Here is a 121,896-nt window from a genome sequence, read left to right on the forward strand (position 1 = left end):
TTTCAAAATCCAAGGGGGATAAAGAAGGGAGGGTAACGCACCCCCCTTGATTTCTCCTCCAATTGATGCCACTGGCTCTCACTATGCTATCTTTGTTGTGTTGCGAGAGCAACGCTTTGGTTTTGTCCCGTATTTTTTTGTTTTTGTTTTTTTCCTATGCCGCCGATCTCAGCTTATTCCCGGAAACTGGTAAGGTTCTAACCTGTGCGGTTTTTACGGAAAGTGTGGACCTTAGGCCGGACTGATGAATATGACATTACATTTCGGGAAGCTCCGCAGAACTCTTGCCTGGGGCCAAAAAGGATGGTTTTTGCTTGTCCACGAGCCAGAGCCTATGGTGTGCGAAGTGAAGTGGAGTTATATAGCCTATGTCAGAGAGGAGTGTCTGAAGTTGTGCACCCAGCTTTCGTTTCATCAAACCATGTTTCCGCTTTCGAGTGGAAAGCTCCGTTCTAGCAGGCAAGTAGGCAGGCACCACTTTCAAATTGAAGATGAACTAAAATCTATAAATGTTAAATATATGCGGCAGTTACCCGGCCCCACAGCCAATATATCTTCTTTGAGTGATAAATAGAAAAATTTACAGAAGCAAAAATGTGGCATTTTCCCACGGTCTGAAAGTGCTGCCATCTATTGTTTCTACCCATTTCTGTTCGTGAATTCGGCTGAGTTTATCATTCGGTTTTTCGGACTTGGGATTGCGGTAGAGAAATGGCATCAGATGTGCCTAATAAAATGTAAAAGTTCTCTCATTGCTAAAGAAATTGGAGCTTATCCTTTGCTCCATTATAAGTGGTGACGTTAAAAAGTTGGCCTACGGCAAAAAAAAATCAACTTTTGAACTAAGACAGATATAATTTTTTTTCGACGGCAATCGATAGCTCTTCATGAGCTATCGATATCAAAGTATATGATATCATGAGCTATATCAAAGTATATGACATCCATTTTTTGGTACAAAATCTCCTTCATGAGGTATACCAGTTTGAAAATTTCAAGGGGTTGACAACTTCAGTAGTAAGGTATACACTGAAACGAAATCTAGACTGATACAAATTGTGAGACATATAGAGAACTTGTAGGCAACAGTCGGCTGTTAGGTAACAATCACCTTCGGCAATGAAGGGTTAACAACTTTCGCTAATTGGTGTGTCTATTATTTGTTTCCAGTGTATTTGATGGTAGAACCAATTTGGTTCCTGTGGTAAGACATGTAGGGGACTTGTAAGTAATAATCTGCTGTTAGGCTACAGTCAGCTTCAGCTATAAGGGGTTTGCAACTATGCTAGTTTGTGTACCCATTTATTTGTTTCCGGTGAACTTGGTGCCTATCACGGGAGAGGGACTTATAAGTAATATTCGTTTCATTTTTGGGCGAGAAACGGCTGTTAGCTCATAATCATCTTCGGCAATGAAGGGTTTGCCACTTTTTCTAGTTCGTGTAACTATTATTTGTTTCCGGTGTATTTGATGGTTAAACCAATTTGGTTCCAGTGGTAAGACATGCAGGGGACTTGTAAGTTATAATTGGCTGTTGGGCTACAATCACCTTCAGCGATGGGGGGCTTGCAACTTTCGCTAGTTGGTGTACCCATTTATTTGTTTCTGGTGAACTTGATGTCTATCATGGGAGAGGGACTTGTAAGTAAGAATCTGTTCACTTTGGGCTAGAAATCTGTGCAAATTGGTGCACATTGTATTTTATATCTTTAAATCTGACAGAATTAAGTGTTTACGCAACGGGTACAAACGGTAACGTAAAACAATGAGGTAGTTTCGTAATAATTAATAGAATGTCATCTATAGTATTTTGATCCTAGAAAATTACGGATAGCTTTATAATACCAACTAGATTATATAAGATGTTGTTCCGAGTTTTCATCCGTCGCGATGTCTACGATTGAAAAGGATAAAGTTGAACTGGCTGCAAAGTCAATTTAGTCCCTTCTTTCGATACTTTTGTATTGTTGTTTTTTCAGCGCTGAGGAATAGCCTTTAATCATGTGATTACTGATCGATAGCGAAGAAACAAAACCAAAGTGTTGCTGTCGCAACACTTTAGTCGGCGAAGCCGGACAAAGGTTGCCGCAACACTTCACGTTGCCCGGGCAACGTAGGTCTAGTTAACTTTGCATTAATATGCTTAAAGTGGTTTCGATAAGATTGGCGGAAGCTGGAAGGGATTTGGCTTACGACATTGTGCAAGAAAGTTTCACTTATTTAGTATATTTTTATGGCACTTGGTATTAACCAAGTGACATATAGCGATCGCAAATTCTATCTGTACGTCTATCGGTTTGTCGGTCTGTCGGTCCTGGTTTTGCTACTTTAGGCACTTTGAGGTAAGCTAGGACGATGAAATTTGGCAAGCGTATCAGGGCCCGGACCAGATTAAATTAGAAATAGTCGTTTTCCCGATTTGACCATCTGGGGGGGAGTGGGAGGGGGTTTATTTTGGAAAAAATAGAAAAAATGAATTATTTTTAACTTAGGACTGGGTGATGGGATCTTAATGAAACTTCATGTTTGGAATGATATCGTATCTCAGAGCTCTTACTTTAGATTCCGACCAGATCTGATACCCTTAGGGGAGTTGGAGGGGAAACCTAAACTCTTGGGAAACGCTTAGAGTGGAGGGATCAGGATGAAACTTCATGGGCAAAATTAGCAGAAGTCCTAGATACTTGATTGGTATAACTGGAACCAATCTGATCTGTTTGGGGGGTTGGAGGGGGGGTTAATTCTGAAAAATAGAAAAAATGAGGTATTTTTAACTTACGAAGGAGTGATCGGATCTTCATGAAATTTAAATTTTGGAAGGATATCGTATCTCAGAGCTCTTATTTTAAATCCTGACCAGACCCGGTGACATTGGGGGGAGTTGGGGAGGGGGGGACCTAGAATCTTGGAAAACGCTTAGAGTGGAGGGATCGGGATGAAACTTGGTGGGGAAAATAAGCACAAGTCCTAGATATGTGATTGACATAACCAGAAGGGATTCGCTCTCTTTGGGGGAGTTGGGGGGGGGCCTGGGGTCATTCGGAAAAAATAGAAAAAATGAGGTATTTTTAACTTACGAAGGAGTGATCATATCTTAATGAAATTTTATATTTAAAAGGACCTCGGACCTTGATACGTGATTGATATAATTGGAATGGATCCGATCTATTGGAGGGGGGGAGGGATTAATTCTGTAAAATTAGAAAAAATGCCGTATTTTTAACTTACGAAGGAGTGATCGGATCTTCATGAAACATCATATTTAGAAGGACCTTGTAACTTAGATCTCTTATTTTAAATCTCAACTGGATCCAGCGTCATTGGAGGGGCAGTTGGGGGGGCAGCGGAAATCATGAAAAAATACTTAAAGCGGAGTGATCAGGATGAAAATGGATGGGAAGAATAAAAACAAGTCTAAGATACGTGACTGACATAACCGGACCAGATTCGCTCTCTTTGGTGGAGTTGGGGGGTTGGGGGTAATTCGGAAAAATGAGGTATTTGTAGCTAACGAACGGGTGACCAGATCTTAATGAAATTTGATATTTAGAAGGATCTTGTGCTTTAAATCTATTATTTTAAATTCTGACCAGATCCTGTGACATTGGGGGGGAGTTGAAGGGGGAAACCGGAATTCTTAGAAAACGTGAAAATTGGGGTATTTTTATCTTAAGAATAGGTGATCGGATATTAATGAAACTTGATATATAGAAGGATCTTATGTCTCAGATGCTCCATTTTTGACTCCAATAGGATCTAGGGACATAGGGGGTTGGAGGAGGAAACAGAAGTCTTGGAAAACGCTTATAGTGGAGAGATCGGGATGAAACTTGATGGGAAGAATAAGCACAAATTCTAGATACGTTATTGACATAATTGGAACGGATCCGTTCTCTTTGGAGGAGCTGAGGGGATGTGTGTGTTAATTTGGAAGAATTAGAAAAATTGAGGTATTTTTAACTTAAGAACGGGTGACCGGATCTTAATGAAATGTGATATTTAGAAGGAATTGATGTCTCAGAGCTCTTATTTTAAATCCCTACCAGGTCTATTCACATTGGGGGGGGGGGGGGGTTGGTAGGGGAAATCGGAAATCTTGGAAAACTCTTAGAGTTGAGGAATCGGGATGAAGCTTGGTGGATAGAATAAGCAAATGTAGTAGATACGTGATTGCCGTAACCGTACTGGATTCGCTCTCTTTGGGGGAGTTGGGGGAGGGGATCAGTGCTTTGGCGAGTTTGGTGCTTCTGGACGTGTTAAGACGATGAAAATTGGTAGGAGTGTCAGGGAGCGTCATAAATTGACTTGATGAATTGGTTTTCCCAGATTCGACCATCTGGGAGGCTAAAGGGAGAGGAAAAATTAGAAAAAACGAGGTATTTATAGCTTACGAGTGGGCGATCAGATCTTAATCAATTTTGATATTTAGAAGGACATCTTGACACAGAGCTCTTATTTTAAATCCCGACCGGCATTAAGCCTCTGATTTTCCTTTTAAATCAATCTATTGGTTCTTAGAATTTTTTTAGAGCTCATACCATATGAGCTCTTGGCTCTTAGCTCTTCTTGCCTCGTCACAAGTGCCATATGAGCTCTTAGCTCTTGTTTATTTTGGTAATGAAGTGAATATGAATTAATTTATTTATAAATGCAAGAATAAAAACCTAATACAAATAGAATGCGAGAAACCTAATACAAATAGAATACAAAACCTAATACAAAAATAGAATACAATAAAGATACAAACCTAATACAAAAATACAAAGCGTACTTGGATAAGAATTGTTTCCAGAGAGAATCAAATCTGATTTTTGGAGGCAGCGTCGAATCTGGGGAAAAGGTAGATGCACCGGGTTTGAACCCAACGTCCCCTTCCCAAAAAATGAAAAACAATTTCTCGATCTATCCAAAACTGACTAAATGCATAAAAATAAATATTTGATATGTTTTGTAAATTTTCTTTTTCTTTTATAACGTCCCACTCCAGAACAAAATCGATACGTCCTTTTTGTGATGTACCAGAATTTTCAGGAGAATCCTCGGTAATTTTTTTTTTGGAAAACTTGAGGTTTTAGTCATTACCGCAAAAGTTCTGGGACAGTTAAAGAACAGCTGCTGGCAATCATTATCGGAACTATTGAAGCACAAGAGACTGTCTTGTACCGTGCACTCAGCCATCAATCCTTGACCAATACCCTCCCTACGGCTTGCGTCCCAGCACTGGGACTTTTATGCCAGAGCTAAATTTAAGGGGTCATTAATCTACCTGCGGCTGAGTCCTTACTTTTGCTCAACGTAAGGAGGTGGTGAGGATGCCTTAATCCTTACTTTTGGTTTTTAGAGGAATTAAATGGTCTGATAAAGGGATTTATCCGGTTTGGAATAGAAGGGAGGAATGGGCAAAAATAATATTAAGTGTTTGAAGTTTTGTTGGGATTAAAAAAGTTGGATAATTTTGTGGGTGTAGATATGATACATAGGGACCATTTTTGATAATCTATTTGTAGTTTAATTGAAGGGCAGGGACGGATCTAGAGCAAAATCTTGAGGGAGGCCCAATGTAGCAAAGGTGCCAATAATTGACCAAATTGACAAATTTATTCTAAAAAAAGAGTGAAAAAAGGCTAAAAAAAACAGGAAAAGAGGGTACCTTAAAAATCTTGAGGGGTGGGATCCTAGATCTGCCAGTGTTTAAGGGTGTAATTTATTTATTTATTTGTATCGTACTATTTTCTTGCAGAAACCATGGCCCATTGAGGATTTTAGTGTTAATAAATGTCCTATTATATCATATAATATAATATTTTAAATGTGATCCTTTCGATAAAAGTAAAGTTGTTTGCACTCATTAAAATTAGGTGCTGATTTTGCTCATCGATATCACTCTGTACAGTTATTTGTTTTTACTTGATTTAGTTCTCAACACACACACTTAAAACATTTTTTCCTTTGGCTTAAAATTCGTCACCCACGTTTTTGATAATCTGTAGTAGCTATTCAATATGACAAATACACTAATTGTATTCAATATGAATACACTAATTTTCACCAAAAATTGGGAACAACTCTTTTTTCACTTCTTTAGATCCCGCCTCAGGCAAAGACTACGCAAGGACCTTGTCCACGATTGGCTGAATTAGAAAATATGCTCAAAAGCTCAGAAAAGAGAAAGTCAAAGAAAGTAGCCAAAATCAAACCCTTAGTTTCTTGCAAAAATAGTTAGTGAAAAGTCGCAGAATGTTAGGATGAACCGGTCTGACTAAGCAACCTCAAAATGGACAAGATCGTATTTCTATTCTTTGTGGTGTTAGATATTACAAGTAAGTTTGGCCGCCTATTGAACTTGAGGAATTATCTTCATGTGGGGTTGTATTTTCAAGAAAACTAATGGACTTTTTTGCTTCTTATCTTCTTTTCAGCTGTCAATTCACCAGACCCTAGCAGTCTAGGCCACTAGCCAAAAGCAGCACCCCATCAGCAACCTACACTCACTTGCTAGATCTACACGGGTGACAGTTTGGGTGTGAATCTAGGGGGCAGATGCCCCTAGATTTTGAAATATACTTTTTTGTGTTTGCATAGAAAAATTTTAAAAAAATACACCCCCACATTTATATTTTGATAAACAATTTTTTTGCTGTATCCTCCATAAAAGTAGTTTGAAAAAAAATCCTTGCCCCTCCACTCTATATTACCATGAATAGGCACCTCTGCAGGTTTGACTAATTACTGATGTACTACGAATATTGTTCTGGCAGCTTTCTGCTGGTAAGGTAGAAAGCTATTAACAAAAAGAGAAACGGCTTCATCTTTCAGTTTGCGTAAATTGCAAAGGATATCAGTATAGGATCATTATCTTAAAATTTAGCCATGGGACCCGACTACACCCAACATTAGCCTCAAGGGAGAAAGTTAAAATAAGTGAAAGAGATATATCTGCAGACAGAACCTTGAGAATCCCTAATCTTGTAACAGGACATATAAGACATATACACAGATATAGAATTAGAAGGATTTGAATTGGAAAAGATAGAATTTAACTTTTATAATTATGTTATTTATTTTAGAAGGAAAAGTTAAATATCTATAAATAATAAATTCTGGGATTATTACCAATTTCTGGTTCAGGTTTTAGCTTAAAGTTAAATTTCAGATTTATGAAGGAATGACAAGCAAGATTTCAAATGGGGCAGACTAACATGCTCCTTCTCGTATTAAACTAATAATGTTAATGCTAATGAATCGGGATTTAACCCTTTAACTAGTATTTAAAATTGTAAATATTAAATAATTGACAGGAATACATGAGACTTGTATTCTAACGCGTGAAAAGTATTAGTAAAACAAAACCCATAAAACACTATTAAGCCCGAACCGCACTTGATGTTTTTTCCGAACATTTCTCTTTTACTGAGCGTTTTTTTAGCGGTGTATAAGATAGTATTGCAATTTATACATAGGGTGGTAAAAACAAACAAAAAAAAAGCTCCGTCAAACAAACACCGTCGGCAGTGATGCTGCTGTCCTTTAGCTCTACAGTAAACGGACAGCACAATAAATGTTGCTTTAATTTAAAGCCTTCGCTGAGATGGTGGCCCATTGACCTAAATACATGCTTTCACAATTGGCGTTTTTTGCCGCTGATGATTGCTGATGAGAGAGTGTATTTGCAGAGTATATCATAAATAAAAAAAAAGACACGGCATTATTATCCTATCATTATTATCCTCCACATATCTCTGATCGACTAAGGTTCTGTCTGTAGAAATTTTACAGCCCGATGTGCAAGCACTACAGTAGCAACGACAAAAAATACGCTCTCTAAAAAAGGAACACTCAGTAAGAAACGCCAAATCTGTTACGGGGTTTATTTTAAGGATTGAAATGTTTCCTGTATTTATTTAAGTGAGTTTATTAACGAATAAATAAAAAAACAAGTTTTTTTTTTAACTGAAAGTAAGGAGCGACATTAAAACTTAAAACGAACAGAAATTACTCTGTGTATGAAAGGGGCTGTTCCTCCCTCACCACCCCGCTCTTTACGCTAAAGTTTTACTCTTTCTCTCAATTCTACTTTATTAAACAGTAAATAACTTTAGTGTAAAGAGCGGGACGTTGAGAGAGGAACAGCCCCTTTCATACACAGAATAATTTCTGTTCGTTTTAATTTTAATGTCGCTCCTTACTTTCAGTTAAAAAAACTTGTTTTTTTTATTTAATTTCTGAACGTTTTTGAATTAATGCATGTTTTTATTTTGGCTCTCCGCAAATGAATAATTAAAACGAAATTTGCGTATTAATTTTTTTTGCTAAATGGTTTTCTCTTAGTTTTAATCAGACGACTTTGAGAAAAATGGTGGGAGAGGAGGCCTAGTTGCCCACTAATTTTTTGGTTACTTAAAAACTAGAATTTTTAATTTTTAACGAACGTTCTTATTAGTAAAACATATGCATAACTTACACATTAACTTACATAACAAACTTCTATATTCGTAAATTTTTATTATGTATACCAGGGGCTGGCACGTACGCGGGGGGGGGCCTTCGGCCCCCCCCGAAATTTTGTGAAATGTTTAATTTCCCCGTGGTTTCTTGGGATTTCTGGCAAAAGTAGGACATTTAGTAAGAATCTAAATACATGTGTGAAGCGTTTTTTGGGGATTTTACAGCATGCAAATATCCGGTCAATTCACTGCCCAATTATTAACCCATTTTCTGTCTAACTTTTTACCCTATTTGAAGTAATTAGCAATTGTGCTGTTATTTTTTTTGTAAAGAGAGTTTGCTTTCCACAGCAAAATAGAATTATCCTTGATATTAGGGTGTTTATCCCCCTTTTTTAGGATAAAGTACAACTTTTAATGGATCAATTTTGGAAACTCTCATTTCTAATTAAATTCAACGTTTTTGCAATGGAAGAACTAACCCCCACAGCACCCATATTGCACCGTTAACCCTAAAATTTCCCTTTCAGTGGGATATAATAGATTAATCACTGGTTCTAAATCGCTATGAACATATCCCGAGCCTAAAACGTACTTTTGAGGCTTCAGTCTTCTTCCCCCCATCCGCTACAATGCTAGAGATAAAAGTTTATCTGTATTTTCCGATATACTTGCTTTTTGCATTACTAAATAAAAAAAGTGCTACTTTATATCTGCTGTTTCGAAGGGTTTGGACCCCCGAAAAAAATTCCTGCGTACGTGTCTGATGAGGCGGTTTGTCCCCTCGTTAATACCTTACTCTTTACACTAAAGCTTTAATTTTGCCCCAATTCTTTGAGATTGACCCCTGAATCGCAAAGGCTGTAGAATAAATAGTTGAAATTACTAAAAATATTTTAGCGTAAAGAGCGAGCTATTTAGGAAGAGATGGACCCCCCATATGCGTAATAATCTCTGTTCGTCTTAAGTTTTAATGCTGGTCCTTACTTTCAGTTGAAAAAACTTCTTCATATTTATTTTTTCATTGTTTTTAAAAAATAATGCTAGAAAATCCTGCGCCCCCTTCATATAATTTCTCTTCTCCCATGAAAAATTCCTCCAAGGGAAGATCCTCCCATGTAGACCCTTCCCCTCAACCCCCCAGCCAAAAATCATCCTGAAAAGGTCTGTACACTTCCAAATAATCATTACTGTATGTAAACGCTGTTCAAAGTTTGTAACTTGCAGTCCCTCTCCTGGGGACTGTGGGGGAGTAATTTAGCCCTAAAGACATAGTTATTACGTTTTTGGACTATTCTGAACAAAATGGCTATCTCAAAATTTTGATCCGTTGACTTTGGAAAAAAATGAGCGTGGGAGGGGGCCTAGGTGCCCTCCAATTTTTTGGTCACTTAAAAAGGGCACTAGAACTTTTAAATTGGGTTAGAATGAGTCCTCTCGTGACATTCTAGGACAACTTGGTCAATAAGATCACCCCTGGGGAAAAAACAAACAAACAAATAAACAAACAAATAGACACGCACCCGTGATCGGTCTTCTGGCAAAAAATACTAAGTTCCACATTTTTGTAGATAAGAGCTTGAAACTTCTACGGTAGGGTTCTCTAATACGCTGAATGCGACGGTGTCATTTTCGTTAAGATCGTATGACTTTTAGGGGCTGTTTCCCCCAAGGAAATTTTTCAAAACAAGGAATATTTTCTTAGACTCGTAACTTTTGATGAGTAATACTAAATTTGATGAAACTTATATATTTAAAATTAGCATAAAAATTCGATTCTTTTGATATATCTGTTGATATCAAAATTCCGTTTTTTTAGAGTTTTGTTTACTGTTGAGCCGGGTCGCTCCTTACAACAGTTCGTTACCACGAACTATTTGATTCCTACGACTCTCTCCACTGGAATTTGGTTTATATCTCAAGTTCTAGTCTAGCTGTGATGTTTTAAAAGCAATAAGGTTTTTGTTTTTTAATATATAAATTTATTTTACCTTTCTCGGTAAAACTGAGAAAATTCTTGGTGATAATTTTATTACAGATAAAAATATTACCTCTTCTTTTCTCTCTCTCTCTCTCTTTCTCCTTTCTTTTCTCGCTCACTCGCCCTTTTAAGCTTGAATACAATTTTCGGTTGGTGACAAAAATATATTCATAGGAGTATTAGAAAGAATTGTCTCGATTTGAAAACTAAACTCTATATTTACTACCAACCTCTCAATACTTCGCACTGAGTCAACTCAGGCAAGGGAGCTCAAAGTTTAAATTAAGATATATATATATACAGCAGCAACACATTTTGCTTGGTTGGCTATCATCCAACATGCACATATTCTACACATGCGCTAAAATTGCATAGTAACAAGCCTACAAATCCAAGTTTTGAAATGCTTAAAATATTTTAGAAGCATTTAGATGAGAAATCATATTTGACTTGATAAAGAGCGGAAATGAAATTTTACGAGAAAAAACGAAGCAACAGCCGTTATTGGATAAATACTGGATGAGTTTTAGTAATTCACCAGGCTGTCAGCTATAATAGATAAATCTTCCCTTCTGCTCTTCTAATTAGCTTTTATTTTTTAGGATTAAGTTCAGTTCCCTAACCAAAAAAGTATAAGTTGACTATTTACCGAATTTCATTTTCCCTTTCAGCAATGTTGGCAGAACATACTTAGAAATTAAACTTTTATGCCAGTCACGTAGCAAATATCCTGGTACATCTAACACCTGCTGCCAGAGTTTCAAAGAATTTGAATTGCTAATGACCTAGGATATCTCCCATGAAAAAAAGCTTATTGAAAAACGTAAGGTTTACTAAAAATAAAAATAAAAGGGGGACAGTTCCGACTCTCAACCGAGGCTACGTTGAGGAATTCTTTGTTAGAAAGCTAATTAAGCTTGTATGCTATTTTGTTGCGCAAAGAGAAGCGAAAAGTACTTTTGAAAAAAATATGTATTAAAATCTCAGTTATTAGACGGCTTACGGTATGGGTAAAGTCTCTATAATACATTTAAACGTCGTCTAAATAATAATTGCTTCACTTTTTAAGGTAATTCAATAGCTTAATTTTCCGCAAAGTAAAATTTACACGCAAAATTCATGAGAAAATGAGTCTTGAAATGATAATGCCTGAGCTCTAATATAAAGTGAAAAAGCAAACGGTTTTTTTTTTTAAATAAATGTGAAGAATTAAAGGAAGGTTTTTCTATTGTTTGTTCAGAAAATAAGCAAAAACAAGCTTTTTCAACTAACAATAAGAAGTATATTAAAACTTGAAACGAACAGGAATTATTCCTTATCTGATGGGTGTTGACATAAGAGCGTTATCTTTTGATATTTTGATTTTGAGCTAGATTTTAATTTTCAGGGAAGATATCTGATTTGCCGTAGTCTTGAGCCTTATAGTTTTAATTTCTAGATGTAGGCTAAATAGACTTAAGGCTGCAAGTTTTGAGCCGTAGAACATAAAGAAAAAGCAAGAAAACACAATTGTTGGCATTATTGGGCCTTTTTTAATGGAACCGCAGCATCCAAAAAATGTTGGGTGAACTATTTTTAATTTTTATTCCTTGCAATTTCAATTGAGGGTTCAAGTGCAACCTATACGAGTCCTTATTTTTGGTAATGAACTATCACTTGTATCCATCTTTTCGGCAGTTTTAATTCGTTATTGTTTTGTTGATCGCGAGTGTTGCTATGTTTGACATTTTTTTGAGGATATTGTGATTACTAACCGAAAGCGCGTAAACTGTTTGTCTGCATCACCTACCGTTTTTAAAATACCTGACTAGGATGTTTTATCCAACCTAATCCAACGAAAGGGTATTAACAAATACGTTTTTGTCGATACATTGAAAACTGATAAAGCAAAACAGGTTTGTAATGTGCATGTAAAACTGCATTAGAAAAAGTAAACATCAATCTGATGCTTAAAAAGTAGTAGGCTACTTTTAAGCCAGATATACTTTAAAATTGCATTCAGTCATAACTGGCCCTCCTACCCAGTTTGACATTTATACCAGTTACGAGTGTGTTACTTTTTAATATTTTCCTTTCAGTGCAAGGATTTTTGATGTACCCAGACTCGAAGTTTTCATTTGCTTTAAATAAAACAATTTAAGCTTTATTTGTTCCCATTAATTCCCAATTTTCGCATTCTTTTGTGAGGAGAAAAAGCCGCGTGCTTCAATTTAGAAGAGCAAACTCGTTTGGTCTCGATTAAATTGTTTATTGTTAGCATTCAAGGGGAAATCCTTGTTCAATAAACTCTATCCCAATTTTAGAGATTAAATTCAAAACAAGGTTTTGTTATATAGAATAAAAGAACGAGGGCCCTGATTTTGTGACTGTCAAGGGTGTTTTCGATGATTGTGATGCAAGGGGGGAGTTAGACCAGCAGCCCTTGTGAATTCACGTGCTTGCGTTGAGATAATGTGAGTGTTAAATAAAAATCCGCCAGTTTTCTATTAAAAAGCAAATTTGTATAATTAAAAAAATTGAATAGTCCTTTGAGAACATTTCCTTGGTTTCAACATTCATGGAAACACAAATTCAGAGGTTTCTATTGATATTTATAATAATGATGGTTTAAAAAAAATTGTCAATGAAGCGTGTTTGATTTTTGTTTATTATTATGATTTTTTTTTAATTGGTCGTAATTTAATTTTTCGAGTAGTACTCTTTTCAAATGTAAAGTTGACAATCTCGTGGTCTTGGATTATCACAGAAGGCTTATTGAAAAAGAAATCTAAATTCCAGATGCCACTTCTAAGTAAATAAAATACCACTCCATACCTAATTGCCGATTTCAGACATTGCCCTCCAACGAACAATAACTTTAAGCCAGATGGGGAGAAAATATAATCGACCTTATGTTTTTATGTGGCCAATAGACTTAGAATTATCGAAAGGCTATTTAAATAGGCTGGTTATGCTCACGGGTGTTTGGCAGGCCAAGATTTACGAATAGGCCCACTAGACCCAGGCGTAATGGTGCACAGTGCCAGGGACGAAATTTATTATTCCTGAGCAATTTTTTTTAACGAAACTAAACTGATGTGATTTATCTTCAAAATTCCAGGTGCACTCCACCGCCGTACAAATCACGATTCAGAAATCACGAAGCATACTAATGAGCTATTTAATTTTTTCTTCCCGGTGATCTTAAGCCTATGACTGTAGATGAATGCTTATAATTGGAATCCTTCCTAATACCTCCACCGATTTAATAGCTCCAATTTACAGATTTCTGATTCTCAAATTATTATCATAGGCGATATTATTTTGCGGTAAAATAAAAATTGTCATCATAAAGATTATCTCCTTAAGAAAAATTGATCTCCCCTCCTATGGTATGAATACAGAGCGGCAATAACACTTGGGCCTAGAAGCGTCAAAGCTATAGATCGGGTCCTGGGTTTTGGAATGATATTTCTTAAGTATATAGTCTATGAAGTCCACGAAAATGAACTGCTAGTGTAGACGGATCATTAAATTTTATATCATAAATATCATATGATATTAAATATCATAAAATTTTATGAGGGATATGGAAATCATTTTGTCATAGACTCTAGGATCTCAGATATCTGAATCTGATACAGCTATATGTTGGCTAAATATTCATTTTCCTAAATCAAGATTAAATTGCACCTCTTTTTGCTGGTGCATTTCCCCTTAAAAATTATACCGCTTTTTCTTATGCTATTTGATTTTAACAAGTAAATTTATTTTAAATGAATATTACATATTTGGATTCAGCAAAAGCAGAAGAATCTTTTGATATATAAATTGTTTTCAGGTTTTCATATTTAAGGCTTTTGGTCCAGATCGTCCATTATCATAATCGGTTTGCTTCTTCGTAGGTCTACTAATTGCCATTAAGATACTGACGTAAATATGTGGAGGTGTTGTATGTGGGAAGATACCAAAGGATTGAGCTGAAATAGTGTTGGTCAAAATAGTCTTAAGAAAAAATTGTAGATTTTTCGAGGATAATTCAAGATCAAAATGACATTTCGAAGGTCTATACCTTCGGAATGGGGCTTATAAAAAATCTAAGCATTGCTTTTAAGGAATCAAATAATGCATGTAAATAAAATTGTCTGTTTAGAATCGTCAGAGAATTCTGTAATTTTAGAGTCTAAATTTGCCTACATAGGTGTAAAATATCTATTCATTTTTTCTTTTACTGAATGCCCATTAACATGAACACAACGATCATTTTATTATTGTCCTAATTTTGAATATATAAGAATAGTAGGAATTCCTTTGATTTTCCGGTTCACCGAGCTATCTTTTCATCAATTTTAAGCATTAGTTAGGAGGTTCTCATGTTTCATTCCTTTTCATAAGAAATTCTAGAATCAATGCTCTCAAAAGAAGGTGAAAAATTACATCTGGGTGATCTAAGGAACCAGGAATACCAACCAAGCAGATCAATTGGGGCTTGCTATGTATTAGATTGACTAAGCTTCAAAAGAACTCTATCATACAAGATCAAACCATATACAGTTGAAAAACTAAGCAATATAGATGGTGTTAATCAAAAGGCAGTATCTGCTGAATTAAAAGTTTACCGGAGGAAGTAAAAGAGATAAAAGGGCCCCCTCAGCTAAAACGCTATATCTGGCAGAAGTTAAAACATTCTTTTAATAACTATAAAGCAATTTTATCTGTAAACCCTGTCGTGTCATACTGGGTAAGAAATTAGATAAAATCAGCTTAGAAAAAATTCATATAATTTCTACTTCTGAATATTCTGGCTAGAATTGTTTACCATTAAAGGCAGTGTAATCCGAGAGAACGCAATTATTCAGGGATAGAAATTAGAATGACTCAAGTCACTTATCTCGCCTAAGTATTACTAAATAAATCTAGTACTCGTGACACTCGCTTTTTAATTGACTGACTCAACATAAAATGACAATAATGAAGTTATCAGTCATGATCAAACAGATAATTCAAATCACAATAGTAAAACAAAAAAGAGTAACAAGTAAAAAAGTAAAACAAATGAGTAGAAAATGCCAGTGGATGGTCCAAAAGGATTCATATAATACTTAAATTATATATAAGTGATATGATATCATAACTGAATGATATATAATAATGTTATACACTTAAAGGATATATAAATACTTAAAAGTTTTATGCTCGATGTTTTTGCGAAGAGCAAGTAGACACCGTTTTCTATTATAATAGTTTTATGATATGATTTAACTACAGTTATTCTAACCTGGAAGCTTTTATTAGCTAAAAACTTTTGAAAGCTTTTTATTTTTTTTAGTCTTATAAAAAGTCTTTTCAGAGGATTTTCGCATCATTTTTGCAAAGGAATCTAGGAAATGCTGCATCATAAGCTGCTATTTTAATCAATACATTGCATAATGTGTAGACGGGGCTGTCAGTATTCCAACGAGCCCTTATTCAGTTGCTTATAGCGAATCTTTGCCTTGATATAAGTGATTTTTCCAGTTTTGACATGTTTGATTAAAATACTAAAATATCTTGAAGTATGTGATAAGCAGAAGTGTAATTTGTATGTATGAGTGTAAAAACGGTCAAAACCCGTTTGCTTTATGTCAAAGCTATTTTCGTTATTTATTAGAGAAAAATAAATCGGCAATTCGAATGCCGCTTTCATTTCAAAGGTTTGAGTAAGTATGGTATCTATAGCATAAAAAGGAAAAAAGTTTCATATCTTAGCTGTAATTTCTAGATACTCGATCCGTCCTGATCCTTTATTTCCTTTGTAATAGACACCTTTTTATAAAGTTTATATTATGTTATGATTTTTAAGCATGATTCAGCCAAGGTAATTCCAGCTTTACTTCTTTGATTATTATCTGGATAAAATTCTATCCAAAAGGTCTAAAACACCTTTTTTGTAAAAAAATCTAGACAATCCTACATCGTAGACTTTCTATTTTATCAATACATTACACTGGCCTGTAATAAACTTCTGCTATGATAGGCCCCCTCCCACGCTAATTATTTTCCCAAAGTCACTGGATCAAAATTCTGAGATAGCCATTTTATTCAGCGTAGTCAAAAAACCTTATAACTATGTCTGTTGGGACGACTGACTCCCCCACAGTCCCCGTGGGAGGGGCTACAAGTTACAAACTTTGACCAGTGCTTACATATAGTAATGGTTATTTGGAAGTGTACAGATGTTTTCAGGGGGACTTTTTGGATGGGGGAAGGGATTGAGAAGATGGGGATATGTTGGGGGAACTTTCCTTGGAGGAATTTATCATGGAGGAAGAAAATTTCCATGAAGGGAGCGCAGGATTTTCTAGTTTATTTAAAAAAAATGAAAAAATAAATATGAAAAAGTTTTTCAACTAAAAGTAAGGGGCAGCATTAAAAATTAAAACGAATAAAAATTATTACGTATATGATGGGCCCACCTCCTCCTAATATCCCGCTCTTTACGCTAAAGTATTTTTAGTAATTTCAACTATTTATTCTACGGCTTTTGTGATTCAGGGGTCAATCTTAAGAAATTGGGACAAAATTTAAGCTTTAGCGTAAAGAGCGAGGTACTGACGAGGGGGTAAACCCCCTCATATACCTAATAAAAACATGAGAATACAGAAGTTCGTTACGTAAGCTAATTTTTAAGTTACGTATATCTTTTACTAATAAATACATTCGTTAAAAATTAAAAGTTCTAGTTGCCTTTGTAAGTAACCAAAAAATCGGAGGGCAACTAGGCCTCCTCTCCCACTCCTTTTTTCTCAAAATCATTCGATCAAAACTGTGAGAAAGCCATTTAGCCAAAAATATAAATATAAAAATTTCGTTTCAATTATTCATCCGCGGAGAGCCAAAATCAAAACATGCATTGATTCAAAAACGTTCAGAAATTAAGTAATAAAAAAAACAAGTTTTTTTAACGGAAAGTAAGGAGCGACATTAAAACTTAAAACGAACAGAAATTACTTCGTATATGAAAGGGCCTGCTTCCTCATCAACGCCCCGCTCTTTACGCTAAAGTTTTTTACTGTTTTAAAAAATAGAGTTAAGAGAAAGAGTCAAACTTTAGCGTAAAGAGCGGAGCTGTGATGAGGAAGCAGCCCCTTTCATATACGAAGTGATTTCTGTTCGTTTTAAGTTTTAATGTCGCTCCTTACTTCCGTTAAAAAAACTTGCTTTTTTATTATTTATCACAAATAAGATTAGTCAGGTTCGGGAGCTATCTAAATCTAATTTTGATTGGTTTGGTTTTTTTTTTAGAGACTAGTCTTTGTCTACAGAAAATTTATAGGCCAATATTTATAGCCTACCTCTAACTGAAAAATTGCCACTCAAATTTGATTTGGGCTGAGTTCTTGCAGAATCTCCTAAATAAACAGCTCAAAAGCAATAAATGAAAGTAAACAAAAGATTTAATTGAATAAGGGTAAGGAAATTTTTTTTTCACAAAAAAGTTGATGTTATAGCTTCTTTGTTTTGGCTTATGACCAAACAATTATGTATTCAAATAAGACTGTCTGATGAACTTATATGTGCTGTTAATATTGGCACGACAAACTTTTATTAGGTATATGTGGACTTCGGCTGAGTTTTTTCTATTTAATTTGTCAAAAAATTACCTTATGCCCAACTTGTCAAGCTTTTCCTAAGTTCACGTTAACGACTTCGAGCATTTGATTTATTTATAATCAAATATGCAATTTGCTAATAAAAATCAAAGCTTCTATAGGCTTACTATTATTTAAGATATGGATTCTCTCTTTTGAAACAGTTGTTGCCGGGAGCTCGTTTTATACCACCTTCCCAACAACCACCTAAGAAGCTTTTTGATCTAATCTCCGGTTTCCCGGTAATTGGGTGTTAGAAAAGAGTCACTAGTGCTAGAAGATTTAATGAAGGGTTGCTTAGAAGTCGGCCTCATTGTCCGAAATCTGAAATAGGATGCTTTCATTTTGGTGTCACCGTACCAAGTAACGACTATGCTAACTGCGAAAGAAATGTGAGAACGATTAGGTGATCACTGTTCCAATGGATGCATGATAACCGTGGTCTTTTTTTTCAAATTCATGCTTCGGTTCAATTATAGTAGGTGCGTATTCCGCTTCAGTGAAACTTCAAAAGTGGTGCATATGTGATTAGGAAAAAGATTCCTGCTTGGGCTTAAAATGGATAAAAAGGGATATTTAGATGAACACCCTTAATTGGGGAATTTTTAATGTGTCGTAAGTAAAGCTGCGCCAATGGAAGTGACAATAAGGATAAGCCTGTTCTAGACGTTATACAAATTTTGAACATCCGGAAATAAAAAAACAAACAAACAACAAAACAAAAGAGATGCTTCTGTAGTACTAAAGTTCAAGACACCATTTTGTAGAAAAAATTGATCAAATTATTTTTTCCAAAAAAAAAAAAAAAAAAAAATAGCAATATTTAGCCTAAACGAGAAGACATAAATAAATCAATCCCATAACAAACAGAAAATATAAATAAATTATTAAGACAATCTTAGGGACAGCAGATATCTCAATGATTTAATATATATAAAGCTTAAAATCTTCTTAAATCAAAATGAATAATCAAAACACTTTAAACAAATGGAAATCAACACAAGTAACACAAGGGCTGTTGCCCCTAAAAGTTTTTAAAAGACTCATTTCGATATGTCGCAGTGGGGGAAGAAAAATCTGTTGAAGACTAATTGGTCGTTAGTAATACAGCAATACTGCGTTCACTATGACTTAGGCTGACAATTCAAGATTTCTTTTTTTTTCTTTTTTTTAAGATAAACACTATTTCATGATTTGTATCCTTAGAAAGATACAAATTAGAGACGGGCTGGGAGGTCATATTGTCCCCACCGGCTCAGCACAAAATTAGACATTATATGAATTATCAAAAATCTGCTCCTACTCGTCCCCCCTTAAAAACTTCTGGATGTTTTTTCGATTGGAATAGTAACCTTTTTTCTTACATGCTCTAACAGGTTTCCCCTTTCTTTGCTTCATAAACAAAAAGTTACTGTTATGATGCCTAAGGTGGTGTTCTTTTTAAGGCCAATTAGCGTTAAGACAGAACAGTTTCCTATTTTCAAGAATGAGGTGTAGTCAATTATAAAGCAGTTCTCTTTAGTAAGGAATAAATATGATGCCCTCAAAGCAATGTGGAAAATAGGAAATTCAAAGGCTCGCATCATATTCTGTTGCATTGTTGAAAAATACGTTAAAAAATAATGATTAAAGGAGAAAACTTAAGTCTTATTTAAAATTAGACTTTGACTCACATTTTTGAAAAGGACTATGTGTTTTCTGTAATGTCACTGTTTTTTGGCCATATTTATAAATCCTCCTCTCCAGAGCACGGAGCGTCCCAAAATTCCCTATATTTGAGTTTAATCGATATAAATTGCCTGGTTTCTGACGCAAACAGTTCTCCTTCTTTACCTGAAATTTTACGATCCGCAGAAAGTACTGTTATATTATTAATAATTCAAAGCAACGTCAAGATATCCAAAATAAATGTATGCATTAAGATAAATTATAAATTCAAAAGACTATAATATGAACTTTAAGAAGAAACATTTTTTGAACATCCATTAAAACTGATCTATTTTCCCCCTTCGCAAAAGATAAAATTTCGTTTTCTTCTGTGTGAGTTTTCATTAATTTTGTTTCACAAAAGTCATTCTATCATTTGAATCATTGGTCTTCGAAATACTTGCAATTGCCTTGTGACAGTTAGGCTATATTTAGTGATATTTAATCGTTTATTCTTTGTCTTCTTGAAGCAAAGATTTCGGCCTACTTTCAAATAATGAAAGGCATATTGGTCCTATACGAAGCATCCGTTGTAAAACGGATTATCACCGGAAATCACCAGAAACCAGAAAATCACCATAACTATGAGTGACTTGGTGACAGTTTCTGAGTCTAAAACCTTCCGAAGTTGTATCTTTGGCGTATTTAAAAAAAAGGAAAAAATAATCCCTACAAGGAAAAATTCCCTATCCTCTCTTTTGCACAAGTCAACTTTTGAAGCATCTTTTCAAAACCATAAATTAGCCTTGAAATATTCAAATTGGCATGAGAGAAGCTGCAGTATATTAGTCAGTAGTCTTAACATTTTTTGTTTTATGCAAAAATCTGTAATTGATGCAATGCCAGTCTCATGGATCTGATGTTTTAGTCCTCTTTACTGAAATTTTGATGATTTAATGACCTTTCGAAATAAAAATAGTGCTATAACCTTTTTAAGACAAAAATACCCTTCTCTTAAAATCAGAAGACCCCCTACCCTCATGTAGTATACTGACCACATCTCTGGTAGCAGTTGAAACTGATTGCACTAAGGCTTTGGCTTTGCTTGGCATACAAGATTGTTTACTTCGTCTATTCCTCCTTCATTAACTAAAATTTACATCAATTGCTGAAGATAGACTTACTTTTGCTGATAAGTTCTGATTTGCTCTTTTGATAAATCGGTGCTTATGCCTAACATTGTAATAAAATAAAATGAATTTCAACTAAACGTAAGGAACAACACTAAATTCCAAAACGAACAGAAAACTCTATTGCATATGAGGGGAGGCCATCCTCTCCTTGATCCCTCGCTAGTTACGTTAAAGTATTATAGTGCTTTAAAAAAGATTCGTATTCCAAATAAATGGCCTTTGTGTTTCAAGCGTCATTTTTAAAGAGCTGGGACAAAAAGTCAAATTTCAACGTAAAGAGCGAGGAATTGAGGAGGGGACAGTCCCTCTTTTAATTTTGTTCCTTTCTTTCAGTTGAAAGAAAAATTGTTTTTTTTTGTCTGATTTCTGATGTTTTTTCAAGTCTTGATGAAAATTCAGCCTCCGTAGGAAATTCCCCCACCCCTCCAAAAATTTCCTTTCCCAAAAATTTTTTTACCAGGAACAAATTTAGTGTTTAGGTCTTGTTACAACATTTGTTAGTTAAATCTTACGTGTTTCACGAACAGTTTTTGATAGACTTTGTCCACAGTTTCGGATAGGTGTCTACTTTTAACAGATTTAAAGCTTTTTATGGGTGAAATTTCGCAGAAGTCTCACGTCGTTCTGATATTGTTTATTGCAGGTACAACAAAGCCATTGGAGCCAGAATTTGAAGGGCCAATAGAAAATGTAACTGTTCCATTAGGAAGAGATGTGAAGCTCCCTTGTAGGGTGAAACACTTGGGATCCCATAAGGTAAGTTATTTATACCTTGCCTGAGAAGATGAGATATAATTCAGCGTATAGTTGAGCTTTTCAGCGTCCAATTAAAATCAACGATTAGTCTTGAATCTAATCTTAATGTAATGGGTAGACCGCTGACGCGTATCTGGCAGTGATTCTGTATTGCTTTGAAATGTGGTTATAGGGAAAAAGTGGTTCGATCTCACTTTCTAGGGCTGCAATGAAAGAATGCCTTGGTAATATTTTACAGATGAAGGATGATAAATTGTCCAAAATCGTGGTTTTCGGTCATCCACACTGGGCCCAAAAAAGAAGTCACTCACGACTCACGACCAGAATCGGACTATCTAGTCGTGAGTGATCTAATCACTCCCGACTAGAATCGGAGGGGGGAGTTATAAAGGATTCAAAGAGAATTGTAAAATCACGGAATTGAGTAAAGAGTTTAGTTTCAAACATATTGGCTTGAAGGAGGTGTTATTTAGCTATGAAGGCCACGAAAATGGCTCGTCGCGGTATCGCTGATGCACTTTCAGGAAAGATCTTTTGTTGCAATTATACAAAAAGCTCCTTCTACCAATCTATAATCTTGTGGAATAGCTTCCAGGAATTTTAATCTAAAACAGTTCGACTCGTTAAATTTCAAAATTCCTAAAGGTTATGGGCCTAAGACACTATTCCTTAAACTATGTTTAACTGCTATGTGCAGTTTGCGTAATAGTTGAAATCATGATTTTACATGTAAAAATGGAAGAGGGGAACTTCAACCATGAGCATTGCCTTGAATTTATGTTAAGACGACTAGAGGAGGCATAGGGAAGGGGAGGCAAGACTGCAAGGCAGTTCAACAAAGAAACAACGAAACATACGGAAATCAATGTTAACGTATCACATTTAGTTATCAAAAAGCTGGTTCGAACCTTGATCAACTGATAAAACATGGTCATTTTTAACTCGGCAACAACTACATATGTGTATTACTTTTCATGGATTTTGTTAAAAACTAGAGAAAAGATAACTCAAAAAGATCAAACATGCAGAGCATTGTACGGGACATGAAGAAGAAAAAACAAGGAGATGGTCACCAAGTTTTGATGATCCATGAATCTTGTGAAAGAAGGTAAATAAAACAAATTCCTTTCCTAGTTCTGTTGCACAATAAATTTTTTGTATAGCCATTCAAAGTACACATTTTCTTAGGACAGTTCAATTAATTCAGGCATAGTATAGGGAATAAAAAGATTTCCAGGGTGACGGGAGGTCCCAAGAGACATTTTGATCCTGACCTGAATATTAACAGATACTGCAATGGCTTGAAACCAATATGATTGCTTGTAAGAAAACTCGTTGAATACAATCTTCCCAGAACTCATATTGATGAGCCGAATTTCAATCCTTCACATTAAGTTAATTGTTTAGGTAGTTCTTGATTGTAAATTGACATTGAAGGGAGAAAATAGTAATTTTTCAGATGATTTTACATCGAAAATCAAAAAATATCATATCGTAAGAAATTACTGAATATCACAAAAGTGTCTAATATCATAATTTAATAGCTGTATTTTTCATATAACCTAGTAGTAGTATTGCAAGCTGACAAAACTCCTGTTCTTTATTTGTTTTTGTTTTCATTTCTTAGTAATTGTTCAGCTGAAAAATTTTTAAAGGTGAAATGGGAGCTGTAGTGCTATGATCTTTCTTGCGAATCTGTATTGTATTGTATCGGATTAATGACGCTTCTTGACTACTAAGGTCCCTGCGTCGGCCCTGCAGTGCATTCCTACAGCATGATTCGATCTCTGGGTCCCGTATAAAGGTCAAAAGGTCAAACCTCGTCTAAGGTCAAACCCACTGCGCCACCACCAATCTGATTAATTGGATCAAAGAACATTTGAAATCTGGAGTCTTCGATCTTTTCATTTTTTAAGACAAAAAAGGAGTTAGAATCCCAAATTTAAAGGTTTGTTACATGTTCCATAAAATCTTACACTCGCAGTAAGAGCTGGCATTTTATCTTATCCGAGGATTTTTGTGCCCTTATTAAGTTTAGAATAATTTTTACAATCATAGAATAATAAAAAATATTGTCTTCAAATTTAGATCCAGCAATTAGCAGGATACTTATTATTCGTTCCTTTTTCTAATTTTTAATATATCGTTTCGTGAGTTTGAATATAGAATCTTTCTCCCTTTCTCAATATTTATTTGAAAATAACTCTTTTTTACTCATCTAAAGATGAAAGATGCTCATATAGATGAATAAATGAATTATAAAACAAGCAAAAATTAAAATGTAAAATCAAGTAAAAGTTAGATTGGACATAAACCACTACAGACTGGAGAGAGCTCATACACCCCTCCTGTAAAGATTCCAAAAGTTATTGCCTTAAATGGATTATATTGAAAACTCTATGCATTTAGAACAGTGTTTCTTAATTTGTCAAAACATCAACGAAAAAAAAAAAAAACCATAATAATCGAGATGACTGGAAAGACCTACTGAAAATAAACCGAATTTCTTGAATACTACGCCATTAATTCCTGGAATATTCTGAAATACAAAATTCAAGATTTCATTCAACAGTATTTTTTGCTTTCAGTGTTTTAATTATTAAAAAATCTTCGCCGTTCCTGAGATATTACGATACACCATTTCAACCACCTTGATGAACATATCGTGTTCTAATTTGGCTCCTTATCTCCCTCAATATTTCCTCAAAGTCTTAACTTAAAGCATAGAGCAATTCTTGAGACAGTGTAGATACACCCTATCGACAACCTGAATGCCCACGGTGTCTTTTGATTTAGTTCGAAAACACCCCTGCATTTCCTGACAGTTTGAACTTCATACCTTTAGCCAGTTGTTAAGATCTCGAAGGTTATGCCTTTTTGACAAACTTTTATGCATATAGTATGTTCTGATTTATTTCATCATCCCTTGTACAATCACTGAAAGTTTCAACTCACTACTCTTAGCTGCTCCTGCAAAATTGTAAGTACACTCTTCTGACAATCTGGATGCATAAATGGTCTTTTGATCTAGTCCTATACACTCTTAACATTCCCTGGAACTTTCAACTTAAAATCCCTAGCCGTTCCTCATATATTGCACATATACCCTATTGACAAACTGGATGTAGATAGTATTATTTTGTTTAGTTCAACATCTCCCTCGTCATTCTCTGAGAAATTAAACTTAGCAAGCTTAGTCGTTCCTTAGATATTACACTAGCCCCCCGTCAATTTTGAAACATAGGTTTGAACAATTTTCAATTGATATTATTTACAGCCTTTACCCTAGGGTCTTAGGGGGCCAGGTTCCTCCCTTAAGTATATTTACTGAGCTTTTGAGTACTTTCAACAAAATGGCTATCTTGATATTTATATTGGATGTCTTTAGAGGCTACAGGGGGGGATAATTAACATAAAAGTAGAATGGAGGGGGCTGGTTGTTCTCTAATCACTTTCGAATAAAACATCTATATTTTGTCTTCCTTATATTCATTTCTTTGTTTTTGCTCACTTTCAAATCTTAAATATAGCACTAGTGTCAATTTCCAACTGAATGACCCCCCTACAATTTTTTCGTGACATTATCTTATGTAAGAAGCTGTTTTATAAAAACAAACAAACAAATAAACAAATCATTGAAGGTTTATGGATCTGTGTTATAGGCATTACTTGAGCATTATCCTCAGCTAATTTAAAATAAACTTTTGAAAGGGACTTTTCAAGAGACGCGAAGAAATAAAGTCATATAATAATAAAAACCTAAGCGAACAGAAACTGTTGTCGGTGAATAAATAACACCCAAAGTAAACAGAAAGCAAATAAAAAGCCAAATCAGGCTTAAGGTAAAAGCTGTTGCTGAAGATGATTAAACGATCTAGAACCAACAGAAATTAAAATGAATGGTTCAGCAAACCTGAAACGAACAGAAATTACAAAAAATAAGAGTTTCGTCACCGTCCAAATAATTTTCTAAGGACCAAATTTAGATTTTTGTTCTTTTCAGGTTTTATTTATTCACTTAGAGCATTTTTTTCAGTTTTAAGCTTGAATTATTATATGACGTCATATCTGCTCGTCTTGGATTTTACTTCGGCTTTCTACTTTTCTTTTGAACACCTGTTCGTTGTATCGACATAATTTTATTGCTGGTGAAATACAAGGGGAGTCTATAAAAGATTTTTACTGTTTTTCTGTTTGAACTTTGAAATATTGGATTGCAATGAATATTTTGTATTATTTGAATATTTGGTGCAATGAATATTTTGTATTATTTGAATATTTGGTCTAATTTTTGGATCACTAGCAGTTTTTGCGATAAACTTTTAATGATAGACTTGCACAAGATTTTTAATGAGTCCCAACGCCTATGCTGTTGACAACTTATAGTATGATTAAATAAAAAAAAACAAGTTTTTTTTAACTGAAAGTAAGGAGCGACATTATAACTTAAAACGAACAGAAATTACTCCATGTATGAAATGGGCTGTTCCCTCCTCAACGCCCCGCTCTTTACGCTGAAGTTTGACTCTTTCTCTCAATTCTACTTTATAAAACAGTAAATAATTTTAGCGTAAAGAGCAGGGTACTGAGGAGGGAACAGCCCCTTTCATACACGGAGTAATTCCTGTTTGTTCTAACTTTTAATGTCACTCCTTACTTTCAGTTAAAAAAAACTTTTTTTAAGTTTAATTTCTGAACGTTTTTGAATTAATGCACGTTTGATTTTGGCTCTCCGCAAATGAATAATTAAAACAAAATTTGCGTACTAATTTTTTTTGCTAAATGGCTTTCTATTAGTTTTGATCAGACGATTTTGAGAAAAAGGGTGGGGGAGAAGGCCTAGTTGCCCTCCAATTCTTCGGTTTCTTAAAAAGGCAACTAGAATTCTTAATTTTTAACGAACCTTTTTATTAGTAAAAAAATATGTAACTTACAAATTAAATTACTTAACGAACTTCTATACTCGTATATTTTTATTATGTATATGAGGGGGTTTGCCCCCTCGTAAATACCTCGCTCTTAACACTAAAGCTTTAATTTTGTCCCAAATCCTTAAGAATGACCCCTGAATCACACTGGCTGTAAAATAAATAGTTGAAATTACTAAAAATACTTTAGCGTAAAGAGCAAGGTATTTAGAAGGAGATGAACCCCTCATATGCGTAATAATATCTGTTCGTTTTAAGTTTTAATGCTGGTTCTTACTTTCAGTTGAAAAAACTTCTTCATTATTTATTATTTAAGAATTAACGACGCTTCTTGACTAATAAGGTCCCTGCGTCGGCCCTGCAGTGCATTCCTGCAGCGTGATTCGATCTCTGGGTCCCGTATTACCAAACTAAGGTCAAATCCACTACGCCACCACAGGACAAAAGCTTTTTCATGTTTATTTATTCATTATTTTTTTTAAAAATAATGCTAGAAAATCCTGCGCGCCCTTCATGGAATTTCTCTTCTACCATGACAAATTCCAATGGTGCCTATGATTTCTGAGAGAGAGAGAGCAATTTCTCGAAAATATAATTCTATGACAAAAATATAACAGTTCAGAATAGGGATGAAACCTTTTAATTGATAGTGAAACAAATATAAATTTTTTTAACTGGATATTTGGAACACATATATGTGTTCGAAATATCCAGTTAATTTGTTTTATATTTGTTTCACTGTCAATTAAAAGGTTTCACTCCTATTTTGAACTGTTATATTTTCGTCATGGAAAGGCAGTGTGGTCCTTGAAGTTATCTAATTCTATGACTTTTAGTCTCAACAAACTCTTAAAAAATTAAGTCAATTTTTGAGTCTGATCTTGTTATTTATGGTACATGGACATATTTGGACATATCCTTTCGTCAAAATCAAAAAGGTGGTGAGGTTTATATTATGACAGGGTTCACACACAAACATCTCTACAGCAATCACAGCTACCTTGTTTATTGCATAACAAATTCAAAATGAAATCAAAGCATTGAGAATAGTTTAGACAATAGCTTAAATTATCATGCTATAGATTGTTATAATTGCCAGTAGTTTAGTAATATGTATCAAGTTCGTTTATTAAAAAGAGTCCTGTTTTGCTGTTAAAGATCCTAATCAGGTCTGGAGCGGTAGCTATCAACCTAGTAAGAGACGATCATGACCCATAGAAAAAAAACACAATAGCCCCTAACTCCAAAAATTAGCGTCAGACTGATACACAAAGTACACTATTAAAACTTCCTTATCCAAAACCTCTATAGAGGAAACTTACAGTCTAGTGGCTTGGACAACAAAGAGAATCCATTGGCTTGAAAAACAAGAAAACTCGTTGAAACCAAGATATTCTGCATCGAAGGTATCTTTTTTCCATTTTTTTTTCTCCGTCACTAGCGGAACACTGGAATATAGAACTATTTCATGGATCATTTCAAAGGAAATTGGTGTATCAAGAAACCCCTTCCAATTAACAAATAATTTTAAAGTTTAATAATTTTCTTTTAAAAACTGAATTTTCTGCGATTGCTGCAATCTAGGAAAAGACGAACACGCCCAATAATAACTAAGCAAAATAGCCCAAAACCCCGAAAATTTATGTTAGATCAAAACACAATTATAGCAACAGGACAATTATAGTTTTTCACCTTGAACAACAAAGTCAAATACCACTGTTTGGCATTTATAGCAATGATGTGTCTCATTTTTTTCTTTTTTTTGTCCTGATCAGAGATTTTTGATGGCCAAATTTAAAGGAAATTGCTACATCTAATCACTTTTGGAAGCGGAAGACAATTTTATTTGGCAAAATAAATACTTTTTTCACGAAAAACTAAAGTTCATACACAAGATCGCGGTAACAGTGAGAGTTGTAACCTAGTAAAATACAAATGTGGCCAATTCTTGTTTTTAATTACTATTGAAAAAATGTGAGAGATGTTTAATGGCTCACTTAAAAGGTAATTACTATATTTAGTGCCTTCTATAATCAACAAAAATGATTTTTTCTTATATTTTTATACATACATGATGATGCGACAAACACTTATCTTTTGACGTGATCTCTTGTTGTCATGGATACGAAAGATTATGACAAAGTTTTTTTTTTATTAACATCTAAATGACAAAACTACATATACAACACTAATCCACGTTCATGGTGATAAGTTTGCAAATAATATTATAAATGAATTAAAGAATCTAAAACAGAATGCTGAAATCCCCCAACATTTATATAATAACCTTTTCCTCCGTGGCAGCTTTTGTACAATGTTTTAAGGTTTGCCAAAATTACACAAGCAAGGCTTTCCTTTAAGGCCTTTCTTAGCTTTTACGAAAGCCCCCGCTTACAATATTGGGAAATGGCTATGTACAGTCTTCAAACCTTTTTTTTATTCTCAAAAATCATACATAAATAATTCGGTTGATTTAGTCGACAAACTCATTACGTAAATATATCAGAAAGCATAATAATAAATAGTTTTGTCATTGTTTCTATGTATAAAAACATTGATGTGACAGTATCTGAGTGATTATTAAAAAATAAAATAGAAGAAAATTATCATTTAATTGAGGTTTCAACGACAGGAATATATTACGAGGTTTTAATGACCTTGGTTAAACTCTGTAATAAGCATTCTATATTTTTTCGGTTCTGTAATATTTTTATTCGCAGATAAAGGGCCTGCAGATGGGAGCACCCCTCTCCGGGTTGCTGGCGAATAATTATGTGGAACACCTTGAAAATTGGGCGTCAAATTAATATTTCTTGAGACACATCTATTCGGGACGATCCATGAATAACGTAATATTACTTTTGACTTTTGGGGAAAATGAACTTAGAGGTTTTTAAGATCGCTTTAATGGAAATGATAGATTATCTTAGAAATTGAAACCCCAAATAAAACACCATTTATAGATGTGTTAATTATTCCTAGCATTGATAAACTCGATCTCACTATTTACAGAAAATCAACACAAAATAATAGTTATCTTCATTTCAAATCGAATTACCACCCCCCCAAGCAAAAAGTGACTTCGTAACCTCTCTCGTCTGTCGAGCCCTAAACATTTGCTCTTACTCCCACATCTCAACCGAACTAAACCTTATCAGGACACACTTTTTAGAAACGTGTATCCCATTTTACTTATTAATAATACAACTAGGCGTAGACTGGAAAAACAATCCTGTAAAATCAATGGTTTTTTACCATGTGAGAATCCTGTTAAGCCCTCAAAAATAATCTACCTCACATACATCCCAAAAATCGCTACGAAGTTTGCAAACAAAATATTTTGTATGTAGTATTTGCTAATAATTTCAAAGTAATGAATTTCCAAAACTCTTGTAAATATAGAACCCCAGTTACTCCCTAAAGAGTGATTTGAGTACCACGTGACTGTGGCAAATACTATGTAAGTAGAACCCGTCAGAATTTCGAGCAACGCCTACAATAGCATAAATATGACGTCACCAAAAGCTTCAAAATCTAATTCTGCTAATGCTTCTTTTGATTATGCTTTAAGCAGCCATGCTTTTGATAACCCCAGCCACAAAACATTGTTTGAAGCATCCGCCTTTATTACCAATTAAATAAAAAAACCAAGTTTTTTGAAATGAAAGTAAGGAGCGACATTAAAACTTAAAACGAACAGAAATTACTCCGTATATGAAAGGGGCTTTTCCTCCTCGACACCCCGCTCTTTACGCTAAAGTTTTTTATTGTTTTAAAAAGTAGAGTTGCGAGAAAGAATCAAACTTTAGCGCAAGGAGCGGGGTGTCGAGGAGGAAAAGCCCCTTTCATACACGGAGTAATTTCTGTTCGTTTTAAGTTTTAATGTCGCTCCTTACTTTCATTTCAAAAAACTTGGTTTTTTAACTAACTTAAACTCGCATACGAACCCCTCGTATGCGTAATAATCTGTTCATTTTAAGTTTTAATGCTTCTCCTCACTTTCAATTGAAAAAACTTTTGCACGTTTATATTTTCATTGTTTTTTTTTTTTTAATAGTAATGCTAGAAAATCCTGTGCCCTTTTCATTGTATTTCTCTTCCCCAATGAAATATTCCTCCAAGGAAAGATCCTCCCATATAGCCCTCTCCCCTGAACCCCACATTCAAACCAAAAAAATCCCCCTGATAACGTCGGTACACTTCCCAGTAACCATTACTGTATGTACACATTGGTCAAAGTTTGTAACTTGCAGCCCCTCCCCCAGGGACTGTGGGGGGTAAGTCATCCCAAAAGACATAGTTATTATGGTTTTCGACTATGTGGAACAAAATGGCTATCTCAAAATTTTGATCCGTTGACTTTGGGAAAAAATAAGCGTGGGAGGGGGCCTAGGTGCCCTCCAATTTTTTGGTCACTTAAAAAGGGCACAAGAACTTTTCATTTCCGTTAGAATGAGCCCTCTTGCAACACTCTAGGACCACTTGGTGGATACGATGACCCCTGGAAGAAAAAAAAAACAAACAAAAAAACAAATAACACGCACCTGTGATTTGTCTTCTGGCAAAAAATACGAAATTCCACATTTTTGTAGATTAGACCTTGAAATTTTTTCTATAGGGTTCTCTGATACGATGAATGCGATGGTCTGATTTTCGTTAAGATCATATGACTTTTAGGGGGTTTTACCCCCTATTTTCCACAATAAGGCAAATTTTCTCAGGCTCGTAACTTTTGATGACAAAGACTAAATTTGATGAAACTTATATATTTAAAATCAGCATAAAAATCCGATTCTTTTGATATGTCTTTTAGCATCGAAATTCCGTTTTTTAGAGTTTCGTTTACTATTGAGGCGGGTCGCTCCTTACTACAGTTCGTTACCACGAACTGTTTGATTACAAAGCCATGAAGCAATTTGTTCGAAAAGCAATTGAAATCAGACTTGAGATAAATAATAACATTTCGTTAAATAAGGATTTAGGAAAATACTCACTAAATGCTCAATAAAACCTCATTAAAAATTAATTTCACAAAATATATTAAAAAAAACAGTAGACACTAACACAGAACCAGTTACAAAAAGAACTTCGAGGTTAGCAGCCAAAAATTCCAGATTAGTAGTGAAAGCGTGTTTTTAATTCTTTTTCTTTCATTTCAATGAATTGCCTTGTATCACCTAACATTATTTATCAGTCCTGGCTGAACTTGGCAGAAGGGAGGATGCTGGGACTGTCTGAAACAGTATTTCATTTTAGTTACGATGGTTTTATGTTATTCTTAGTCTGTTTTCTTTTTTATATTTATGTTTTGCTGAGGACGACCCTTCGACAACGGATCAGAATATGAAATCAAATATAGAGTTTCACTGTCTTGCAAAAATAAATCTCCATTGTTCTTCTAGATTTTGATGTTTTCACGGTGGGGTAGTAAGATAAACCGAAATGATCACCGAATTGACCTTAGTACTGAACTCTCAGTAAAAGTCTGTACTAAATTCTGTGCATTGGTGGATACATAGCGTGGGTTAGGGTTTACGGTCTCTCCTGGCTTTCATACATTTTTCTAGGCTTTTGATTGAGTTTATTCAAATCTGCTGCTGGCCAAAGGAGTAAAGACTCTCCTTTGATTGGATGCAGTCTGATTACGTGCAGTTTTCGCGTACTTAAATATGAATCTGTATAAAAAAAATACCATCGAAAGTTCAGTGCACTACTCTGTCCAAAAAAGAAGAAAAAAACTCTAGCCAGATCCCGTCCAACAACATCTTCTCACAGTTTCTACGAAATTTTCAAACAATCTCAACCCAATTTTCCGTCTCAGACATGCTGTCACTGGACTTGTATTTTTACTTTTATTTCGTTTTCTTATGGATGTTTTTGTGAAAATTAGTAGGAGTATTCATTGCTTGGTAAGTATAAAGTTAAAAATTAGAATACCAACTTCATTTCAAAAAAAAATAATGTCATTTTTTTTCCAGGTTGCTTGGATATTTTTGGAAAGTTCGGCTATTTTAACTGTTCAAACTCACGTAATAACAAGAAATCCTAGAATAAGTGCTACGCACGAGGAGCATAAAACCTGGAATTTGCATATTTCTAACATACAGGAAAACGATACCGGTAGATACAGTTGCCAAATCAACACTCCAATAGTCAAAACACAAGTAGGATACCTTAAGGTAGTTGGTGAGTAGTAGATAACATCTTTTTGTGCATAAAATGATGGTAAAACACGCAAGACGGGTAAAAAGGGCTTTTATTTCACCAACCCCTCACAGGTGCCTATGAAAGACAAAAATATTCCAGCAATATGACTCAATTTATTGTGAAAAAAGAAAATCGTTTTTTTTTCTTTTCATTTGTGTAAAAAGAATAATTAATGTTTGAGGAAAGAATCAAATTCAATGTAAGCATACTTTCAATCACACTGAACATTCCTGAAAGTGAACTCGTAATTATTCAATCGCTAATAAGGCATACAATTTTGTTGATCGTCAGAAAAATTCAAGTGGGTTTCTAATACCACGAGATACCCTTGTAACGAATAAAAGACTACAACACTATATACAATTTGTCTTGATTAAATTTTAGTGTGCGGGTGCCCGAAGGGCACCCGCATAGGTCGCAAAAATACAGAAAAATTACTGCCTGAGCTTGGCAACCCCATAAAAAGGACAGGATTGCACTGCTTATCTAGCTTTTATCTTCGGATTATAAGAACCTTTTTTTTTTAACTTCACACATCGTCCCATTTATTAGAAAAAGAATGTTATTGTCAAATAAGAGTCGAACAACTATAAGCATTGGACGACATAACTGAATATGATAACTCATAGAAAGAAGACAAAAATACAATTACTCGAACGTCGTGTATCGTGCAATATTGCAAATCATTTAAAAAATGTAAATTGGGTTTTAGTAATATGAGCAACAACTTAAAAAAAACCTGTCTCTTTTTAACAAATCTTGAATTATGTCTTTAGAAGTTTTTGCCTTCAACCTGCTTATCGTTTTCGTTAGTTCTCTCTCTCTCTCTCTCTCACCCACTTTCTCTCTTTGCTGTTTTAGATTTGCTACAACTAGTATCTACTCTGATTCTTGAGAATATTCCGACAAACAATGGCAAACACCATGTTGTGAACAGTTCCTCTCACTTCTCATTCACTAAGCCTTGGTGCAAGAGCTCTACGATCTATAAACGGGGACAGTTAACGGATATATCAAGAGTAATTTATGCTGGGAAGCAACACGGCCAGAGCACAAATCGAAATAATAGTGATGCTGGATATTAGTCTTTCTGTGAAGTTGTAATCACATTGGGAACTTCCTGTGTTTTGTCACTGGAAGTAACACGTGATTTACTTGACAACAGAGGTTGGATATTTTGAATGCGCGTTGAAATGGTATTGAAGTGGCATAAATCATGTAAAATAAAATTTAATATTAATGCGTCGAAATTTCAATAGTAGCCATCGAAAACCATTTGAGCTATTTGAAATTAATATCAACCGAAGACGACTAAGACGGCTTTGTTTCACGTGAAGAGCAGCATGAATGATTTCTGCTTTCATCACGCACAAACAAGATGACCAAGCGCCTTACAAAAATCAATTTTTTCTGTATAAGCTTGTCCAATATCACCGGGCAACTGCGCCACATACGTTGAAATCTTAGGCGTACGATTAAAATATACAAATGATGGCCAAAGATTTATGTAATCAGAGCTTTACCGCACAAAAAGCAAAAAAACAACAAACAAATAAACACGCATTCGTGATCTGTCTTCTGGCAAAAAATAGAAAATTCCACATTTTTGTAGAAAGGACCTTGAAACTTTTATAAAAGGGTTCTCTGATACGCTGAATCTGATGGTGTGATTTCAATGAGGTGAGGCTTGTAACTTCTGATGGGTAAGACTAAACTTGATGAAACTTTTGTGATTAAAATCAGCATAAAAATACAATTCTTTTGATGTGAATATTGGTATCAAAATTCCATTTTGTAGAGTTTCGGTTACTATTGAGCCGGGTCGCCCCTTACTACAGTTTGTTACCATGAACTGTTTGATTCTCACTTGCCTTGAATTGTTTTCTCTCTATTATTTTAATAAAAAAGGTAAGAACTTTGTAGCCACTTAAGCACGAGAGTGATAATTCTAATTAAGAGAATTGGTTATTTAAGTAAGAGAATGAGTCTTTTACCGTTTGGGAAACGGGCAGTAGCCGTACTCTTGTTGGTAGTGAAGACACCATTCATTAGAAGCACAACTTAGTTCTTTCGGAAAGAATTGGAGAAAAACTTTTGGAAAGTTTTTTTTTGCTTAATTTTGTTCGTTTTTTGATTGCAAGAAGTTCCAAGTTTTTAAAAAACTGCTTATTTCGAAATAAGATTTTTTTTTTCAGCATCAAACTTACATTAAAGTATCAAAACTAGTATCAAAGTAACAATATCAAAGAACCAAAGTATGAAAGTAGAGAAAGGATCGAAGTAACAAGTATCAAAAGTAACAAGGTATTAAAGCAAGCAAAGTATCAAAATAGTGATAAGCAACTTGCACAACTTACTGCCCTCGCACCGTAAATCAAAGTAACCACGTAAAACACTAAATCCAAGTATCAAAGTAAACAAACTATCAAAGTAACAATAATTAAGTTCCGTAGCTCACCTCTATTTCCTTGGGGCTGGGGGGGGGGTCAACCCTGAAAGCATAGTTATTTAAGCTTTAAACTATTTTGAACAAAATCACTATCTCCAAATTTTGACCGGATGCCCTTTGGGAAAATGAGGCGTGGGCGAGTTGGCCAGTGATCACTTTTGACCCTGAAAAAAGAGCTAGAAGTTTCAACTTTCGATCGAATGAGCCCCCTCCAAAGTTGATACGAACACACCTTCCACAGAATCTTATATTCTAATAACGGGCAACTTACATAAGTTACAATCGTTTCCCCGTGGGCTAGGGAATATTTCATAACCCCTAAGTTACAGTAATTTTAATTTTGGAATACTTTGAACGAAATGGCTATTTACAATTTTTGATAAGATCTATTTGCATAAAAAAGGCACAAGGGGGAAGAGGGCTAGTTACTTTTTGTCACTTTCAATTCTGAAGAACTTACAACTTACATAAGTTACAATACTTGTCGCGGGTCCTATAAAGGATTTCTCGTTCCCTAGTTTAGAGTGATTTGAATTTTGTACTATTTTGAACAAAAAACCCGGAGTTGTTGTTATTTGATCTTTAATCTATTTTGACAAAATTGCCATCTGACTCTTGAGATAGGCACTAGAAATTCTGATTTAAAATCAAATAAGCCCTCTCTGAAGTTTATGCAACCATCCCTTACATAAAAAACATTGTATGCTCCTTGGGTACAACACTTGCCCATATTCTTTGGGGGCGGCTGTCTTATCCCTCGAATCTCTGTTACATTATCTCTGATCTATTTTGAACAAAATGGCTATATGAAAAATTCGATTGGGCGCATTTGGGGAAAAGAAGGTTGGGAGGGAGGGGACCCGCGACAATACTTGTCGCAGGTCCTATAAAGGATTTCTCGTTCCCTAATTTAGAGTGATTTGAATTTTGTACTATTTTGAACAAAAAACCTGGAGTTGTTGTTATTTGATCTTTAAACTATTTTGACAAAATTGCCATCTGACTCTTGAGATAGGCACTAGAAATTCTGATTTACAATCAAATAAGCCCCATATTCTGAGGGGGGCTGTCTTATCCCTCGAATCTCTGTTACATTATCTCTGATCTATTTTGAACAAAATGGCTATATGAAAAATTCGATTGGGCGCATTTGGGGAAAAGAAGGTTGGGAGGGAGGGAAGCTAGTCGCCATCATATTACTTTTGACTCTAAAACCCTACATAAAAAACTATGTTTATCTATCTTGGAAAGTTAAATTTGGAGTACAGCAGATGATACTATCATAGCCAGTTTCAATGCAGTTTCCATGTACACTTCTTGTGGTCTATATTATAGCTTTTATATCAAAAGATTTTCCCGTTTGAAGAACCTTTCAGCTTTTTTTTTAAGTTTTTTTTTAATACAGTCAATATCTTAGTCGCAAACACTAAGTTAAACTTGTACAACCAAGTAAATATAAAATGAACGAAATTCCCTTTTACAAATAAGGTCCGAAGTACTTTTAAGAGGTTCTTTTTTGACCTGTTTGTTTTTATAATTCAATCTCAATAACATGGTGTCGAACTCCAATCCAGAATCAAGAAAATTTAAGATCAATAGAAGTCCTTATTTCAAATAAGCAAGCAAATCACTTTCTTTAACCTTTTCTTGTCCAGTTATGATCATTCCATCCCCAGCCTACAACATCATAAACAGAAAGAATTAAAAGAAATAAAACATAAAAAATCTTCTAAGGTAAATTAAAAAAAACAAGCCTTTTCAGATGAAAGTAAGGAGTGGTATTAAAAAATGAACAAAAATTATACCCGTGTATGAGGTAGGCTGCCTCAACTTGTTACGCTGAATCTTATTTGGGCTTTCACAAAACTTGCTATTACAAGATTGAAACATTGCATATAAATAGAAAAAAGAAATGTTACCATTTGAAACTGCTGACAAACAAATGTCCAGATAGCCCTTTCTACATGCCCTCTTAGTAGATTCCTGATGAGGCTCATAATTGCTTTTTTCGCCTCTGTCCCAGCAGACCTGTGAATATAATTTCCAACGCTACATAGAAAAAATTGTCATAATAAGAGGAACAATTCTACTCACCCCTCCGCCAGAAGGAGTGACAAAGGCGTAGACCAAAAATATTTCTGAAAATGAAAGGGGATAAGATATCTATTTCTACTTCATGCCACTTTCCTTAGTACTCTTTCCATATTTTCTGGAGATTTGGCAAAAGTTAGGATGTTTTGGCAATACAATGCACTCTTTTAGACATCCCCTACCTAAAAAATGATTGACCACTCCTCCTTCACAATAGCCGATGAGCACTTTCACATTATTGTATATAATTTCTTTAAATGTGAAAAAAATTAGTTTCGTTAACTGAAACTTTAAAATGAAAATCTGAAACATCTTTTTGTAATAAAAAGGGAAGTTTTAGCCGGCAGCACCATTATTCAGGCTTTGTCTAAATGAAGGGAAATGAAAAATTAAATGCTACATTCCCCCTTTGATAGCCCTTCCTATATTTTCTGGAGGCTCATTGAGATTTTAATAATTTTGATATTGAAATGGGCTATTTTAGATATCTTGTGCCGCCCCACCTAAACAATAGTCCGCCGATCCCTTCTTGACAGCTGACGTACCTTTACTCTCTTTTCTTCATTATTTTTATTTGATTAATTTTCCTTTGCATGATCAGTTCTATATTCGGGGAAAATTTTCCGGGGCAAACTTTTCCCCAGGGGGAATTTTCAGTGTGGTTTTCGAGGGAATATGCCGGATCCTGTTCTTATAATAAAGTTTTAGCCTCCTTTTCTAGGGGGTACAGTGTAGATAAGACCTCATCTACAATTTTGGTTTATTTGTCTCAATTTTCTAAGGACTTTTCATAAGATCCCTTCCTGGGTCAAAATTTAAAGAATCATATTGAAGGATGTTGCCAAATTATTGGCCTAAAAATTGTTTTTCTGCCTTAGCTGCTTCACAGAAACTCTTCACTCTACAGTTAAAGAAGCTTTCAGACAAAGAAAATTTTTTTAAAGAATGATCGTCTTTAGCACCAGAAACAGCTCTGTGATTGATAAGGTATCGCCAGCTTTTAAAGAAATCTGTAAAATGTGTCAGACTTCGGCAAAAATGTACCAACGAATATTCTAGGATCAAGTGACAACAAATATGGCGAAGGCTGTCGTGAGGTACGATCGTCGTAAGATGTACCAGCTAGCCTACTTAGAGTAGCCACAGGAAAAAGCAGGCACAGTACCGAGCACTAAAAGAATTTGACGTAAAGTTATCTCTGATAACATAGCTAGGATTGAGTAGAAGGAATCTCCATTCAATTACTTGCTAAGTCCTCAGACCACTTAAGTGGAGCATGAGGAGTCTCCTGCACTATTGCCATTTCAAATTCCTCCGTCGGATCAACCCAGTTCTTTAAATATCTGCGACGGAATAAGTATAGATCCTTCGAAAGCTCTTGAGGGTAGTGGAGTCATACATAGTCATACCTTAAGAATAATAGGTTAGAATGTTTAGACTAATTACCAGCTGAAATCTACAGATCTCTTTCCTTTTCTGTAGTGCAGAAGTTTTAGATCTCACTATGTGCGATATCTGGGACAAGGAATATGAGCTGTCTATTACTATTACGATATTTAAAAAAGGTGGCGATGTGGAATGCGAAAATTATAGAGGAATCTGCCTAACTGATTCAGATGTGAAAAGAAAATCACAACTTTACTGGTAAAGAAGTTCTGCATTGTCCGTGACAGTAGACCAAGACCAATTTGGTACGGGGTGCTTCAACCAACTCCTCATCCTGAGACAAATCCAAGATCACAGAATCAAGTGCTAGCAAGAGACGATCTAAGTGCTCATTAACCTCATCATTGCTATTAACTTTTGTTATTTGTGTGCAGTATCATTCACGATATAACATTCACAGTGTAACACTCTGCTGTCCACGTCTCCATGAGAACCATGAGGACCATGAGGATTCCATGAGGGACCCACCACTAAGTACCATGGGATAGGCAGAAAACCCTACGGACATGCTTGTCAAGCTCAATATAGAATATATTGTAAATGTTTGATTTTGTACTTTATAACGTATTATATGGTGCTGTGTCGTGTTTTATTTTTTTCTTGCTCTGTTGCAGATTATTTCGCTTATATATTCACATTTATAGTGCTTGAATTTATACTGTATTTGTGTTGTTACAATTTGTAGGCTTAGCCGGCATGACATTTGTTCCAGTAAGGATGTTAATCAATTTATACCGTTTTTTAAGGCGTAAATATAGTAGAAAATATTTATTTTCTTCTTACAGTCCCTCCGTCAATTGATGACTCTTTGAGCAGCTCAGATACCATTGTAAAAGAAGGCCATGACGTTACGTTAAATTGCCATGCGATGGGCTCACCCCAGCCACGAGTAACCTGGAAGAGGGAGGATGGTGGTCGCATGACCTTAAACAGAACTCACTCAAGTATGATATCAACTATTTAAAGTAGGATTTACGGTCCACAAAATAGTGGAGTCAAAAAGTACTTTCTGTGCATTTTTTATAGTTTCCGGGTTAAAGTCATACATACCCCTCACCCTGGAGGGGAGATATTTCAAAACCGTAACCATAAATAATTGGAAATTTGGACTATTTTTAACAAAATGGCTATCTCAAAATCTTGATCTATAAATTTGGGGGAAAAGGGCTTCCTTCAAAGTTTATACGAGCACCACTTCCATAAAAATCTGATGTGCCCCTGAGGCATAGCTTACAACCCTAGCCCGGGCTTTGATAATTGTGTCAACCGTGAAGGCATTATTTTATGATCTTCAACTATTTTGAGTAAAATGGCTAGCTCAAAAAAAAGATCGGATGCATTTGGGGAAAAGAGGGCATGGAGGAGCTATTTACCTCCCAATTACTTTTGGCGATTTAAAAATGAAATTTAACTTCCAATTTCTAATCAAATGGGCCTTTTCCAAGTTTTATGCGTCCGATTTCTCCAGAAAAAACCTTCTATGCACCTGGGGCATAACTTACAACCCCTGCCTCAGGGTTCTAGGGTTTGTGTCAACCCCAAAGGCATTGTTACATCATTTTTGAACTATTTTGATCCCAAAGGATATCTCAAACTTTCTATAAGATACATTTTGGGAAAAGAGGGCCTGGGGGAGTTGCCCTCTAGTCACTTTCGGTTTTTAAAATAGGGAGCTAGAAATTTCAATTTTCAATCAAATTAGCCTCCTTCAAAGCTTATACAACCATCCCCGTCCATAAAAACTTATAATATGCCTGGGGAATAGCTTTTATCCTTTGACCCCAGGCTTTTGCGGGGTTACATCAACCGTAGAGACATTGTTGAATGATATGAGGACTATTTTCAGCAAAATAAACATCTTAAATTTTGACCCAATTCATTTAGGAAAAAAGTCGTGAGGGGGGAGATACTTACCTAATGATCATTTTTTACTCTTAAAATAGAACCAAAAGTTTCAATTTTTAATCAAATGAGCTCTTTTCAAAGGCTGTACGACTATAGAACTGTATAAGCCCCCGGGGTATAAGCCATAACACTCGTTCCCAAGATAGGGGAAGGGTGTTGTCAACCCCCGAATTCTTGTTATATGATCTTTGTTCTATTTTGAACAAAATGCATTTGGGGAAAAAGGTTATGAAAGGGGCTAGTAGCAGTGAAGTCTCTTGGGATTCCACGGGGGCCCTAACCCTTCGAATTCTGATCCCAGCACTTTTCATTAAAAGTTACTTCATGATGCAGGTCTTTGTTGTGTAATAGGGAGTGTTTTCTTCAAGATTCAGGTGTTTGTTCTGTTAATTTCTTAAAAACCTACGAGGGGCAGGACAAACCCTCAGGGCCAGTCAATCAAGATGCGAACATAGACATTGCATCATATTATTTTCTTTAGTTTTTTAAAGAATGGAACTCACGTGTAGGTCACGCGTAATGACGGTGCACACGGAAGTTACGTATTGACGACGCACACGTTGGCTTACGCAATACTTTGAGAGATATGTTTCTTTTCCTCAGGAAGTTTTTTCTTCAAGATTCGTTTTTTTTTCAGGATATTTTTCTTCGATATTTCATTTTCTTCGAGATATTTTGTTTTAAGAGGTATTTTCTTCGAGGAATTTTTTTCAAGATTTTTTCCTCAGGGAAACGTATAATCTGTAATCTAAGATTTCTATCTTTTTTCTGGACAAATATACAATAGATGTTACGATTCAGGAAATACTTTCTAGTGGAAATGGTTAAACAAAGCTATGGATTGTGTATTTCTTATCCTTGTAAATAACTCACATACAGGGAGGAAATTGAAAAATTGAAACTGCTTACAGTTGATATAATCCTGCTTCTTACAATGTTATTAATTTTCTAATGTGAGCTATAAAACACTCTTTGTTGACTCTCAAATGGCTTTGTAAGACATGGCCTTCTTATTGTACATACAAGTTTTATTAATAAACAAATTTACGAAAGTTATTAAAAATCTTTATTCGTAGGGTACTTGAATCAATATTATGCACATATGAAAGGTTTATTTTCCACTACAAAGTCATTCAATTGGGGATTGTCCACATAAATACTGAGAAATTTACCCCGCGCGCGTAAGTCGTTACACACCATATTAGTTACGCGCCATTGTAGTTGTGTCCCTGTGTCCCACCTGTGAATATATATATATATATATATATATATATATATATATATATATATATATATATATATATATATATATAAATATATATATACATACTAGCTGTTGGGGTGGCGCTTCGCGCCACCCCAACACCTAGTTGGTGGGGGCGCTTCGCGCCCCCCCGCGCGCGTAAGTCGTTACGCGCCATATTAGTTACGCGCCATTGTAGTTGTGTCCCTATGTCCCACCTGTGAATATAGATATATATATATATATATATATATATATATATATATATATATACTAGCTGTTGGCCCTAACACCTAGTTTGTGGGGGCGCTTCGCGCCCCCCCCCAAGCCCCCCCGCGCGCGTAAGTCGTTACGCGCCATAATAGCTACGCGCCATTGTAGTTGTGTCCCTATGTCCCACCTGTGAATATAGATAGATATATATATATATATATATATATATATATATATATATATATATATATATATATATATATATATATATATATATATATATATATATATATATATATATATATATATATATATATATATATATATATATATATATATATATATATATATATATATATGGTTTTAACTACGTAAAACTTGCGAATCTACAACATTCTTTGCTGTCCCATTGTCTTTGCATATAAATAGATTGTCAGGTTTACCGACTCTTGAACATGCAACATATAATGGTCCATGGGAAAACAATCTGTATTCAGATCTATACCTCATGATTCTAATGATTGCCCTTGAGCTTTGTTGATGGTGATTGCTAATCGACCATTCCCTGTCCCGGTGTCCCGGTCGTCATTTATATCCCCCTGTTTCCCCCGGTGTCCCCGTTGTAGTTGTGTCCCTGTGTCCCGGTCGTCATTTATATTCCCTGTGTCCCGGTCGTCATTTGTATCCCGGTGTCCCGGTCTGTATATACATTCGTTTTTTAGTTTTGTTTTTCTCCTTTATTTTTTTCCTTTTTTTTTCTTTTTTAGCTTATTTAGATTTTTAGATTTTTTAGTTTTTTTATTAGTTTTTAGTTTTTTTTTCTTTTTAGTTTTTTTGTCCCGGTCGTCATTTATATCCCCCTGTTTCCCCCGGTGTCCCCGTTGTAGTTGTGTCCCTGTGTCCCGGTCGTCATTTATATTCCCTGTGTCCCGGTCGTCATTTGTATCCCGGTGTACCGGTCTGTATATACATTCGTTTTTTAGTTTTGTTTTTCTCCTTTATTTTTTTCCTTTTTTTTTCTTTTTTAGTTTATTTAGATTTTTAGATTTTTTAGTTTTTTTATTAGTTTTTAGTTTTTTTTTCTTTTTAGTTTTTTTGTAGTTTTTACCTTCTTTTTAGTTTTGTTAATTTTTTTTTTTACTTATGTCCTGGTCGTCATTTATACTCCCTGTGTCCCGGTGCTTTGTTGATTGCTAATCGAACATTCCTTTTGTCCTGGTCGCTTTCTCTTTGAGTGTCGTCATTTATTTTTTTCTTTTTTAGTTCTTTTAGTTTTTACCTTTTTTAGTTTTTTTTAGTTTTTTAGATGAAAATTTTTTTTAGTTTTTTCCTTTTTTTCTTTTTAGTTTTTTATTGGTTTTTACCTTTATTTTAGCTTATTTTTCAGTTTTTTCCTTTTTTTTAGTTTTTTTTTATTTTTTATTTTTTTTAGTTTTTTACCTTTTTTTAGTTTTTTTAGTTTTTTTAGTTTTTTAGCTTTTTTACTTTTTTTATTAGTTTTTAGTTTTTTTTTGTAGTTTTTGCCTTTTTTTAGTTGTTTTCAGTTTTTTTTTTAGTTTTTTATTGGTTTTTACCTTTATTTTAGCTTATTTTTCAGTTTTTTCCTTTTTTTTTAGTTTTTTTTTAGTTTTTAGTTTTTTTAGTTTTTTACCTGTTTTTAGTTTTTTTAGTTTTTTTAGTTTTTTAGCTTTTTTATTTTTTTTATTAGTTTTTAGTTTTTTTTTGTAGTTTTTGCCTTTTTTTAGTTTTTTTAGTTTTTTAGCTTTTTTGTTAGTTTTTAGTTTTTTTGTAGTTTTTGCCTTTTTTTAGTTTTTTTAGTTTTTTAGCTTTTTTATTTTTTTTATTAGTTTTTAGTTTTTTTTGTAGTTTTTGCCTTTTTTTAGTTTTTTCAGTTTTGACGTCACCTGATCCAGTTTTTTCAGGTGACGTCACCTGATCCATCCACAGACAGACAGACAACTTATTTTTATATATATAGATATATATATATATATATATATATATATATATATATATATATATATATATATATATATATATATATATATATATATATATATATATATATATATATATATGTTTTTAACTACGTAAAACTTGCGAATATACAACATTCTTTGCTGTCCCATTGTCTGTGCATATAAATAGATTGTCAGGTTTACCGACTCTTGAACATGCAACATATAATGGTCCATGGGAAAACAATCCGTATTCAGATCTATACCTCATGATTCTAATGATTGCCCTTGAGCTTTGTTGATGGTGATTGCTAATCGACCATTCCCTGAGTCGCCATCGTCATTTATATATCCCCCTGTGCACCCCGGCGTCCCCTTTGTAGTTATGTCCCCGTGTCCCGGTCGTCGTCATTTATACTCCCTGTGTCCCGGTGCTTTGTTGATTGCTAATCGAACATTCCTTTTGTCCCGGTCGCTTTCTCTTTGAGTGTCGTCATTTATTTAGATTGTCAGGTTTACCGACTCTTGGACATGCAACATATAATTGTCCATGGGAAAAACAATCCATATTCAGATCTATACCTCATGATTCTAATGATTGCCCTTGAGATTTGTTGATGGTGATTGCTAATTGAACATTCCCTGTGTCCCGGTCGTCATTTATATTCCCAGTATTCCGGTCGTCATTTGTGTCCCAGTGTTCCCCTTTTAGTTTTTTTTTTATTGGTTTTGACCTTTTTTTAGGTTTTTTAGTTTTTTTCTTTTTTCTTTTTAGTTTTTTTTGAAGTTTTTATCTTTTTAGTTTTTTTATTTTTATTTATATTTTTTTAGTTTTCTTTTTCTCCTTTATTTTTCAGTTTTTTTCCTTTTTTTAGTTTTTTTTCTTTTTTAGTTCTTTTAGTTTTTACCTTTTTTAGTTTTTTTTAGTTTTTTAGATGAAAATTTTTTTTAGTTTTTTTCCTTTTTTTCTTTTTAGTTTTTTATTGGTTTTTACCTTTTTTTTTTAGCTTTTTTAGTTTTTTTCGTTTTTTCTTTTTACTTTTTTTTTTAGTTTTTATCTTTTTTATTTTTTTTTATTTTTATTCTTAATTTTATTAGTTTTCTTTTTCTCTTCTATTTTTCAGTTTTTTCCTTTTTTTTAAGTTTTTTTTTAGTTTTTAGTTTTTTTTTGTTTTTTTTCCTTTTTTTCTTTTTAGTTTTTTATTGGTTTTTACCCTTTTTTTAGCTTTTTTAGTTTTTTCGTTTTTTCTTTTTACTTTTTTTTTTAGTTTTTATCTTTTTTATTTTTTTTTATTTTATTCTTAATTTTATTAGTTTTCTTTTTCTCTTCTATTTTTCAGTTTTTTCCTTTTTTTAAGTTTTTTTTTAGTTTTTAGTTTTTTTAGTTTTTTAGTTTTTTTAGTTTTTTTAGTTTTTTAGCTTTTTTATTTTTTTTATTAGTTTTTAGTTTTTTTGTAGTTTTTGCCTTTTTTTAGTTTTTTCAGTTTTTTTTTTAGTTTTTAGTTTTTTACCTTTTTTGTGGATCGTCACCTGATCCACAGATCCACAGATCCACAGATCCATTTTAAGTTTTTTTTTTAGTTTTTAGTTTTTTTAGTTTTTGTTTCCGTTTTTTCTTTTTAGTTTTTTATTGGTTTTTACCTTTTTTTTAGCTTTTTTAGTTTTTTTCGTTTTTTCTTTTTACTTTTTTTTTTAGTTTTTATCTTTTTTATTTTTTTTTATTTTATTCTTAATTTTATTAGTTTTCTTTTTCTCTTCTATTTTTCAGTTTTTTCCTTTTTTTAAGTTTTTTTTTTAGTTTTTAGTTTTTTTAGTTTTTTAGTTTTTTTAGTTTTTTTAGTTTTTTAGCTTTTTTATTTTTTTTATTAGTTTTTAGTTTTTTTGTAGTTTTTGCCTTTTTTTAGTTTTTTCAGTTTTTTTTTTAGTTTTTAGTTTTTTACCTTTTTTTTGTGGATCGTCACCTGATCCACAGATCCACAGATCCACAGAAAACTTATTTTTATATATATCTATATATATAAAAATAAGTTGTCTGTGTGTGGATCTGTGGATGGATCAGGTGACGTCATGTTTGTCCGCATATGACGTCTGAATTATTTCACACTAATACAAAAGAAGAAAAAAACTAAAAAAGGTAAAAACTACAAAAAAAACTAAAAAGAAAAAAAAACTAAAAAAGCTAAAAAACTAAAAAAAACTAAAAAAAGGTAAAAATCTAATAACTAAAAAAAATTGAAAAAAATAAAAAAAGGCAAAAACTACAAAAAAAATAAAAACTAATAAAAAAACTAAAAAAGCTAAAAAACTAAAAAAAAAAAAAAAAACTAAAAAAACTAAAAAAAGGTAAAAAACTAAAAAAAACTAAAAACTAAAAAAGAAAAAAAACTAAAAAAAAGGAAAAAACTGAAAAATAAAAGAGAAAAAGAAAACTAAAAAAATATTAATAAATATATATAAAAATAACTTGTTTGTGGGTTATGTCTGTCTGTCTGTCTGTCGAGTGACGTCGTGTTTGTCCGCATATGACGTCTGAATTATTTCACACTAATACAAAAGAAGAAAAAAAACTAAAAAAGCTAAAAAACTAAAAAAAAACTAAAAAAAGGTAAAAAACTAAAAACTAAAAAAAACTGAAAAAACTAAAAAAAGGCAAAAACTAAAAAAAAACTAAAAACTAATAAAAAAAAACTAAAAATGCTAAAAAACTAAAAAAACTAAAAAAACTAAAAAAAGGTAAAAAACAAAAAAAAACTAAAAACTAAAAAAGAAAAAACTAAAAAAAAGGAAAAAACTGAAAAATAAGAGAAAAAGAAAACTAAAAAAATATTAATAAATATAAAAAATATAAATATAAATATAATATAAATTAGCAATCAACAAAGCACCGAGACACAAATGACGACCGGGACACAGGGAGTATAAATGACGACCAGGACATAAGTAAAAAAAAAAACTAAAAAAACTAAAAAAATGGTAAAAACTACAAAAAAACTAAAAACTAATAAAAAAACTAAAAAATCTAAAAATCTAAATAAACTAAAAAAGAAAAAAAAGAAAAAAGGAAAAAAATAAAGGAGAAAAACAAAACTAAAAAACGAATGTATATACAGACCGGGACACCGGGATACAAATGACGACCGGGACACAGGGAATATAAATGACGACCGGGACACAGGGACATAACTACAAAGGGGACGCCGGGGTGCACAGGGGGATATATAAATGACGATGGCGACTCAGGGAATGGTCGATTAGCAATCACCATCAACAAAGCTCAAGGGCAATCATTAGAATCATGAGGTATAGATCTGAATACGGATTGTTTTCCCATGGACCATTATATGTTGCATGTTCAAGAGTCGGTAAACCTGACAATCTATTTATATGCACAGACAATGGGACAGCAAAGAATGTTGTATATTCGCAAGTTTTACGTAGTTAAAAACATATATATATATATATATATATATATATATATATATATATATATATATATATATATATATATATATATATATATATATATATATATATATATATATATATATATATATATATATATATATATATCTATATTCACAGGTGGGACATAGGGACACAACTACAATGGCGCGTAACTAATATGGCGCGTAACGACTTACGCGCGCGGGGGGGCTTGGGGGGGGGGGCGCGAAGCGCCCCCACCAACTAGGTGTTGGGGTGGCGCGAAGCGCCACCCCAACAGCTAGTAGATATATATATATATATATATATATATATATATATATATATATATATATATATATATATATATATATATATATATATATATATATATATATATATATATATATACATATATATATATATATATATATATATATATATATATATATATATATATATATATATTTAACTACGTAAAACATGCAAATATACAACATCCTTTAATGTCCCATTGTCTGTCCATATAAATAGATTGTAAGGTTTACCAACTCTTGAACATGCAACATAATAATCGTCCATGGGAAAACAATCCGTATTCAGATCTATACCTCATTTTTCTAACGATTGCCCTTGAGCTTTGTTGATGGTGATTGCTAATCGAACATTCCCTGTGTCTCCGTCGTCATTTATATATCCCCCTGTGTCCCTGGTGTCCCCGTTGTAGTTGTGTCTCTGTGTCCTAGTCGTCATTTATATTCCCTGTGTCCCGGTCGTCATTTGTGTCCCGGTATCCCAGTCTGTAATCTCTCTTTGAGTGTCCCGGTCGTCATTTATATTCCTTCTGTCCCGGTGTCCCGGTCATCATTTGTGTCCCGGTCTGTAACTTCTCTTTGAGTGTCCCGGTCGTTATTTATATTCCCTGTGTCCTGGTCGTCATTTGTGTCCCGGTGTCCCGGTCTGTAGTGTCATCTTATAATGACGTCATATACAAAGCCTTATATACTTATAATGACGTCAAATGCAAATCCACAAACAAACAAACATGCATATATACAACTTATTTTTATATATATAGATACAGTTTCTTCTTTAGTTTTTTTTTTCTTTTTTAGTTTTTTCGTTTTTTTTGTTTCTTCTTTTTATTGATTTGTTTTCTTCAATTTGTCAATGTTCATTCTAACATTGACACTTGGAAAAATCTTTACGTGCCAAGCATGCTAAAGCTCCAACAATTTATATTAAACCTTAAGATTTGGGGTATCTGTTTTAAGGTTTTCGAATTACTTTAATCTATTGTCAAAATATATTGAAATATTTGTGCAATTCCCAGTTTTTTTTAGTTATTTCTTTTTTTTTTTTAGTTTTTTAGCTTTTTTTAGTTTTTTTCTTTTTAGTTTTTTATCCTTTTTATTTTTTACGTTTTTTGTCTTTTAATTTTATATTTTTTTAGTTTTTTCTTTTTAGTTTTTTTTCTAGTTTTTTACCATTTTTCTTTTTTCGAATTACTTTAATCTATTGTCAAAATATTTCGAAATATTTATGCAATTTCCAGGTTTTACATTTTAGTTTGTTTTCTTTTATATATATAGAAGATATAATCTGGCATAACAGACAAAGCGTAACAGACATAACACACAGACAACTTATTTTTATATTTATAGATTGTTTAAAAAGGAAATGGAATTGAAAACTTTTTTGAGTTAGCCTTCCCCTTATTTCCACTGGTCTTGTAAAAATTGGCTACCCTTGACATTCCTGTGGTATATATTATAATTCCTAAGGCATTCTCTGATATTTTCGTGACAAAAATATGCTTTAAATCCATTTACTCGTGTTTTGCAAGCCACTCCCATCGTCACGCCCCCATGGATGTTCACACCATTTTGGCACTCTATGGCTTCCACAAAATACCTTCGGGTAGAAACTATCATTTCTAAGGCATTCTTAGATATTTTCGTGATAAAAATATGCTTTAAATCCATCGGTTCGTGTTTTCACAACCCACCCCCAGCATGATGCCTCCCATGGCAATTCAAGCCACCGTGGCACACTATGGCCGGCACATGACAACTTCTGGCACACCTCATGATTTCTAAGACATTTTTTTCAGATATTGAGGAATCAGATATCAGGAAAAAGTTTGAACATCCCTGGTCGAGACAAGAGAATGAGAAAAGACAAAAAGTGATTCCACCTTCTATTTTTATCATGGAATAGCTGAGAATGCCTTAGATGTGATAATGCGCATTAGAAGAGTAACACGGGCCAGTCAAAAGAGGGGTACAGGTTGGCAATTGTCGTGGGAGCATCATGTTGGGGGTCCCTCGTGAAAAAAAGAACAAATAGATTTATAGCGTAATTTTTATCAGAAAATGTCTCCACGGTGGCATCAATCACCATGGGGGCATCAAGTTGGGTCGGCTTGCGAAAACACGAATCAATGGATTTAAAGTATATTTTAAATAAAATTTAATATAAAGTATACTTTATAAAGTACATTTATGAAGACTCAGTTTCTTGAAGTTTCGGTTACTATTGATACACACTGCTTGTTACTTACAATTCTTTATAAACACGAATCAATGGATTTAAAGTACAATGTTTATTCTGGAACTCTAAAATGCCTTAGGAAGGATAGTTTGTCCCAGAGGGTACCGTTTGCCAGCCATAGTTTGCCACGGTTGCGTCAATTGCCATGGGGGCATTAAGTTTGGGGTGGCTTACGAAAAAACGAATCAATAGATTTAAATTATATTTTTCATCATGTAAGTATTTGAAAATGCCTTAAGAATGAGGATATATCCAACAGAAATGTCACGGAGCCGCCAATTTTTACAAAATATATGTAAATAATGGGAAGCTCATTCAAGAAATGTTTTAAATTTTATGTCCTTTATAAACAATAAGGAAATATAAATTAAAGACGGAACATATTGTAATAGATTAAATGTTTTGCCAAGGGTAAGGAGTGATTTTAAAACTTTTGAGACATATCAAAAGGCAAGGAGGGGGCTGCTGTGTTTTTAGAACGCAATATTTGCATATTTTATAAGTTTTGAATTTCAAAGGGGAAAATATCTGAAACCACTGGCTGAAGAGAATAAGAAAAAGGTTTATTCAACAAAATGTTGAGTGAATTTTATGGTTTATTGCTTCTCGCCATATTACAAAGGCTCTTAGACCAAATTGGAAAGCGAGTACAAAATTTATTCATTATAAGCAATGGTTTTCGTGCAATATTGTATTTTTGATGTTGCGGATATTCTCATGACGAATTTCTTAGCGTTCTTGTTGAGGATTCCCAATTCAATGACTTTATAGTGAAAAAGATGCTTTCCTACCTGTATAATTTTGATTCCAACTGTGTTTCAATTTCAAAAAAGTCTTTCAATTCTGTTTGTAAATCTGTTTATTAATAACACTTGTATGTGCAATAGAAAATTCTTGTCTTACATAGTTATTTGATAACCAAAACTGAATTTTTTCTAGTTCATTTTAGAAAATAAATAGCATTGTAACAAGCTGGTGCACGTCAAATATAAGTAATTTCCAGTAATTGATTTTCTACCTGTGTGTGTGCTATTTCAAAGGATAAGAAATATGTAATCCATAGTTTTATTGAATCATATCCTTTAGAGCGTGGTTTTCAAATCATAACAGCATGAATTTCATATAGGTCCAGGTGACTATGCCACCGTTCCATCGGGGGAAATCTTTGGTCTTACTTTCTATTCCTAAAGTGGACACAAACCTTTGATGATGAATAATATATGTTCCCTGAGGAAAAACATACTGAAGAAAATTTTTTGAAGTTAAAATACCCTAAAAAAAAAATCTTAGAAGGAATTTTTAAGGATAAAAGCTCCTTGATGGAAAAAGAGTCTTAAGAAATAAAAGCCTTGAGAATAACCCGTAGCACCCACATGTGCGCCGTCATTACGTACCATCCACATGTACGCCGTCATTACTTAACATCCACGTGTACGCTGTCCCTTAAAACACCAAAAAAACTATGAAGTAACGAGTATATTCGTAATTTGATTGGCGAGGCCTCAGGGTTTTTCCTGGCCCCGTAGGTTTTTTAAGTAATTACCGTAACAAACATCTGTATCATGATGAAAACACTCCCTATTGTGTAACGAACACCTGAGTCTTGAAGAAAATACACTCTAATACGCAACAAACATCTAAATCCTGAGGAAACTTTACAAAAGGTACTGGGATTGCGATTTGGAGGGATAAGGCCGCGTGGAATCCAAAAAGGCCTGACTACTGCTAGTTGCCTGTCGGTCCCTTTTGACTCTTAAAAAGGGAACTAGAACTTTCAATTTCCAATAAAATGAGACTCCACTCAAGTTTATACGGCCACCCCTTCCTCAAAAACCTTATTTCCCTCCGGGGCATAGCTTACAACACTTGCCCCAGGATCTGGAGGGGGGGTTGACCTAATGTTATATTTGGTAGTTAAATGAAACAAAAAACAAACAGAAATTGTAAGAAATAACCGAGTCAACTAAAAAACGAGCAGAAATTAACATGAACAGTGCTAACACTCCCCATGCTTCCTGAAGACCAGAATATAATTTGCACTTTACTGGAAAAAAAAACAAAAAACAAAAATGGAAGTTTAATATCTATATGCTTATATTTATTCCTTAAAGTATTAATAATTTTTATTTATCAAAGTTACAAAGGTGATTACATTTAAAATGTATTTTATTTTAAGAAAAGTGCAAATTACGTTCTGGTCTTCAAAAGGCATGGAGGGGAGGGGGTATCAGCCTTACTCATGTTAATTTCTGCTTGTTTTGAGTTTGACTTGGTCATTTATTGTAATTTCTGTTTGTTTTGGGTTTAATTTATTTATTGATGATGATTTCGGATAGTTTTTAAGCTTGAAAGATTATTTGACTTCATTTCGGCTCATTTTTGTTTAATACAGCTCTGAAGTTTTCTTTAAAAAATTTATCTTCTGGAAATTTCTTTCAAATTAATACTTGAAAAAATAAGAATTATTTTTGGTCATCTTTTCTCATTGGTTTTGCGTCATTTAATTGCATCACCACATTCACCAAATAAAAAATAAAACGGTAAAATAGCACCGCTATTTAACCGACTCAAATTTTTTACTGACTTGCTGAAAACATTTATGGGGTGTGCCCCTTCCACCACACGTGGTGCCCCTATCTGTTAGAACTCTTTTTTATATTAGCCGAATCACTGACTTTTGAACTTCTAACTCAATCTTGGAAAAATCAACCTCATTTAACTCACATTAATATTCCATTAGATTTCTGTGAATAGTCCATATTTGATAAAAAAAAGAAAAAAAGTATGAATCTAAACCTGATTAGTCAAGGATGACTGATTTTCTCGTGGGTCCGAAAATACTTCAAAGAGACCTTTCTGTGCCCCATTGGCCTGGAACTTAAATCCTGAAGTATTTTAAAATAATATAAATAAAAACTATTACACGATGGTTACCTAATGAATAGAGAAAAATGTATTGAAGTTGAACTTTTATCACTTATAAAAAATTGTTCTTCAATTATTTAGGGTTGTTCAATTATTAGGGTTAGGTGATAAATTAATCAGGGTTGCTATGGAAGTTAACTTGCCTCAAGAATGGTTGAGCGGAATTATGAGGCTTGAATTGAATTGAGTTGATGTATGTTGGGTTGATTTGTGTCAGGGCTGAGCGAAATGGAATTAAGTTGAATGGGGTTGAGTCTAATAGGGTCAGTTTAATTGAGAAAAACATTATATCAATTTTTATTAAAAAAAAATGAGGGTTGAGTAGAATGGAATTGAACTCAACAGGGTTCAGGTGAATGTGGTCGGAACAAAGGAGTTTGAATTAGAGGATATTGAATTAAATGGTAATTGAGCTAAATATAGGGCTGAGTAGAAATAGAGTTGCGATGCATCAGTGCTGATTTGAATCCATTTGAATCTTTTTCATTTGATCAAAAATTAGAACTGTAAATTGACGGGCGACATATGTCTGGTCTTTAAAACAGACCTTTGTATCAACAGTATCAGACCTTCGTACCAGACCTTTAAAACAGTGATTTGTATGATATGTATAACTATCTTGCTGTTGTAATCAGGCTACCTCATGGGACCATAACACGTTTCGTTATTCCAGTCCGTCGAAGCGTCAGACAGGGTGCCCTTACCTCTCTGGTTGCCTTTAATAACTGTATCCTGAACGCTCAATCCAGCGCAGTTCCTTCTTGTATTTTAAAAGGGATTGATGTGTCACTTATCGCTTATGCAGATGATATTTTTAACCCCAGTCGAACAGTATAGTTGTTCGAAAGAAATTTTGCTATTTTAAGTAAAGAATTTGCTAAGATTAACCTTACATTCAATAGAGAAAAATCGGACGTGGTTCTGTTCAACTAGGTTGAAACTCGAGCAGGATTTACTATTAATCTCGACGGCACGCCAGTTTCCCCAAAATCACAAATTAAATATTTAGGGCTTGCTATCGGTGACACTCTTAAAGCAACTAGAAGGCTCTTGGTAGCAAACAAACTTCGACTCAACCGCAAACTGCTAGCGAAACTTTACAATGTTTCCGCACTCCCGAATTTCCTATACCTTGGACCTTTTTGGCGTACGTTTGCGATAACCGAGCCGAAGGAGCTTCGGCGAATCTCTTTCCGGTATGCCAAATACCTCCTTGCCCTTCCACCATGGTCAAGCAACTCCTGGGTCATTAAAAGATAAGGCATAATAGACCCGAATGCTTCTATCAGAAAAAGCATAGAAGCTTATAATAGTAGAATTGGTCGGCACCCATGGAGCGCTATTTTAATTCAACGAATGTTCTGCTTTTGTTTGTTTTAAGTGTTTTTAACTAAGGTGAAGTGTTGTAAAGTTTTTTGTTTAGTTTTTTAGGTCATTTTCTTTTTCTTTTTCCTCTTTTTTTTATTCACATTATACTCCGTTTTTCATGTGTATTATAACGGGTTATAAATAAATTCAATTCAATTCAATTTAGAAAACAGTCTTTTAAGGAAAGGTTTGTAGAAAATCTGTGAGAATTGTTCAGATTTGACAATCAAAATGTACGGCTTCGATCTTTCTATAGTTTTTTCTGAAGCCAGTTTTAGTGTCTAAAATGGTCAAATACTTCGAATGAAAAAGATTCATATAAAAAGTGGTCCCAAAGTCTATATTTTAGTCCTTTGAACCTGAGGCAATTTTATTTTCTTAAAAAAATTTATGGGAACGACCCTTCCTTAAAGACGGTCTCAAAATAAGTACTATTCTTGAATACAAATTTGTTTTCCATTTTCTAACATCCAATGAATGTTGAAAGTTTTATGCACCAGGTATAAAAGCCAACGTTTCTTACTTGGGCATCCAAAAAAGTCTATGTTTTTACTTCTAAAATTGCTTATTACGCTTGTTACCAACTGATTACCACATATAACGATTTACTAATTATTACGAACTAAAGCCCTTCATCCCTAAAGAAGAATACGCTTTACTTTTCTTGCCTGCAACTCACTTTTCGCGGTTGATTGATTTTCGCGATTGACTCACCACTAGTGCCTGGGCTGTAATGCTCTACAATCTAAAATTTTTGCTTAACATATTATTAACTGTGAGTATTCTCCAAATTTTAATTGAACACCGACACATTAGTTTGGAAGGTAGGTGACACCAAGAAGTGATGGATGCCTCTGAAAATCCATCCGTTTTGTTCCCTTGGCCAAAGACTACTTCCCTCATATATGTCAAGTGGATCAGACTTCGAAAAGAGAAGAGAAGCCTCTTACAATCATTATTCTCATGTCCCGTAGCCAGTAAGCTTCCTCACATATTTCACGTAAATAATAATTATAATTAATAGTTTATTTATTACCCACTTGTTTTAACAATTTAAGTGGAGTAAAGAACACTAAAGGAAAGAAAAACAATACAAAACAGACAATACAATCAATACAATTTAATCAAAGTGTGGTAGGGACCCAAACGTTGACAAGCACCAGTACCTAATCTAGCAAAAAGTTTTTTTTTATAAACAAAGATAATATCAGTGGCAAATAACTTTCTAAGGATCTTCCGAAAAAATTTGCTGTCATCATCATCATCATTCATTTTATATTGAATATAATACAAACAAAAACAGAAAGGAGGGGGAAAACAGGTCCCCAGAAGTAAGCTTGTGAAGGAATCCAATAAACTTTTTTAAAACTACAAAGCGACAACGCATACGAGAGGGAAGTTATCTTTTAGGGTCCATGGGCTAATTTTGTGTATGAAATTACACAGATTTGAAATCTTTGATCTTTATGAATAAAATAATTTTGCAAAATTCCTACTTTTTCAATTAAAAGACGAAGTAGAAGGGAGAAGGAAAAAATAGTAAAAGCTAGGTATCTCCCAAAAATTTTACAATTGTTTACATTGGAAATTCTTTCGTGTTTATCTTGAAAAAAGTAGCAATAGGCCGTCCATTCTGGCAAAAAGTCGGTATTGCATGGGCCGAGAAGGAGTGTTTGAGGATCTAAGGTTCCACTTTGTGCTCCCATCCATGTGGGTTGAATATCGTTGGGTGATTCCACGTCAAATGAGATGTAAACCTGCCTATCTTTCTAGTAAAAAGTTGCTTGTAAATAGGGGAGGTGTTAAAGGGGTTATGAATTTTATTTTTGTCTCTAGTTATACAGATTGACGATATTTGTTTTTTTTTTTACTTAAAGTGATGTAACATACCCATCTGTCAGCTGAAGAGCAGGAGGTGGTAGGATGCATGGGTTCACTTTGTTCCTCCGGTCAAACGGCTTTGGTGCCATTTTTTTTTTTACACTCGTGGTGCAAAACATAGAGACTTGTTGGTGACTAGATTGATAGACCACAATGTCTATCCAATGGCAGTTTCTTTTTCAAAACGTTTTTATTTACTTTGCTTATGGCAGGACTGTATGCACATTTCAACACATGTAGCCTACTAGTATGAATAGGATGAATAATTATTTTAGCCTATGAAGCTGATGGTTATACTCTGGAAATTGTCAAAATAAGCCGACTGGACATGGGCATTTATGTTTGTATTGCAAGTAATGGAATACCGCCAGCCATATCAAAGAGGATCCAAGTCAGTGTAGATTGTAAGTTTAACTTTCCTTTTGAATAGTTTTAGTATCTCTTTATATGTGCAATATGTTTCACTCTTATTCGGTATAACAGATATGGTGTCACTGTTTTTGTAGAGTGGGCCTATATTAAAATTATTTGTCGAAATTTGATATTCAAATTATGAATAACTTTTCATTCTACGTTTTAACCTCTTCAAGGTTCGTCCCATACAGTCATTGTAGGGGAACATCCTGAATTATGCTTTGACAGAATAATTGCCATATATAAGAATATATCGTACTGGTAAATTATTTTTTATTTTTCAATAATTTGATATTCAAATTATGAATAACTTTTCATTCTACGTTTTGACCTCTTCAAGGTTCGTCCCATACAGTCATTGTAGGGGAACATCCTGAATTAGGCTTTGACAGAATAATTGCCATATATAAGAATATATCGGTGATATAAGAATAATCTCCAGGGGCAATACTACTTTTGCGAGTTCAGTTTAAAACCTATAGAATTTTTTAGTAAATGACTCCTGAAACACAGGGGTCATTTAATTAAAATAATAAGCTGTTTTAAAAGTTGATACAGCTTTAGAATGAGGATCAAGGTATTGAGGAGGGGTTAATCCCCCTCATATACGTAATAATATATGTTCGTTTTAAGTTTTAATGTTGATCCTTTCTTTCAGCTGAAATAATTTTTTTTTACTGAAATTCTAATCGTTTTTAAAATAATGCTGGGAAATCCGGCTCCCCTCCATGGAAAATTCCTTTAACTCATAAGAAATTCCTCCATTGAAAGATCCTCCGATGAACCCCCTCTACTCCAAACCCCTCTCCCCACCTATACGTAAACAATGGACACAGTTCGTAGCTTACAGCCTTTTCTCACAGGACTGTGGGCGGGGGTGGAGGTCAAGTCATCTTTAAAGACATAATAATTAGATCTTCCAACTATGCTGAACGAAATTGCTTGCTCAAAATTATGATTGGTCAACTTTTGGGGAAAAGGAGTGGGAGAGGAGTATCTGCCCTCCATTATTTCTGGTCACTTAAAAAGGGTACTATAACTTTTGATTTCCGATCACATGAGCCTTCTTCAGATCTTCTAGGATCACAGGTTTGATATGATCACCCCTGGGAGAAAAAAAAACAAAACAGAAAAACAAAAAATAAACAAACAAATTAAGACTCATCCGTGATCATTCTTCTGGTAAAAAATACAAAATTCTAAATTTTTGTGTATAACAGCTTGCCACACATTTTCAAAAATCGGGCAAAGATTCTCAAGCTCGTAGCTTTTGAATTGACGGGTAACATTGAACTTGGTAATTTTTACATATTTCGAATAAGCATCAAATTCAATTCTTTCGATGTATCTACATTTCTAAAGACTCAGTTTCTTAAAGTTTCGGTTACTATTGATCCACATTGCTCGTTACTTACAGTTCTTTATAACAAACTGTTTGAAAGTTTGACTTTTGGAATTTACAGTGTGTACTATACTTAACATGAGGAGTTTCTCTAGCCATTTATGAGCATAACGCGACTATAATTCTTACTTCACATTAAATTACTTCTCGTATAATTGTAGAGCCAGTCTCTTCAATTATTTATTTTTATTTTTCATTACCCTAGTTTTGATTTCATATCATTAAGAAGCGTACTGGGAACAAGCAGAAGAAGGAAAGGAGCCGCAAGCAACGTAGCGTAACTACTGGTATTAAGTTACTCGTAAATTGCGGGGAATAGTTGAAGAGGTCCTTACACTTCCCTTGTTCCTTGGTTCCTTCATTTAGTTCGCATTTAGCTTACCATCAGTTCGCATATTAACTTCATTCAGTTCGCATATTAACTCTGTAGCTGTTAGGAATCAATAACGAGTTCGTGATCAAATCACCCTCTGAAGTCCCCTGTATTCCAAGTCCCCTGCGTCGGCTTATTCTATCCTTACCGCCAAAGTCAACCATTGCCTTGATTAGCTAAAATGGCTTGCTCACCTCAATAGTCCAGCAACGTCTCTAAATAGTTCTTTGGTATCAGATAGTAAGGCTATCAATCGCAAATCCTAGTCCGCCGTCGTTCTTAATATCCGCCTCCAGAACTAAGAGACCGTAAAGTCCGATCCGGTAAGGAAAAGATGGGTTGTTGTCACGCGGGATAAAGTTTCCGCCAATTTTCTCGCCGCATCTGCTTTTGCAAACTATCCAAATATTCTTGCTAAATAGTTCGATCACAAACCTCTCGGAGTCATTGGGTAACTTTCCGATAGTGTCTCTAGCAGTATAATCATCTCTGCTATTCCTGGTCTTGTTGAGGCCGCCCAGGTCAGCTCTTCTTATACATTCAATTTAGAGTTCCTTGATTCCACTGCACTAAAATCTGCCATCGCTACAGGTCTGCGCTTGTGTTACGAGTCTTTTAAAATATTAGATTACAAGGAACTGCCCAGATGGCTTCTTAGATGTCAAATTACCCATCATTCGCTAGCTCACTGCCTATGTGCCCCGAATGAGATGAAAATCTCTAAATGTTCTGGATGCCATTCCAATACTAAAGACAATCCTTGCTTAGAGACCCCGAAATGTACCAACTGCGGTGAAGCTCATTTTTCCTATAGTATAAATTGCCCAGTGACCAAATGTGATCTGAACTCTGCTCCAAAATGAACCAAGTTTTTTGGTTCAAATTTTAAGTTTTGCTTCGCTCAATATTAATGGCACAAAAGACAAAGACTTGTTAGTTCATAAATTATTAGTCAATGACATAGTGTTCTTGCAGGAACATCTTTTGACCAAATCAAACGTTTCTAGCCTAAGGTGATCTTCTGTACACCATTTTTTTTGTAAGAGGCCAAGAAAACTAGAGGCCACCTTTCCGGTTGTCTAGCAATTTTCTTCCATTCCCCATCAATGCCCATCCATGCCCCATCTTAGAGATTCAATGTGACAGTACTGCCTATATAAACGTTTACTTCCTTGCTATTGACGTTCTATAGCATCGCTCACATCTTTCGCTAGATATTGTTCCAGTTTAAAGTTTCTACCCAAAAGTTAGCGTTTAAAAGACCTAAATTTAGTTTTAGCTGGTGACCTTAACTGTGACATTATCAGTACCTCCGATAGGTCAACCCTCATGCTAGAATCAGTTCCTTGCAGATATCACGTCGCAGATAAGAGCCTCCCATTCACGTATATCATAACAGAGGCTGTTCAAAATCAAACCTGGATCACGTGATCACTTATTATCGTTGATCATTTCAACGATAATATCGTTGAAATGATAATATCGTTGATTATTATCGTGATCGCTTATTATCATCGATTGTCAGGGTGGACGAAGAGAAGATTGATAACGATCACTTTATTCTCAGCTGTGATTTGTCCTGGGAGCTCTCTGGCCAAACACTTTCGGCTCAGCCAAAGTGGCATAGGAAACTGAGTTGGGATTGTGCTAATGTCCCCCTATATCTTGCTACACTAACTGCTTTATTATCGACCATAAAAGTGCCATATCATCTGCTGCAAACTTCGGTTTCCTCGCCTTCAATAAGAGTTGACCTATATTTCTATCATTATCAAATTGTCCATTGCCTTAAATCAGCTTCCGAAGCTGCAATACCTGTGGATAAAGTTAGGATTAGCACTAGGAAGCCTAATTGGAACGTTGATCCTGAAGTAAGACGCGCTAAGCAAATAGCCGAATCTTGGCTGCGTATGTGGATATCATGTTACCGGCCAACGTCTGTAGCTGTGTTCTCTGTGAAACAAAAGTGTAAACTTGAATATAAGGCCAGTTTGAAGAGAGCACGCTTGAATGCATGGCCAGGCCCCACAGATAAGGCATCATGGAATAAGTTATTAATAGTGAGAAATGTTCCCCATCTACCCTATCTTGTCTCCAGCTAGCTAATTTTGTTTATCATTATAAGTGCGTGTTCAGTGTATTTAATAGTTTTCTTCAGTTTTTTATTATAAGCTGCTTAAGCCGATATTACCATACCATCTCCTGCAGGCTCATGTCCAGCTTGTAGCAATATCTGACATTCGCCAAGCTTTAAGATAAATTAAGCTTTCAACTAGCCTTGATGGTGACGGGCTTTCTTACCGATTTTTTGCTTATGATTGCCATGCTCTATTTAACCATCTACAAATACTTTTCCAGTCTTGCCTAGCACAGTCGCTTGTTCCTGATAGTTTCCTTTGTGGCCCTGTAACGTCTATTCAAAAGCGAGACAAGAACCCCATGTCATGTGCAAATTATCTCCCCATCACAGTATCGTGTTTCTTAAGTAAGTTGCGTGAACATTTATTACTACCAGAAGTTGAGTTGAAATGTGATTTTACACCTTTTCAGTTTGGTTTCGGAAAAGTTTCGGTTACTCCCCTGCACATCATGTTTTAAGCCGGCTCACGAAAGATGCAGTAAAATTGAAAATATCATTATACTGTCTTACTGTTGACATTTCTGGGGCTTTCGACAATATTGTGCACTCTCAGGCTCTATTTTTCCTTCCATCTTCAGGTGTTAATCCCTCTGTACTATGTTTATTGTCTTCTTGGTATTCAAAGTCTGAAATTCAAGTTACCTGGAATGGCCAAATATCTGACCCGGTAAAAATTAATAAGGGAGTTCGGTAAGGTGCCATGCTGTCTCCTAGTATATTTAAATGTGCGCTTGCATCATACATGCTTTCCCCTTAAAAGTTCTGTTTTCTACGGTAATATTGGTTTGTCTTATGTTACATTTGCAGATGACGTTCTACTTGTTGCCTGGACTTTTCTGGACTGTTTCGTATGAAAGATCGCCAGACCCTACGTTTGGCTTATTTCAGATATTGCAAATCCCTCCTCTGGTATCCTAGGTGGCACCGAAACAAAAAAAAAAATCATTTCTCGATTTGGTTTAATAGACATGCCTTCTCGGATTCGGTCTTCCAGTGACGATTTATGTAAAAAGGCTATAAACTTTATTCATGTTTACGACCCTCTGTAGCCTTTTTTCCATATTGATACTGGTTAATTAATTCATGCTGTCTTTGTTAGTTTGAATTTTTTTGTGTTTATCGTTTTTGTTTTTGTTTATTTATAATACTCCGTATTTTGTGTTTTTATACTTTTACGGGTAATAAAGTTCATTCATTCATTCATTCTTATTAAATACTTAGCAGAAATATATTATTCTAAATTAGGCGAGCTAGAGATGAAATTCCTCTCCACCTTGATCCGAAGGATGTCTCATAAAAGAACCCCTTCCTCCTATCTCTATAAAAGATTCTCCGAACCCCACAAAAGCTTCAATTCCACCTTACCCCAATAGCCGCTATATTGTATTGCAATACTGAATAATCGTTAATATTACCGCATAAATGATTTTTTTTTATAGCCCTTAATTTTGCATGGACTGAGTTTCAAACAGTTTGTGGTGACGAACTGCAAGCAAGGAGTGACTCAGCTTAATAGTAATCAAAACTCTGAAATATGGATTTTTATATCAATAGGTCAAACAGTTCGTGGTAACGAACTGTAAGTAAGGAGCGATGCGGCTTAATAGTAACTGCAGCTATAAGAAACAGAGTCTTGATAACAATAGAAGCATCAGAAGATGATGCCTTGATGCTTTTTTTTATGCTTATTCGAGACATATAAAATTCATCAAATTTAATGGTTCCCGTTAAAAGCTGCGAGTCCGAGAAAAGTTGCGCAATTTTTTATAAGGGGGAAACACTCCAAAACATCAAGTAATCTCGATGAAAATAAAAGCTTCACATTCAGCATACTATAGAACCCTATAGTTGAGGTTTCAATGTCCTAGTAGAAAAATGTGAAATATTACATTCTTTTGCCAGAAGAAAGATCACGGATGCGTGTTTATTTATTCATTTTTTCCCCAGGGGTAATCGTATCGAACCAGTGATCATAGAAGATCGAGAGTTGGCTCATTCGATTGGAAATCAGAAGCCCTAGGGATATTTTTAAGTGATCAGCAGTGTAAGCCTAAAAAACCTTAAAGCTTAAAAAAAGAAGTCTTAATTTCTACTTTTCTAGTTTAAGGCTTTTCTTATGTGATTTCCAGTTTCTGTTGAGTGTGCCCTCATCTAAACTAATCACCACAAAAGCGAAATGTTTACTTTATTACATTCAAGAAGTCGGTGCTCATTGTATCTTTGGTGTCACTTCCAGTTAAATTGTCCACACCCCCCCCTCTTTTCCCTACACTCATCAGTTGGCGCTACCTAACATTTTGAATTCTTTGGAGTTTATGTTCTTTTTCGTACTTATTTCTCTCCAAAATCTGACTCATAGTACCAGTGTAATGAGAAAAGGTAACAACAAAATCAGCAAATTTCGAATATAGCCAAGAGTGATATTCTGGCATTATTAGAAAATTGGCATACGGTTAAACTAGAAACAAACATGTTTTTTCAATAGACAGAAATATACTGAATACCAGTTAAGAGGATTTTTTTGTCGCATTGTTCAGTCCTGAACAATTAAACTGTTACTTCGATTAGAAATGAGTTTTCAGATTCTCTTGATGACAAAGGCCCCTTTAACACCGACTACCTACATAGTATTGCTAATATTAATCACTTACATTAGGAATTAGGCAATTGCATCCTTTACATATACGGAAGAACCCTAATTAGCGCTTCGATTATATTTTCGTCAAAGTTCTTTCTTCTCCGATCAGAAGTGAAAGAAGTTTGATGATAACCATAGATTAGGGAAATAAGAACTCACCTTTCCGAAGAGTTGGTGAGTTTTCGATTTTTACAGAATTCTGTACTTTTATAAATATATAAATTTATAAGTCGTATTTTCTTACTTAAGTTGTATGCTCGACCTATGTATTCTCTATGTGTTTATTTTTTTTCATGACTCTTTCGATCTCTCACCTCTTTATCTACAGTGTCATGAAATGATGAAATTTTCGACCTCCAGTGGTTTTTCAACTTTAGAGACCAAAACTATCCCTCCAATGGAAACTCTGGAATTCATCCCCTTTATTATGCAAAGCTATTAAGAGATAAAAATTGTCTTAACGTTGCCGTAAAAAAGTAATACGTGAGAAACACTTACTCTTATTTGATCTTCTTGAGCGCTCTTTTCAATAGTAATTTATTCATAGCCTCTAATACGGTTTTTCATTTTAACCAACCATACCATGAAATTTCAGTAGCCATATTGCCCAAATAATACATTCTATTTTTATCATTTAATGTATGACTGGAACGCATACTCCTTAAAATACAGGGCTTCCACTTTTCGGTTTCAATTTTCCCTTTTTATATATTGATTTTCTCTAAAATTCCTTGTCTTTAGATCTGATTTCTCCCTATTTTTCTCCCTAGAAAAAAGAGATATTTTGCCTTAGATTTCCATACAATCTTAAAACGTTACGTAGAATCAAAGTGTTATTTTTTACTTCAGATAATGATATACATAAAATCTTTTACACTATCGAGAACCAACAAAAAAAGTTCAAGTGTCATCTCCAGCGTTTGCTTTCGTCTTGAAGCCAACAACAGCTTTCGGTATGCTGACAGTTGATGGAGTTTCATCTTTGTTTTCCAACCAGTAGTTGACTCGAATAAGTGAGACTAGTATGACGTTCCCGAAACTATTTCGGATGTCTGTTTTGATTAGTTTCAGGCGACTAAACGAACGCTCAGCAGGTACATTACTAAAGGGTAACGAAAATATCAGTGATATGCACTTCCAAAATTATGGGTACTTGATTTCACCACTGCGAGTCTTCAGACTAAGTATTTTCATCCAGTACTGCTCAACTGACAGGTCTTCAACTTGAGCATCTCCCAAATGAAGCTGAGTGATATCGGTCATTGCCTGAGATCTCCATTCTTCGTCCGTTTTTTGGACGCAACACTTTTCTGTTACAGCAAGAAATCTCGCAAATAGTGGCCCTAGAGATTTTAGCTTCAAATTTATGGCATTCCTTGGTTCAATCAATCCCAAAATGTCTAAAATTTCGTCTTCAAACTTGAAACGGTTTTGAATGTGCTTGATTAGGGCTATATAATAGTTTCGACAAGACTGGTAAAAGAGATCAATATTAATATTTGGCTCTTGATCATCTACGAGTTCTTACATTGAATCGGGTACAGCTATTCCCACATATGTCTGGTTTAAAGACAGGTACTCACTTGAAAGGTAAGGATTTAGTTCGGTAAAGAAACCAAGACTGCAAATATAGTCTAGTTCCATGAAGGTTAGACGCAACATTATTCACAAGTTTGCTGACACCTACCTTTAGGGAATGAAGAAGTGGAAGCTCAGATTGGAAAACTGTGTTGAAATCATTAGAGAGACCAATAGAGTTGTCCATAAATTCAACTATGTCAACTTGCTTTGTAATGCTGACTAGTTAAGGTCATTGGTTATAGTTGGGTCGTCAAACGTGGTTTTTATGAAATAATGAGTAAGAGCAACCCGCTGCTCAATAAGCCTCTTTGTGCAGACCTGAAGGACAACCAAGGGGTCTGGGGGTCTGTCCTGGTGCAAGAATTGGGAGTGCTTTGCATTCAAGGAACTTGTTAAATTCTGCATACTTGTCTCGCCTGTAAGGACTCCTGGAAAAGTGGGCATATATATTTCGTTCCAAGTCTTCTAGTGTCTTGGGAAGTGACAAGCATGCATAGGATGAACATAAGTGAATAAGATTGCACGAGTATTTCAGATTCAAGATATGAGGCACTATGGCTTTCATTAGCGTTGAAGCAGATCTATTAGCTCCACGCATGACTTTAGTAGTATCTGCATAAAATTCACCAATATTTTGCCAGGGAATCGAGTTTCGTTTCAATGACTTGTTTGATGCAGTTAGTCAGATGCTCAGCTGATCCATCACTACACTTAACCATGTCCAATACTTCAACATGAAGTTTTAGATCTTTCTCACTAAGAAATATTACAATGATGAATTTTTCAAATTTTTGTTTGAAAAAATCAAACGTTCACTGAAAATCCTTACTTTACCCCAGATTTACATGAAAATCCTTACTTCACTCCAGATTTCCCTTTGTCCCTATATTTAAAATAAGTGTCCCTAAAAGAAGGGATTTCTCCCTAAAATAGGGTAATCTCCCTAAAAGTGGAAGCCCTGTTAAAATATCTTGAGATGATGGTTGTGGTGTAAATTGATGTAGCGATTTTCTAGTTTTCGAATCCAAGGATATCTAAAGACAGTTTGGAGCTTGCTAATTGTGGTTCCGTAGGAAAATGAAAAAAAAAATGGTTATCTTCGTTAGTATCTTCCTTCATGTCAGGCAGTGGTTGGATTATTGCTAGTTTTAAGACCCGAAGACATATATACAAAAATGGGGCCCGGTATAAGCCTATTACCCCCACAAAAATCCCACCCACGAAACATTCCCCCCACAGTAAACCCCAGTTGAAAGTTTCCCGTGGAACACTCCCTCCCCTGGAAAATTTCTCCAGACAATTTTCCCTGTAAAATTATACTCAAATGTAAAATTGAGCAGCCAAAAGGAAATTAAGACAAATAAAAAGAACAAAGAAAAATGGATATCCGCTAATACGAAGGGGGCTACTGACAAGCTTTTGGCAGGGGGATGTCATATTCCTAAAAGACCGTATTTTAATACCCAAATTGTTGAAACCTCTATGAGCCTTCAGGTTAAAACAGGAAAGAGTATGGGGGACGGGGGTTAACAATTAATCTTTCATTTCCCTTTACTTAGACTAAGCCTGAATAATGGTGCTGTGGGGTGATACCTCACTTCTTATAATAGAAAAAATATTGTTGACATTTAGACAAATCGTAACTGATAACCAACTCCCATTCAAAATTATATTTTACTAATTCCGAGAGTAGCTACTGTTAATTTGAGTCAATCCAAATTTTTCAGCCATCTTTGAAAAATAAGATTGCCTTAAATTAGAGCTAGCTAAATCTCGATATTAGTAAAGTCTCATTGTTAATAGGCCTCAAGTATAATTCAGACGGTTCATGCATTCTTGCCGGTTAGTGATAGAAGTCTCATTGTTAATAGGCCTCAAGTATAATTCAGACGGTTCATGCATTCTTGCCGGTTAGTCTGGGACAATATCTATTTGCTAACTTATAAACTTTCTCGATCACTGAAGCTAGAAAATACTTCTGGGCTTGTCATGCTTCAACACAACCATCCATCCCTAATCATAAACTCCATAGTTTACAGATGAGGCTGTCCCAGAGCTCCAGTAGCCATTTCCAGTTAAGCCTGTTTAGTTTAAGCCATTTACAGGAGAGAGATTTCAACTGTGCCATGTATCTTAGCTATTAATTTAAAAAATATTAATAAAACATTGGTATCTTATATGTTACGTTTACTTCTGGGTGAGGTGTTGACCCAACTAGCCTTCTGCGTGAGAGTTTGTCAAATAATAATTTGGAAATTAGTAAAATAGTTTTAATCTGTTTAGGTCAAATTTTACCCCAAATTAAACCATAGGCAAACAAAATCACCCTATTTAGTATTCACCTGTTATTTTATCTCACCTTCCCCATAATTGGCACCGTAAGAACACTTGAAATCAAATGTGTTGAATACCCTTTTGAGGTGGTTACGATGACTTCTTCCCGTGATATCTAATTCCTGTCTTATGTTGAATATTGCAACTTTACTAATTTGTACTACCAATCATTCTAAATCCAACAATGTTAGGATTATACTTAAGATTACTGTGATTAATTTGAAGTGGGGATTCTTCCATTATTAGCTAAAGGCGACACTAGCTTGTATTTTCGATTGTCTCTTCGCCTGTCAAGAATGATGTTATTACAGCATTAGTCGAGGATTTAGGGGAAACAAAATGCCTTGATCCTGCCGCGTTAAAAGGCAATCCCCTAAGAGAGGTTGATGAATTACTTTTCAGAAATGTTGAAAAAGGGGAAATTTTGGGATTTCTACTTGACTAGAGACATGATATAATTTGATAAATTTGTTCTTAAGAGGATAAGATCAGTATATGTCTCACTAGAAATTAATCAGAAAAAAGTTTTATGAGAAAGAGGTCTTCCAACGAAAAGTAAAAAGCCATTTTAAACAGAAAATAGCAGAATAAGCCAGATAATAATTTTTATTAAACTTTATTATTTTGAACTTCTTATAAACTTTTAAACTGATAAACTTTTTATTTTGAACTAGAAATTGTTATCAATGAATAGTAGAAAACACAGATGAACCCAAATTAGCTGTATTCCAAACACAGACTACGCAGACCCTTCAGTTAAGTGTTGGAGGAGAACAGAGTCCTTGGCCACTCCTCTATGCTACACCCTGAAGTAGAAAGGGATTTTTGCATAGCCTGGTCCCCCTTTATTCCAACATGTATTCAGAGATACCTTTATTGATTTTTTTTCGTGTCTCTATCCAGAGTGTGTCCTTCCTTGTCCACTACAACATTGTTTCACGGAGACACTGAAATGCGTGCTTTGTTTCACGTTCGGAATTTTCGAGAGGGGTGGATAAATTGTCTGAGCGATGGTAGTACTAGTTAAAAAGGAAAAATAAAGTCTCTGGAAAATAAGGTGCATTCTTTATTAAGACAACACTGTAAATATGTAATTATAAAATAAAATCGAACCGCATTTTTTGGGGCTATTTTACCCAAGACGTCTTCTTCATTGACTAGAGTATCCTTGCATATGGATAATAAGGACAATCCATTGAGCTGCTTCTGACCTGAGTCACTCCTGTTATGGGATTTCACTCTTTTTAGGGTAGAAAAGAACGCTAGAACTAATTACTTTTTGAATGTTTACAAGAGTCTGAGCCATTTGGGCCATCAATTTTCTGAGCCATAAAATGTGTGATGTAGATATGCAGAAAGGCAAGTAGTCAAATCTTCCCTTAATTTGCAGTTACAGGATTCCTCCAAACTACCCTACAGACAAAAGAGAAGCATCAGTGTATTTCACAGATCAGCCAGAACTAGTGTAGCACTAGTTCTTGTAGGGCTAAAACCTTTTGAAGACTAATGAACTACCTGAATGCACCTTTTTAATTTTCAGTTCCACCAACGATATGGGTGGCACATCAGCTTATTGGCGCAATGGTGGGTATGTCAGTTGTATTTGAGTGCCATTTAGAAGCCCATCCAGCAGCAATTCATTACTGGACACGAGAGGATGGACATGTTTTGCATGACCAGGGAAGGTACAAATTTGAAGCGATTCAAGCCCAAAATGATAAAAAAGACCATCGTGGTATGTTTAATCCTTCCATTAAAAGATTATTGAAACTTTTGTTGGTAGTTCCCTCTTTTTATATAGTTTCGTGAGTTATTCATATGCTAAAAATAATAGAACATCCATTAAGTATGAGAGATTTTGTGCCCACGGCATGAGAAGCTGCAACTTAAAAATATTGCCAAAATCAGGAGAATTAAATGGAAAAAATGAGGAATTATTCGCAATAAAAAATAGTACATAGACAAGAAATTGTTGTGGAATTTCGCATACGTGCCTGGTTATCAAACGTAAGAACCTTGAATAAGTTCTGTTTTTTTTTTCATTTTTAAATTATGCTTCCCGAGAAGAAAAAGTCTAGAGGTGAGAGAAAAATTTTGGATAAAATGTTCCAGAATGAAATCGTGAACGAAACTTAAATTAAATCGAGAGTACCTACAAAGAGTACAGGTTTAACGAAGAATTAACATTACCACCCATAAATTATATTCTACTATTAGTTTATTTGTTGAAAAGTTTTTCTAGGTTGGGATGGGGAAACTTAACCTTAATTTTATTTTAGCCCGTTCCAAAGTTAGTAATACATACGTTTTTTAGAGTTATCAGGTCAGCAGGGTAGTATAATTGTCCCCCAGTTTAATTTCGCCTGGCTTTTGACAATCTTAGTGCAGCACCTCCAACGATATATCAGAATAAGCAAACAGTCAAAAATTATAATTATATATTTTTAACAAAAACTCATTCAGTGTTGAGTTAAAAACGGATGAACTGTTAAAAATATTAAATAATAACTAATGAATGGTAAATTTTTAAGATATAAATTTTTGCGAATTATGCGTTAGAAGAAAATCATGGATTAAACAAACAAATTGCGAAAAAAAAAATTATTATTCAGAAATTTTTTATTGATGATTACAGAAAAGCAGAAAAAAGCATCAATAAAAGCAACTACTAACTGAGCACATCCAAAACTTTTTTTCTATGAAGTCTTTTATTCCGTTAAATAGGTCCTTTATAATTTTACAATGCTCATACCTGAAATTATTGAAAAAGAATTGGTTGGTAAGTAAATTTATCTAATAATGTAGAGCTAAAATAAAATGATTTCACATTTTTATTCAGCAAGACCTACAAAGCAATTAAATATATCTGTTCTAAAATTCAAGGCACCAGAGGTCCATTTTCTTCTTCATACATGTGATTTAAATTTTCAGGTTTGACATGTTTTTCTCAACCTCAGCATTTGTGTTTTCACACAGATCTCTTTGGGCTGAATTCTAAACTTAAGACGTGCAAGCTTGGCATTATCAAAAGTTTTAAAGCAAAGTTAGAAAAATCAGTACTTTTTGGTAGAATTTATACGGTGGTAGATATAAGATCCTAAATTTGGGCCTGAGTACCAAAATTAGCCAGATCTGATTATTTATCTGAGGAGTGTTTCTATCAGTGACCTATGTCGTAGTTTATGTATTACTAGAAGGTGGTTGTCAACATCTGAAAATATGTATATAGTTAAATGTCCATATATAATCCATTAAAAGTAGGGTGCATCGTTATTTATCTGTATTAAAAAAAAAAAAAGAACTTCACAAAAATGCCTTATGCTGCATAATCGTTATTTGGGTGCAATAAATTACATTAAATGCTTTTCTTAATCTATGATATTATATTATATGACCTCAGCACTTTTGATCGAATGAGTAGCTTTGTTCTTTGTCGTTGATGTGTTTTTTAAGACTTTTAGAAGTTTTCCTTGTCTCCCCAACTTTAAAAGGAGTTAAATCTCTTTTTTTTTATTTGATTACAAAAATGGGGAAAAAAATTTTGCTGAAAAAGTTCTTCCTCCGTGCCTCGGACACCTAATCGAAACTCCTCTAGTCAGAAAAAACTGATTATTATTAAACTGGCATTCAATCCCAGACTTAGATCTTAATTTTGAGTTCCCTGTACAGTTTGAGGTTAGTGACTTAACACCTTTTGATTTACAAAAGTGGTATCACAAAATACTTTTTGTTAATTTTTCATGTATATTTCTTAAGGGAGGCCTGGCACTACCATCACATACAAAACTCATATGAAGCTAACTATCAAATATGTAACCCCAAAAGATTTTGGCACATATCGCTGCGTTGCCAAAAATCCTAGAGGAGAAACTGATGGACAGATCAAACTATATGGTAAGTCTTGCTGTAGATACTTCATATTTTTTGGTTCAAACAGTTAATTCGAAAAATTATTATTTTAGCCAGTGTATTTGAGAATATTCAAGAATCCATTAATTTAGGTGTAAATATTTAAGTAAATATTTTGCCCCACTAAGGGATGTATTTTTTTTTTCTTATTATTGCTCCTTCTGCAGAATTTTTCCTTTCAGCAAGAAAATTTTCTTAAGAATATTCTAAAATTGAGTTTATAGTTTTCTTCATCCTCTTTAAAGTTGTATTTAGTCTCAATTAAATTTGTAAATTACAGAAAGGTCCATAGTAAAGGAGAAGAATGGAATAGATTTTTGTTGTTATCATGAAAGGTATTTTTGCCGTGCTTTGCCATAGTTTTGTCTTACATATAGGTTTGGCACCCGTGTATAGTGTAGAACTTGACTGGGGTGAGTACCACCAGATATTGGCTCTAGACCTTGTCAAGGGTTACAACCATCTTTGTAACAGTAAGCACAAAGTCTTTAACAGTTTGTTGTCAAAGCAACAATAGTCGTCTCTGTAGAAATTGCCGTCTGTTTTTGCTGCCAATCTACTTGGGAAACTACTAATAACCCATTTGAGCAATAAAATTACCAAGAGCTGGAGGATGTTACCTGAAAAAGCTAGATTCCATTTGGGTACTCGTATGATAAATGCCCTACCATTCAAGTTGTTCATTCATTGATGCATTAAAGAACCGTTTTGTTTCGTTAGTTTCTTTCAGCTTAGCGTGAGACAAGACAACGAGGAGTGACAGAATAGATTGATAATATATAATTCGGGCTATATGTTTGCACACTAGGGGGGGGGGGGTAAATCTGAAGACATTAGACATACAAACCCGATATACTTTACCTCCCCCCCATAATGTGCATGCATATAGTCTAAAAGTGTTTCTAAGGAGTTTCTAATTTTATCTTACTTTGGTATTTTTCATTAGGATTGAGCGTCAAAGAAACATATTAGGAGAACATTAGGTAGGGTGTATAGCATACAAGTACTTACATTTGGAGTTTAATCTTCTCTTGAGCCTAGATTTCATGCCGTCGGAGAAAAATTATAGTTGTGTGGACAAATAACTTCTTAACTTCTTAATAATTCTTAACTTCTTTTTTAGATCATTTTTTAAAAATACGTCTCTCCGGTAATTTGTATTTTAAAATTTGAAATTTCTTTTAGAAAATTTAAATTCTAACATTTGAACTAAATCAAACTAAATTTTCATGCTAACGCCCTCTTACAACCATACTATTGGTAACAATATTTTTAAATAAGTATTTAAAAGAAGAATTATCTAGGCAGGATTGTTTGAATTTTCTTTCCGATTAGACATAGTAGCTACAATTTTGTTAGTAACGTCGTTTTGTTGCTCAGATCTTGATTTTTTGTCGGAGGCAAAATTGTTGCTAAAAAACAGAAAAAAAACACACACACGGACATAAAAGAAACTACAACTCGTATGGTATTTTAGTTCCATAGTAGCTAAAATTCACCTGTTACATTTTTCTACAACAAAAGCCTTAAGGTGCGGGTGCAGGGGGAGTGAGGTCCTTTGAAAATTTGATAATTTACTTTTTTGAAACGATTCAAGCTCCCTTCACGTCAGTTTATGGGGAGAACTCAACTAACAAATATACTATTAATGCTAAAAGGCTTAGGCATTGTGTATATTAACCTGTTTTTCAGTTTAGCACTCACTCTCTAACCTAATAGCAACGATATAAAATTTACCTTACCAGATCGAGGTAAATATTTTAATCGAATGTATAAGAATTAGATAGAGCTTCTTCCAACGGTTGTCAATATTGTTGTCAACAATGAAAAAAGTTGTCATAATGAAAAGTCAACAATGAAAACGGTTGTCAATAAGTTGTCAACATTGAAAAAAGCAGATTGGTGCATTCACTATTTTGTGAAATAGAGTTTGAAAAAATAGATTTTCTCTGTGGCTTGAACCGTTAGAGTAGCTATGATAATATGTGTGTTAAGCTTCTTTCTTTTTCTATTTTATGAGATTTGCTTTTGCTATTTATGTTTTTTTGTAACAAGCCTTACGATTTTCTCCTAATAAAAGTTTTTTATTTATTTATATAATTGACCTGATAATTGTGTTTTATTTTTACTTTACCCCAACCGAAGATTAGTAACAGAAGAACTGTAACTCTTGCATCTTTGCCTGAAGACTGAAGTCTTAATTGTGAATAAGTTTTTGTTTGGACATTCTACAACTGTCGTTACCAAATTCTTCAGTTTGTCGAATAAAGCTTATGTTTGACATGGAATCTAACCAAAGACATTTAATCTATTCCATTTTCACCAAACATCAAATCTCCTTTAGTTTTGCTTTCCTTTCCGAACTTATGTCTTAGAAGTGCTGAAGAGATAATCCTTATAAAGGAGGGGGGAGTCGATCCCATTTGCATTACAATAACAATGCTAGTCATGGCAGACGCTCAATTCATCAGCTTTTGTTCTTTTGAGCATGTAATGATCTCGTTTCTTCCTAATTTTTCTGATATTTCCGCAGTGGGGAATTCCGAATCGGACATGACTAAAGGAACCAGATGGTAGAATTTATTAGAGGAATAAAAAAAACTTAATATTAAAACGTAACAACAGGTGAAAGTGTGAAAATAACCACGATGAGGGAGACATGGAAAAGTGGACGATTTGTTCTTGTATACTGTTAATAATGATTAAATTAATAAATATTTAATATTTTATTAACCTAGATATCATTATATTGATTCTGTATTATATATCGTGTGGAGTAGTAGTAAAAAATGGGTAATGAGAATAACTTATGTATTATACGAGAAACTTTCGAGAATTTGGATCAAGAAGATCGGATAGGACAAAAAACGGTTAGTTTGCAATGCATAGTGATAAAATAAAGTGTAGCACCATGGGTGTTCAAAATAAGATTTGGGATCTGCCACGGAACGAAGAACAGGCAATTATATTTTTCCAGGTTAAGGGGTTGTTGCCCAAAAAAATAACAGTGCTTCAATGGACACACCATGACTTTGTACTCTTACGAGAAGCAACATCTTTGGAAGTGTAACCTAACCTAAACTCACCTTCATTAGCATTGACCAACCGTCGCTTCTCGAATGTTTCTCATATAATATATATATATATATATATATATATATATATATATATATATATATATATATATATATATATATATATATATATATATATATATATATATATATATATATATATAAGTTGTCTGTCTGTGTGTCTGTCTGTCAGGTGACGTCATGTTTCTGTGTCGACTGACGTCATGAAGTTAGTTGTCGTCATTTTTGCTATGACGGTGACGTCATTAATGGTATTTAAGACATGCGTTCACGGAAAAATGTTTAATTGTAAAATGACTGAAGAACCTACAATGGCAACAGCCGAGGAAGCTGCTCAAAGAGTCTATGCCAAAAAACTTGCTGCTGATAGAGAAAGTAAGAAAGAAAGCGTGCCGAGGAATCACAAGAATAGCAAGAAAACAGGCTTGCAGCTGATAGAGAAAGTAAGAAAATAAAGCGTGCCGAGGAATCACAAGAACAGCAAGAAAACAGGCTTGCGGCTAAAGAACGCAAAACCGCGCAGTTAGATGAAAATCCACCTGGAAAGCGAGAGTCAAAACATATCAAAACTGAAAATGATAGCGATGATGATTGGGTTTGGGATTTTGACTTGGATAAGGTCATCAATGCCTACCAGATTTAAGTTAAAAAACAAAGGTTCGGCGATATGTACTTCATAGTGACGCTGAAAAATAAAGAAGAAAAAAAACTGAAAAAATGTAAAAAACCAAAAAAAAAACTAAAAAGAAAAAACACTCAAAGATAAATTACAGACGGGACACAAATGACGACCGACACAGAGGGAATATAAATGACGACCAGGAACCTCAAAGAAAGATTACAGACTGGGACACCCGGACAAAAATCACGACCGGGAATATAAATGACGACCAGGACGCAGGGACACAACTACAACGGGGACGCCGGGGGCACAGGCGGGATATATAATTGACGACTGAGACACAGGGATTGTTTGAATAGAAATTACAGACCGGGACACCGGGACACAAATGACGACCGGGACACTGGGACACAGGGAATATAAATGACGACCGGGACACTCAAAGAGAAAATACAAACTGGGACACCAGGACACAAATGACGACCAGGACACAGGGAATATAAATGCTATTTATATGCACAGACAATGGGACAGCGAAGAATGTTGTATATTCGCATGTTTTACGTAGTTAAAGATATATATTTATATCTATCTCTATTCACAGGTGGGACACAGGGACACAGCTACAATGGCGCGTAACTAATATGGCGCGTAACGACTTACGCGCGCGGGGGGGCTTGGGGGGGGCCAAGCGCCCCACCAACTAGGTATATATATATATATATATATATATATATATATATATATATATATATATATATATATATATATATATATATGTGTGTGTGTGTACCGAAAGTAAATTAAATAAATAGTAAAGAAAAGTTTTCATTACAAAATACTCGAAGTACTAACTGTAACACATTTTTTTATTTATTTAAAACTTACTTGTTTTCTTTTACATGATTTAGATTTTTTATTTAATTTCATTTATCCGCAATTCCTTTTTTTTTCTCAGAACAAAAAATTCTTTCTTATATTAAAGGTTCCCGCAAAAAGCTTTATGTAGGAATCTTTTGAAACACAGTACATCTGAAGATTCATCTCCTTAAAGCTCTTGCTCAGTAATTAAATAAAACAAATAGTTTTTTTTTTAACTGAAAGTACGGAGAGACATTAAAACTTAAAACGAACAGAAATTACTCCGTATATGAAATGGGTTGTCCCCTCCGCAATCCCTCGCTCTTTACGCTAAAGCTTTTAACTGTTTTAAAAAGTAAAATTGTGGCAAAGAGTCAAACTTTAGCGTAAAGAGCGAGGGATTGCGGAGGGGACAACCCATTTCATATACAGAGTAATTTCTGTTCGTTTTAAGTTTTAATGTCGCTCCTTACTTTCAGTTAAAAAAACTAGTTTTTTTTTATTTAATTTCTGAACGTTTTTGAATTAATGCATGTTTTATTTTGGCTCTCCGCACATAAATTATTAAAATGAAATTTGTATATTAATTTTTTTGGCTAAATGGCTTTCTCTTAGTTTTGATCATCCGATTTTGAGAAATAAGGGGTGGGGAAGGAGGCCTAGCTGCCCTCCAATTTTTCGGTTACTTAAAAAGGCTACTAGAGCTTTTAATTTTTAACGAACGTTTTTATTAGTAAAAAATATGCGTAATTTAAGAATTAACTTACGTAAAAAACTTTTATATTCTTATATTTTTATTATGTGTAGGAGGGGGTTTGTACCCTCGTTAATACCTCGCTCTTTATACTAAATCGTAAGTTTTGTCCCAATTCTTTAAGAATGAGCCCTAAATCGAAAAGGCCGTAGAATAAATAGTTGCAATTACTAAAAATACTTTAGCATAAAGAGCGAGGTATTTATCTCCTCCAATATACCTTGCTCTTTATGCTAAAGTATTTTTAGAACCCCTCATATGCGTAATAATCTCTGTTCGTTTTAAATTTCAATGCCATTCCTTACTTCCAATTGAAAAAACGTTTTCATGTTTATTTTTTCATTGTTTTTTTTTTATAGTGATGCTAGAAAATCCTGCACCCTTTTCATTGAACCTTTCTTCCCCCATGACATATTCCTCCAAGGAAAGATCCTCCGACATAGCCCCCTCCCATCAACCCCACCCCCCAAACCAAAAAAATCCCCCTGAAAACGTCTGTACACTTCCCAATAACCATTACTATATGTAAACACTGGTCAAAGTTTGTAACTTGCAGCCCCTCCCCCAGGGATTGTGGGGGAGTAATTCATTCCCAAAGACATAGTTATTATGGTTTTCGACTATGCGGAACGAAATGGCTATCTCAAAATTTTAATCCGTTGACTTTTGGAAAAAAATGAGCGTGGGAGGGAGCCAAGGTGCCCTCCAATTTTTTTGATCACTTAAAAAGGTCATTATAACTTTTCATGTCCGTAAGAATGAGCCCTCTTGCGACACTCTAGGACCACTTGGTCGATACGATGACCCCTGGGGAAAAGAAAAAAACAAACAAATAAACACTCACCCATGATTTGTCTTCTGGCAAAAAATACAAAATTCCGCATTTTTTAGATAGGAGCTCGAAATATTTGCTATGGGGTTCTCCGATACGCCGAATGCGATGGTGTGATTTTCATTAAGATTCTATGACTTTTAGGGGGTGTTTCCCCCTATTTTCCAAAATAAGGCAAATTTTCTCAGGCTCGTAACTTTTGATGACAAAGACTACATTAATTGAAACTTATATATTTAGAATCAGCTTGAAAATTTGATTCTTTTGATGTATCTTTTAGCATCCGTTTTTTAGAGTTTCGTTTACTATTGAGCCGGGTCGCTCCTTACTATACTTCGTTACCACGAACTGTTTGATATTGGCAATTGTCAAACAGTTCTTGGTAACGAACTGTAAGTTATGAGCAACCCGGCTCAATAATTAGCAAAACACCAACAAAACGGAATGTTTATACCAATAGATACATCAAAAGAATCAGATTTTTTATTCTAATTTCTATTATATAAGTTTCATCAAGTTTAATTTTACCCATCCAAAAGTTATGATACCGATACCCATCAAAAGTACCCAAGAAAATTTCCCTTATTTTGAAAAAAGGGGAAAATGTCCCCCAAAAGACATAGAATCTTCATTAAAATCAAACCATCAGATTCAGCGTATCAGAGAACCCTAAAGTAGAAGTTTCTAGCTCCTATCTACAAAAATGTGGAATTTGCAGTTTTTGCCACAAGACAGATCACGGATGCGTGTTTATTTGTTTTTTGTTTTCTTGTTGTTTTTTTTCCCAGGGGTGATCAGACCGACCCAGTGGTCCTAGAATGTCACGAGAGGGCTCATTCTAATGGAAATTAAAAGTTTTAGTGCCCTTTTTAGTGACCAAAAAATTGAAGGACGCATAGGTCCCCTTCCACGCTCATTTTTTCCCTAAAGTCACCGAATCAAAATTCTGAGATAGTTATTTTATTCAACACAGTCAAAAAACCTAAAAACTATGTCTTTTGGGACGACTTACTCCCCCACAGTCCCCGTGGGAGGGGCTGCAAGTTACAAACTTTGACCAGTATTTATATACAGTAATGGTTATTGGGTAGTGTACAGATGCTTTCAGGGGGATTTTTTGGTTGGGGGTGGGGTTAAGGGAAAGGGGTTATGCGGGGGGAAATTTCCATGGAGGAATTTGTCATGGGGGAAGAGAATTTCCATGAAGCATTTTTTAAAGATTAATGAAAGACGAAATATGAAAAAGTTTCTTCAACTGAAAGTAAGGAGTAATATTAAAACTTAAATGAACATAAATTATTATGCATATGAGGGATTCACCTCCTCCTAATACCTTGCTCTTTACGCTAATGTAATTTTATTAATTTCAACTACTTATTCTACGGCCTTTGTGATTCAGGGGTCATTCTTAAGGAATTGGGACAAAATTTAAGCTTTGGTGTAGAGAGCGAGCTATTGACGAGGGGGGAGCCCCCTCATATATATAATAAAAACATACGAATTTAGAAACGTTACGTATGTTAATTCGTAAGTTATGTATATTTTTACTAATAAAAACGTTCGTAAAATTGAAAGTTCTAGATGCCTTTTTAAGTAACCAAAAAATTGGAGGGTAACCAGACCTACTTCCCCACACCTTTTTTCTCAAAACTGTCCGATCAAAACTATGAGAAAGACATTTAGCCAAAAAAATAAATTATTATGCGAATTCCATCTTAATTATTCATGTGCGGAGAGCCAAAATCAAAACATGCATTAATTCAAAAAGTTCAGAAATTAAATAAACAAAACAAGTTTTTTTTAAACTGAAAGTGGGGAATGACATTAAAACTTAAGACGAACAGAAATTACTCCGTATATGAAAGGGGCTGTTTTCTCCTCAACGCCCTGCTCTTTACGCTAAAGTTTTTTTGTACTGATTTAAAAAGTAGAGCTGAGAAAAAGAGTCAAACTTTAGCTTGTAGAGCGGGGCGTTGAGAAGGGGACAGCCCCCTTCATATACAGAATAATTTCTGTTCCTTTTATGTTTTAGTTTCGCTCTTTATTTTTAGTTTAAAAAAGACTTGTTTTTTTCATTTATTGAAGAACCAGAGCGATTCTTCAACCCTTTCTGCTAAACCTATAATCGTTTAGTCATCAACCTAAACTTATAAGGACTGATTTTTCTGATGACCCCTGATTGACTGTTTTTCTTGGCCTGACCTCTGCTATTCTGTAATTTTTTTCTTTTTTCCAACTGCAAAGTGAGGACACATTCAAGTAATTGCGTGTCTTTTATGGTTAGAAAACATAATTCAGTGTTAGATTAAGTCTATAGCTATTTGAATCTTTGATTTGGACTAGGTCATCAGGATTAAACTTTAGAACTCAATCCAGAGTTTGCTCCAGCATATTAAAGTCAGATCAAACAGTTTGTGGTAGCGGGCTGTAGGTAGGGAGCGACCCGGCTCAATAGTAATCAAAACACTAATAAAGAAATGTTGATAGGAATAGATGGATCAAAAGAATCAAATTTTCATGCTGAATTCAAATATATAAGCTTTGTTAAGCTTAATCTTGCCTATCAAAAGTTACGAGCCTGAGAAAATTTACAATATTTTTGAAAAAGGGAGAAACAGCCCCTTAAAAGTCATAGAATCTTAATGAAATTCACATAACCCAATTCAGCGTATCAGATAATTCTACTGTAAAGGTTTCAAACTTCTATCTGCAAAAATGTGGGATTTTGTATGTTTTGCCAGAAGAAAATCACGGTTGCGTGTTTATTTGTTTGTTTGTTTTCCCCAGGGGTAAAAAAAAAGGTAAAGGATACGGCATTAGACTTTACATTCCTTACCGGCGGTACTGATCTCCGTTTCTTGGCCCTCCAGCCAGGAAGTGCAATGGGGGGCTGGGGGCCAGCCATCCTGTGCTTTTGCACACCCTTTCCCCAGGGGTGATCGTATCGACCCAATGGCCCTAAAATTTTCCAAGAGGGTTCATTCGAACGGAAGTTAAAAGTTATAGTGCCCTTTTTAATGGACCAAAAAAATGGAGGACAACTAGGCCCCCTCCCCCGCTCATTTTTTTCCAAATTCATCTGATAAAATTTTGAGATAGGCATTTTGTTCAGCATAGTAAAAAAATCTAATAACTAGGTCTTTGAGGAGGATTAATCCCCCACATTCCCCATGGGATGGGCTGCAAGTTATAAACATACGTGGGGTTACGTGGGATTATCTTTCAATGGAGGAATTTTCCATGAAGGGGTGCCAGATCTCCTGGCGTTATTTAAAAAATCGATCAGAAATTAAAAAAAAAACTTTTTTTTTCAATCGAAAGTAAGGAGCAACATTAAAACTTAAATAAACAGAAATTATTAGGTATGTGAGGGGGTTTGTCCCCTCGTCATTACTTTCGCTATTTATGCTTAAGTTTTTTTTAGCATTTTCAAAAGAGCTATTTATTCTAATTAAACAACCTTTGTGATTCAGGTGTCATTTTCCTGAATTGGAACAAAATACGAACTTTAGCGTTAGAAAAAGGGTATTGACGAGGGGACAAATCCCCACGTTTAGGTAGTAATCTCTGTTCGCTTTAAGTTTTAATGTTCCTCCTTTCTTTCAGTTGAAAAAACTTGTTTTTTGATTATTTAATCAACGAAAGAAGCAGTTCTTTGCTGCATTGACGATTGCCTAGATGTAATCTTCACCTTGTATGAATTTCTATGCTTGTTTCGAAAAAAGCCTGTTCAGTTGATCTTGTTGGATTGAAGCCAATGGTAACATGTTTAGCGGCCTTGCTCAGAAATCAAGAAAACTATATAACTCTTGCTTTTTTCTTATATGCATGACTTCAATAAATGTTTTTAATCGGGCTTCAACTTAAGTTCCACTCTTGAATTTATTAAATTATTGTTTTAAATTTGACTTTTTCTCCTACAGTCTCCCCAGGCCAGTTTGCTTAACAACAACAACAGCATATTTTTATTTTCGTTAAAATTTCTCAAAAGCAAGATATTTTGAAAGTGAATGAATTAAATGTGAACATTTAAACTAATCTTAAGAAACTATTAGTAAAGTCGGATTTCAACGTGCTTTTACGGCTGTGGAGTTAGGTCGGATTTTAGTGATTACCTTTCGAAGTAAAATTCAAATTATGCAAAAAAAAAACTCTCTTCTAAACACACATTCTTTATTAGCAAATTGGCGAAAGAAAATGAATTCAACGTAATCAATTCAAAGAAACAAATCTAAATAATACAGGAAAAGTATCACAACCGTTTTATGTAAGAAGCAGAACTCTACAAGGTAACTTTTTAAGAGCGCCCAAATAATTTTTGTACAAATGAATAGGTATAAACTGAGCTAATATTTAATCATTACATAAGCCCCGCTTCAAAAAATGAGGTTTCTCTTTTCATCCCATGATTAATATTTGTAACATTATTCCCATGTTAGGGTGAGAATACTCCAGAGATTCTACAGATTCTATCTCATTAGGACCAATTACTGGCTTGTATATTATGTTCCCTGCCTCATCCTAGTAACATCTGAACTGTAAAATCCACAAGACCGCTTGTTATTGTACAAAATTAGAACATGGACCCTTGACCGATAATTATTTTAGTGGAGGAGGGATCCTCTTATAAAAATTACAAGCCCTTTTATAGTGTGCACAATACAATAACTGAATTATATCGAGAGGATTAACAAACAGTGAAAAACAAGGACTAAAGTTTCAAGGTTAAAGAAAGCCTTTAGTGTTGTATCATATTGCCCCACTAAGAGCCCACGGGTGCACGTTAAACATTTAAATATTTCACGATAACGGGCCCAATGGTGCACCTTACACCTTTAAATATTTCAGGATAACGAGCCCACGGGTGCACCTTAAACCTTCAAATATTTAACGATAACGAGCCCACGGGTGCACCTTACACCTTAAATATTTCACGATAACGAGCCCACGCGTGCACCTTACACCTTTAAATATTTCACGATAACGAGCCCAAGGGTACACCTTTAAATATTTCAGGATAACGAACCCACGGGTGCACCTTACACTTTTAAATATTTCAGGACAACGAGCCCACGGGTACACCTTACACCTTTAAATATTTAACGATAACGAGCCCACGGGTGCTCCTTACACCTTTAAATATTTCACGATAACGAGCCCACGGGTACAACTTACACATTTAAATATTTCAGGATAACAAGCCCACAGGTGCACATTACACCTTTAAATATTTCAGCATAACGTTAAATAGAGCCTAGTGCTCATTCATAAACATCTAATAAAAAAAAAAACTTTGAAAATTACTGTATTTAGTTGAGTTCTTTACTAAGTGCTTTTTTTGGCGTTTTATAAAAAAGAATACATGGAAACATGTTTCATTTTTCTACAGAAATCGAAGAATCGCATTAAGTCTTAAAAAAAAACAGAAAAAAATCTATTTACATTATCCTAAATAGAGGGAAACCTCCACCATTCACTCAAGTTTTGGGGAAAATACCCCTTCTTCCTTTCCTCCTCTGGTTTTGAAAAAATCTATTTGTTTTGCATTTTCACTGAAAACTATGGTTTTTTTTTTAATTTTCGTAGAAACAACGTTGCTTCCATCGATTTTAACAAATACACCCCCTTCGATATTTTGTGAATTAGGGGCACGGATCAAATCTACGTGTCTATTTTAAAGTTTAGCTTTTGTATAACAATACTGAAGAATTGATACTACCCCTGAAAAAGCAAAACTTGAAAATTTTTTCTTGGAATCATCTGGAATGCCATGAGCGATTTTTTAGATCCTAGGGGATAACCCTCATTCCCATATCCTTTGTAAAAGTAAGCATATAAATGTAATTTTTTCTACAATAAAACTTAAAACCTCTTTAACATCTATATTGCACGTTTAATCCAAATAGCCTATGCACCTCGAAATGTAGACAGACCTGGAAGTAAATCCCTTTTTACTGATCTAATGGACCTTTCACAAAAGTTTGACAATTTTGGCTCAATAAAAAAAAAATACTTAAGAGGTTTCAACCGTCTCTTCTTCCACAAAAACTTCCACAGTGGTCTTCACAAATAGATAGTCTGCATATAGATTATATGTTCAACTGTGAGTTTTGCTAACCGTTCGGTTTGCATAGACTGCATATATGTTTAGGGAAGAATCTGCCTCAATGCAGAGGTGTTGTATTTGAAATTATGAGGCTATTTAAGTACAAACTTAATGTTTCTAAACCAATTTTTAAATCTTATCAATTTTGCTATATAAAATTTGACCAAAATCGGGCTACATCGCTGTTTTGTGGCCCAGAATGGCAGTAGTCACGATTTTGCTGCGGTGCAAGAGACTTTTATTGTTTAACGTGAACTTTAAATTTGGATTAAAATAGCCTACCAAAAGAAGACTCTCAGGGAGCAAGTAAACTTCTTAGAGAGAGTGGCGATTTCTCAGGTGGGCAAAATTATATTTCGAGTTACTTTTATGTGTGATTAATGGGAGTTTTCTTAATTTATTGGTGTTTCCAGAAAAAATGTTCTAGTAGGAGCCGCAGGTTCCCCCTTAAAATAAAAAAAACTAAGCAGGTAAATAAGTAGAAAATATTATTTTCTTTCGGATGGCAATAAATAAGCCTTTTCAATTATTTTCTCCCGTTTGCCAATCATGATCAATTAACACACAAAAATATACGGATATCCAAATTACTATTTCGTGACTGTAGTAAATCTAACCAAGAAAATAAGAAAAACTGGATATAATAGTTTGAATTTGAACCACAGAATATATACAAAACTTTTCATCGTGTATAGGTTTTAAATTGCAAATTACAAATATAGTGGGCAACCCAATTATCTTTAATATCTCAGAATTTCTTCTTCCGGTTTTATTCAAGAAATTTTGGAAAACATTTTTTAACTTCACATTAAGACAATGTGTTGACACTGCTTTTTGTTCAATCTAGGGCTGTCAAATAAAACCTTTCTTTTGTCTCTACTTCCTGTCACCAGCCTCCCTTTCTAAGGTTCAAGTTTCCACTTAGTTACCCTCGTTTAGAACGCACCACAGCCTGTGAATTGAAGGTAGCAGGTTAAATTCAAAAAGGGAGAAAATGGGCTGAATAAGTTCGCTGCTTGAAATGCAAGCTCCACTGTCAACGGAGACTAGCAATTATGGTGTCCCACCTTCAACAATGTCAAATTTTCGAGGGATCTCTCGGTTCGACGAACAAGAATAAATGATGGGTCTTCTATTGTTTGTCTTATTGAGATTATACTTTCGAAATCTTTTCTTACAAGAATACAGGGAACATAAATTAACCTTAAGGAAAAGTTTTCTTTAATTCTTGCTCTAGAGTAAGGAATCCCGACCTTTTAGAGGGTAGCATTCCTTACCATATTACAATATAAAAATATACGCCTTTTCTGAACAATTATTACAAAAAAACTTCCCGAACAAGAGGTTTTCAAGCAAAAGTAAATGCAATTTTACACTTCAGATCAGCAGAAATAAACTTCTATATAATTCAAACTTGAAACTTCCAGAAAGTACAATTAAAGAAGAAATGAGACCCAAAACGAGCAAAAAAAAATCATAGCAAAAAAATACAACAGGTACCATATAAATGAATAGACAAATCTCAAAAACGAGTAAAATTTAATTTAATTACACAAATCAAGTTTAAAATGAACGAAAATTATCAAAGAATAAATATATCCCGCAACGAACAGAAATTAAATGAGCAATCACATCAAACAAACATACAATAGGTACAAACATAAATGAACAGATAAATCTTAAGACGAGTAAATATTAAATTGAAACTGCAAATCAAGCTTAAAGGAAAAAAACAATTAAGACAAGAGTTTGGCTACCATCCCCTTCCATAACGGTAAGAGTATGAAGCCTATTGGGTCATTAGCGCTCTACAGAAAACGGATTACATTACAAATATTTTATTTTGTACCTATTACAACATTGAAAATAAAATGAAAATGATGAGCTTTTATCAATTAGCATCATTTTATATCAAATATTCTGTTTAAGTTTACTAGTTCTTTCCAAGACTGTTCAAGACACATATAGTTTTCACTTCAAACAAGGGAATGGCTACTCTCCGTTTCCCTAACTGTAGAAGTCTAAAGCCTGTGTATTTGATGATTTGCTAAAACGAATTATGTTAAACATATTTACTTTTGTACTTGTTACAAAATTGAAAATAAATAAAAATTGCAATGAAATAAAATCTGAGGTGATGAGCTCTCGGCAACTAATATAATTATATATAAAATATTAATTTTAATTTTATCAGTTCTTTCCAAAACTGTCCAAGACACATATAGTTTTAAATAAAGCGCCAACTACGCAATAGGCTTTACAAGTTTTACTGTTTGGGAAGGGGTCACTAACAAAATTCTTGTTTGAGGTGATTTTTGTTCGTTTTAAGCTTGAGTTGCAGGTTCAATTTAAGTTTTACTAGTTATGAGATTTATTCATTCATGTTTTTTTTTAACCTGTTGATGTTTGTTTGCTCTGATTGTTTATTTAATTTCTGTTCGTTTTGGGTTTTACTTATTCTTTAATAGTGAAAGATTATTTGTTTGTTTGAAGGTTGACTTGCATATCCAATTTCAGTTTTACTCGTACCTTTGGTGCCTTTATATGGTACAATTTATATGGCGCCTGTTGCATGTTTGTTTGCTATTATTGTTTATTTAATTTCAGTTCGTTTTGGGCGTCATTTGTTCTTTAACAGTAATTTCTGGTCTTTTTGAGTTTGAATTATTTTTAGTGTTTATTTCTCGTAATCTTAAGTTTATTATAACCTTTACTTTTCTTTGAGAAACTGTTTTTTCGGAAAGTTTTTTTTTTAATAATTTCTGTTTATTTTTGATGACTAAAGTTTCAAGTTTTTCAGAATTCCCTATTTTAAAATGAAATTATTTTTTCAATATCAAAGTTTCATCAAAGTATCAAAACTAAAATCAAAGTCACAATATCGAAGTAAAACAGAATCAAAATAAAGAAAGTATCAAAGTGAAGAAAATATTAAAGTAAACAAAGTATCCAAGTAAAAATAGTAAACTTGCATAACTTGTAGCCCCTTTCCTTTATTTCAAAGTTACCCCGTAAATCAGTAAATTCAAGTATAAAGGGAACAATAAGCAGTTTGCATAACTCAGAGCTCTTTTTCCAAAGGCTGGGAGGGGGTTCAACCTGGGAAGGATAGTTATTTGGCATTTGGATTGTTTTGAACAAAATAGCTATTTAGAAATTTTGAGCGGATATCTTTGGGGAAGAGGGAGTGGGAGAGGGTGGCTAGTTGCCTTTTGATCACATTTGACTCTTAAAAAACAGACCCAGAAGGTTTTGATATATGATCTTTGGTCCATTTTCAACAAAAATTGTCACCTTAAAAATTTGATAGGATGCATCTTGGTAGAAAAGGGCATGGTGGGGCTAATTGCAATCTGATTACTTTTGACTTTTATTAATCTTTTGATTTTTTGTTTTTTTATGCCTTTTTTCACATTGGCTTTACACATTTGCTTTTAGTTTTTTCTTTGTCTTTTTTTAATCTCCTTAAATATATTTGTTGTTCGCGCTGAAGAAGAGAGGCAGCTGTCCTCTTGAAATATTCGATTTGTGTGTTTTTTCAGTATAGTCATTTGGCCTTGAAAACCCCTTTTTTGATCGCTTCTTTCTTGATATTACTATTACATTTACTATAAATTTTAATTTCCAATTATTTGAGCCACCTTTGAAGTTTATACAACTACCCCTTCCATAACAACATGAACTTACCCGGGACAGAACTTATAACACTTGCCCTGGGATCATAAAAATATGAAGTGCCTCTGGGAAAAAATACAAATAATAAAAAAATAAACTATTGAAGTCTTATGGCTCTTTATTATAAGCGAAGTTATTGCTTGGCTCTTGATAAATTCTAATATAAAGGACAAAATAACTGATTGTGTATTTTTAAATCTAAATAAGGAATTAGAAGATTAAAAGAATTAATGATAGGACCCAGTGTCAAAATGAACTAAATCCAGGAATAAAAATACGTTTTGTAACCCTCTAAAGTTAAGTATTTAAAATTGAATCCCTTACTTTCAGTTTAGAACTGCACGCTAACTTCTGAAGTTTAGTGAAGTGAAGTTTAGGCTAACTTCAGCGTAGGCTGACTTCATTGGGTAAAGCTAATGTCCTGGCATGATGAGAATGATAATTACAAGCAACTTAAATAACTTAAGCAGTGCTCGAATTAAAACTTGGTTTATGAATACACAGAAACATTTTAAGTTCAGCCTATATTGTGGTAGTGTGAAGTAGCGAGTATAGAAAAAGAACTTCTTCTTGAATGCTGCCAAACCCCCTTATTGCAACTATCAAACAAGTTCTAACTCATCAGGTTGGAGGTAGTTGGAAAAATAGGGAGTATTTGTTAGAATTCCTGTTGGAATAAAAGCCGGCAAATGAGGCACGCTCTTTCCCAAAACTAAAAAGCATTTTACAAGAAATACAGATTCCTCAGTGACATCAAAAGTTTCCATCTTCTTACACTGATTAACTTGAATCTATTCTTGGGGCTCTTTAACAAATGTGTTAAAATTCCAAATTTGAAATGCAAATGTATAAACTTCCTGCAAGCTATATTTCAGAATTCAAGATCTAAATGAGTAAAATGGATGAGACCAAAACTAAATTAAAACCAGAAATAATTTAGGTGACTTCTTTCCTCTTAAGCCATAGCTGATTTCTTTTGTCCTGTTCTGCTTATGCTCTTTAAGCTTTAAATTGACAAAGAAAAAGCAAAAATATTACAAAAGGATTCTAAATTTTAAAACTGGTCATCGAATTAATAGAATTTCGCTTTCAATGCGACATAAGTATCTTTATTATCAATGGCTCAAGGTTTAATTTCCAACGAATTCTTTCACTGACCTTGAAGATGGTTCGGCACATCTTGAAAAAAATTAAATGATTTTGGAAGATAAAACTAATTGGTTGTTTTATGCACACAAATGCTTTAAATGGTTTGAAAAATGGATATTCCTTTGAAAATTAAAACCCTCTATTTTCACTGAGAAATATTTTGGCCAAGTATGCACAAAAGGAGCTTTAATTTGTCATGCTGAAGTTTCAAGATTATCCCTTGGTCTGATTTGGTCCATTTGTTATTCTCTTCCATTTGGTCTGACACCCTTTGCCACTGCTCAGACAAGGATAGTACTCCAGAATTTGCTCTTATGAAAAAAAAAGACTCCCTAGTGCCTGTTCTTGAACACTCTTAGCCTTGGATCTAATATAAGTTTCTTTTGGAAATAAAAAAGAACATTAAATATTAGTTAGCATTGAAAAAAAAAATCCAAAGTCTTCATGATAAAGTGTGAATAGTATCTCAATTTAAGCTGAAATTCAAATGAAAGTGCTTATCAGGCAATGTTGTCACAATCACGACTATATTACTACCAGCTGTCAATGTTTCTAGGCATTTCCTCCTATATTCTAATTAATAACACTAATTCTTCCTGTAAAAAGATTCATAGACGTATCAAGTAATTAATTAGTAAATTATTGCATTTGTTTTTTTATTCTTTTTTGTACCACAAACAACATCATCAACATCGCTAAATCATAATCAGTTCTACCCTATTTTAGGTCTTTTTAGAAAAAATCTTCTAAATATTGTTTCCTTTTCGGATTTGTAGGAATATTACTGATAAAGACACAAAAATAAATTACCCGCGTTTAAAAGGAATGTTTTTACCTCTCTTCCTAGACACGCAACTGTATTTTAAAGAAATTCATAAAACTAAAATGATTCTTTTAGTTTTGGACATGGTTCTAAAAATAGGGCGTAGGGGAGAAACCTATTAATATCAGTCCGAATTTAGCGGTAAAGATGCCATTCTTTCCCTTCAAGGTTAGATCGTTGTTTAACGAATTACGAAGAGACTCCTTATAGGAGCTGAAAAGATTTTTTTTTTTGCATACGACTATAGTAGTTCAGAAATTATTACTTCAGAAAAAAAAATTATACTTACAGCACCAAAATTGAGCTTAATCAAATCAAAGTAATTAATATTTAGTCGATTGATTGCTTGATGGCTATAAGAAGAAGTGTTCACGTGTATACGAGCAAAGGCACTTTTTTAATTATTTTCTAATTGTTTAAAGAAATATATATATATATATATATATATATATATATATATATATATATATATATATATATATATATATATATATATATATATATATATATATATATATATATATATATATATATAAATAAATATATATATATATATATATATATATATATATATGTATATATATATATATATATATATATATATATATATATATATATATATATATATATATATATATATATATATATATATATATATATATATATATATATATATATATATATATATATATATATATATATATATATATATATATATATATGGATTATCATTCTCGCTTGTATTCTAACAACTTTAGACAATTCACTGTTGTTTTTTTTTCATACTCCTGTGTTTTCAAAGATATTTGATTATTAAAGCAAGTCGATTTCTAACAACGATGTCTGCTAAGATTTTAAGTTTTGGTTTTCTTTTTTAAGGTTTTTGAATTGCTATAATCCCTTGCAATTATCGGTTTGTTGTTCTTTACGCAATTTAATGTCTTTTCATTCTGTTACTTTTCAAAGAAATTTGATTGTTGAAGCAAGTCTGATTTCTAACAACGATATGTACTAAGCTTCAATTTTTGGTTTTCTTTTTTAAGGTTTTTGAATTATTTTGATCCCTTGTCAAAATATGGTATCATCATTTGTAATAGCTGCAGTGTTTCCTTTTTTGGGCCTTCCTACTTACATTATATGACTGGTTGCGTTCAATTTTCAAATATTACTTTGGATATTTATCAAACAGTTCGTGGTAACGAACTGTAGTAAGGAGCGACCCGGCTCAAAATTAAACGAAACTCTAAAAAACGGAATTTTGATACTAAAAGATATATCAAAAGAATTGGATTTTTACGCTGATTATAAATATATAAGTTTCATCAAATTTAGTCTTTGTCATCAAAAGTTACGAGCCTGAGAAAATTTGCCCCATTTCAAAAAATAGGGGGAAACACCCCCTAAAAGTCATACAATCTTAACGAAAATCACACCATCGCATTCAGCGTATCAGAGAGCCCTATAGAAAAAATTTAAGGACACCTCGACACCCCGCTCCTTGCGCTAAAGTTTGATTCTTTCTCGCAACTCTACTTTTTAAAACAATAAAAACTTTAGTGTAAAGAGCGGGGCGTTGAGAAGGAAAAGCCCCTTTCATATACGGAGTAATTTCTGTTCGTTTTAAGTTTTAATGTCGCTCCTTACTTTCATTTCAAAAAACTTGTTTTTTATTTAATATATATATAAAACTAGCTGTTGGGGTGGCGCTTCGCGCACCCCCAACACATAGTTGGTGGGCCCTAAGTCCTCCCGCGCGCGTAAGTCGTTACGCGCCATATTAGTTACGCGCCATTGTAGTTGTGTCCCTGTGTCATATAAATAGATTGTCAGGTTTACTGACTCTTGAACATGCAACATATAATTGTCCATGGGAAAAACAATCCGTATTCAGATCTATACCTCACTATTCTAATGATGTGTCCTTGTGTCCCGGTCGTCATTTATATTCCCTGTGTCCCGGTCGTCATTTGTGTCCCGGTGTCCCAGTTTGTAATTTCTCTTTGAGTGTCCCGGTCGTCATTTATATTCCCTGTGTCCCGGTCGTCATTTGTTCCCCGGTGTCCCGGTCTGTAATTTCTATTCGAACAATCCCTGTGTCCCGGTCGTCATTTATATATCCCGCCTGTGCCCCCGGCGTCCCCGTTGTAGTTGTGACGACACACACACACACAGACAACTTATCTATCTATCTATATATATAAAAATAAGTTGTCTGTGTGTGTGTGTGTCTGTCGAGTGACGTCATGTTTGTGTGTCGACTGACGTCATGTTTTTGACTGACGAAATAACAGACCCGGACATCGGGACACAAATGACAACCGGGACACCGGCACATAGGGAATATAAATGACGACCGGGACACTCAAAGAGAAAGCGACCGGGACACAAGGAATGTTCGATTAGCAATCACCATCAACAAAGCACAGGGACACAAATGACGACCGGGGACACAGGGACACAACTACAACGGGGACGCCGGGGGCACAGGGGGATATATAAATGACGACGGGGACACAGGGAATGTTCGATTAGCAATCACCATCAACAAAGCTCAAGGACAATCATTAGAATCATGAGGTATAACTAAAAAAACTAAAAAAAGGTAAAAAACTAAAAACTTAAAAAAAGACCAATTCAAAAACGAATGTATATACAGACCGGGACACCGGGACACAAATGACGACCGGGACACCGGGACACAAATGACGACCGGGACACCGGGACACAAGGAATATAAATGACGCCCGGGACACTCAAAGAGAAATCACAGACTGGGACACCGGGACACAAATGACGACCGGGACACAGGGAATATAAATGACGACCGGGACACAGGGACACAGCTACAACGGGGACGCCGGGGGGCACAGGGGGATATATAAATGAGGATGGCGACACAGGGAATGGTCGATTAGCAATCACCATCAACAAAGCTCAAGGGCAATCATTAGAATCATGAGGTATAGATCTGAATACGGATTGTTTTCCCATGGACCATTATATGTTGCATGTTCAAGAGTCGGTAAACCTGACAATCTATTTATATGCACAGACAATGGGACAGCAAAGAATGTTGTATATTTGCAAGTTTTACGTAGTTAAAAACATATGTATATATATCTATCTATATTCACAGGTGGGACATAGGGACACAACTACAATGGCGCGTAACTAATATGGCGCGTAACGACTTACGCGCGCGGGGGGGCTTGGGGGGCGCGAAGCGCCCCCACCAACTAGGTTATATATATATATATATATATATATATATATAGATAGATAAGTTGTCTGTCTGTCTATCTGTCTGTCTGACTGTCGAGTGACGTCATTATAAGGATTGAGCTGTATTTAAACTGAAAAAGAAAAAAAACTAAAAAAAGGAAAAAAAACTGAAAAATAAAAGAAAAAAAAAGAAAACATCTATATATATATAAATAAGTTGTCTGTCTGTCTGTCGAGTGACGTCATTATAAGGATTGAGCTGTATGTAAACTGAAAAAAAAAAACTAAAAAAAGGAAAAGAACTGAAAAATAAAGGGGAAAAAGAAAACGAAAAAAAAAATCTATATATATATAAAAATAAGTTGTTTGTCTGTCTGTCCGCATATTACGTCTAAATTATTTCATCATATACCAATTCAAAAACGAATGTATACAAGCTGAAGTAGCTGAGTTGGTAGAGCGTTATGTTTCAGGTTTTAGGTCCGAGAGGTTCCAGGTTCGAACCTTGAATACAAAAGAAGAAAAAAAACTAAAAAAGGTAAAAACTACAAAAAAAACTAAAAAGAAACTACTAAAAAAACTAAAATAGCTAAAAAAAATAAAAAAAGGTAAAAAATTAAAAAAGAAAAAACTAAAAAAACTAAAAAAAGGTAAAAACAACAAAAAAACTAAAAAGAAAAAACTAAAAACTAATAAAAAAACTAAAAAAAAACTAAAAAAATAAAAACTGAAAAAGAAAAAAAACTGAAAAATAAAGGAGAGAAAGAAAAAAAAAAAAGAAAAAAAAATAAAATAAAAAAGGTAAATGTATTCAAGCCGAAGTAGCTGAGTTGGTAAAGCGTTATGTTCAAGGTTTTAGGTCCGAGAGGTTCCAGGTTCGAACCTTGGCCTTAGCATTAATACAAAAGAAGAAAAAAAACTAAAAAAGGTCAGACCGGGACGCAGGGAATATAAATGACGACCGGGACACTCAAAGAGAAATTACAGACTGGAACACCGGGACACAAATGACGGCTGGGACGTGTGTGTCGACTGACGTCATGTTTGTGTGTTGACTGACGTCATGTTTGTCGATTATAATTGACGACTGGGACACAGGGACACAACTACAACGGGGACGCCGGGGGCACAGGGGGGATATATAAATGACGATGGGGACGTAGGGAATGTTTGATTAGCAATCACCATCAACAAAGCTCAAGGGCAATCATTAGAATAATAAGGTATAGATCTGAATACGGATTGTTTTTTCCATGGGCAATTATATGTTGCATGTTCAAGAGTCGGTAAACCTGATAATCTATTTATAAGTAGGTGGGACACAGGGACAGAACTACAATGGCGCGTAACTAATATGGCGCGTAACGACTTACGCGCGAAGGGGGGCTCGGGGGGCGCGAAGCGTCCCCACCAACTAGGTGTTGGGGTGGCGCGGAGCGCCACCCCAACAGCTAGTATATATATATATATATATATATATATATATATATATATATATATGTATATATATATATATATATATATTTATAAAATTCTTAAGAATTTTAATTAAGAAATTCTTAAGAAATTCTTAAGAAAGAGTTTTAACTCCAGAAAATTAAAGAGTTGAGATAGGATAGTGTTCTTTTGCTGTTTATTTTTCACGAAGCTATGTCTAAGTCCTTGATCTAATTTCCTTGAGCCGGTGGCACGCTCTGCTCTGAGTCTAATTCAATTTTAAGATCAAAAGATCCCTGTGATCAAGGAAACGTCTTTCATAAGTATTTTTCAATCTTCAGTATCTTCACGCTCGCCTTTGGAAATTAAGTTAAGGCATTCCAGGCTATCGAAACCCTTTGGGACTCGGTCACTAAGCCAAGGTCAATAGCTATTATTTGAATTAGAAAGACTAGAAAAGTTACAGCTTTCAAATTCCCGACATTACTTCCCAATAGATTTTCATTCGAGGAATTTAGTATAAGGCAACTTTTAATTAATTGTTATCATCAATAATATGCAAAAAAATCTAGTTTAATCTTTGTTTTTAAATTATATTTTAAAAAGATAAAGCAAATTAGGATTTTTAGATGGGTATTGTTTGATTTCTGGTGAATTGTGCAGTGTAAAACAAGCATTATAATATTACTATGGAATTTCGTGCCATTTCGATTGTTTAAGGATTAAGCGTCTCCTGGTTATGCTTTGTAGAGTTTGAGTTTTCTGAAGGGTTCTGTTATTTTTTATCCTTCAAGGAGAAAAGGGGTAAATAAACACCAAGTATTTATTTTGCTGGGTTGTATGAGTTTAAATAGTGGAATATGACGATATTTGTGTAACCTTGATGATCTTTTTGTAATTGGCACAGCCAGGGGAATATTTTTATGGGAGTTAAAACCCCTCCCCCTTTCTTCTATATTAGAGATGGTGAAATATATAACGGGAAAATTATATGATGGTTCTACCTATAAAATGAAAAATAATAAAAAAAGGGAAATTTTGGAGCAGATACATTGGCTACGAGCCCCCAGCCGTATGTGCCTGCAATGACAAAATGGTATAATCCTGTTTTTCTGTTGATTCAGTTTTGCTGTCTGGTACGTGAGAATTGTTTTTGGCTGACTGACAGCAAGGCATGCTTTTTTAGGATCTTTCATAGCGTTACAGTCAAATCTAACCATGCACAGGTTTCGGCTATAGATTAAACAACGCACGTAATCTTTATTAATTTGTTTTTCACTTTATTAAATCCTATGTTGCCTGGGCGTGGTTTGAGTTCAAGAATATCAGGATATTGTGTTGTCGTTCAATTTGAAATTTCTTATGTTTTTTTTTTTTGCAGCTAAGGATTTATATTAAGTTCTTTAGTTTATTGAACCTTGGCAAATTACAAGTAATTCTAAATAGCGTTTAGTTTTGGATGCTAGCTAAACTTTCAAAATTATTGGATTTACAATTAGCTGGTCCCTGAAATGAGCAAAAGCAGAAGCATAGTGTTGCTAAATCTTCGTTTCAATGGGTCTACAGGTCTCCTCCTCCTATAACAGTAAAAATACTATATCTATTATATAGTAGAATAAAATTCTACTTCAAACCCTTTGAAATTTCGTTGCATTGAAAAAATTGCAATGCTACTTAAGGGCAGTGATGTGAATTCACAGAAGTGTAGGGAAGAGGGAGGGGTGGCAAAAATGTACCTGTCAAAATCTTGGGAGGTAGGCAACTCCGTTGTATTTTTTTTCAATGAAAATACATGGAGGATGGGGGAAATTTTGGGGGGATGAACGCTTCCACCTCCTTCCTACTAAATGACTCCCCTTCTTCAGAAAAGGTTTAAGGAGGATTTAAAACCTTACACAAGGGATAAGCTTATTGGAGGCAATGTTACAGACTTTCCTAAGTAATTTCAGGGATAGATTTTAGGGCCAAGAGGAGAATACATCTTTTTTTTTAATTGGGTGGTGAGATATCAGGCGGCCCCGAAATGGGCAAAACACTGTTCATTCTCGATCAAGGGCTAGAAACTTGTAGCCGCAACTTTTAGGGCAAAGGATCCTAACTTAAAAGAAAAAATTGTTTGAGGGTTTGGGCCCCAAAACTGGGCCAAACTTTTCTAGATGGGCGTTGCACTTTTATCCTCCAGTGCTTCTGCTAAGCGGACCCAAATACAAAAGGACAAATAGAAAAAAACGTTTTTCATTGATAGCAAGCCAGAAAAGGGTAAAAAAAGGACGATTTTAAACTTGAAACTGAAAATCCCTGAGTCAATCGCACTCTAATGTTCAAAATCAATTTTAAATTGGACATGTGGACCCTCTAAAATAGGCCCGAGAAAAGTCACTTACTTATTGGCCAGTAACTTATATCCTTAAGTCCTTAAGCCGAGGGGAGCCCATAAGAAAAAGTTGAAAAGAAAATTGGGCTATCTGAAAATGGGCACAAAAAAAAGAAAATTTTCATTTAATTACGACCATGGCCCCCAAATATAGCACTATAAAATGGTGTTGACCAATGGCTCTTTGATTTGCTTGAAATTCTTAGGAATTGTTGCCTCTGCTAAACGAACTAAACATTTTGTTAGAAGGAAGAAGGGGGTCTTGAAATAGGCAAAAAAGTTGGCGTCCCTGATCCGTTTGAAACTTACAGCCTTAAGCCCCTGAGCCAACGGGAGCCTAATGTAAAATCTAGGACAACAATCCCCCCAAAAAATACAGAGGGCCAAGATTCTTCTGACTGGCCTAAAATCTATATACCTAAGTCCTTTGGTCAGGGAGCCCGATGCACTAGAAAGGAGAAAAAATATTTGTTCCTCTAGGAATGGACAACAAATTAATCCAACATCTTTTTCTCTTAACAACTTAAAATTTAGTACCCGTAAGCTCCTTGGCCTATTGGTCTCTCTTGATCGAAAATAATTTTGTTTGGATGCGTGGGCCCTGAGAATCAAGGGCCAGAAATGTTCTTATTGGAAAGGAAAAGGGTGGGTGTAGGCCTTAAAATAGGGAAAGAAATTGGTGTCCCTGATCCTTTTGAAACTTACATCCACAAGCTCCTGAGCCAAGGTGGGCCTGATGTAAAAATTTGGGACCCTCTTCACTAAAAAAAAAAAAAAAAAAAAAAAAACAGAGCCAAATATATTTTTATCTTACTGGCTCAAAACTTATATCTTTATTGCACAGGAAAAGAGAGAGAGAGAAAAAATTAGTTCCCCTAAAAATAGGCCAAAAATGTATCCAAAACCTTTTTTCCCTTGAGGACTTGAGACTAAGACCCGTATTCTCCTTGGCTCAGTGGTTCCTCATGCACAGAAGATTTTTTTTTGGTGGTAAGGGCCCTAAATATCAAGGGCTATAATTTTTTTTCTATTGGCTTGACTTTTGTATCTGAAAGATCTCATATCAAGGGGACACCAATTCGTAAAAAAAAGACATGGTTCTCCTGACGGGGTTGTAAAAAGGGCCCAAGGACCATTTTTTCTAAAAGACTTTAAATTTAAAACCGCAAGTCTCTGGCCAAGCAGACTCCAAACTAAGAAAAATACAAAGTTTAGAAGCCAGGGTTCCGGGAAAACGTAGCTCAAAAGGGCAATTTTTTATTTGCTTGAAACTTTCAAAGCTAGGGGGATCACTCCTTTCTGCTTGTAGGGAGTGGTGCTTAGGGGCTCAGAAATTTAGTGAAAAACTTTGTGGTTTCTGATCAGTTTGATACTTATATCTGCAAGTTTCTTCGCCAAGAGGAGCCCAATGTAAAAAAAAATTGTTTGTGAGGATGGTCCTCCCGAAAATGGGGCTTGAAAAAGACTAAAAACACGTCCTTCGATGAGATCAATACCTTCAGGTCTCTGGGAAAGAGGATATAAAAAAAATAAGGTAAAGGATACGGCATTAGACTTTACAGTCCGTACCGGCGGTGCTGGTCTCTGTTTCTTGGCCCTTCAGCCAGGAAATGCAATGGGGGGTTGGGGGCCAGCCATCCTGTGCTTACGCACACCCTTCCTGTTTAAGAAAGAGGATATAATTGACAAGAAGAAATAGAAAGATACATTTTGGTTGCCCAAAGAATAGCCAAATACTTTTCCTGAATGACTTGAAGCTTCCTGGCCCGAGGAACCCTAATACATGAAAATAACTACATTGGGGCTCGGGCTCCATAAAAATGGACAGGACAAAAACTTGATAAAACGACCACGGCAGGACTCGAACCTGCAATCTTCGGATCCGAAGTCCGACGCCTTATCCATTAGGCCACGCGGCCTTAAAAAATATTTTTGATTGGGTTGAAACCTGTTTTTGAAATTCCTTGGGCCAAGGGGGCTCCAACTCACAAAGAAGGGTTCACCTGAAACGTAGCCCCCAAAAATGGCCAATAAATTCTTTTCTTCTGAACGAAGTAAAATTTTAATCTGAAGTGTCCAGGAATTTTCGCTCTAAGAAACAATGCAAATCGATAAAGTAGCCCAATAGGATAGAGTAAGTTAAATTTAACGGTTTTGAATATCGTCTAATAAGAATAGTGGGACCAAGAACAAATTCTGACTTCCAGTGATTAAAACTAGAATGTAGATCAATGCAATTAAGCGTGTCGTAAATTTCAACTAAAGCAAAAAATTATCAAACACTTTTGAACTCGATTAGAATTGACTAAATTTTCAAATAAACTTTAAAGGATATTCCTTTAGTGATTAAATAAAAAAAGTTTCTTTTTAAAACTGACAGTAAGGACCGACATTAAAACTTAAAATGAACAGAAATTATTCCGTATATGAAAGGGGCTGTCCCCTCCTCAACGCCCTGCTCTTTACGCGAACTTTTTTTGTTTTAAAAAGTAGAGTTGTGAGAACGAGCCAAACTGTTCATTTTAAGTTTTAATGTCGCTCCTTACTTTCAATTAAAGAAACTTGTTTTTGTCATTTAATTTCTTAACGTTTTTGCATTAATGCAGGTTTCGATTTGCGATCACCATACATGAATAATTAAAACAAAGTTTACGTTTTAATTTTACTCTTTTTGGCTAAATGATTATCTCAAATTTTGATTGGATTTTTAGGAAAAAGGGGCGGGGGAGGAGACCTAGTTTTTTTTTGGTTACTTAAAAAGGTCACTTGAACTTTTAACTTTATTTACGAACGTTTTTATTAATAATAAATGTACATAACTTACAAATTAACTAATGTAACTAACTTCTATGTTCGTATTGTTACGTATATATTATACGTATATATACACGTACTAGCTATTGGGGTGGCACTTCGCGCCACCCCAACAACTAGCTGGTGGGGGCGCTTCGCACCCCCTAAGCCCCCCCGCGCGCGTAAGTCGTTGCGCGCCATATTAGTTACGCGCTATTGTAGTTGTGTCCCTATGTCCCACCTGTGAATATATGTATATATATATATATATATATATATATATATATATATATATATATATATATATTATACTACGTAAAACTTGCGAATATACAACTTTCTTGGCTGTCCCATTGTCTGTGCATATAAATAGATATAATTGTCCATGGGAACAACAATCTGTATTCAGATCTATACCTCAGTATTCTAATTATTGCCCTTGAGCTTTGTTGATGGTGATTGCTAATCGAACATTCCCTATGTCACCGTCGTCATTTATATATCCCCCTGTGCCCCACGGTGTCCCCGTTGTTGTTGTTTCCCTGTGTCCCGGTCGTCATTTGTGTCCCGGTGTCCCAGTCTGTAATTTTTCTTTGAGTGTCGCGGTCGTCATTTATATTCCCTGTGTCCCGGTCGTCATTTTTGTCCCGGTGCTTTGTTGATGGTGATTGCTAATCGAACATTCCTTGTGTCTCGGTCGCTTTCTCTTTGAGTGTCCCGGTCGTCATTTATATTCCCTATGTCCCGGTGTCCCGGTCGTCATTTGTGTCCCGATGTCCCGGTCTGTAATTTCGTCAGTCAACAAACATGACGTCAGTCGACACACAAACATGACGTCACTCGACACACAGACAACTTATTTATATATATACTAGCTGTTGGGGTGGCGCTTCGCGCCACCCCAACACCTAGTTGGTGGGGCGCTTCGCGCCCCCCCAAGCCCCCCCGCGCGCGTAAGTCATTACGCGCCATATTAGTTACGCGCCATTGTAGTTGTGTCCCTGTGTCCCACCTGTGAATAGAGATAGATATAAATATATGTTTTTAACTACGTAAAACATGCGAATATACAACATTCTTCGCTGTCCCATTGTCTGTGCATATAAATAGATTGCCAGGTTTACTGACTCTTGAACATGCAACATATAATTGTCCATGGGAAAAACAATCCGTATTCAGATCTATAACTCATTATTCTAATGATGTGTCCCTGTGTCCCGGTCGTCATTTATATTCCCTGTGTCCCGGTCGTCATTTGTGTCCCGGTGTCCCAGTTTGTAATTTCTCTTTGAGTGTCCCGGTCGTTATTTATATTCCCTGTGTCCCGGTGTCCCGGTCGTCATTTGTGTCCCGGTGTCCCGGTCTGTAATTTCTATTCGAACAATCCCTGTGTCCCAGTCGTCATTTATATATCCCGCCTGTGCCCCCGGCGTCCCCGTTGTAGTTGTGTCCCTGTGTCCCGGTCGTCATTTATATTCCCTGTGTCCCGGTCGTGATTTGTGTCCGGGTGTCCCAGTCTGTAATTTCTCTTTGAGGTTAGTGGTCGTCACTTATATTCCCTCTGTCTCGGTCGTCATTTGTGTCTCGGTCTGTAATTTCTCTTTGAGTGTTTTTTTTTTTTAGTTTTTTTTTTAGTTTTTTACCTTTTTTCTTTTTTCAGTTTTCTTTTTCTTCTTTATTTTTCAGCGTCACTATGAAGTACATATCGACGAACCTTTGTTTTTTTAACTTAAATCTGGTAGGCATTGATGACCTTATCCAAGTCAAAATCCCAAACCCAATCATCATCGCTATCATTTTCAGTTTTGATATGTTTTGACTCTCGCTGTCCAGGTGGATTTTCATCTAACTGCGCGGTTTTGCGTTCTTTAGCCGCAAGCCTGTTTTCTTGCTGTTCTTGTGATTCCCCGGCACCCTTTCTTTTCTTACTTTCTCTATCAGCTGCAAGCCTGTTTTCTTGCTGTTCTTGTGATTCCTCGGAATGCTTTCTTTTCTTACTTTCTCTATCAGCAGCAAGTTTTTTGGCATAAACTCTTTGAGCAGCTTCCTCGGCTGTTGCCATTGTTGGTTCTTCAGTCATTTTACAATTAAACATTTTTCCGTGAACAAATGTCTTAAATACCGTTAATGACGTCACCGTCATAGCAAAAATGACGACAACTAACTTCATGACGTCAGTCGACACAGAACCATGACGACACCTGACAGACAGACAGACACACAGACAGACAACTTATTTTTATATATATAGATATATATAGATTATTACGTATATACGTATATACTATTACGTATATAAGGGGGTTTGCCCCCTTGTTAACACCTCGCTCTTTACAGTAAAGTCCAAATTTTGTTAAGAATGTCCCCTGAATCACAAAAACTTTTTAATTAGAATAAACAGCTCTTTTGAAACTACCCAAAATACTTTAGCATAAAGAACGAGGAATCGAGGAGGGGACAAAACTCCTCATATACGTAATAATTTCTGTTCACTTTACCTTTTGTTGTTGCTCCTGACTTTCGGTTGAAAAACTTTTTTTATTTAATTTCTGAATGTTTTTGACTTAATACATGTTTTAATTTTGGCTCACCATACATGAATAATTAAAACGACATTTACATATCAATGTTAATTTTTTGGCTAAATGGTTTTCTCAAAGTTTTGATCAGACGATTTTGAAAAAAAGGGGCGTGGGAGGGGGCCTAGTTGTCCTCCAATTTTTTTGGTTACTTTAAAAGGCCACTGGTGCTTTTAATTTTATTTACGAACGTTTTTACTAGCAATAAATATACGTAACTTACAAATTAACTTACCTAACGAACTTCTATATTTGTATATGTTTATAATATATACTAAATTGAAAAATAATAAAATTGAATTGGTCTTTTGCCACCCTTAGGCTAGACGTAAATAATTTCTTAAACCACGCTGCTTTTCCATTTACGAAAAATTAATAAAAAAAAAACGGGTTCTGATTTCAACGAAGCAGTGAGCAAAAAATAAAAACAAAACAAAACTTTAATAAAAAAATCCTATTATTTCAGTCTCACGTCCGGAAGCCTTTCTCAACGAAAAAAAAACCCGAAAAGAACGAAAAAAAAATCCACGCTCTTGTAGAAAATTTTACGTAGGAAGCCCGCAGCAGAATTTAGAAAATAGACTACAGCAACACAAAAATGCCATAAATTGCTCGGTAGCCCAATCTTGTTCCACGCTCTTGTGGTAAATTTTGCGTAGGAAGCCCGCAGCAGAATTTAGAAAACAGGCTACAGCAACATAAAAATGCCATAGATTTCTCGGTAGCCCGAGTGTAAAAACAGCATTTAAATCAGGACAAACTCTAAGCACTTTGCTAAATAATGGAAAAGACAAGGTTCTAAGAAAGATACAAGGGGAGTATACAAAATTTCCATGCTATTGTGGTAATTTTATGTAGGAAGAACACAGCAGAATTTAAAAAATAGGGCCAAAGCAATACAAAAATACCATAGATTGCTCGCTAAAAAATAACCAAAACTGGAAACGTTTGAATCAGCTGTTGAAGAACATATTTTTGACTTTCCTCACCACATCTTATCTTATTTGATTAAATATTTATACTATCTTATTTGATAAAACACAAATTACTATACACGTATATACTTCTGTAGGACTTTCGCAAAGTTTCAGAAAAATTATAGAAATAAAAAAAGATTACCTATGGTGGTGTTAGTATTAATAGAGATGAAGGGAATTTTAGAATAAAGTCAATTTAAAATAATCTAATTAAGGAGCAGGCAAAATCGTAAGCCAGTATTGATTTACATAATTTTCCCGGAACAAATGACAACCTTGCGAAGAAAAGTCAAAATGAGTTCAAAGCTGGAAAAATTGGCGGACAACAGCTAAACTAGCTAACAAAAAAAAATCCACTTAATTTATAATTCATGAATTTGTTTATGAACCTGTGAGATTTAGTTAGGGGTGATGGACCTGGATTTTAACGACCTTTTTATGTTTCTTCAAGTAAATATAGTCTTCACTTTTAATAGCTTTTCATTTATATAGGGAAAGTTGGAAGGAGAGTGACCCATGGTCTCTGTATAGACATTCGCTTTAGTTTTGTTCTTACTTTGTAACATTAGTGCTGGAAGTTTGTTTATGATGTGAGGTGTACTTACTTATTTCTTTTCGTTCCATGTTGTCGTTTTTGTGTTTTTTTTTTCAAAACACCTTTTTTTTGTTCTTTTCGCTGTTTTTTTTTCCGTTGAGAAAGGCTTCCAGACGTGGGACCGAAATATTAGGATTTTTTGGTTAAAATGATGTTTTGTTTTCATTTCTGTTCACTGTTTTGTTGAAACTATAACCATTTTTTTCCTTAATTTTTTGTAAATGGGAAAGCTTCGTAGTCTAAGAAATTCTTTACTTCTAGCCTTCATTTGCAAACGGGTGTCCCTACGGATCCCTGATATCTAACAAGTCATACGAGATTGCGTCATTCTGAACATATCACGCAAGAATAATACAGATGTACTGTACCATAATAATCATGCGTAATATACCATCACATAACATACAAGTGTACTATAGTATTGCTTAAACAAACCATTGTACAACGGATCATCTTTGTTTTTGAAACATCAATACAGGATCAAGAAACGCCTTGCCTTTTATTCTTACAAACAACGGAACATTCGTGTGTCTCTTATTAACATTGAAGAAAAACATTACATAAGAAACATATTTGAATGGGCTATGATCAATTTGGACTAAGTCCCTACTTGGGAGGGCCCTGAGGGATTTCCCTGGTCATTGTAGGTTTTTATAAAATCAAAAATAAACTATGATGTAATGTCTACTTGTGTATCTTGACTAACGGGCTTTGAAATCTAACAAGTCGTATTATGTAACAACCTAAGAAAACATTTGCACAAGTAAACAAACAATCCGCGATTACATAACAATCATTCGTACTATACCATACAGATGTAATATAGTATCGCGCAAGACCCAGATGTGCGTTATAACGTCTGAGGAGGTTAGTAGCTCCAATAGTACACCCCCTATGACTGTTTTTAAACTGCCTATGGGGATACTCTGAAAAATAGGTTTTTAATTTTGGATATGTGGTTCGTTCTTTACTTGGTTGTAGTTACCGCTACTGCTGCAACTATGGCGGGAATGACAAATATTAAAAGCAAAGAATGAGCAAATCATTTGAGAAATGCTAGTTCATAGGAACTAGCCGAAAAATTAAGAGGTTGCACATGCACAGAACTGGTTCCTGAATTGTTTCGTGCCAGTTTTGAATTTTTTCTTAATATTAGTATACTTTTACAGTAAAATGAAGGGTGCAGTTATATAGCTTTTCTGAAATGGCGGCAATTGAGACAATTTCTGATCTCGATAAGTTTGTAGCTTCTAATTCGTTAATACGAGTATGTCGTGAAAAAAGCCCATCAATATGAAAAGAAATACTCCCTCCCGGCCTCATCCCTTTCCTTAGTGGCCCAAGTGCATATTTCCCATTAGGAATAACCAAAATAATTGACGTTTTGGTCGTTAAGACACTGCCTTTGAAATATTATGGTGATCAGTTTAATAACGTCATAGACCACATACAGGAAAAAGCTTTCGGTCCTTTCTTAGCTGAATCAAGGATTTCAATCCCTGAAAATACCCGAAAATATTTTTCAGAGTGGAGGGGGGAAGATCGTAAATCATCGAGCGGTATTGTAGCTTTGTGAACCAGTAAGCCGTTTTTGCATGATTCTAAGTCGATTAGCTTTTTCTAAGTAGTCGCTTATAGCATTCGGGCCGTCTTAGGGCCAACATTGCTTTTGCACCGTAAAATGGGAGAAAAGGCAATTGTGCAGTGTGTAATCTGTTTTCAAACTCAAGAGGGGCGCTAGTTAAATTTCCTTTTCAAGGATTCAACTTTCGTTATTGTAGGAGTAGTTTTTCCATATGATCACTCCTGAAAATTAAGCAAACAAAGAAATAGACATGATCCGTGGCGATATTTTATTTGTCTGATATTCTAAAGGCGATGATGTATTTTTTTCAAAAACAATCCCCTTTTTAGGCGGGGTTCAGTCCCCTTTTGTCAAAATTGGCACGTTTTCGCAGGCTTTCTAGAATACCAGGCATTCTTAAAAATATTTAGAATACCACTAATCTTCTTTTTGATGCATATTTTACCATCAAAATTCCTTTTCTTAGAATTTCAGTTAATATTAGCATGAGTGAAACTTTAGCTGCAATTGGTACCCGAACTGTTTGACACCACTGTCTGTTGGGAGAGATCGGGACAAAGGCTTGGGTTAAGCTTGTATATTGGAGACAAAACAATCTAGTCTAAAAAAAAAAGAAAAAGAAACTAAGACTATGATTGGATTAATAAATGTAGTTGTATAAGTTAAAAAATCGGCAGTGTTTTTATCTATAGCTACAGTGTATACTGTGCTTCAAGGATCCTGACAAATCCCTCAAGTATATTTCTCAGAAATTGACCAAAATAATAATGACGAATTTTTCTCTCACAAGCCATATGACGCACCGTTTTGAGCGACATCTCAAGCCAAATAAACCACCTGTCTCTCTCTTGGCACTACTGATAGCCTTTGCATTAAAATCGTCTTAAATAAAGACCAAAAATACACAAAAAGTGCAACATCTTTCAATCCTCAATAAATTAAGATTTACTGGCAGAAAAAAAGTATGACCAATAGAAACTTTTCTCATTGCTACCAACCACCCCACTCCTCCCCACTCTGGTGAGAGTGTTTATGGATACCCATAGCAGTTAACACTCTTGTTGGTTAGTGCAATACTTTTCTAGCTGGCATAGATTATCGAATTTGCCTCCGATGTGTTTTAGCTTTTGAAAGAAAATATATTTAAGCCATTTTTTCCTTTATTAGTCTAATAAATGTCTAATAGTCGAAATATATGTCAACCATTTACCATCTATATATGTTTATTATCTAAATGTTAAAAATCAAATTATACTCTGTCTCGTTAATCTCTTTTTTTTTAGAAATACCATCCCCAACGACCTCAACAACGACGACGGAGAAAAGTAAGTGTTTATTTTTTATGAAAAAGTTTTTGTTGTTATCCAGGGGCTGTTCTTTTAAAGAAACAGAATGATTAATACCCTACTAATAAAATTTTTTTTATAGCTATTTTTTCCTCCATAATCTACGCAAATTAGCCAACTGTGTCGGTGTTCGCTAGATATTTGTTTTTCTTTGTGCCTTTTTGTTTGTTTATTTTTTCTTCTTGCTTTTTTGCCAATATTCTTGCCAACAATTCTTAGTTTATTAAAAAGTCAATAAACTTTTGAAAGAAAAACTTTGGTCAAATAATATATCGAAAATATTTTTGACTTTATCGAAGACAATTGATAGCGTCAGAAAAAGCAGGTATTAAAAATAAGGTTACAAAATCTCTCTTTACATTGAAAGAGGTGCAGGAACTGGATGAACAGTTTATTTAATTAAAAAAAAACTTTCCGAAAATTAAGTTTTAAAGGAAAAGTACAGGTCATATTTAACTTGAGCCAAGCAGAAATAAAAACCTATAATAATTCAAACTAAAACGATCAGTAACTACTGTTAAAGAATAAATGAGACCTAAAATGAAAAGAAATTAAATAAACAATCATGGCAAACAAAAATACAACAGTTACTAATATAAACGAATAAACAAATCTTCAAAAAAGTAAAACTTAAGTTGAATATGCAAATCAAGCTTAAAACGAACATAAAATCTTTTACTATTAAAGAATAAAAAAAATTAAAACGAGCAGAAATCAAATTAACAGTTCTACTACTAACAACTCACCACAGCACCAAATCGCTTGAGACTAACACAGCTACGCAAGTTCCCTATTCAAAGCTCCTCTCTTTGCACCCTCCCAGGAAGTTCCCATTTCCTTTAAATCTTTATTTATGACATCCTACCACCCCAGACGAGGACGACCTACTTTCCGTTTAGCCCTAGACGGTTGGCCGAAAAGGACAATTTTCGCCAATCTGTCATCCTTCATCCGCAGAATTTGGCCTAGCCATCTCAACCTTCCTTTCATTATAGCCCTAGAAAGGGAGATTGAACCAAATTTTTCTTACAGTCTACTGTTTGAAATACGGTCAGTCAGCCGGGTACCCAGAGCAATCTGTAGGCAATTTCTCTGGAAAACATATAGTAAATTTTCATTCACTTTTCGGAGCGCCTATGCTTCAGAGGCATATTTGACTACTGTCATCACTGTAGCTTCCAATATTCTAATCTTGGTTTGCAGACGTATCTTCCTGCTCTTAATTTTTTTTTTTTTAACCGTGTAAAAACACCCTGAGCCTTGGCTATTCTACTTTTAACATCTTCACTGCTCCCATCGTCTTTACTAATAATACTACTAAGATAAATGAAGCTGCCCACCTGATCAATCTTTTCGTTATCCAATGTCACCTTTTCATCTTCACTTATCCCTAGTCTTAATAACTTAGTCTTCTGAACACTAATTTTCAAACTTATTCTAGCACCCAAAACTCGCAAAACCTCTGAAAGTTCATTCATTTTGCTCACACTTTCTCCTAGTATGATTAAATCAGTAGTATAATCTAAGCCAGGGAGAGTTTCCCCTCCCACATGGATCATCACAATGATCACAATGGATCATCACAATGATCCATATAAAGGGGGATAGAACACAACCCTGCTTAACTCCTGATTTAATACAAAACCTGCTGCTAACCTCGTTTCCTACCTTAACAACAGCAGTATTATTCTCGTGCATAGCACAAATCAATTTAATGTATTTGTCTGGTATGTCTTATAAGGACTAGATCTGTTCTAAAGCTCTTCTATCAACAGACTCGAACGCTTGCTCATAATCAATAAATTTGAGGACCAAAGGTGTTTGACAACTATAGCACTTCTCAATTATTAACCTAAGAGTGAAAATTTGGTCAAAACAACCTCTATCTTTTCCAAAACCGCACTGTTCTTCTCTTAAAACTTTGTCTACAGCGTCTATCAGTCTAAAAGGTATCATATTAGTAAGTAATTTACTAACACCTTTCTTAGTTACCCTTTCAAAATTTCAGCTTTAATTTAGCTCTAGACACTACTATATGGTAATCTTTACTTTTATTATCAATAGCAGGACTCCTATATACCCTAGTATCTTGTATTGATCCTGCTAGTGTTCGGTTCACAACAACATAATCAATAAGGTTTGCTGTCTTACAATTACGTGAATACCATGTCAACTTATGGGCTATTTTATGACCAAACACAGTATTAATTATAACTAGGTTGTTATACCTACAAAATTGCAAAAGTCTATAACCATTACTATTTTCTTTTCCTATGCAAAATTTACCTAGTCTAAGATACCATCTATCCCTATTTCTACCAAAATGGGCCTTAAAATCTTCTAGTAAAAACACCATATTTTTACCTGGTACGCTGTCTGTTTGCTCCTGTTACTGTAAGTAAAATTCATCTGAGTCGCTAGTTTCGCCGTCAGTCGGTTCAACAGGGGCATATACTACTACAACTGATATCCTGGACTTTTAGTCATAAAATGAGCAATCAGAATTCTATTATTAACACCTTCCCAATCTAAACAAGACTTAGCAGCTTCCTCATCCATCATGAACCCTACTCCCTGTCTGTGTGTCTCATCCTTCCTGTACGAGTAAACAAATTCCATATGACCCGTTTTCATGCTTCCCACCCCTGGGACATGAGTTTCTGAAACTCCTAATAAGTCCAGTTCGAACCGTCTGAATTCGTCAGTCAAAATGTCGATAGGATAGTCATTTTTTACGTCACAACGTTTTAAGTTCCAATTTTCATATTCTTTAAATAATTGAATTTACATTGGCCTCAGGAAAAGCATTGATCCCGGATACCATTGCAAGATGGGGACCGACATATCTTCTCAATTCTATACCAAAGTGCTTAAGCCGGCTTAGAACCGGGCAGCAAGAAGTCTCTGGGACCTCTTGTATAATTGGAGGCTTTGTGCATTCCTGGGCCCATCTTGATCACAACATGGTTTTCAGCACTTGACGATGCTCTTCTACCAACAAGAGTCAAAATACTGCACAGACAGTCCCAAGCCTATTACCTCCGACTCATTATATTTTCATGCCTACAAAAAGTATGCTACTACGTGGAAGTGACCCATAGTTGATAAATTATCTAGGAAGAGGTTTTTCATCCTAAAAACACCCGTCAAAACAGACCAAGCCGAGAAGAATTATCCAAGTCAGAATCCTTTGTGAATACTGTGTCGGTTACTAGGCTATAATTTCCTCAAGGGGGCCACTTCTCGAGTGGGATGAGTTGACCGCAAGGTCTCCAGTCTTTAAGGTACGCCAAAAGGGTCGAGGCAGCTCTTTCCAGAGGCCGGTGTCCATAGATCTGGATCTTCGGCCCTGCCACAGTTGTCCTCTTATAGAGGATCCTCCCACGATGGTGTTCTGCGGCACCATGCAAATCAACCCACCTATCACTTTTGACTCTTAAAAAAAGAACTGGAACTTTTAATTTCCAATTCTTTGAGCCCCCTACGAAATCTTTATAACCAATCCTTCCATAAAAACCTTATATGCCTCCGGGGCATAACTTACAACCCTTGTCCCTGGGCTCTGGGGGTTGTGATGATCCTAATTTTTTTTGTTATTCAATCTTTGAACTATCAATGGTTCACTCTTTTAGGTGAGCTCCAGGAAATTGAAGAAGTGACCGAAGTAATATCCACAAAACAACCATGGCAGCTCCAAGTTTTTGATGGTTAGTCAATATTTTTCTATCACCTTCTTTTGTTTGTTGTTTTCCACTAACTGGACCGGGTCTGCGAAATAAAATCAATAACTCTTTTATCTCCCATGATAGCACAAAAAACACGCTAGCATCGGAATACATTAGCATCTTAGCATATTAATACACTTATTTAAAATTCACTTAAAAAATCTCAAGAGTAATAAAATATATACAAAGTTAGTTAGAATTAAGCTAGATATCGGAACACACTTGAGATTTAAGATTTTTTAGAACACACTCCTTTTGTCCTCGATAAAGTAAATTGAATTCCCATTTCAGTATGCGGTTTTTTCGAATTACAAAAATAGTAATGAAATGAACACAAAAGTTGGGATTCTGAGAATGTTATTAGGTTATGAATATTCCCTGTGTAAAAAACTAAAAAAAATCAGCTGAACAATTGTAAGTTTTTTGCTATTCATTAGCTAAGCCTGTAATATTATTTGATGAAAAAAAAAAAGAAAAAAGATTTTACTTTCCCTGAAAAGTATGATAACTTGTTTCAACTTTAAGAGTGGTAAAAAAAATTAATGACGAGCTTTAGTTGTAAATTTGAAGGGAAGCTCATCGTATGACGATGATAAAAATATATCTTGAAGGGCTTCACAGCCCCAAGGGTATTGAAATGAGGGGCGTGATTTACTATGGGGCAGAAGGGACTGACCTGCCTAGACTTCCATTTGCCCCTCCCCTGACCAAGTTTGCCCCCCAGCTAAAATTTAATTTTTCTTCAAAAATCTTGTCAAAACTAAGATAAGCCTACGTAATTCAAGCATCTACAGAAATAGATCCGTTTTCTTTAGTATATATCTACCTTTATATATCTTACATATCTATATGGCTCATTTTTCAGTTTTCACGGTCATTTTCGAATTGATTTGGGAGAATCGGATTGAATTTCCCCCCCCCCCCTGGATTTTGACGAAGTTACGGCACTTATTGAAACTTTGGGTTTTGAATTACTAGTCTGTGGCTACTTCTTAGTGTACTTTAAACTACTACTGGCCTATGAACCCTGCTCATTGAGGCACAGTAATTTTTATTTTCAATCAACTTACAAAATAATTATTTAAAACCAAACACTTTCTGATTTTATTTACAAAATCCTTATGCCTATTGGGAGCCCCTATATTTTCTCTATGCTCTTTTTCAATGGTTATTTTAAAGAACTTGAGACTCATTCAAATTTACTGGCTTACTCCAAATTATTCAAAAGCAAAATTTATTCAATTAGCAGGAAGTGTGTGATCCCTCTGTTCCTCGAGGAGGTGTTCACTACCGGTCGAATGTACACAAATTCTTGTGCTGTAGATTTTGGTCTTACTCCTATGTACTGTCACAGCAACCCTACTTCTGGATCTGCAAATGCTTCCATGTCTTTGCCTATGGTAAGGTTCATATCCCCTTATCCTTACGTTGCAGACGAAGCCCCTGAGTGAGTAGTCCCTTCCTTTTTCCTATCCCGTCTTTAGAGATAGTGCTAGAAAATTTCTACGACTTTGGTTCTAGAATAAGTTGAAGAGTATTTGAAAGTCGTGTGATAGGTCAACCGTTCACCACAAGAGCGGACAATTATTTATGATTGCTTCGCATTTCTTTCAAATTCAAGGGTTGAAAGCGACTGAAGGAGTAAATGTATAGTTCTTGAGTTTATTTTCTAAGAAAGACCTATTCAACTTATTGATCTGGTAATAAACTCTATTGTTTAAATGTGTAAAGCCAAGGGTTGTATCAAAGGTTGTCTATGTCAAAAGAATTGTTTTGTTCAACATTAAAAAAGAAAAAGAAAAAGAGATGGCAGCCAGGTAAGAAAAATGAGGAATAATAATTCTGCTGAATATTTTTGGTTAGACTAAAGCCTAAATTTCCTTCCATTTGATAAATATAAAATAGAGGCAAAAGGAAAGAATATAATGGATTTAAAAACATATACTAGTAGGTAAAAAAAACTGGAAGATATAAGGTTTGATGGATTGGATTTGGATGGCGAATTCAGCATCTTCAGCTCCACTCAATATACAGGATGTCCGATATAACAGGTATCAAAGTAATGGGCTGCCTCAGTGCGAGTGTACTCTTGCACGCACTCATTGATTTGGCTATTTTAGAGGTTCTTAAAGTTTAACAGAATTTTGAGTTCACCTACCATTTTCTTCATTTATTCTGAGCTTGTAACAAAAGATATAGCATTGAATTTGCAGTGACGCTTGTAAATAAATTTTAATAGTGGGCCTCTTAAATTTTATAATTTCTTTTCAACTTTTAGACAGAACTGGGTACCATCAACCATCACATCAGTCTGAAAAGCAGATGATACTTGGCCAACCAGATTTAAGTAGCTCAGAAAATATTTCCAGTAAGCAACCTTCTAATTATGTAATTGCATGATTGATATCATAGTCAACAGATGTTAAAAATGCGACTCAAAGGCTAACAGAGGCCTTTGCGATTTGGAACCTAATCGATTTTCTTATCAAATGCATTAAAATTCAATGGAATTATTCCAGCATGACCTATACTCTGCTAGTATTTCAAGCATATCTTGGTCTCTTATCATTAATAGAAACTAATAGTTAATTAATTCATAATACGCTATTTGATAAGTTACACAAATCTGTAGCAAGGAAAAGTACTGGTAAACGTTTACTGAGTCATAGATTTCTACTTTTCAAATACAGAAAAATGATTAAGAATATTACATCACACGTTAATAATATACTTCTAATGCTTTTTCCTTAACTTTATTAGGAATTTCTCCTCCAGAGCGGCATGAGATCTGCTATCCTACCTTTGCTATTAAAACTGTATTGAAGAATTTAATTCTTATTGTATCCGTTAGTAGTATTTATGAATAAATTCAGAAAAACAGTACTGAAGGGATGGGGTCAGTGGAAGGAGTTGCTAAAATATGTTTTGTTGTTTTACTAGCTAAGGTGATTTAGCTATCAATAAAGTTTTCCTTTTGATACATTTTTCAAATAAAGTAAAACTGTGCTTGTGTTGAAAAGATGTATACATGTGTCTCTGTATAATAAAATTGTGTCGCTCTAAGCAAACACTTTTTACAGCACGAGCTCAGAAATATAGAACTTGAGAATAAAAAGATTTGGAATAAAACTATATATCTCTGGTCTGACATTATCAGAACAGAATTAATTTTTAAAAGTGGATTTTAACAGGTTAAATTTTAAACATATTTGTTGTGATTAGAAAATTCATAGCTGAATCACATTCAGTGACGTCAAGCGTTGAGTCAATTCTAGTCATTCAATAAAATTTAGAAATCGTGTTATACTTTTTTTTAGCCATGATTTCCGTACAGCAGCACCATTGAAGTGGTGTTGTCAGCGTCATCCAGTATTAAGCTTTTTCTTTTAAAGCTAATCTATGTAAGTCACTCAGTATTCAAACTGTATCCAAACCTGACCGTGAGTGTTGTAGCCACGTGTTAGGGCTGTTACTATGACTCTAACGTGAAACATTAATTCGCTGTTGAGACTTAGACAAGAAGCTGCACGGTTTTCCTTTAGACGGCAGTTGCCAGTCGCCAGATACCAGTCATGAAAAACATTGAGCTATGATCCATCTAGGTGACACCTTGTCACTGAATCTTCTAAAGTAAGCTTTAAAAGAGTCTTTCTGCATAATGAATATACAATTAGGGCAATTTCTATTGGACCCTCACTTGATATAGAATAAAAATATAACAATTTGGCTATGACTATTGGGAAGGCTAAAAATCAAGAACATCAATAGAGGGCTTATGAGGCCTTTCAAATATTACCCATTTCGCTGGGACAACATATAGATTATACGAAACATCTTATAACTAAGGGAGAGTCAAGCAAGAGATCTCTAGTAGAGAAAACCAGACTGGCCTCTCAAAATCCCTTAATTCCTATTTATTTATTTTTCTTTAAAACAACGGTGGTTCAGCCTAAAAACTTTTAATTATCGCTTCTTCATGTCAAACAGGGACTTATGAAGTAGAATATGAAAGCACTAGAGAGGTTAAAAGTATTCCCATATTTAAGTTCCTCTTCCATGTCTCCATGCAAGTTGGACAAGGAAGTTTAACTTGCCTCGGCACGCAGAAAATCGTACCTTCTTTCCTTTTTCAAAACAATAGAAAAAAGATACAAAAACTGAGATATTGCTCCAAAGACGTCTTTCAGTTTTTATGGCACTTGGTATTAACCAAGTGACATATAGCAGTCGCCAATTCTGTCGGTCTGTCTGTCGGTCTGTCTGTCGGTCTGTCGGTCCCGGTTTTGCTACTTTAGGCACTTCCAGGTAAGCTAGGACGATGAAATTTGGCAAGCGTATCAGGGACCGGACCAGATTAAATTAGAAATAGTCGTTTTCCCGATTTGACCATCTGGGGGGGAGTGGGGGCCCGGTTAATTCGCAAACAATAGAAAAAATGAAGTATTTTTAACTTATCAGCGGGTGATTGGATCTTACTGAAATTTGATGTTTGGAATGATATTGTGTCTTAGAGCTCTTATTTTAAATCCCGACCGGATCTGATGACATTGGGGGGAGTTGGAGGGGGAAAACCTAAAGTCCCGGTTTTTCTATTTTAGGCACTTCCAGGTAAGCTAGGACGATGAAATTTGGCAAGCGTATCAGGGACCTGACCAGATTAAATTAGAAATAGTTGTTTTCCCGATTTGACCATCTGGGGGGGGGGAGTGGGGGCCGGTTAATTCGGAAAAAATAGAAAAAATGAAGTATTTTTAACTTATGAGCGGGTGATTGGATCTTAATGAAATTTGATGTTTGGAATGATATTGTGTCTCAGAGCTCTTTTTTTAAATCCCGACTGGGTCTGATGACATTGGGGGGAGTTGGAGGGAGGGGGAAACCTAAAATCTTTGAAAACACTTAGAGTGGAGGGATCGGGATGAAACTTGATAGGGAAAATAAGCGCAAGTCCCAGATACATGATTGACATAATCAGAACTGATTTGCTCTCCTTGGGGTAGTTGGGGGGGGGGAGTAATTCTTAAAAATGAGAAAAATGAGGTATTTTCAACTTACGAACGGGTGATCGGATCTCAATGAAATTTGATGTTTAGAAGGATATTGTGTCTTAGAGCTCTTATTTTAAATCCCGACCGGATCTGGTGTTGGGGGCAAGGAGTTGGGAGGGGGAAACCTAAAACTTGGAAAACACTTAGAGTGGAGGGATCGGGATGAAACATGGTGGGAAAAATAAACACAAGTCCTAGATAGATGATTGACATAAACGGAACGGATCCGCTCTCTTTTGGGTAGTTGGGGGGGGGGGGGTATTTCTGAAAAATAAAAAAAAATGAGGTATTTTTAACTTACGAACGGGCGATCGGATCTCAATGAAATTTGATGTTTAGAAGGATATCGTGGCCCAGAGCTCTTATTTTAAACCAGACCGGATCTGGTGACATTGGGGGGGGGGAGTTGGGAGGGAGAAACCTAGAAATTGGAAAACACCTAGAGTGGAGGGATCGGGATTAAACTTGGTGGAAAAAAAACACGAGTCCTAGATACATGATAGACATAACCAGAACGGATCCGCTCTCTTTGGGGTAGTTGGGGGGGGGGGGGGTTAATTCTGAAAAATTAGAAAAAATGAGGTATTTTTAACTTACGAACGGGTGATTGGATCTCCATGAAATTTGATTTTTAGAAGGATATCGTGTCTCAAAGCTCTTATTTTAAATCCTGACCGGATCTGGTGACATTGGGGGAAGTTTGGGGTGGGGAAACCTAAAATGGTGGGAAACGCTTAGATTGGAGGGATTGGGATGAAACTTGGTTGGAAAAATAAGCAGAAGTCTTGCATATGTGATTTACATAATTGGAACGGATCCGCTCAATTGCGGGGGGGGGGGGGGTAATTCTGAAAAATAAAAAAATGACGTATTTTTAACTTACGAAGGAGTGATCGGATCTTCATGAAACTTCATATTTAGAAGGACCTCGTAACTCCGATATCTTATTCTAAATGTCAACCGGATCAAGCGTAATTGGGGGGGGCAGTTGGGGGGACCGGAAATCTTAGAAAATACTTAAAGCGGTGAGATCAGGATGAAACTGGATGGGAAGAATAGAAACCTGTCTAAGATACGTGACTGACATAACTGGACCGGGTCTGCTCTCTTTAGTGGAATTGGGGGGGGGGGGGTAATATTGAAAATTGAGATATTTGTAACTTACGAAAGGGTGACCAGATCTTAATGAAATTTGATATTTAGAAGGATCTTGTGCTTTAAAGTTCTAATTTCAAATTCCGACCAGATCCTTTGACATTCGGGGGAGTTGGAGGGGGGAACCGGAATTCTTGGAAAACATGAAAATTAGAGTATTTATATCTTACGAATAGATGATCGGATCGTAATGAAATTTGATTTTTAGAAGGAATTCATGTCTCAAAGCTCTTATTTCAAATCCCGACCAGATCTTTTGACATTGTGGGGATTTGGAGGGGGAAATCTTGGAAAAGCACTTGGAGTGTAGGAATCGGGATGAAGCTTGGTGGATAGAACAAACAAATGTCCTTGATACGTGATTGACAGAATCGTACTGGATTCGCTCTCTTTGGGGGAGTTGGGGGGGGGGAGGGGTTCAGTGATTTGGCGAGATCGGTGCTTCTGGACGTGCTAGGGCGATGAAAATTGGTTGGCGTGTCAGGGAGCTGCACAATTTGACTTGATAAAGTCGTTTTCCCAGATTCGACCATCTGGGGGGCAAAAGGGAGAGGAAAAATTAGAAAAAATTAGGTATTTATAACTTACGAGTGGGTGATCGGATCTTAATGAATTTTGATATTTAGAAGGACTTTGTGACTCAGAGCTCTTATTTTAAATCTTGACCGGCATTAAGCCTCTTATTTTCCTTTTTAAATCAATCTATTGATTCGTAGAATTTTGTTAGAGCTCATACCATATGATCTCTTGGCTCTTAGCTCTTCTCGCCTCGTCACAAGTGCCATATGAGCTCTTAGCTCTTGTTTTTTTTTTTTTTTTTTTTTTTTTTTTTTTGAAGACCGCTTAAGATCCTGTCTCTAAAACTACTGTGCATCATATTGAATGCTTAAAAAACTTAAGATTGAAAGATAACATTAGAGCCAAATTTCTTACAATTTCGTGCAGATTATTTCAATAATGTATATGTTTGTCTTTCCCTTCCTTTCTTGAAAAAAAGCAGCAACTTTGCTTTATTAGTATAAAATGTTGATTTAATCTTATCTCTGATTATATACATGCTTTTGTCTGGTTTGGAGGCAATCCAGCTGTTCACTTTGTCCTATTTCTCTGAAATCCTGTCATTGGCGTTTACTCTGAGATTTATATGAGGGATATTAAGACTTTGATCTGACATGTTAATTGGCATTATGCCTTCTACCTCTTTGTTTTTATAGAATTATACCCATGTACCTTTTGAGGGACCTCTCTGCCTGGCAATTGGTGCTATTATTTATATTTTTTATATAATTTGGATATCAAATATATTAGTTATTTACTTAACAACCGAAATGATTTTTTTCGAATTTTTCAACACAAGTACCCATCAACCGAGCACATAGCGCCCATATTCATAACCAGCAATATCGATTATACCACATTCTGTTGTCAAGCCTTCCGCTGCTCACTCTCCAACTACCAGTCACGTTTTCGGTGAGGGGCTTCCTGAGTGTTAACACAAAGAATGTATTAACTACAGAATACGAAACCGTGAATTCACGACGTCCGACATTTTATCAACTGACATTTTAAATTATATAAAATTTTTAATTTATTGGGTACCGAAATCAGCAGTTTACTGCTCCAGATATGAATGAAAAAGACCCGACCAAGATGCCTAAAAACAAACTTAAGTTTGACTGCCCAAGCATCAAGCGAAAATCATCAACAGACAATAGATAGTGACTTTAGATTCTTCGAGCGCTTTAGTGCCATATTTTCAAATTTTATAGGAAGGATGAATTATAAAATAAAAATTTTGCTAGTTAACTATTTAAATAGTTTTTCTTTCAGGTACATCAAGTTACTTGGTGCTTTCATTTGCTATAGCTGTAGTAAGGTGCTATTCGTTCGTATAATAAAATTAACCTGCAAATGTACCAGCGATTGTTTGTGCCAAATTACTATTCATGTTAAGTGTTGGTGGAACTAAACAAATTAGTTTAACGGAGGAAAAGAACTCGGAAATGAGGACATTACCAAAACAGTGATAATAATCACCATAAAACTGTCCGTAATATTTCCTCTCTATGAGAACAGAAAACGTGAGAACAGGTCAGATTAGGACTTTGCAGATGTCTTATTGATATTTCAAAGTAACTATATAAAGGTGCTGAAATTTTTGGCTCTAGAGTAAGTTTAACTTGTCACTTTCTGCCCACAATAACAAGAAGAAAATCCAAAAGTTATTTTAACATATTCTTAACATACTCCAAATACTGTGGCTGTGGAACGGTTTTGAAATATTTTTTAATTATAAACTCAATATGTCTTGCTTTTGAATAATTTGCAGGGAAACTTCGAGCTGGTGCAGAAAAAAAAAAAAAAAAAAAAAAAAAAAAAAAAAAAAAAATTGAGGGTCATACGGTAGCGACATTTGAGCTCTGAACATTTCAAAGGATGTATCCAGAAACTGACAAAGCTTAAATAAAGCTGAAGGCATCTATAAAAGAACGTTCAAGGAAGCTCTGCTGATTAGAAAAGAGCGAGAATTGTGTTGTTCTAGTAGCTGATTTGGTCTAGGAGAGACAATTAGTGTTGCTTCTCTAAAACAATCAGAAAAATGTGAGACTGGAGCCGTCGCTTGAGCTCGGAAATACAATAATTTGTAAATTGGTCAATTATATTTGTGGATTTTATTGTGAGGTTCCGTAGGACATTGATTTTAGGAAAATGATGAGAATGATGTCACTATGAAACTTCTAAAAAAGTTTATTCTTTTCTCGAAAAAAAAATAGTCCTCAAGGGCTAAGCATCTGTAGACTGTAGCGGATATAAACTTATTGGTTAATCCGGCCTTATACATGAATAAACTTGACTTCTTGAGACTGTTGACAACAGTCTCAAAATAATCCAACAAATGTCGGTAAAACTAAAACAAATTATGAAAAGTAAAGCTAAAACAAAATATAATACCCTATGAACTTGACTTACGAATCAAAAGTATTGAAGTTTTGTGTTACATTTTCTGTGGATAGCAAAAAAATAAAGAAAACTTTAGAAATATTACACTATAGGGATCTTTAAAATAATGACGAACACAATAACTCAAGATTTTTTTTCCTCATCTAACGTAACAAAATCTGTAATTGATGCTCTTAGTCACTTTTCTATGGTGTTTATTTGATTGAACTAATTATTTTGGAATTGTGTCCGCACTCTCAAGCAAAGGTTATTTTACTTAAATAGATAAAAGAATTTCTTAAAGCTTTTATTTAGACTTAGAAAAGACCAAAAGTAAATTCTTTAGCCAAAATGACCGAAATGCACCTTCAGGCTCATGCCGGACTCATCTAATATCGGTATTTTCAAACAGATGTTAAATTGATTTTTTTCGATTGTATTTAAGATTTTCAGCCAAGCTTTATTAAATTGCAATAAATTCTGTCGACTAAAGACTTATAAATATCATTAATATATAAATTCGATTCGGTATATTTAACCGAAATCAAAATTTTCTGCACTCTCAACCAAAGGTTATTTTACTTAAATAGATAAAAGAATTTCTTAAAGCTTTTATTTCGACTTAGAAAAGACCAAAAGTAAATTCTTTAGCCAAAATGACCGAAATGCACCTTCAGGCTCATGCCGGACTCATCTAATATCGGTATTTTCAAACAGATGTTAAATTGATTTTTTTCGATTGTATTTAAGATTTTCAGCCAAGCTTTATTGAATTGCAATAAATTCTGTCGACTAAAGACTTATAAATATCATTAATATATAAATTCGATTCGGTATATTTAACCGAAATCAAAATTTTTTAAAGTATCCCTAAAAAATGGAAAAAATTCTCTATAGTTATCTAAAGAAGGAAACCAATGATACGTTTTTAACAGCACATAAAAAGAGAGTAAAAGCACAATTTAACATTTGAAGAGATGATTCTTTTTTTTAACTTAAATATAAAACTGAAATGAATGAAATATTCGCCAATGCAAAGACCTTTTATCATCTAGTGACGTAAATTTTGGCTGTCAGTCAAAGTGTTTTAGCCAAGAAGAATTGGATTTTCATCCTCATTGGGCCCTTATATACTCTGTGCACCCATAATGTGTAACACCTCCTCTAAGTTCCACCAAAAAGGAGCTCAGTTACCATTACCCAGTTGGGTGACAAGTAAAAGGGTGATCCACAAGAGGCATAGCCCTGGGCCTTGTCTTACTTGATGAGATCACTTGCGCTCCTTGTACTATTGATTCCCTTAACCGATGGCCCATAACAAAAAGGCAAATGAGACCAGTATATATAACCTAAATTTAACTCCCATTTTTAATAAATGCCCAGTGAAAGAAATTCCTAAATGTTAATAGTTTGTCTATTTTTGTAAAATAAAAAGTCAATTTGTATTCCAAAACAATGTATCTACAATGATATAATGTCGTTATTTCAACAGCTTTATAATTAGAAAGCTTTAACATTGAGCAATTGAACCGTTAATTTTCAAACTACCCAAACACATGACAGGACTATTCAATATATAGGTTATAATTATGATATTGTATTAGTGCTTTGTAAAATTGTTTACTTTTTTGTTGTTACATTTATTAGAATGATGCTTAAATATACGAAATAGTTTGTATGTAACTTTCTATTATCGTTATTTAGTCAGGTCCTTGAATGAGTTCGGCCTTAGAATTTCAAGAGGTCAATTATCGATACATTGAAGAGCCTGTTCGTATTATTCGACAATTTATCGAATTTTTATCAACTTATTTTTGTCTTATCTGGAAAAAAGCCCTCAATTCTTGAAAAAAAAATTTCCTTGTTAATTTTTCGTATGGAAAATAATACGAAATAACGGTTTTTTTTAAACCTTCAAAGTAGAAAAATTATACACAAAATAAACCGACACGTGGGGATATCGTAATTGCATGAACTTTACATATTGGAGGAGGGGCCTTATGAAAAAAACAAAACAAGGGAGTATATCGCTCTCTACAAAGCCAGCGCTATTGAGTTGGTTCTGAAATGGCAAAAAGTTGTTTATAAGATGATAACGAAGGGGTCGAGTATTTTCATTGCTTTATCTTGTGAAAAGATATGGTTATTCAAAATAGCTAAAAAAATTAAGTGTATACTTCGTTCGGCTTTTGCCATCATCAAGATACTCGCAAGACAACACTGCCAAGACACATCAGCAATAATAATGCCGTTATTGCTAGTGTAACTCCTTAATTTTTCGTATTATCCAAGCGTTTTTAAGACGTCACGCTTGAAGGAAGATAGGAGAGAAACCCAGATGTTTTGACAAAAAACGAAATCAAGGCATATTTGCAACAGATAAAACTACTACTACTACTAAAAATGCACCGCAGCACCAAGTTACGTACACTCCTCCCTCATCCCAAATTGTTCAAAGCCTCCCTCTTTGCACCCTCTCAGGAATATACAGCTCCCCTTATATATTTCCATACAGCATCCTCCTATCCCAGCAAAGGATGTCCTGCTTTTCATTTGGCCTTAGACCGTTGGTCAAAAAGTACAATATTTGGCAATTGCCATCCTTCATTTGCAGAAAGTGCCGCAGCCATCTCAACCTTTCTTTCATTATAGCCCTCGAAAGTGGGATTGAACCCCACTTTTCGTACAACCTACTGTTTGAATCAGTCGCTTGGTTAAACCCATGAAAAAAAATCACTATTGCCGAAAGGCGAAAAGAGGGTAACGAAAAAAAAGAAAGAAAATACATTCTTTTTAGAATTTTTATTTTATGGCATTTTCGTCGGTATGATTATATCTAAGATAGAAAAACGTGTGTAACGGTTATAGTGTGGAAACTCTCTGTGGTTTGTGGATTTAATCCAAGACCCACCTTGTGAGGATCTGCTCACTTTAACTCAGAGGACATTAAGTAAACGATAGGTTTAATTTCAATTTAAATCTCAAACCTTGCACAATAATTTTCAAAATACAAGAACCCCAAAACAAAAAAGACGTTTAATTTCAAGGGCTATAAATATAACCAAATCCAATCGCAGTAAGATGGTTCCCCCTTCCCTTCTGCAATTGTTTACATGGTAAGTTTGAAGAAAAAGCAAAAAAAAAAAAAAAACAGAAACAACCACAGAGAATAATTCTCGGCAGTAGAAAAA

General features: G+C 34.7%; 1 protein-coding gene and 1 non-coding gene across 4 annotated transcripts; one reads left to right on the plus strand and one right to left on the minus strand.

Annotated features, from left to right (window-relative positions):
* The first annotated feature begins 6,208 nt into the window (after positions 1-6,208).
* LOC136038049 (lachesin-like) lies at positions 6,209-120,383 on the plus strand. 3 transcript variants are annotated; one of them, XM_065720998.1, is made up of 11 exons: positions 6,209-6,320; positions 21,519-21,631; positions 32,538-32,745; positions 39,538-39,696; positions 56,497-56,625; positions 68,644-68,838; positions 70,860-70,997; positions 105,775-105,816; positions 109,470-109,544; positions 111,841-111,930; positions 117,596-120,383. In XM_065720998.1, exons 1-11 carry the CDS (start codon positions 6,275-6,277, stop codon positions 117,658-117,660), a joined length of 1,260 nt encoding a protein of 419 aa, XP_065577070.1. In that variant the 5' UTR covers positions 6,209-6,274; the 3' UTR covers positions 117,661-120,383. The 3 variants fall into 3 exon arrangements, with proteins under 3 accessions (XP_065577070.1, XP_065577072.1, XP_065577071.1); XM_065720999.1 differs by lacking the exon at positions 6,209-6,320 and adding an exon at positions 18,534-18,650; XM_065721000.1 differs by lacking the exons at positions 105,775-105,816; positions 109,470-109,544; positions 111,841-111,930; positions 117,596-120,383 and adding an exon at positions 80,783-80,962.
* Trnar-ucg (transfer RNA arginine (anticodon UCG)) lies at positions 97,809-97,881 on the minus strand. The gene has a single exon. It is a non-coding gene; the product is annotated as a tRNA-Arg (tRNA).
* Positions 120,384-121,896: the final 1,513 nt, after the last annotated feature.

Source organism: Artemia franciscana, chromosome 17 (genome assembly GCF_032884065.1).
Source record: "Artemia franciscana chromosome 17, ASM3288406v1, whole genome shotgun sequence".
In the NCBI taxonomy this organism is placed as follows: domain Eukaryota; kingdom Metazoa; phylum Arthropoda; class Branchiopoda; order Anostraca; family Artemiidae; genus Artemia; species Artemia franciscana.

Coding starts and splice junctions, on each gene's coding strand:
- LOC136038049 (XM_065720998.1), top strand. CDS start 6,275: ATGGACAAGATCGTATTTCTATTCTTTGTGGTGTTAGATATTACAA. Junction 21,632..32,537: donor AACACTTGGGATCCCATAAG/GTAAGTTATTTA, acceptor TTTTTTTTCCAG/GTTGCTTGGATATTTTTGGA. Junction 70,998..105,774: donor TGGACAGATCAAACTATATG/GTAAGTCTTGCT, acceptor CTTTTTTTTTAG/AAATACCATCCCCAACGACC.